Source organism: Pristiophorus japonicus, chromosome 16, assembly GCF_044704955.1.
Source record: "Pristiophorus japonicus isolate sPriJap1 chromosome 16, sPriJap1.hap1, whole genome shotgun sequence".
NCBI classification, from domain to species: Eukaryota; Metazoa; Chordata; class Chondrichthyes; family Pristiophoridae; genus Pristiophorus; species Pristiophorus japonicus.
The window spans coordinates 30660871-30805049 of NC_091992.1; the positions used below are offsets into that span (position 1 = coordinate 30660871).

General features: G+C 43.6%; 2 protein-coding genes and 1 pseudogene across 4 annotated transcripts in view; all 3 read left to right on the forward strand.

The window, feature by feature from the left end:
* Positions 1 to 3299, forward strand: part of usp32 (ubiquitin specific peptidase 32) — a 213953-nt gene extending 210654 nt beyond the window's left edge. For both annotated transcript variants that reach the window (XM_070857168.1, XM_070857169.1), the window contains exon 34: positions 1024 to 3299. In XM_070857168.1, the coding sequence (XP_070713269.1) occupies positions 1024 to 1197 (174 nt within the window). In that variant the 3' untranslated portion in view covers positions 1198 to 3299. The remainder of the gene's footprint in view (positions 1 to 1023) is intronic.
* A 7353-nt stretch (positions 3300 to 10652) lies between these two features.
* crcp (calcitonin gene-related peptide-receptor component protein) lies at positions 10653 to 121046 on the forward strand. 2 transcript variants are annotated; one of them, XM_070858099.1, is made up of 6 exons: positions 10653 to 10708; positions 39481 to 39517; positions 40182 to 40280; positions 57250 to 57344; positions 106916 to 106973; positions 120242 to 121046. In XM_070858099.1, exons 1-6 carry the CDS (start codon positions 10701 to 10703, stop codon positions 120413 to 120415), a joined length of 471 nt encoding a protein of 156 aa, XP_070714200.1. In that variant the 5' UTR covers positions 10653 to 10700; the 3' UTR covers positions 120416 to 121046. The 2 variants fall into 2 exon arrangements, with proteins under 2 accessions (XP_070714200.1, XP_070714201.1); XM_070858100.1 differs by lacking the exon at positions 10653 to 10708 and adding an exon at positions 26655 to 26690.
* LOC139227009 (baculoviral IAP repeat-containing protein 5-like) lies at positions 99185 to 99679 on the forward strand (annotated as a pseudogene).
* Positions 121047 to 144179: the final 23133 nt, after the last annotated feature.

Here is a 144179-nt window from a genome sequence, read left to right on the forward strand (position 1 = left end):
CCCCCCCACTGGACCCGACCCGACTCCTGCTCCCGGACTGGATCCGACCTGACCTCCCCCCCCTCTCTCTCTCTCTCTCTCTCTCTCTCCCTCCCCCCCTCTCTCTCTCCCTCCCCCCCTCTCTCTCCCCTCCCCCCCTCTCCCCCCTCTCTCTCCACACCCCCCTCTCTCTCCACCCCCCCCTCTCTCTCCACCCCCCCTCTCTCTCCACCCCCCCTCTCTCTCCCTCTATCTCTCTCTCTCTCTCTCTCTCTCTCTCTCTCTCTCTCTCTCTCTCTCCCTCCTCCCCCCCCGACCCGAACCGAACCTCCCCGACCCGACCCAACCCAACGCTACCTACCTGTAAATCTGGTGCTGGGGACGGGCCCTGCCTGAAGTCTCGGGCCGGCCCGTTCAGCCTTCGGTCCCGAAAGGCCTGCCTGAAGCACTTTCACACAGGTAGGAAGATGGTTTATTTAATCTTTTCTTTGCTTATAAATGTTTATTCAGGTTAGATTTATTTGTATAATATTTGTAGAAGTATAAATAAGGATTTATTATAGAATTTAATGACTTCCCTTCCCCCACCCCCCCCCCCCCCCCCCACCTCGTTCTGGACGCCTAATTTGTAACCTGCGCCTGATTTTTTAATGTGTAGAACAGGTTTTTTTCAGTTCTACAAAAATCTTCACTTGCTCCATTCTACTTTAGTTTGGAGTACGTTTTCACTTTGGAAACTTCCAAATCAGGCGTCAGTGGCCGGACACGCCCCCTTTTGAAGAAAAAATTCTGTTCCAAAGTAGAACTGTTCTACCTGACTAGAACTGCAGAAAAACAAATGTGGAGAATTGCGATTTCTAAGATAGTCCGTTCTCCACCAGTTGCTCCTAAAAAATCAGGCGCAAATCATGTGGAAACTTGGACCCTTTATTTCTCGACTGAGAGCAGGTCACTCTGCCTTATTTTCCCGTACCTTTCTCAAGCTCTGATATCTGCGACAATAAAGAATGTATGACCCCAATTATTCCTTCTCTCTTCTTACAGGAGGTACATCCTGATGAAATTGATACTGACTCAGCCTACATCCTTTTCTATGAACAGCAAGATGTGGACTATGCACAGTTCCTGCCAAAGACAGAAGGCAAGAAGATGGCAGACACTAGCAGTATGGATGAAGATTTTGAATCCGATTATAGAAAATACTGTATTCTACAGTGAATGTGTTCTTCCAGTAGCAAAATGCCATGAGATTGCAGAATGACTATGTGGCAACAAAACACTCCCAAGTTGAGAATTTCAGGGTTGGACAGGTTTTCTGCTCAAAATGTACTGCTTCTGCAAATTACCTTTTATGTGATTATGAAGCACAAGAAAAATGTGTAGAAGTTGAAAACAGATGGTAATACTGATTTTTCCAGTTGTTAATTGCAACATGTATCAGTAGCCAATGTGATCTGCTACCTCCTTTTCTTAAACTGTTTGGGTTTCATGCATTGTGTTGACGAGACCAGAATGGTAGCATGCCAGAAAGAAATTTAAACCTACTAAAACCTGGGCTACAGCATATTAACTCTAACCGGGTTAGAACTATCCGTGTAGACTATATTTTCCCCTAGTGAATTTGGAGTGAATAGTTCATGAAACACAGTTTACATTTGTTACCTTTTTAACTACTACTTCAGCTTGTATTTTTAATGTTATATGGTTGTAGGAAAATTAATATTTTAAAACCCTCGTAAATTCTCCAGAACTAATTCCTTTTGTTTAATGTAAAATCCTGAAAAAATATAAAATATGTGCTATGACCATTTAAAACTCTGGACACAACTGAGAATAAATTGAACTGAACCAATTTAAGCAAATTAAAAAGGTAATGTAAAGTTGGATTGCGTTTCTTGAATTTTCCTCACTGTTCTGTTGATTTACATGTTCCTTAAACCAAGAAAGAAATTGTATAAGTCAGATTATGCTACACTGGTCTTGGCATTTTCTGTACTTTTAACAATTCATATTTATTATGAATATAGATTAAACAATTTTTAGGTCATATGTTTAACATTTTTCATTAGGCTGAAACTAAAGAAACCTAATTTTAAAGGTTTTGATAGTGTTGCATTTAAATTTCATCTGCATTTTTCAGCACTGCAATATACCATATGATTTGTTTAAGTCTGTATTGCATTATAAGTACCTTGGGCACAGTGGATTGCTGTTTTTTTACTTTATCAGTTTGGAATTTTAACTTGATGTCATTTCTTGAGCTACAAAGCGTCCATACACCTAGATGCATTTTAACGCAGAATATTTTTTGGGGCAAAAGCAACCTAGTTAGCAGAAACAGATGATTTGTTGATCTATTTTACTATATTCAAAACTGGAACAAACATTTGATTTCCAGGGTTAGGTACTATAATTGAACAGTGTTTTACCTTTTACAGGTCATAGTAATTCCCGCCCAATGTGATTTTTATTAATATCCTGCAACATCCTACAGCTACTTCAGATGGTCTTAAATAAATAAATATATATATATATATATATATATATGTGTATATGTGTGTATTCATAAAAAGACTACTAATTAGGCTCTGTTAAAGGGGAACATTGGCAAACACAATGTAATGTAGAAATACCTGTTTCCTTCCGTTTTGTTCCTTTGTGTAGTTGCAGTCGGTGTGTTACACAATTCTCGCAATGTGCCTCATTGCTTGATATTCTAAATCAATCATGCCATGCTTTACACACAGTAACATTAAAGCAGAGATTGTGCGCTTAACTGTTAGGTGTATATTGAATATCCTGACAATTGCACAAGTGCACATTATGATGAGAACAAAAGCAGCAATTTTACTTTAAGTTGTGTTTCCTGAATTGTTCCTCTTTTTCTATTATACAAGAGTTTAAAACAAAAAGCCTGAGTGATTGTGTGAGAAATGAATATTTTAAACCATCGTCTCAGCCACAGTCCTGAAATCTACTGCTGTATTGTGTGTTCTTACAAGTCTGTTATAGATATAATGGTTGAAAAATATTCTTTTTTTATTAAATTAAATCATTAATAACTGCAGAATTTATTAAATTATCTGAGTAACTACATTACATCTTATTTTGTAAATTCTTGTACAAAAAATATTGACATTGCACTGAATTAATTGGAAGATTTTTATGTACATAAGTGCTTTGTAAATAAACAAATGGCAGTGATGTATTGTAATACGAGCTGTAAAAACTGTACTGGTAATTGTATATGGAGTGAACCTGTTCATCTGTAACTATTAAAGACAATAAATACAGTGGCTGGAATGACTGACTTGAATAAATGTGTAAACAGATTTTTTTTTTGATAATGCAAGAAGCTGTGAGCCTGTGACTAATGGAAAATTTGTCAAAAGCAAGTTATACTAAATTATAATTATGCTGAATTGCAAATACACAAATCTTGTATTTATGGTCATCTACTTGTTTGGTATTGGTGTCCTGCAATATATTGTGCAACATCTAATGCACTGGGAGCTGTAACATACATGAGTCCCATTTAAAAAATTGCATTTACTTTTATGCAAAATGGAATCCTAAATGGTAAACTGTGTGATACTGTGGCAATTAAATATTTGTGTGTCCTTCTATCAAACTGCAAGGATATCCTATCCTACATCAGTGTTATCCAATACATTAACCATTAGACACGTGACTCATTGAGAATCCAGATGCGGCGAATTGCATTTCTGATTTTTAAAATTTTAAATGAGTGAGCGACAACTTTGGTGGACATGTGATCTCAATACTCATATTTGTATGGCACATGCATGTAAACTTTAACCGTTTTGAGAGTTGGTAAAATGGTAAGAGGAAAAGCAGAGTGCAAATGTTGTTTGGACATGGAGCAATTTACTTCCTTGGGTACTGAATGGTGGTAGATGTTTAAGAAAATATTACATGATGTGAAGTATACTGTATTGTGTGAATGTGTCTAAGGAGTTTTCTACTAAAATTTGTGCATGTGGCTAAAAGGGTAATGCCATAGCCACACCTGTGGCTAGCCAGCAATTTCTATTGGACAACACTGTCCTATGTAACAGTGTTTCTTCACACTGCCCAAGTTAGGATCCTTCCATCTATTCTATGACCATTGCTAATGTTGCTGCTTAAAGCAGAGCCGTTGTCTCAAATTAATCATTGCTGGCCGTGAATGTCACAGGTTATTAAACAGCACTCTTATCTCCGTTTTAAATGGGTGACCCCTTATTCTAAGATTATGTCCCCTAGTTATAAATCTCCCCTATCAGTGGAAACATCCTCTCTGCACCCACCTTGTCAAGCCCCCTCATAATCTTATACGTTTTGATAAGATCATCTCTCATTCTTCTGAATTTCAATGAGTAAAGGCTCAACCTTTCCTCATAAGTTAACCCCCTCAACCGAGTGAACCTTCACTGAACTGTCTCCAAAGCAAGTATATCCTTTCAGAAATACAGTATTCCAGATGTGGCCTCACCAATACCATGCATAACTGTAACAAGACTTCCCTGCTTTTATACTCCATTCCCTTTGCAATAAAGGCCAAGATTCCAGCCCTCAAACGTCCCCTGCTGTTCAGAAACCTGCCTACGTGTGTGTGTGTGTGTGTGTGTGTGTGTGTGTGTGTGTACGCGCGTGATGGCCCGTGAGGGTTGCTGGACAAACAAACGTCTGCCCCGGAGAAAGGGTGGGTGCTGATGGAACGTTGAACGCCCAGCATGCGCGGATTATGTTTCCAACCGCTGCGTTCTTTTTTTCTTTTTTTAAACACCCTTCTCCATTTTATTTAATACAGTCTTCGCAAACACTATTTTATCTCTTGAAACGTGCAATTTGAAGCCTGGATTTCCCAGGCGAGGAATCACAGACTTGCAATGGTTGGTTAAAACGCTAGTCAGACAGACCCCCAGACCCCATCATCCCCCCCCCCCCCCCAATGTTACTTAAAGGCAGTGATCTGACCAACACCCCCCTCCTCTTCTCTAATTAATCGGCGGGCCCTGGGCCTGTGTGAGAACACCACCGCAGGTCGGGACTATAAATGGAGCTGGAGGGCCAGGCCTAGAACATTGTGGGCGGAGGTGCGGCGAATGAGGGAACGGGGGCCCAGAAGAGGCGAGGGCCCAGGGACAGCACAAGCCAGCCCACACTGTGATCTGTGTGTGCAAGCGGTGCATGCAGCAGAGCTGGTCTCCAGTCGTCCTGATTCAACCCTTACCACTGGATAAAGACCTAGCTCTGTCGAGCCCGTGTGGTGGCTGGTGTGCAACGGCCACCACACGTTTAAATAAAAAATCCACGCACTGGCATCTTCCACCCCTCCTCAATTTGAGTACAGGACTGGAACATCGGGTCCTTCATTGAAACATCTGTGAACTTTTGTGGAAGCAAGTCATCTTTGTTCGAGGGATGCCTGTGATAACTGGGTAGTCATATTGGTCAATCAGTGAATTCATGTTCAGAGTGAAGTTTAGAGTCCCAGTTACTAGTGTAGTTTAAACTTATTACTCTTGAATGGACATATTTTGCTAGCTCTTAGCTGAACCATGGAAGGAGTGACATCTAATCAATTAAATGCATGCCATGTACATTCATAAAGAATAATTGCCCTTTTTGATGCATTTCAGAAGGGAAAGATCCTGCCTGACCAATAATCTCAATCTTTGAGGAAGTGACAATTCAAGCAGACTGTGGTGTGGTGTATCTAGACTTTGAAAATCCATTTTACAAAGTTGCATAAAGTTAACTTAAAGAGTAGGTATTTAGAGTAAATCCTGGGACAGAATAAGAAATTGGCTGAAGAGTAGAAAGCAACAAGTATTGGAGGAGTTAAGTTGGGGAGGGGGGTTAGGGGGAATTACTGAGTGGGGATCCCCAAGTTTGTTATTGGACCATTACAATTTCTAATTTATATCAGTGACTTGGACTCAGAAACTTAATTCAAGATGATCAAGTTTGCACTTAATATCAAACTAGCAGAGGTAGTGAAATCGCAGGAGGTGGCTCAGAAATTACAGAATAGGTTGGGTAAAATATTAATGGAGAGGAAACTTAATTAAGACTGGTGTGGAGTACTGCATGTTGCTTGGGGGGTGGGGGTGATGTGACACATGCTCCATGAAGGGTGTTGAAGTAGCTTAGGATGGATTTGAAAGAGACCTTGGAATCTTAGTACACTCAATGCTCAACATGTCCCATCAATGCAGAGTGGCAGTCAACAAAGCCAATGAAATGTTGACCTACATTGCCAAAACAGTACAACACAAGTCCAAACTGTACAGTGCTCCCTTTAGATTACACCTTGAGTACTGTGTCCAGTCCTGGGAGACATAAGACTAAAGTATAGTTTCAAATGTGTCACTTACGAAGAAAACTTGAGCATTTTAGCCTGGGAAGATGATATTTGAGAGCTGATCCTATCGGGTTATTTAAGATGGTCAAGGGAATGGAAAAGGTAAATCCAGAGTATTTTAAATTAAATAATGAGGCTAAAATGGAGGACAAAGATTCAAGCTCATAAAAGTCAAGTTTAGGAATGATAATCAGAAAATTATTTTTTTTACACAGTGATCAACACATGGAATAGACTTGCAGGAAGTGTATTGTGATTAAAAATGGTTGGATTCTGAAATTAAAAGCATTTTTTGGGATGGATGAACTAAGATGAGCTGTTTCAGTATATTTTGACTTTTTCAACTAAAAGGATTTGAAAACAGGTTATTTTGTTTTTTAGGCAAAGTGTATTTCCACGTGTTCAAAAAAAAACAAGACAAAAAGTGGTTAATTTGCTAAATGGAAGGTGTTTTCCCCAGAATATAAACTATAAGCAATTCATTAGCTTGTCTAGGTAAAGAAAGAACACCTTGCAACCGTTATGCTAGAAACACATTTGGGCTGCAATTTTGCCACCCATGGCGAGTCCAGTGCGGCCGGCATCGATGGCGTGTGGGGAAACTGCTCCTCTCTGTAGCCCACCCTTTTGAAATAATCTTCCCTAGATTGGGCTTGTTAAGCCTATTCTGTGAGGTTCCCAGCCAATTAACACGAAGCGGGTCTGATGATGTAATTTGATGTCGTGTTATTAACCAGTTTCCTTAAAAGGACCATGCCCACATTCATTTTGACAGTTGTTCTGTCAGTATTCTGCAGCATTGAGGTGCTGCAAACACTGATCAGCACTGCACTGAGATGCATAGCTGTACCCAGGTTGTCCCATGACTCCCTCCACATGCTTATGGAGGGAGTCACAGCACACACGGAGGTCTACTTCCCTTCCAATGGGCAGAAGAGACCTCCCCAGGACACCAACACAGCCTGGTTGCACAGAAGGGCACAAGCAGGGATGTCGTTAGGAGGAGCTGTCTGCAGTGGCGCAAACCTTTCAATGATCTCGGGAGATCACAAAACGTTACTGCAAAGCCAAACTCAACCTCATTATGCCATGGCACTCATCACTGCCTTCCCTACTCATCTTCTGGACAGCCTTACACCAACTTAGCTTGCACCACCATCCATCCCCTTCTATCTATGTTATCACTTCCCCATCTCACTAGCCACCCCTCACACTCATCCTTATCCAAACATGCCAACTAACAACACACAAGGGCAGGCACTTGGGTCCTTTAGCCAATGTTCATGTAAAGTTTATGTTGATGTGTTGTCAGACATTGAAATCTTTATTTTCAACACTTTGCATTCTTGGGCCGATTTATGTGCACCTTTGGAAGTGCCTTAGAGAGCTGTAGTGAATCGTGTGACAGAAGGTCACCCCCCCCCCCCCCCCAATGGTGAGGAGTGTGAAAGGAATGGCTTAGGCATCACAGGGATGCTTTATGGAGCTGGTGTGAGATCATGCCAACCTGGTGCATCATGTGGCAGCCTGGGTATACAGTGTCAAGTGAAGTAAATGTCACCATGGTGAGGCCATCCCAGGTAGCAATCTGGTCCGGCGCTGATGCCCTGTGTCCTGAGCAGCATCAGGTGATTGCGGAGAAGGTTGGTTTTGTTGATGGTGCTGGTGTGTTTGGTGGTGATGGTGTTGGGGCTGATCGTGGTGGGATTTTGAGGACCAAGGTGAGATTTCTTCAAGGGCACCGATGCTGCTGGAATTGATGGCAGATGAGGTTGAGATAACAGAAGCGATCTGTCAATGGTTGCTCCAAGGAGGTGACACTGGATAGAGAGTTCACTGCAAACACTTCCAAGCTGCATACAGTTCAAAAGTGTCTTACAAATCCTGAAGGCTTCAACTTATGACATTGGAAAGTGAACAGCTGTGAAATGGTAGCTTTTATACCCCTAGTTAAAGCAATGGAGAGTCACTGAAAACCCATCATACTTACCTGGCGTGTTCCCCGAGGGATGGCAAACTCGTCAAAAACTTGGTAAAATGGGAAGTGCCTGGTTAAAATCCTTTAAAGTACCTGTCAAGCATCTTAATTGACTGGCCTGCCGCTTGCTGTCGGGTCTGCGACCCGCACGCAGACCCGGCATTGAGAAAGTGACATGGACTCGGCTTCAGAGCGGGAGCCCGACCCACTGTCAATCAGGGCCATTTTGACAGTTGGCCCGCCTCCACACACGCACTCGCAGGGCTGGTAAGATTCCAGCCTTGGTCTCTGTAGAAAGATGCAGAGACACAAAAAAACAAGTTTATTTTTTTTTAAAAGGAAGTCTCTGGCAGCAATCGGATTTTATTAAAGGTAGCGAGCAATCCAGTTGTGTCCAAGGGAAATCTATGAGGAGTTTCACTGAGGCAAAACAGTTAGAAATGTTGCAGGACAGAAGTCATACCCCATAAGTTAGTGTCAAATGTAAATGTTAATAATCCTTTAGTACCTAATTTTTTAATCATTTCTATCATACTCAACACAGACCTCTGTGAAACACCATTTACCACATCTTTTCCATCTGGGAACCTTTCTTTTATCCCTATCTTTTGTGCCCTTCAACCATCTCTTTATCATGACACCACACATACTTCTATAAATCCATTTCATTTACTGTATCAGATCTCTTTTGAAAATCCATATGGAACATATCAGCTGCATTTCCTTTATCCTGTACAATTTCTTCAAATAATTGTCTGAGGTTGGTCACACATGACCTGGCCTTTAATAATGCTGATTAAAACAATTCTTCAAATCACAGAGATACAAAGTGTTTTGAATCTCAGTATTTTGAATGGTTCCTACAAAAATACACACACCCTATTGGATTTTTAAAAATTACTAAAGTACAATATTTTATGCTCCAACCATAAAATTACATTTGCTATGTGTATTTTATATACTATTTTTCAAAATATTCATACTATTTCGTAATTATGTTACAAAAATTAATCTCGAAATAATTGATTGAATCTTTTGTGAGCTGCCGAACTGGAAATCAGATAGCAATCTTGCTCCATATTTGAGGTAGGATTGCCAACCCTCCAAGGTTGTCATGGAATCTCCAGGGATTAAAGATTAGAATCTCTTGCGAGCAACCCAGGAGAAAAATCATAGGGGCATTGAAAATATTAGATTTTTTCATTTTCTTTGAATGCTTTCCTTTACTAGTTATGGGAATATTGGTGATTGGTCCTGTCCCTGCAAGCCAGACTCACACGAGGCACATGCTGAAGTCAAGGTCACTCAGGACCTGCACCTTTATTACACAGCTCTCGAATGCCACACTTACCTGAGACCTGTCCTTATATACCTGTCTGGGACAGGTATCCGGTGTCTCCTGCAAGTGCACCCCCTGTGGTAAGGTAAGCTTGTGGTGACAGGTCATCTCTAGTTACAGTCATGTATAGCATGGTAAGATACAGTTATGTACAGTAGTGTGAGATACATGACAGGGAGAAAGACTGACTATCAAGAATCATCCAATGGAATATGGAAGGATCTTTTCAATTTCTAATTGGGTGGGAAGATGTGTGCCATGAGAATGGACATGATGGGCAACCAATGATGGTAGTTTTATTTTGGGGGGGGGAGGGGCGGCACGGCCAGAGTTGGCAACCCCAGTCTTAGAAATCTCTCAAGCAATTTCTATCAATTTCTTCCAGCGACCTGAAAGAAAGACTTGCATTTATAGAGCACCGTTCACGACCATCGGATGTCTCAAAGCATTTTACAGCCAATGAAGTACTTTTAGAGTGCAGTCACTGCTGTAATGTGGGAAACGTGGCCGCCAATTTGCACACAGCAAGCTCCCACAAACGGCAATGTAATAATGACCAGATAATCTGTTTTAATTGAGAGATAATATTGGCCAGGACACCGGGAATAACTCCCCTGCTCTTCTTCAAAATAGTGCCATGGGATCTTTTGTCCATCGAGAGAGCAGGTCCTCGGTTTGGTTTCAATCCACCGACAGTGCAGCACTCCCTCAGCACTGTACTGGAGTGTCACTGAAGTTTTTTTTTCCAATTTAATTTCAATTCGAACAAAAAAGGGCATGAGTAATGAATGGAACTTGGTGAGGAAGGGGAATGATGGTGTGGGTAAGGATGCGGGCCATAATATTTTGGATATTTGGATTTTTTTTTCTCTCCTCAGAAAATGAGAAGTGAAATAGTTGGAAAAATCCAGGTACACGGGACTGTTGGGCCAATGCAATCTTTGTAATTTTTAGCGACCGGCGGATTGCAGGGCGGAACGAATATTCAATGCGGAGTGACCGTCAGGAACATTTCGCTGTGACGCTCGGGCAGGATGGAGGTGTAAGTTTTTTATTAATGTGTTGTAAATAATTTGTAAATAATTGTCTACACGGACCTGGTACCCGGGGCACGGACTCCCGGAGAGGAGCAGAAGCTTTAGCTCCGATTGTCTTTCCCTCAGGGAATTCTCGCATCTTTCATTTCACTTCACTCCAGTCAGGTCTTGTTCACTCGGATTTCAAATCCTTTATGTTTAAATGGCTTTGCAAACAGTCTCACTTTTTGATACAAATCTCCCTCCTAACGCTGTCAAGACCTGCTATTTTAAATTATGGTTAATTCTAAGTATTAACTAAGGTAAAGGAAATAATGTATGCAGAAATTTGTTGTAATTACAGCCCCACCACTCACACTTCCCGACCTTCCAATCATTGCTGACAGTGCTGGCCAAGGTCACAAATGCCATCTTGCCACAGCTCACTGTCCCTCCTCTATACCACTTTCCACATCACAGACCATACCATCTCCTCCACTTCACAGACCATACCATCTCCTGGAACATCTCTCCTCCACAGTCCATCTCTGGTGCACTGCTCTCCCAGGTTCCTGCTCCAACTTGTTTCACCATAGACTTTACAGGTTGAACCTCCCTTATCCAGAACTCCCTTATCCGGAACCACCCCTCATCCGGAACCATTCCCGGCCGCCGGGTGGCGCACGCGCAGAACTCCGGCATGAACAAATTGAAGTCCTTCCTCGCTGCCCACTCCCGCAATCGTTGGCCTGACCCCGCAATCCACCCCCACGATCTCTCTGCTACACCCAGCCCCAAGCCAGCCAACCCCGATATCCCCTTGCTCAGTACCCTGTACCATCCGATTTAACGCGACCACCCGTCGTCCGGAAAAATCCCTTATCCAGAACAGGCCCGGTCCCGAGAGTTCCGGATAAGGGAGGTTTAACCTGTACTTGTCAATAGCCTCTCCTCTCATCCACGCACAGTCACCGTTGGTATATCCCAGGGCTCATTCCTTCAGCACCTCTTCATTTATATGCTACCCCACAGTGATGTGATCTATGAAAACACAGGGTCAGGTACCTGATGTCTCCAAGCAACACTCAGCTCTATCATTCTGCTTCTTCCATCAATGATGTTGCCAGTCTCCCCAACTATCTTTGACCAAAACTTGTCTGCCCGTGTCCTAACTCGCACAAGTCCCGTTCACCCATGATCCCTGTGCTCGCTGACCTACATCGGCATCCTTATTTTAAGATCCCTCCATGGTCTCGCTCCTCCCTATCTCTGTAATCTCCAGCCCCACAACCCCCCGCAATGTCTGCGCTCCTCTAATTCTGCCCTCTTGAGCATCCTTGATGGTAATCGCTCAGCCATTGATGACTGTGTTTTCTGTTGCCTAGATATCAAGCTCTGGAACTCCCTGCCTAAACCTCTCTGCCTCTCTACCTCTCTTTCCTCCTTCAAGACAGTCCTTAAAACCTCTGTGTTCAAGCTTTGGTCACCTGCGCTAATTTCTACTTATGCGCCGTCAAATTTTTTATCTCAATACTCCTGTGAAGCGCCTTAGGGCATTTCACTAAGTTAAAGGCGCTATATAAATGCAAGTTGTTGGCAAAACCAAAGCCATTCTTTTTCTCGACAAGCACATATGCACCTCTGTCCTCAACCAAGCAACCGTCTCATCCTAAATATCGAAATTTGAAATCTTTGTTGCACCATTTGACACTTTACTCACCTTTCTCCCCAACCAAGACTCTTTTCTTTCACCTCCAAAATGGTGCCTATCTCCATTCTACCCCTCTCTCTTTGCTGCTGAAACCCTAATCCCTCCTTTATTAACTCAAAGCTCAGCTTCTTAAACATTCTGTTTGTTGCTCTTTCCACTCCAAAGTACAACTGATCCAAACTATTGCCATCATCTTTGCCCACACTTCCTCACCAAGCTCCATTGGCTACCCATGCCATAGTGAATTGATTGGAATATCCTCCCCTTGACTGTCAAATTTTTCTGTGGCCCCATATCACCCACCCTCAGTAATCTCCTCTAGCCATACCTCTCCATTAACACTAGATCATTAATAGCCACTCACTTCCCGTGCACCTGTAGTAGCCTGCCTTTGTGTTTTTGCATCTCCTCAGCCCCTCTATTCTCCTTCCTCAGTGGCTATTTTTTTCACTGCTTTGAGATGTGTCTCTGCACATGAGCGATGTTGAAATGAAAGTTGTCAAAATAATGGGCTGGAAATTGGGGTCGGAGGCTTCTCACGGGCGAATGCCTCCGGTACGCAAGTTAAATCCACACCTACCTGGTGCCTCCATATCTTCAAAGACTTGTGCTCCTGAGCCTGCAGGCATATGCTTGCGTAAAGACCCACATATCCCAGGGGCGCATACGATTCGCAAGCGTCCCTGGGATCACGTGAGCCAGCTCAACCAAGCACAAAGGGGGATTCCCATTATGCTTATGGGGATTCCATTTACATACAGAATCCCCATGAGCATAATTAAGAATCCCCTAAAAAAAAAATAGATTTCAGAGTACTTAAAAATAAATTATCAAATGTTCAAAATTAATTAATAGATTTCAGAGACTTAATTAAAAATAAATTATCATACGTTCAAAATTAATTAAAATACAATTTAAACATTTAAAACACAAATTAAATTTTTTGAAAAAATAATTTAAACTATTTTCAAGGGGCCAAAAATAACCTAAACTAATTTCAAATGTTTTTGTTTGGCTAAATAATTTTAAAAGTGTTATTTTAATATTTATTTAAACCCTTAGGCTGGTAAAAGCAGGTGTAAGGGTTTCCTTGGTATTCACTGGGCACTGGTTGGACAAATAGCCCAACTCTGCGCTAGTGAATGTCCATTTCCTGCGGATTCGACGATCGGTCAAGCTGAAAATCCGGGCCAATATCCTGGGTTCAAAGGCATCCTGGGTATTTTTCAAATAGTACAACCAACAACAACAACAACTTGTATGTATATAGCGCCTTTAACCTAGTGAAACATCCCACAGCGCTTTTTTTTATGAGACAAAAAATTTGACAACAAGCCACATAAGGAGAAATTAGGGCAGGTGACCAAAAGCTTGGTCAAAGAGGTAGGTTTTAAGGAGCGTCTTGAAAGAGGAAATAAAGGTAAAGAGACGGAGAGGTTTAGGTGGAGAATTCCAGAACTTGGGGCCCAGGCAACAGAAGGCACGGTCACCAGTGGTTGAGTGATTATAATCAGGGATGCTCAAGAGGGCAGAATTAGAGGAGCGCAGACATCGCGGGGGATTGTGGGGCTGGAGGAGATTAGAGAGATCGGGAGGGGTGAGGCCATGGATGGATTTTAAAACAGGGATGAGAATTTTGAAATCAAGGCAGTGCTTAACCAGGAGCCAATGTACATCAGCGAGCACAAGAGTTATAGCAAGGGTTATCCCCTTGAATTATGGCAATCTGGGACAAATGCTAATTAACAGATACCTTTCATATCTATGAAGCAGAGCCATGTATTTATAATATTTACTGGTAATTGGCTACTGAAAAAGCACGTGTAAACTGTTCTTGCTGTTAATGTCAGTTGTCACAGTCTGGTTTTCTACCCTTTCACCTATTATAATAATACGGGAAAAAAAATATTATGCAGAGGTATCCAGCCGAGAGATTTAAGGCTGCAGTTTGATTATTGGATTCTGACCATGAAACACTCGGATCAATCAAACTCTTATCTCAAGAGTGAGTGCAGAAACCATTAATTCCTGTTTTGAGTAATTCAATCGCCACCTACTGGCAGTAAGTGGAACTCCACACATCTATATTCAGCAATAAGTTTAAAAATAACTTCGCCGATACAGTGAGCCCCACATTGAGTGAACACCAATTTCATGCTAAAACATTTACATTTGGGTGTTCATTGAAAATGAAACAGCATTAGGAACAAGAGCTAAACATCTAAGTAAATTAACGTAAACTACCTATACTTGATATTAAAGAATCGATAGAATTAGGACAAGTTACAAAAATTAAAGAACAGAAGTAGTTGTTTACTCTCAATAAAATCTATTATTGCGGTCCCTCTTCCAGTTGTAGTTGATGCAGTTGTCAGTGCATTGAATGTTGACAGGAACTTGGATTTATATAGCACCTTCAACATAGAAAAAATATTCCAAGGAACTTCACAGAGGTGTAATCAGACAAAAATGAATGCTGAGCCAAAGAAGGAGATTTTAGGAGAGGTGACCACAAGCTTGGTCAAAGGGGTTGGTTTTATGTAGGGTCTTAAAGGAGGCGAAGGATAGATGGGGAGGAGTTTAGGGAGGGAATTCCACAACACGGGGCCTAGACAGTTGAGTTGCATGACTTCCAATAGTGCGACAAGAGGGGGAGGAGGAATTGCACAAAAGGCCAAAGGCAAGGGAACGGAGCATTCGGAGAGTGTCATAGGGCTGCAGGAGATTACAGACAGAGCGAGGGGCAAGGCCATGTAGGGATTTAAATACAAGGATGCGAGTTTTAAATTTGCGGCTCTGGGGGACTGTGAGACACTGTAAATCATCAAGTACAGGGGCAATATATGGGCACATAGGCTAGTGATTATGTTGCTGGGCTAGAAACCCAGAGGCATGAATTAATCCAGAGAACGCGAGTTCAAATCCCACCATGATAATCTGAGCATTTTAATTCAATTTAAATCTGGCAGTAAAATACTCTTATCGTGAAAACCTCAACTAGTTCACCAATCTCCTCTAGGGAAGGAATCCTGCTGTCCTTGCCTGGTCTGGTGGTCTTTTGAGCAGTGGTGATGACAGGGGTTTTGAAATGGAGGAATAGTACTTGAGGAGAGGGACCCATTTACAATGTCAGCTGGCTTAAATTGGGTAGTCAGTTTAATAGAAATGGGGTCAGGGAGTAGGAGGTGGGTCTCGTATGTCAATAGCCCGGATTTTGGGGTTAAAATAATGGTGCGGCTATCCGCGCTCACTGTTATAAAGGATTAAATCGGACATCAGTGGCGCACATTGGCCAGGATTTTGCGCAGGGTGTAGTGGTCCGCACAGGTGCAGTTAAACATGGAAATCAGGAAGCTGCTGTTGAGTTTCCCTGCTTCTCCACAACCTTCGCTACACTGATACCTCGCCGAGAGACTCGGCATTCACAGACATGAAGGGTGTGAAATTGGGGTACTTGTTGCTCATCGGCAATTTCGCTAGTCATGTGACTAGTAGTTGCCTGCGACGGTTCTTGAGTTAAATACCAAATGACACATTAGACATAGAAACATAGAAAATAGGTGCAGGAATAGGCCATTCGGCCCTTCGAGCCTGCACCACCATTCGATAAGATCATGGCTGATTATTCCCTCTGTACCCTTTTCCTGCTTTCTCTCCATACCCCTTGATTCCCTTAGCTGTAAGGGCCATATCTAACTCCCTCTTGAATATATCCAATGAACTGGCATCAACAACTCTCTGCGGCAGGGAATTCCACAGGTTAACAATTCTCTGAGTGAAGAAGTTTCTCCTCATCTCAGTCCTAAATGGCCTACCCCTTATCCTAAGGCTGTGTCCTCTGGTTCTGGACTTCCTCAACATCGGGAAAAATATACCCGCATCTAACCTGTCCCGTCCCGTCAGAATCTTGTATGTTTCTATGAGATCCCCTCTCACCCTTCTAAACTCCAATGTACAAAGGCCCAGTTGATCCAGTCTCCTCATACATCACTCCAGCCATCCCGGGAATCAGTCTGGTGAACCTTCGCTGCACTCCCTCAATAGCAGGAATGTCCTTCCTCAGAGTAGGAGACCAAAACTGAACACAATATTCCAGGTGAGGCCTCACCAAGGCCCTGTACAACTGCAGTAAGACCTCCCTGCACCTATATTCAAATCCCCTAGCTATGAAGGCCAACATACCATTTGCCTTCTTTACCGTCTGCTGTACCTGTATGCCAACTTTCAATGACTGATGAACCATGACACCCAGGTCTCGTTGCACCTCCCCTTTTCCTAAGCTGCCACCATTCAGATAATATTCTGTCTTAGCGTTTTTGCCCCCAAAGTGGATAACCTCACATTTATCCACATTATACTGCATCTGCCATGCATTTGCTCACTCACCTAACCTGTCGAAGTCACCCTGCAGCCTCTTAGCATCCCCCTCACAGCTCACACTGCTACCCAGCTTAGTGTCATCTGCAAACTTGGAGATATTACACAATTCCTTCATCCAAATCATTGATGTATATTGTAAAGAGCTGGGGTCCCAGCACTGAGCCCTGCGCCCTGCGGCACTCCACTAGTCACTGCCTGCCATTCTGAAAAGGACCCGTTTCTCCCGACTCTCTGCTTCCTGTCTGCCAACCAGTTCTCTATCCACGTCAGTATATTACCCCCAATACCATGTGCTTTGATTTTGCACACCAATCTCTTGTGTGGGACCTTGTCAAAAGCCTTTTGAAAGTCCAAATACACCACATCCACTGGTTCTCCCTTGTCCACTCTACTTGTTACATCCTTAAAAAATTCCAGAAGATTTGTCAAGCTTGATTTCCCCTTCATAAATCCATGCTGACTTGGACCGATCCTGTCACTGCTTTCCAAATGCGCTGCTATTTCATCCTTAATAATTGATTCCAACATTTTCCCCACTACTGATGTCAGGCTAACCGGTCTATAATTACCCGCTTTCTCTCTCCCTCCCTTTTTAAAAAGTGGTGTTACATTAGCTACCCTCCAGTCCATAGCAACTGATCCAGAGTCGATAGACTGTTGGAAAATGATCACCAATGCATCCATTATTTCTAGGGCCACTTCCTTAAGTACTCTGGGATGCAGACTATCAGGCCTCGGGGATTTATCGGCCTTCAATCCCATCAATTTCCCTAACACAATTTCCCGCTTAATAAGGATATCCTTCAGTTCCTCCTTCTCACTCGACCCTCGGTCCCCCAGTACTTCCGGAAGGTTATTCGTGTCGTCCTTCGTGAAGACAGAACCAAAGTATTTGTTCAATTGGTCTTCCCCATTATAAAGGTCCTTTCTTACTATTGCATTAATTTCCTCTTTAACCAACAATGCCACCCCGCCTCCTTTTCCTTTCTGTCTATCCTTCCTAAATGTTCAATACCCCTGGATGTTGAGTTCCAAGCCTTGGTCACCCTGAAGCCATGTCTCCGTGATGCCAATTACATCATACCCGTTAATTGCTATCTGCGCAGTTAATTCGTCCACCTTATTCCGAATACTGGCGATACTGTTAATGTTCGTTTAAAACAGAAATAGTACAAGACTCACCACTTATACTTTATAGTTACCCAATAGGTCCGCGGATGATCAGTCCGTCGGAACACTGTTCTGTCAAGGGTCTCTTCCCTGGTGCCTACTTCTGACGAGTGTTGCTCCAAGGTCCTCGCTATGGACTGTCCGAACCTGTCTATCTTTATACCCTCCTTTTCATGCAATAGTCCTGTCCTAACTCGTCCAATTGGTGCCAATAAGTCTGAGGTGATCAGGTCAATAAATCTAAGGTAATTAGCTTCTTTCCTGCTGAAATTGACCGTGCATACTCGGTATTTGTGTTGGGGGAAATTGGCTCTGCTTTGTCTGCCCAGACCAGTGATCTTATGGCCTGTACTTCCACCATCCTCCCTTTGATCAATCATCATATATTTATAATGATTTGATTACAGTAGGGTTTCGGCTTTGATACGGGGTCCTCTTTGTACTTGTCCTCTTCTTTCGATATTAATAAAATCTTCGTTTCCAATTCTCATAGGTCTCAATGGGTGAGTGCAGAAGCTTGGTTTGGGTATCGGGCAAATTTGTGTTCCGTAATGCTTGGTCCTTTTAATGACAGCGAAACAATAAATCCCATTTCCTAAATAGGCACTCCTGCTGAATGTTTGGGCCTTCACATTCAGCATGGTCAGAGTACAGTTCTTGGCGGTGCTGGTCTTGAAACCACACTGTGCAATGTTTGCGCAGCTGGCATCCATCTGGAGGATGGGGTTCCTTGTTCGAGGTCAGACTCTGAATTTGGGTATTATTGATCCAGGTGGGGACTCTACCCTCTTTGGCTTCCTGCACGTTTTCCTGTAATTATTCTATCATCCAGTTTCCATAACTTGCATCTGAGTTTGGTTCTCTGCTTTCTTGGTAGTATTGATTAATTGGTTGATAGTCTGAGCGTGTCTTTCCAATATGGTGACCATTCTTCTCTCCAGCTTACCGTCATCTTTTCCTGCCTCCGTTACCTGTCTCTGATTATTATTTAAACTATTTAAAACCTGCTTTATTTGTCCGGTCCATCCCTTTATCTTAGGGTTAGTAATATCTCATGTATCGACTGTGGCCATTCCTGCCCCGTACGCTATACCTATGTCATTTGCAATGCTTCTTTTCCGCCTACTCTTTCCGTCTTATTTGGTCCTATTTCTTGTCACAACAGTAGTGAAGTCAGGTCCTGACACAATATCCTTAAATTATCCGGGCACCAGTTGGGTAACTGAATATTACTTATGTTAAGTACAACAGATATCAACTCATACTGTACATTGTCATACTCAACCTGATTCGTTTCTCGTAACACAACACCTCCGTTTAGTCCTGGTTCAATATATGGACATTCTCACTTATAGGGAGTCTTGGTAGTGGGGTGGGGGGGTGTCAATGGGATCCCAATAGTAGTCGGGGCTATCGTGTAATGGTGGTGGGAGATTGTTCCCGACGCATTATTATTTTACCCTGATTTTCGCATGAACAGTTGGGCTTTGTGTTGGTCCGGGGATTGCTGGTTATGTTGTCGACTACATCCCATAAACAACTGTAATTGACCATTACCTTTGTTAATATAACAACATATTTCCCTTCCGGTCAGAGTACAGTTAAGCCCTGTCGAGGGGTTGTTGGCTGAGGAGACGTGTAGTACCATCTTGGCCTGCCAAATGGGGTGACGTTGTTGGCTGGTCACATGGTTGCACCTAATAAAAACATAGAAACATAGAAAATAGGTGCCGGAGTAGGCCATTCGGCCCTTCTAGCCTGCACCGCCATTCAATGAGTTCATGGCTGAACGTGCAACTTCAGTACCCCATTCCTGCTTTCTCGCCATACCCCTTGATCCCCCGAGTAGTAAGGACTACATCTAACTCCTTTTTGAATATATTTAGTGAATTGGCCTCAACTACTTTCTGTGGTAGAGAATTCCACAGGTTCACCACTCTCTGGGTGAAGAAGTTTCTCCTCATCTCGGTCCTAAATGGCTTACCCCTTATCCGTAGACTGTGACCCCTGGTTCTGGACTTCCCCAACATTGGGAACATTCTTCCTGCATCTAACCTGTCCAAACCCATCAGAATTTTAAACGTTTCTATGAGATCCCCTCTCATTCTTCTGAACTCCAGTGAATACAAGCCCAGTTGATCCAGTTTTTCTTGATAGGTCAGTCCCGCCATCCCGGGAATCAGTCTGGTGAACCTTCGCTGCACTCCCTCAATAACAAGAATGTCCTTCCTTAGGTTAGGACACCAAAACTGTACACAATATTCCAGGTGTGGCCTCACCAATGCCCTGTACAACTGTAGCAACACCTCCCTGCCCCTGTACTGAAATCCCCTCGCTATGAAGGCCAACATGCCATTTGCTTTCTTAACCGCCTGCTGTACTTGCATGCCAACCTTCAATGACTGATGTACCATGACACCCAGGTCTCATTGCACCTCCCCTTTTCCTAATCTGTCACCATTCAGATAATAGTCTGTCTCTCTGTTTTTACCACCAAAGTGGATAACCTCACATTTATCCACATTATACTTCACCTGCCATGCATTTGCCCACTCACCTAACCTATCCAAGTCACTCTGCAGTCTCATAGCATCCTCCTCGCAGCTCACACTGCCACCTAACTTAGTGTCATCCGCAAATTTGGAGATACTACATTTAATCCCCTTGTCTAAATCATTAATGTACAGTGTAAACAGCTGGGGCCCCAGCACAGAACCTTGCGGTACCCCACTAGTCACTGCCTGCTATTCTGAAAAGTACCCATTTACTCCTACTCTTTGCTTCCTGTCTGACAACCAGTTCTCAATCCATGTCAGCACACTACCCCCAATCCCATGTGCTTTAACTTTGCACATTAATCTCTTGTGTGGGACCTTGTCGAAAGCCTTCTGAAAGTCCAAATATACCACATCAACTGGTTCTCCCTTGTCCACTCTACTGGAAACATCCTCAAACAATTCTAGAAGATTTGTCAAGCATGATTTCCCTTTCACAAATCCATGCTGACTTGGACCTATCATGTCACCTCTTTCCAAATGCGCTATGACATCCTTAATAATTGATTCCATCATTTTACCCACTACCGATGTCAGGCTGACCGGCCTTTAATTCCCTGTTTTCTCTCTCCCTTCTTTTTTTAAAAAGTGGGGTTACATTGGCTACCCTCCACTCGATAGGAACTGATCCAGAGTCAATGGAATGTTGGAAAATGACTGTCAATGCATTCGCTATTTCCAAGGCCACCTCCTTAAGTACTCTGGGATGCAGTCCATCAAGCCCTGGGGATTTATCGGCCTTCAATCCCATTAATTTCCCCAACACAATTTCCAGACTAATAAGGATTTCCCTCAATTCCTCCTCCTTACTAGACCCTCTGACCCCTCTTATATCCGGAAGGTTGTTTGTGTCCTCCTTAGTGAATACCGAACCAAAGTACTTGTTCAATTGCTCTGCCATTTCTTTGTTCCCCGTTATCACTTCCCCTGATTCTGACTGCAGGGGACCTATGTTTGCCTTTACTAACCTTTTTCTCTTCACATATCTATGGAAACTTTTGCAATCCATCTTAATGTTCCCTGCAAGCTTCTTCTCATACTCCATTTTCCCTGCCCTAATCAAACCCTTTGTCCTCCTCTGCTGAGTTCTAAATTTTTCCCAATCTCCGGGTTCACTGCTATTTCTGGCCAATTTGTATGCCACTTCCTTGGCTTTAATACTATCCCTGATTTCCCTTGATAGCCACGGTTGAGCCACCTTCCCTTTTTTATTTTTACGACAGACAGGAATGTACAATTGTTGTAGTTCATCCATGCGGTCACTAAATGTCTGCCATTGCCCATCCACAGTCAACCCCTTAAGTATCATTCGCCAATCAATCCTAGCCAATTCACGCCTCATACCTTCAAAGTTACCCTTCTTTAAGTTCTGGACCACGGTCTCTGAATTAACTGTTTCATTCTCCATCCTAATGCAGAATTCCACTATATTATGGTCACTCTTCCCCAAGGGGCCTCGCACAACGGGATTGCTAATTAATCCCCTCTCATTACACAACACCCAGTCTAAGATGGCCTCCCCCCCCCTGGTTGGTTCCTCGACATATTGGTCTAGAAAACCATCCCTTATGCACTCCAGGAAATCCTCCTCCACCGTATTGCTTCCAGTTTGGTTTGCCCAATCTATGTGCATATTAAAGTCACCCATTATAACTGCTGCACCCTTATTGCATGCACCCCTAATTTCCTGTTTGATGCCCTCCCCAACATCCCTATTACTGTTTGGAGGTCTGTACACAACTCCCACTAATGTTTTTTGCCCTTTTGTGTTCTGCAGCTCTACCCATATAGATTCCACATCATCCAAGCTAATGTCCATTCTAACTATTGCATTAATCTCCTCTTTAACCAGCAATGCGACCCCACCTCCTTTTCCTTTTATTCTATCCTTTCTGAATGTTGAATACCCCTGGATGTTGAGTTCCCAGCCCTGATCATCCTGGAGCCACGTCTCCGTAATCCCAATCACATCATATTTGTTAACATCTATTTGCACAGTTAATTCATCCACCTTATTACGGATACTCCTTGCATTAAGACACAAAGCCTTCAGGCTTGTTTTTTTAACACACTTTGTCCTTTTAGAATTTTGCTGTACAATGGCCCTTTTTGTTTTTTGTCTTGGGTTTCTCTGCCCTCCACTTTTCCTCATCTCCTTTTGCTTTTGTCTCCTTTTTGTTTCCCTCTGTCTCCCTGCATTGGTTCCCATCCCCCTGCCATATTAGTTTAACTCCTCCCCAACAGCACTAGCAAACACTCCCCCTAGGACATTGGTTCCGGTCCTGCCCAGGTGCAGACCGTCCGCTTTGTATTGGTCCCACCTCCCCCAGAACCGGTTCCAATGCCCCAGGAATTTGAATCCCCCCCTGCTGCACCACTGCTCAAGCCACATATTCATCTGCGCTATCCTGCGATTCCTACTCTGACTAGCACGTGGCACTGGTAGCAATCCCGAGATTACTACTTTTGAGGTCCTACTTTTTAATTTAGCTCCTAGCTCCTTAAATTCGTTTCGTAGGACCTCATCCCTTTTTTTACCTATGTCGTTGGTACCAATGTGTACCACGACAACTGGCTATTCTCCCTCCCTTTTTAGAATGTCCTGCACCCGCTCATGCATACCTTAGTTAGGTTACCATCCAGGCTGGTCTCGTGGCACATTTTTGCTGTACCATTACAGGCACATACGTTATTCCTGTTAGTCGGGGCCTCCCAACTGCTTGCCGCATTAGTGCAGTTTGTGAAATGTGTTTCTCCAGTCCCATTGGCATAATAAAATACCTGCACCAGAGGACTTGAAGTGTTACCTTGGATCTTTGCTGCCATGGCGAGGATGATTACCAAAATTAGTCTCTCCATGGTTAACCCCTCGTTACTACTTCTACTATCTCGTAAGGGGTTCTCCGTCTCCTCCCTCTGACTCCTGACACCCACTTACACAATGATATATTACAATGCAAATTACAATTATAAACAAACACACAAAATCATTAGTCCATATTTCAGCTGATTACTCCATTCGTTAGATAGGTCCCGAAAATGTTCTGATTCCACCCTGTAGGATAATAAAATGCAGTATCAGTTGCTCTCCTTACGGAGTAGGTCTTCTCAATCTCCTCGAACCAGGGGCAGGGCCAGGCCAAGGTATTGGATGGTTTCTAGTTCACGAGACTCTGTTCCTTTTTCTCTCCCTGGGAACCGTCGTCCTTGCTTCCTTCTCCTGGCCGGGGGGGGGTGTTTAAGTACTCGGAACGCGTGCTGTTCTGGGTCCCCCCATGTCCACTGAATTCCTTTTTTGAGCAGTTGGTACAGAGGTTTTGCTACTCGAGAGTAGGCTTCTATGTGGTCATGGCAGTACCCAGTAATACCAAGGAAGGAACGGAGTGAGGGTACATCTGTCGGGACAGGGAGGCTTGAGGCCGCCTCCTTTCTTTGCAAGTACACGTCTCGCAAGCCGTGGGTGACGGTCATTCCGAGGTATTGCACTGAGTACTTTCCTATCTGAGCTTTCTTTGGGTTTAACTTAATTCCAATATTGAAACAGGCGTGCAGCAACTCGTCTAATAACTTGGCGTGTTGTTCTGTTTGTAAAAGTATATCATCTACATAGAGCACAAGGACCGAGGGCTGCGAAAAACCCTTAAAGCTGTGGTTTAAGATGTTGGAGAAATTGAAGGGCTGTTATGAAAGCCTTGAGGCAATCGGGTCCAGGTATATTGTTGGTCCCTGTGAGTGAAAGCAAACTTGTATTGACATTCCTTCGCCAAGGGGATGGACCAAAATCCATTACTATTGTCCAATACTGAAAAAAACTTTGCAGCCGGGGATAACTGGATAATGACATCAGGCGCGGTATCCACGGTGACTGCGGATGGCGGGGTCATCCTGTTAAGGGCTCTGTAATCTATAGTCATCCGCCACGACTTATCCGTTTTTTGTACCGGCCAGACAGGAGAATTGTGAACAGACGCAAGGTGTCATAGGACTCCTTGTTCTAACAAACTGTGTATAATACTGTCTACATCACCCTGGGCGGCTGCTAGGATCCTATACTGTTGTTGAGGGGGCGGGTTGGGTCCCGTAACTAGGACTTCAGTATTCATTTTACTGCACTCATGTTTATGGGTAGCAAAAGCATGCACATTCTGAATTAGAATTTCCTGTAGTTCGGGGGAGGGGGTCATCTCTGAAGGGTTAAAAGTGAAAGTTTTCATGCAACACACCCGCGCATCATACGTTCCATGACCACGACTTGCTGCATTAAGCCTGACATTCTCCATATACATCTATTGGCCGAGTCATAGGCTAAATTATAAATTCTCATAAAATCAATTCCTATGATATCTGTCTCTCGCACGACATGTGGAGTGGATAAGCAGGAATGTTGAAAGAAATAGTGTCCCAATCCTATCTCTCATTGCTTAGTGAGATCATCTCCCATTAGGCTATGGCCAGTAAAAGCCACTAAGTAAGACTTTCTGGTCACTCATTTCGTCATGTGTGAATTGGTGTTTACTACTGAGGCAGGTTCTGGTTCCTCTCGTGCCCCATAAAAATGTGGTATCGCGACCTCCTACCTAAAACAATCGGGCGTCTATGGTTATCATACTCGACCTCACACACGATTTCCGAGGTCGGACCCCGTCAATAGTCATAATCTTGTTCGTGGTACGGGTTCATTCTACCCGTTCCTCCCTTTTGATTAGAGCAGGGGATGGCCCTGGGCTTGCAACATTGACTCTGCCAGTGTCTGGTTTCTCCACAGTTATAACATGGCCCTCGGGGGGCGGGGAGTGTCCGGAAGAATTCCTTGGGTTATAGAGGCCGGGATCACGTGGTGCTTCTACTTTCCATTGCTTCTGACCGTGCCCGTGTCTGGGGACTGTCTGATATGCATCCACTCGTCTCTTTTGGACTGTGGGTTTGGGGTTTTCCTGGTACTCTCCATGCACTAGTCATGCGCCAATGATCCATGCTTCTATGTGGGTCTCATCGGAGGCTTCAAAATGCTTTACCGATGCTTTACCATGAGCATTGGCGTGGGAACATAAGGTTTTGCGCCACTGTGAACTTAGGGCGTCTGTCAAGGTTGTTCTATCTAAACCTGCCCCAAAGCCGGTTTTAAATACAACCCACAATCTTCCTGCATCGGCGACAGTGTGTTCCTGGTCTCCCTGTTTAAATTGGGCCATTTCATCTACTGGGTTTTTACTGTCTACTCCAGCGGCTGCCTCCACGGCTACCCACATGTCAGTTAGGGTGCCTGTGCCTCGTCGTTGTTCTCGGGGAAAAGCTCCGAAAATAATGGGCCCCACACATAGGGGTATAACTTTAACCGTCTCCACGTCGTCGAAACGACCACTTACTGTGGTCTGGTCTACAGCTGCTCTCCATAAGTGGTAGTTCTTCCCGTCGAACGGGGTCACTTCCTTAGCTAAATCCTTCAACTGGGTTATGGAGAATGGGGTTACATATGTGGAGGGTGCATTGGCATCTGCTCCAGGAGTTCGGGTAGTAGTTACGGGGTGCATGGGGATAGGATCGCTTCCCGGGGGTCCTGGGTATGGGGTGGCTCATGGCCAGGTACCTGTGGGGGTGGACGATACTCCCAGCGATCCGTATCTGAGCTACAATCACCGCCGCAGGGGTCACATTTACATGTCCTTCCCTGGTTCTCCCTATTTTGTCGGAGCACTTGGGGGCCGTCTTCCCCAAAAACATGCATCACCCTTTTGCATGATCAATTGGCTTTCTAATTCTTTGATCGTTTTCTTGCACTGAGTATAGTCTGCTCTGTTTTCCCTATCGGTTATGTGAGCCGCTTGAAGGAATCTAAGGCCAGCTGCTAATTCGCAACATTTGTTTTCTGACTTAGCTACTTGGTCTTGAGCCTCTGTGCACTTTTGCCTCATTTTCTCCTCATTTTGCTTGCTATTATCTGCCATAGTCATACTAGAGGCCAGATGCAAAGTATGGAGTTTTTTTTATCGTTTTGGAGAGTCTCAATTTGATTGGCTTGCTCCGCCAATTTGAGCCTCAATTCCTTAACTTCGTCTGTCCATTTTCCTACGTCTGTCTGACGTCCTGATTTTTTTGTGCTCACATTGGCTGCCAGTAAGACACATTTAGACTCCCTCCTTTTCTTTTCCTTTTTAGTATTGTCGAAGAATGAGTCTGCTCTGGGAAATCCGGGTAAGTTCATTGTTTCAAGCCATCCCCTGAACTGGTTAAACTGCTCTTCCCACGACTGGGAGATTCCACCTTTTCCTGCCATTTCTCCTATGTCTTTCCTATAGTTTTAACTCAGAATTGTCCCATCTGGGTGGCCACTGATGCTCGAATGGTAATTTCACTAGTTGTGTGATCAGTAGTTGCCTGTGGCGGTTCTTGAGTTAAATACCAAATGACACACTAGACAATGGCGGTACCGTTAATGTTCGTTTAATACGGAAGTACAAGAGTCACCACTTATACTTTATAGTTACCCAATAGATCCGCGGATGATCAGTCCGTCCTCACACCGTTCTGTCAAGGGTCTCTTCCCTGGTGCCTACTTCTGCCGAGTGTTGCTGCTAGCTCCTCGCTATGGACTGTCCGAACCTGTCTATCTTTATACCCTCCTTTTCATGAAATATTTCGTCGAGTTGGTGCCAGTAAGTCTGAGGTGATTAGGTCAGTAAGTCTAAGGTAATTAACTTCTTTCCTGCTGAAATTGACAGTGCATACTCGGTCTTTGTGTTGGGGGGAAATTGGCTCCGCTTTGGCTGCCCAGACCAGTGATCTTCTGACCTGTACTTCCACAGTACTCGTCCACCAAACACCCACAAACACGCCAGAAAAAGTTAGGGCTTATCCAGTCAAGTGTAAATGAATTTTTAACAGAGTAGTAAGTTTTAATTCCTGCCAAACAACCTCTCTGGCACCGAAAATTTACTTTTAGAAGTGTGGAGTCTCATTCCTTCAGATTTTAATTGTTGGAGATTTTTAAATATTTAAGATAAAAACTTTATTTCTGTCTGGTTCATCTCTCTTCATCCCACCTTTCTTTCCCCCTCTCTATTTCACTTCCTGTTGGATTTGAAGGTATGGCTGTCACAGTAATAACATAGTTTCTTAATTTTCCTAAATAGTAACCAATTTCATCTTTGACTGCCTACAATATTGGCACACATCATGACAGAAATGTATTTCTTTGATAACTTTCTTACAGTTACATTGTTGTCTTGAAGGGGAAGAATTCTATTCAAGGAGGCTATTTAAAAAAAAATCTCTATGAATGTTATTAGGTCAGTATTCAGCAAGAAAGCGAGAATGTCAAGATAAAGAACATAGCATCAATAATTAAAGCTTCAGCGCGAGTTCTCTGAATGCAGTGACATGCTTCTGTTGCCACTGATATCACCAGCTGTTTAAGAATTCAAATGGAATACCCAAAACTTGAGCAATTGGCTTTACTTTTCGCTTTGGCACTTGTCCACATATTGCTTCTCTTCTCTTGGAATTGCTGGCCACCTCAGTAGGATTTCCTGTCGCTCATATTTTTTTCCCTGTTATTCATCGCTTTACTACTTCATGTCTTTTCCTACTTCTGGCAATGGTGCAAGTTATGGATGCTGCAAGTTCAAGTTGTGTACTGTCCTTGCTTCTCTTTGCTTGGCCAGTCAAGGCTGATGACCAGATGCTTTTCTTGGACAGGCAGCGCATCACTTGACAGGCAGCTTTGACGCAAATGTTTTCCTTGACGAAGCAGTGTGTTTGAAATCATCTGAAGCTTTTGTGGATTGCAACAGATATCTGAAATGGGCCAGAAACAGGTTAATGGCATCACAACGACCACCTACTTCCACCTTCCTAAACCTCTCTGCCTCGCTCTCCTCCTTTAAGGTCCACCTGAAAGCTTGCCTCTTTGACCAAGCTTTTAGTAACCCCTTCTTCTGTCTCCTCCTTTGGCTCGGTGTCAGTTTTTATCTGATTATGCCCCTGTGACGTGCATTCCTACGTTAAAGGCACTATATAAATGCAAGTTGTTGAATTGGATCAATGTATGTGCCATTCTAAATTTACATGTCTTTTCTATGTTCAGATAGCTATAATATAGTGAAAGTCTTGTGCGTGCATTTTGTACTCACAGTAACTAATTCATTACTCCCCTTGTGCTATTTTCATCGTGCTGGGTGTCGCATTTAAATGATACATATGTACGCTTGCCACATATATTGACCTTTGAGTGAATTCTCCCTTCTCTACGGTAGATGGCGCTATGGTCCTTCCTTTTTGGCTTCTTTGCTGTGTTGGTTCTGGCCTGGTCTGGCTGGGAGTATGAACTGGCTTTAAATTTCTACCTTTTTTGAGCACTTCAAAAGCAAAATCAGGTTATTAATACTATTTAAAATTTAATTACCTTTAATATTTTTGAAGCAGCCCAATAGCTGCAGAATGGTAAAGCCGGTTACACCACAGCAGGAATGGGCTTTCGTGCCTGTGGGAAGGATTCCCGACCTGCAACCTTTCTCCCTTCCCATGATCCGATCCTGGATCACCCACCACCCAACACAGCTTCCACCAGGAGCCCTGCAAACACCAGCACTGGTCATTTCAGTTTCTTAAAGGCTTGGATAGTTTTTAAGGATCTTTAAAGCTCGTTTTGGCTCACAGTAGGAGCCCAGTCTTTCTTAGTGCAGGGGTGGGATCCCTATGTTAACACGGGTGGAGATTTCCCCTGCTATGTGGTAAAACCCTCTATTTAAACAAGATTGGGGTTTCCAGCATGGGAAAGCATTGTGTAGATTTTTAAATCTGGGGAATGGAGGGGAAGTATTTGCTTTCATTCCTCTCCACCCACTTCCTGCTCTCTCCTCCTCCCTATTGCCACTTCTGTGCTTTCTCTTTCCACTGCCTCCACCTGTGCCTTTCCCTTCTATTGCTAGCCTTTCTCGCAAGTGCCCTTGCCTTCCTCAGTTTTCTGCGCCACCTGTTGGTGCTGCTGAATAGTAATACATTCCCTCACCAGTCCACACAGCTGTTACACCTCTCTGTTCCCACCCCAGGCAGCAGGATTCCCCTCCCCCCCCGCCCCCCCCCCCCCCCCCAACTTCCTTCTGCCATGTTCTGCTTCCACCATTCTTTTCCCCATAGTGTTGACCTGAAACCCCTATTGGCATGCCACTCTTCCCCTCCCTCCATGCTCTGCCACTCCCACCATAGCTTGGCTCAGTGGTGACACTCTTGTTACTTCCCCCACACCTGATAAACCCTTCTCCCAAACCTCAAGATTCTCCTTCCCTTTAATATATATGTTTTTTTTAACTTTTCCTCCATACCTATTCCCTCACCGTTCTTTTCTTCACCGTTCGCATCTCATCCCACCAGTCTCTCTCATTGACCACCAAATTCTCTGCAACTCTTAACTTCCCTCTTTCCTGTCATTCAACCCAAATCCTCACCTTACCATCCACTGACCAGCAGAGAGGGGATAGGGAAAACCAAATCCAGCGGTATCCTGCTCCTGACAAAATGCCTCGAACACGACCTTGTCATCACCAACACCTTGTTCCGCCAGAGGGACAAATACAAGGCATCGTGGCACCACCCACACTCTAAACACTGGCAACTGCTCGACTACGTCATCATTCGAGCGAGGGACCACAAGGACGTGCGCATCACCCGCGCCATGACAAGAACCGATGACTGCTGGACGGACCACCGCCTAATCCGTTCCGTCATCAACATTAATATAGCCCCAAAGTGACGATGGCAACAGAAGCAATGCCGCAGAAAAATCAACACTGGGACACTCAAAGACCCAGCTAAGAGAGTCCTATACAGCCAGCGTCTCACTGCCAACCTGCCAACCTTCGATGACCCCGAGACGCAGAGTGCCCACAGCGCTTGGTCTGTTCTCCAGGCCACCATAACCAGTGCCTGCGAAGAGACGCTTGGTCACTCAACCAGGAAACACCAAGACTGGTTTGATGAGAACGACTAAAAGATCCAGGAGCTAATAAGCCGCAAGCGCAGGGCATTTCTGAACCTAAAGCAACAACCCAACTCTGGAGCAGCAAAACAGCTCTAAAACGGCTGAATGCCGAGGTCCAACAAAAAACCCGCGACCTGAAGATTAGATGATGGATGGAGAAAGCACAGGAGATCTAGCGGCTGGCCGACAGCCATGATGTGCAACGATTCTTTAGCGCAGGCAAGTCCACCTACGGCCCAAGCACCCAAGGCCCCACCCCACTGCTGGCCAACAACGGGGAGACACTCATCAAGGACACCGAGGCAGTCAGGGCCCGCTGGAAGGAGCACATCCAAGAGCTCCTTAATTGAGACTCTGTCTTTGACGCGAGTGTCCTCGACTCCATCCCACAGCATGCTACCCGCCACCATCTCAGCAAAACCCCAGCCCTGCACGAGGTAGAAAAGGCCATCCGTCAGCTCAAGAACAACAAGACATCAGGAACAGATGGAATCCCTGCTGAGGCACTAAACTATGGTGGAGAAGCGCTATTGGCGCAAATGCATGGCCTCATCTCTCTCATCTGGAAGGAGTGCATGCCTGGAGATCTCAGGGATGCCATAATCATGGCCATCTTTAAAAAAGGTGACAAGTCCGACTGCGGCAACTACAGAGGACTTTCCCTGTTGTTGGCCACTGGGAAAATTATCGCAAAATTCCTCCTCAACCGTCTTCTCTCTGTGGCTGAGGGGCTCCTTACAATGCGGATTCCGTCCGCAAAGGGGTACAACGTACATGATCTTCAAGGCGCGACAACTTCAAGAGAAATGCAGGGAACAGCGCCAATCCTTGTACATGGCCTTCTTTGACCTCACAAAGGCCTTTGACACTGTTAACCGCAAGGGACTATGGAGCGTCCAAAAGTTTGTCGCCATCCTCCGCCTGCTCCACGACGACATGCAAGCCATGATCCTGACCAACGGATCCACCACAGACCCAATCCACATCTGGACCGGGGTCATCGCGCTAACCCTCTTCTCGATCTTCCTCGCTGCAATGCTCCATCTCACGCTTAACAAGCTCCCCGCTGGAGTGGAACTAAACTATGGAACCAGTGGGAACCTGTTCAACCTTTGTCGCCTCCAGGCTAGATCCAAGACCATCCCATCCTCTGTCATCAAACTACAGTATGCAGATGATGCTTGCTTCTGTGCACAGAGGCTGAACTTCAAGCCATCGTCAACACCTTCGCCGAGGCGTACGAACGCATGGGCCTTAACACTAAACATCCTTAACACAAAAGTCCTCCACCAACCTGACCCCGCCACACAGCACTGCCGCCGGTCATCAAAATCCACAGCGCGGCCTTGGACAATATGGACCACTTTCCATACCTCGGAAGGCTACTATCAGCAAGGGCAGAAATCAGTGATGAGATCCAACACTGCCTCCATTGCGCCAGCGCAGCCTTCCGTCGCCTGAAGAAGAGAGTGCTCGAGGATCAGGCCTTCAAATCTGGTACCAAGCTTATGGTCTACAGGGCTGTAGTGATACCCGTCCTCCTATACGGCTCAGAGACGTGGACCATATACAGTAGACACCTCAAATCGCTGGAGAAATACCACCAACGATATCTCCGCAAGATTCTGCAAATCCCCTGGGAGGATAGATGCACCAACGTCGGTGTTCTTGCTCAGGCCAACATTCCCAGCATCGAAGCACTGACCACACTCAACCAGCTCTGTTGGGTGGGCCACATCGTCTGCATGCCCGGCACAAGACTCCCAAAGCAAACGCTCTACACGGAGCTCCTACACGGCAAGCGATCCCCAGATTGGCAGAGGAAACGTTTTAAGGACACTCTCAAAGTCTCCTTGATAAAGTGCAGCATCCCCACCGACACCTGGGAATCCCTGGTCAAAGATCGCCCTAAGTGGAGGAAGAGCATCCAGGAGGGCGCTGAACACCTCGAGTCTCGTCGCTGAGAGCATGCAGAAAACACGCACAGGCAGCGGAAGAAGCGTGCGGCAAACCAGACTCCCCACCCACCCTTTCCCTCAACGACTGCCTGTCCCACCTGTGACAGAGACTGTAATTCCCGTATTGGACTGTTCAGTCACCTGAGAACTCACTTTGAGTGGAAGCAAGTCTTCCTCAATTTCGAGAGACTGCCTATGATGATGATGACAACTCTTATTTTCAATTAAATTCAATTCATTTGAATTTCTGTATAATTCCCCTCAACTTACACTCTCTTACTTTCATTTCTTTATTTTAGCCAACATTCTTTTTATTCCCAACACCCAAAATATACCTGCACAATAATACATTCTCCATTACACTACATAATCCTCCTATACCACTAGGCAGTCCCTCGTAACGAGGATGACGCTCTTCACACCAAAAAAAGATGGGCTCACAGATGTTACAATGAGTTACATCTTAAAGGATGAAAGATGCCTGTGCGTGGATTTTTTTAACGTGTGGTGACCGTTGCACATCAGCCACCACGGGCTTGACAGAGCTAGGTCTTTGTCGCGGTGCAGGCTCGAAGGGCCGAATGGCCTACTCCTGCACCTATTTTCTATGTTTTCTATGTCTAGTGGCGAGGATTGACCAAGACAACTGGAGACCAAGCTCTGTTACGCCTCAAATCCTCCTACATTACAACAGTGACTACACTTGAAAAGTACTTAATTGGCTGTAAATCACTTTGAGACGTCCGGTGATCATGATGAAGAAAGCTGTAAACTGCAGGAACATATTAATGATCTGGTCAGGTGGGCAGAACAGTGGCAAATGGAATTCACTTCGGAGAAGTGTGAGGTAATGCATTTGGGGAGCAATGCAAATGGTAGGACTCTGAGAAGTGTAGAGGAACAGAGGGATCTTGGAGTGCATGTCCATAGAAGGGAGCAGGCCAGGTAGATAAGGTGGATAAGAAGGCATATGGAATACTTGCCTTTATTAGCCGAGGCATAGACTACAAGAGCAGGGAGGTTATGTTTGAACTGTATAAAACATTAGTTCAGCCACAGCTAGAGTACTGCATGCAGTTCTGGTCACCACATTACAGGAAAGATGTGATTGCACTCGAGAGGGTACAGAGGAGATTTACGAGGATGTTGCCTGGGCTGGAGAATTTTAGCAATGAGCAAAGATTGGATAGGCTGGGTTTGTTTTCTTTGGAACAGAGGAGGCTGAGGCGAGACTTTATTGAGGTGTATAAAATTATGAGGGGCCTAGATAGAATGGATAGGAAGGACCTATTTCCTTTACCAAGGGATCAACAACCGGGGGGCATAGATTTAAAGTAATTAGTAGGAGGTTTAAAGGTGATTTGAGGGGACATTTTTTCACCCAGAGGGTGGTGGGGGTCTGGAACTCGCTGCCTGAAAGGGTGGTAAGGGCAGAAACCCTCATTGCATTTTAAAAGTACTTGGATCTGCACTTGAATTGTCGTAACCTACAAGGTTACGGACCAAGGGCTAGAACCTCCACTTTTGTGCTTATCGCCCAAAAATGGGCATTATTTCCGGCATGGGCGTTAAAAAAGGGTTTTCAGATCGCCGGCTTCTCGCCCATTCATAAAACACCTAAGTTTGCATTTTTGAAAATAGGCGTTTTTTGACCTTCTGCCGTAAAGTGTCGCCGTCCTTAGCAACGGCATGGCAATGCTCGATTCCCGCGATTCAGGAGGTTAAGGGTCATCATGACATGCACAGAAGAGGAGCCAGAGAGAGAGAGGGAGCTCAAAGGCACGGAAAGCGTGTGTGGCTGTGGTGGGAGGCACGACGGAGATTCACCAGCAGCAAAAAGCCTACTAAGCACCAAGAACATAGTTGGCACCGAGTTTTTGTCCAACAAATAAGATATAACATGGAAGGGATGGAGGAGGCCCTGGAGCTAGTAGCCGGGAACACTGGTGGCAGAGGGCTCCCAGTGGTCCCCGAGCACGGCACTCCACTCCTAGATTCTGCACCACCACTGCAAACGACAGATGAGAGCAAGGATGAAGATCCTGTTTCTGCATCAGAGAATGTTGCCCCCTCGGCAGCCCCCGCTCCCGTACCGTGCAACGACCGCATCTGCCTTCATCCCACCCAATGAGGCACCGCCTGAGAAGCTCCTTGGCCAGGCACCGTGGAGCGAGGAGGGGAAGGGGTAGAGGCGGGGAGAAGAAAGGGAGTGGGGAAGGAAAGTGAGGTGCATGTGCACAGGTGATGGCTGTGTTATATTTCCATCTAGGTGTATGCAATTTGTTGTAATGTATGGGGGCTGAGGACCACGCTCCTGCTTTGCCTTTGTATTCTCTGTTACTGGACATGTTGAACATGTGATTTATGTCGATGGTGGAAAAAGTGGGGTGTGGGTGGGGGTTGGGTGTTATTGGCTGTGATACTTAGGATTTCAGACCAATGTTGGTATTAAATTTTTGTTATTGAACATAACTTTATTGCGCATTGTCTCAGATAGCTGGACCATTATACACTGGTGATTCCTTACCATGAAAGGGTTAAATACAACTTAACATCAATCAACGTAAACTTTAACTGGCACCAAGGTAATGGGCACCATTGATGTCTGAGCTGCACACACACAGCAGTGTGTCAGTGTTGTCACTCACATCATAGAAACATAGAAAATAGGTGCAGGAGCAGGCCATTCAGCCCTTCTAGCCTGCACCGCCATTCAATGAGTTCATGGCTGAACATGAAACTTCAGTACCCCCTTCCTGCTTTCTCGCCATAACCCTTGATCCCCCGAGTAGTAAGGACTTCATCTAACTCCCTTTGTAATATATTTAGTGAATTGGCCTCAACTACTTTCTGTGGTAGAGAATTCCACAGGTTCACCACTCTCTGGGTGAAGAAGTTTCTCCTCATCTCGGTCCTAAATGGCTTACCCCTTATCCTCAGACTGTGACCCCTGGTTCTGGACTTCCCCAACATTGGGAACATTCTTCCTGCATCTAACCTGTCTAAACCCGTCAGAATTTTAAACGTTTCCATGAGGTCCCCTCTCATTCTTCTGAACTCCAGTGAATACAAGCCCAGTTGATCCAGTCTTTCTTGATAGGTCAGTCCCGCCATCCCGGGAATCAGTCTGGTGAATCTTCGCTGCACTCCCTCAATAGCAAGAATGTCCTTCCTCAAGTTAGGAGACCAAAACTATACACAATACTCCAGGTGTGGCCTCACCAAGGCCCTGTACAACTGTACCAACACCTCCCTGCCCCTGTATTCAAATTCCCTCACTATGAAGGCCAACATGCCATTTGCTTTCTTAACCGCCTGCTGTACCTGCATGCTAACCTTCAATGACTGATGTACCATGACACCCAGGTCTCGTTGCACCTTCCCTTTTCCTAATCTGTCACCATTCAGATAATAGTCTGTCTCTCTGTTTTTACCACCAAAGTGGATAACCTCACATTTATCCACATTATACTTCATCTGCCATGCATTTGCCCACTCACCTAACCTATCCAAGTCACTCTGCAGCCTAATAGCATCCTCCTCGCAGCTCACACTGCCACCCAACTTAGTGCCATCCGCAAATTTGGAGATACTGCATTTAATCCCCTCGTCTAAATCATTAATGTACAATGTAAACAGCTGGGGCCCCAGCACAGAACCTTGCGGTACCCCACTAGTCACTGTCTGCCATTCTGAAAAGTACCCGTTTACTCCTACTCTTTGCTTCCTGTCTGACAACCAGTTCTCAATCCACGTCAGCACACTACCCCCAATCCCATGTGCTTTAACTTTGCACATTAATCTCTTGTGTGGGACCTTGTCGAAAGCCTTCTGAAAGTCCAAATATACCACATCAACTGGTTCTCCTTTGTCCACTTTACTGGAAACATACTCAAAAAATTCCAGAAGATTTGTCAAACATGATGTCCCCTTCACAAATCCATGCTGACTTGGACCTATCATGTCACCATTTTCCAAATGCGCTGCTATGACATCCTTAATAATTGATTCCATCATTTTACCCACTACTGAGGTCAGGCTGACCGGTCTATAATTCCCTGTTTTCTCTCTCCCTCCTTTTTTAAAAAGTGGGGTTACATTGGCTACTCCCCACTCCATAGGAACTGATCCAGAGTCAATGGAATGTTGGAAAATGACTGTCAATGCATCCGCTATTTCCAAGGCCACCTCCTTAAGTACTCTGGGATGCAGTCCATCAGGCCCTGGGGATTTATCGGCCTTCAATCCCATCAATTTCCCCAACACAATTTCCCGACTAATAAAGATTTCCCTCAGTTCCCCCTCCTTACTAGACCCCCCGACCCCTTTTATATCCGGAAGGTTGTTTGTATCCTCCTTAGTGAATACTGAACCAAAGTACTTGTTCAATTGGTCTGCCATTTCTTTGTTCCCCGTTATGACTTCCCCTGATTCTGACTGCAGGGGACCTACGTTTGTCTTTACTAATCTTTTTCTCTTTACATACCTATAGAAACTTTTGCAATCCGCCTTAATGTTCCCTGCAAGCTTCTTCTCGTACTCCATTTTCCCTGCCCTAATCAAATCCTTTGTCCTCCTCTGCTGAGTTCTAAATTTCTCCCAGTCCCCAGGTTCGCTGCTATTTCTGGCCAATTTGTATGCCACTTCCTTGGCTTTAATACTATCCCTGATTTCCCTAGATAGCCACGGTTGAGCCACCTTCCCTTTTTTATTTTTACGCCAGACAGGAATGTACAATTGTTGTAGTTCATCCATGCGGTCTCTAAATGTCTGCCATTGCCCATCCACAGTCAACCCCCTAAGTATCATTCGCCAATCTATCCTAGCCAATTCACGCCTCATACCTTCAAAGTTACCCTTCTTTAAGTTCTGGACCATGGTCTCTGAATTTACTGTTTCATTCTCCATCCTAATGCAGAATTCCACCATATTATGGTCACTCTTCCCCAAGGGGCCTCGCACAATGAGATTGCTAATTAATCCTCTCTCATTACACAACACCCAGTCTAAGATGGCCTCCCCCCTAGTTGGTTCCTCAACATATTGGTCTAGAAAACCATCCCTTATGCACTCCAGGAAATCCTCCTCCACCGTATTGCTTCCAGTTTGGCTAGCCCAATCTATGTGCATATTAAAGTCACCCATTATAACTGCTACACCTTTATTGCATGCACCCCTAATTTCCTGTTTGATGCCCTCCCCAACATCCCTATTACTGTTTGGAGGTCTGTACACAACTCCTACTGACGTTTTTTGCCCTTTGGTGTTCTGCAGCTCTACCCATATAGATTCCACATCATCCAAGCTAATGTCTTTCCTAACTATTGCATTAATCTCCTCTTTAACCAGCAATGCTACCCCACCTCCTTTTCCTTTTATTCTATCCTTCCTGAATGTTGAATAACCCTGGATGTTGAGTTCCCAGCCCTGATCATCCTGGAGCCACGTCTCCGTAATCCCAATCACATCATATTTGTTAACATCTATTTGCACAGTTAATTCATCCACCTTATTGCGGATACTCCTTGCATTAAGACACAAAGCCTTCAGGCTTGTTTTTTTAACACCCTTTGTCCTTTTAGAATTTTGCTGTACAGTGACCCTTTTTGTTCTTTGCCTTGGGTTTCTCTGCCCTCCACTTTTCCTCATCTCCTTTCTGTCTTTTGCTTTTGCCTCCTTTTTGTTTCCCTCTGTCTCCCTGCATTGGTTCCCATCCCCCTGCCATATTAGTTTAACTCCTCCCCAACAGCACTAGCAAACACTCCCCCTAGGACATTGGTTCCGGTCCTGCCCAGGTGCAGACCGTCCGGTTTGTCCTGGTCCCACCTCCCCCAGAACCGGTCCCAATGCCCCAGGAATTTGAATCCCTCCCTGCTGCACCACTGCTCAAGCCACGTATTCATCTGCGCTATCCTGCGATTCCTACTCTGACTAGCACGTGGCACTGGTAGCAATCCCGAGATTACTACTTTTGAGCTCCTTAAATTCGTTTCGTAGGACCTCATCCCTTTTTTTACATCAGCGCTCTTTCAGGCAAATCTTTCAGATATCAGCTCCTCACGTAAGAGTGGGATTTAACAAATGCCAGCCACACCGCTGGCGTTCGTTCCGGTTAGTTCCACTTTTTGTGGTATTTTTTTGAGCGAGCGATATTGTGGGCAATATGTGTGTGAGGTGGTGAAATTGACGATGGGTGATCTCCATAGGCGCTAGTTTGGGTAAATATGCTCTTTACGACAAAAAACAGTGGGTGGGCGTTAATGTTGAATCTCGGCATTAATTACATGCGGAAAGTAACGCTGGGCGATATTATGGGCGTTGATATCGCCCATTCTGCTGATTCCGCCCCAAAAAAGTGAGTGGGCAGTAATATTTTTTCCCAGTGTTAAGCACATGAGGAAAGTAACGCTCAGCGATAAGTTTCCTAAAAATGCCAGTCAGTTTCCATTTTGTGCCAAAATGGGTGATATATGGCCGTTATACATCATTTCAGCGGTAAAGTGGGCGTTAAGCATGCAAAAAAAGTGGAGGTTCTAGCCCCAAGAGCTGAAAAGTGGGATTAGGCTGGATAGCTCTTTGTCGGCGCGGATATAATGGGCCGAAATGGCCTCCTTCCGTGCTGTAAATTTCTATGATTCTATGAAAGGCGCTGTATAAATGAAAGTCTTTCTGTTTCTTTCTTCCCTTATCAAACAACATATGCAAATATGCCCACAATCAAGGAATTCGAACCTGAAAATGCCACAAACACTCCCACAATATTCTGTAATAAAAACACAATTTGACTCATTCAGTTAACATTAAATGATTCTGAACTAAAATCCAGATATTGAAATTTTGCTTTGTGGTCAGAAATTCCATCACAATGGTTAGATACTCTGCACGAACCACTGCCAGTGAATACTGGGGTGTGCGGTGTTCATTCACTTCTGAATTATGGCAATATGAAGCTCGTAAAAGAAAATATGTTCTGTGTTCAATGAATTGTCTTTTTTGTACATACTTTTTCTAAATCAAAACTTTATCCTTTCTAATTTTTGTATTTCAGAAAAGATGCAAATGCTGCAATGCTAAGTAATTATGAGGTAAAATTTTGAATTTTTGTTGGCTTTACAATTCAGCGATTGAAAAATAAATTCTAACTTTTACAGCAGCAATTTTAATCCTGCTTAATAACAAAGTGCGTGCCATTTTGATGTGAATTTTACTGCAATCTCTGCTTTCGTACTGTGGTCAGACTTTTTTCTGCAGTCCATAACCACCCCCCGTCTTGTATTTCCTGCTGGTTTGTGCCTAAGCATGAGTTCACACGCTCCAAGTAAAAGTATGGAAACAATTAAGCTATCCTGATTCATTTGTCCATCGCAAAACAAATCGGTATATAAAATTTAAAGTATTGTCACTTACTGTGCCTCTCCTTGCTGCTGTTCTGATAGCTAAAATGCAAATGTGTTTTATTTGGTCATAATATGAATAAATATACAGGATTGACGTGCCTGTTGGAAAAAGTTCACACGCAAGGAGTGATTCTGCCCATTCAGCAAGGAGCAGTGCTTCCAGGGAGTGCAGGCTGAAGCATTTTAGCTATAGTGTTGTAGGCCTGTCGCCAACTTGCATACCCTGTGGGTGTAGCTCCCCTGCTGGGGATAACGGGATAACTGAATCACCCCTCTAATGTAATACATTGAAATCTCAGCTGAGAATTCGTACCAATCAGCATTCTTTCATCCTTTCGTTCTCCATTTGTAGGTCTTTAAGCTTCTGACTGATCTTAAAGAGCAACGGAAAGAAAGTGGAAATAAGAAACATAGTGCTGGTCAGCAGAATCTCAACACAATAATGTATGAGGTAGGTGGAATACAGCAATTGTGAGTTGCCACGGTTTGCACCTTTTCCATCCCAGCTTCTTGTAGTGTGCAGGAAAGAGAATGAGTCCATCATGAATGAACATCTGCAGCTTTAATGGAGGTTGACCCAATTAGTTTTGTTGACGATATACTTTGTAGGAATTAGCTCAGTATTCCCATATCATTCACGATCAGGTTCTTTGGGAAGTGTACAAATGTTTCTCTTTACTTCACCCAAATGTTAAATACAAAGCAAAATTCCCAAGAAACTTGAAACAAAAAGTATGTTTTGTATCTCTATCCATCTGTATAAATATCTATCTATATGTATTTGTATGTATATATGTATAATATATATGGTGTTGCACATGGGGAGTAAGACTGAGCACAGTCTTTAGATCAAGCAGAGTTAGTGGGAAGATGATAATTGGGCCAAAGCTGAGGGATGATTGCAATGATGTAGAGGTAGGTAGGGGTAGAGGAGAAGAGATGGGAGCAGAGGAGGAAGGAGAGCGGAACAAAAGAGGAAAGGGTCTTTCAACCTGATAGAGGAGGCGAGGGGAACTAATAGTTCCAGTAATAAATAAATAATAAAAATTGCTTTCCCTCTCAGTAACTGGAATTGGCAAAATATCTGAAAACCTCCTCCCTGCAGTTTCACATCATTGACATTGGTCCTGCCAGAGATGCACCTCACACACAAGTACTGATAGCATTGCAGGGGGGATGCATTGTGAGTCAACATCGTGGCTAGTGTAGCATTAGTGGGGAGCAGTAGTGGCCATTACGGCTAAATCACGGGGGAGCGGCGAGGCTGGATGTGTCGCAAGCCAATGCTGTGGCTGGTACATGAGGGGGCCAGGGATAAGGTATGGCTGAATCGCAAGCCAGGGCCATGGTTAGGAATGTCATTAGAAAGTAGCTGGAGCGGGGTGGATGCCATTAAGCACAGGATGGAGGGTCAGATCTGCACAACAAAGCAGAATGGCGAGGCTGCCGAGTGAGGTGGGGGGAGGGAGGAAAATTAAGTAATTTTTTTTTAATATTAAAAGTTTAAACAGATATTGAAAAATGACTTGCTTTTACTTAACTCAATCCAGAAAGACAACATGGTATTCCAGCACAAAGGAACAGGCCACAGGGCAGTGTATCCTTCTTTATGCACATGACTAGGTTAAGGTTGCTCTGGGGCTCTTGCTTCAGGAGGGCAAGAAAAAGAGTGGGAGCGCGATAGTGATAGGGGATTCAATTGTGATGGGAATAGATAGGCGTTTCTGCGGCCGCAACTGAGACTCCAGGATGGTATGTTGCCTCCCTGGTGCAAGGGTCAAGGATGTCTCGGAGCGGGTGCAGGACATTCTGAAATGGGAGGGAGAACAGCCAGTTGTCGTGGTGCACATTGGTACCAACGACATAGGTAAAAAAAGGGATGAGGTCTACGAAATGAATTTAAGGAGCTAGGAGCTAAATTAAAAAGTAGGACCTCAAAAGTAGTAATCTCGGGATTGCTACCAGTGCCACGTGCTAGTCAGAGTAGGAATCGCAGGATAGCGCAGATGAATACGTGGCTTGAGCAGTGGTGTAGCAGGGAGGGATTCAAATTCCTGGGGCATTGGAACCGGTTCTGGGGGAGGTGGGACCAGTACAAACCGGACGGGCTGCACCTGGGCAGGACCGGAACCAATGTCCTAGGGAGAGTGTTTGCTAGTGCTGTTGGGGAGGAGTTAAACTAATATGGCAGGGGGATGGGAACCAATGCAGGGAGACAGAGGGAGACAAAAGGGAGGCAGAGGCAGGAGACGGAGGGGAGATGGGGAGGGGTGGGGGGCGGAGAGGCCCGGGACGGGGAACAGGAAGGGCCACTGTGCGGCAGAATTCTAAAAGGACAAAGAGTGTTAAAAAATCAAGCCTGAAGGCTTTGTGTCTTAATGCAAGGAGTATCCGCAATAAGGTGGATGAATTAACTGTGCAAATAGATGTTAACAAATATGATGTGATTGGGATTACGGAGACGTGGCTCCAGGATGTTCAGGGCTGGGAACTCAACATCCAGGGGTATTCAACATTCAGGAAGGATAGAATAAAAGGAAAAGGAGGTGGGGTAGCATTGCTGGTTAAAGAGGAGATTAATGCAATAGTTAGGAAAGACATTAGCTTGGATGATGTGGAATCTATATGGGTAGAGCTGCAGAACACCAAAGGGCAAAAAACGTTAGTGGGAGTTGTGTACAGACCTCCAAACAGTAGTAGTGATGTTGGGGAGGGCATCAAACAGGAAATTAGGGGTGCATGCAATAAAGGTGCAGCAGTTATAATGGGTGACTTTAATATGCACATAGATTGGGCCAGCCAAACTGGAAGCAATACGGTGGAGGAGGATTTCCTGGAGTGCATAAGGGATGGTTTTCTAGACCAATATGTCGAGGAACCAACTAGGGGGGAGGCCATCTTAGACTGGGTGTTGTGTAATGAGAGAGGACTAATTAGCAATCTCATTGTGCGAGGCCCCTTGGGGAAGAGTGACCATAATATGGTGGAATTCTGCATTAGGATGGAGAATGATACAGTTAATTCAGAGACCATGGTCCAGAACTTAAAGAAGGGTAACTTTGAAGGTATGAGGCGTGAATTGGCTAGGATAGATTGGCGAATGATACTTAAGGGGTTGACTGTGGATGGGCAATGGCAGACATTTAGAGACCGCATGGATGAATTACAACAATTGTACATTCCTGTCTGGCGTAAAAATAAAAAAGGGAAGGTGGCTCAACCGTGGCTATCTAGGGAAATCAGGGATAGTATTAAAGCCAAGGAAGTGGCATACAAATTGGCCAGAAATAGCAGCGAACCTGGGGACTGGGAGAAATTTAGAACTCAGCAGAGGAGGACAAAGAGTTTGATTAGGGCAGGGAAAATGGAGTACGAGAAGAAGCTTGCAGGGAACATTAAGGCGGATTGCAAAAGTTTCCATAGGTATGTAAAGAGAAAAAGGTTAGTAAAGACAAACGTAGGTCCCCTGCAGTCAGAATCAGGGGAAGTCATAACGGGGAACAAAGAAATGGCAGACCAATTGAACAAGTACTTTGGTTCAGTATTCACTAAGGAGGACACAAACAACCTTCCGGATATAAAAGGGGTCAGAGGGTCTAGTACGGAGGAGGAACTGAGGGAAATCTTTATTAGTCGGGAAATTGTGTTGGGGAAATTGATGGGATTGAAGGCCGATAAATCCCCAGGGCCTGATGGACTGCATCCCAGAGTACTTAAGGAGGTGGCCTTGGAAATAGCGGATGCATTGACAGTCATTTTCCAACATTCCATTGACTCTGGATCAGTTCCTATCGAGTGGAGGGTAGCCAATGTAACCCCACTTTTTAAAAAAGGAGGGAGAGAGAAAACAGGGAATTATAGACCGGTCAGCCTGACCTCAGTAGTGGGTAAAATGATGGAATCAATTATTAAGGATGTCATAGCAGTGCATTTGGAAAATGGTGACATGATAGCTCCAAGTCAGCATGGATTTGTGAAGGGGAAATCATGTTTGACAAATCTTCTGGAATTTTTTGAGGATGTTTCCAGTAAAGTGGACAAAGGAGAACCAGTTGATGTGGTATATTTGGACTTTCAGAAGGCTTTCGACAAGGTCCCACACAAGAGATTAATGTGCAAAGTTAAAGCACATGGGATTGGGGGTAGTGTGCTGACGTGGATTGAGAACTGGTTGTCAGACAGGAAGCAAAGAGTAGGAGTAAATGGGTACTTTTCAGAATGGCAGGCAGTGACTCGTGGGGTACCGCAAGGTTCTGTGCTGGGGCCCCAGCTGTTTACATTGTACATTAATGATTTAGACGAGGGGATTAAATGCAGTATTTCCAAATTTGCGGATGACACTAAGTTGGGTGGCAGTGTGAGCTGCGAGGAGGATGCTATGAGGCTGCAGAGTGACTTGGATAGGTTAGGTGAGTGGGCAAATGCATGGCAGATGAAGTATAATGTGGATAAATGTGAGGTTATCCACTTTGGCGGTAAAAACAGAGAGACAGACTATTATCTGAATGGTGACAGATTAGGAAAAGGGAAGGTGCAACGAGACCTGGGTGTCATGGTACATCAGTCATTGAAGGTTGGCATGCAGGTACAGCAGGCGGTTAAGAAAGCAAATGGCATGTTGGCCTTCATAGCGAGGGGATTTGAATACAGGGGCAGGGAGGTGTTGCTACAGTTGTACAGGGCCTTGGTGAGGCCACACCTGGAGTATTGTGTATAGTTTTGGTCTCCTAACTTGAGGAAGGACATTCTTGCTATTGAGGGAGTGCAGCGAAGATTCACCAGACTGATTCCCGGGATGGTGGGACTGACCTATCAAGAAAGACTGGATCAACTGGGCTTGTATTCACTGGAGTTCAGAAGAATGAGAGGGGACCTCATAGAAACGTTGACGGGTTTAAACAGGTTAGATGCAGGAAGAATGTTGGGGAAGTCCAGAACCAGGGGTCACAGTCTAAGGATAAGGGGTAAGCCATTTAGGACCGAGATGAGGAGAAACTTCTTCACCCAGAGAGTGGTGAACCTGCGGAATTCTCTGCCACAGAAAGTGGTTGGGGCCAATTCACTAAATATATTCAAAAGGGAGTTAGATGAAGTCCTTACTACTCGGGGGATCAAGGGGTATGGCGAGAAAGCAGGAAGGGGGTACTGAAGTTTCATGTTCAGCCATGAACTCATTGAATGGCGGTGCAGGCTAGAAGGGCTGAATGGCCTGCTCCTGCACCTATTTTCTATGTTTCTATGTTTCATGCTCCAGTGGGGGAGGAAGGGAGATTTGCAGTCGGTGCTCGGAGGGGAGGGTTTGCAGGAGTTACTGTAATCTAAGCCCAACATTATGCTCCATGAGGGGGAGGGAAGCTAATGCAATACCGTTCAAGGCAGCAGGTTATGGACACAGGGGGTGCACTGAGCAGCTTTAATAGTCTCCCCAGCCATGAGTTCATGCTGGTTGGGGCAGGGGTGGATAGGGCGTTATGCTTTATTTGCCATTCTTCCTGGCCCTGACTTCATCTTTAAATTTTGGTGGGGTGATTGTGGCAGAGTGGGGTGGGGGTGGATGTTGTGGTCATTGATGAAGCAACTTTGCTGCTCTCTCCATTTGGCTATCCATTCACCAGTTTTTGCTTCTTTGAGAAACCCTGCCAAAGACTTTGATTTTGTATGAATGTTATGCTCATTACAGTGAACTGTATCAGTGCTGTCACTCAGTATCAGCAACAAGCATTCTTGCACAGCCAGCTACAGAGCAAAGTTCCCTTTGCTTTATTCCATAATGGTTCCTTGGTTACAACCTGCATTTACACCAATCTGATTTTATCTGCGAGTTATGCCAGTCATCATTAAATGAGGTTGCTGCATGAGTGGTATTAATTTACTAGAAACTTAGTTAAAGCTGACCAAATTCATTCCATACAGGACCCTGACAGAGAAGAGACATTCCTATCAATCTGAGTTGTCTTTGAACCCATGACCCTGGGGTGCAAGGACTGTGCTGTGAACCAGTACACTATACAGTTTCTTCCCTGCCCACCTACCATCATATTAAAAACAAGTCCTGGTAGTAGATTCATTTTAGTTGTTCTTTTGCTTCATAAAGGAGCTTTTCTAGTACTTCCATCTCATTTATATCAAAGTCTTGAATTGTGCCTTTGTACACTTTTTTTGGAGGTGAAAGAATGTTCATGTTTCCCCTTGTGAATGCTTTGAAAAGTAATCTTTCAGAATATTTGCTATCTTGTGCTCATCAGCCTCAAGCCTGCTTGTATCTTTTAATGTTCTCGCCTCTTCTCTGACAGTCCTCCTTCTATCATTATACTGAAATGTTTTACTGCTATATTTTGCCTCTGCAACCATGCTTTTTTTCTTGGTCTTTCTAAGCTCCTCTGATTGCCCTTTTAACTTGTTTCCACATGATCCTATATTCATCCCAGTGGGCCTCTTTTCTTCCTGCAGGATTTGTAGAGGTCATTTTTGCCCCATTATTTTCCTGTAAATTTGTTTTTGATCCATTTAGGATCACACTTGTTTCGTCTGAGCTTGTTGATCTTGGGCATGTATTTATCCTGCATGTCCAGCTTCATTTTACTAAAATGTTAACCTCACGTGGATAATATCATATTGGGCTTTCTGGCAAGAGGTATGGAATATTTAATGAATCTATATAAAACCTTAGTAAGACCACAGTTGGAGTACTTTGTGCAGTTTTAGACTACACGCTATAGGAAGGATGTTGAAGCAATAGAGAGGTTACAGCATCGATTCACACGGATGCTGCTTGGTATGAGGAAATACAAATATGAAGAAAGACGTGGAAAATTGAGACCGTTTTTAATAGAACAGTGGAAATTATAGGGAGATTTACTAGACGTATTTAAAATGATGAAGGGATGAGACATAGTAAAGAAAAACAGACTATGTCCAGTGGTTGAGGGGTCTAGATCGAGAGCATATAGATATAGGATTAAAAGTAAGAGATTTAGGATGGAGCAAGAAAAACTTTATTGACACAGAAGATTGAGAGTCTATAAAAAGCACTACTGGTCCACATTTACAAATAGATTAGATAGATGGTTGAAAGACGGGATTAAAAAGATATGGAAGTTTAGTGGGCACACGGGATTAGGACGACTGCTTGTGTGGAGGATAAAACCAACACAGACTGGTTGGGCCGAATGGCCTGTTACAGCATTGTAATTTCTATGTAAAAAGTGACTGTTATGATTTAGAAGCAGTGCGAAAAAAGAAGTCTAAAATATCTCTCCACTCTAAAGAGACTGATTTGCCGAAATCAAATTATTTCAGGAAAGCTACATTTTTGAATCTTTGCTAAGGTTTTCAAATGAAGTAACAACCATTTTCACAAACTCAGTGTGAGGGTCCCAAGAGTCAGGTTGTCTTGAGCACCTTCTTTTGGGGCTCCAATCATCCTTTAGCTAATCTTCAGTCAAAATTCATACAGGTACTAGCTTTTTTCAGGTGTTGGTAACAAGATGCATGTAGAATTCTGTTGGAAATGGAATAAAGATTTAAGTTTTAGATAGCCCCTGGCACATTTCTCAGTAGCAATACACTAACAGCAGCAGTATTGCACAAGATTGAACATCTTGTTTCCTAGGAAACCTTACAGTTAATGCTCCTTCCTGCATTCTCTTAGCAGTAGTGGAGATGATTTCCATAGTGCACAGCAAGGGAGTAAGATGCTTTATTTCATTCTGTAATGAAGTAACATGGAATATCTGCAAGTCTATTGAACAACAACAACTTTTATTTATATAGCACCTTTAATGTAGTGAAATGTCTCAAGGTGCTTCACAGCAGTATTATGCGCTAAAAGTTTGACACCAAGCCGCTAAGTGGAAATTAGCGCAGGTGACCAAAAGCTTGGTCAAAGAGATATGTTTTAAGGAATGTCTTGGAGGATAGAGAGACAGAGAGGTTTAGGCAGAGAGTTCCAGAGCTTGGGGCCTAGGCAACAGAAGACACAGCCACCAATGGTTGAGCGATTACAATCAGGAGGGCAGAATTAGAAGAGCGCAGACATCTCGGGGATGTGGGGGAGTGGCGGGGTTGTGTGGCTGGAGGAGATTACAGAGATAGGGAGGGGCAAGGCCATGGAGGGATTTGAAAATAAGGATGAGAATTTTGAAATCGAGGCGCTCCTTAACCAGAGGCCAATGTAGGTCAGCGAGCACAGGGGTGATGGGTGAGCGGGACTTGGTGCGAGTTAGGACACAGGCAGCCGAGTTTTGGATCACCTCCAGTTTATGTCGGCGAGCATGTGGGAGGCCAGCCAGGTGTCCGTTCAAATAATCAAGTTGAGAGGTAACAGAGGCATGGATGAAGGCTTCAGCAGCTAATGAGCTGAGACAAGAGCGGAGACGGGCGATGTTACGATATTAAGGGGCATGGTCATATAGAACAGAATTAGATTCCGGAGGCATCTGAAAATCTAAATTAAACTGAACAATAGTTAAACAGAGTGTATATTATACTAATGATTGGTCAGCATCTCGATACAAATGCTGATTACCCTGTATAATTTCGATTTTCGGGTACCTATCAGAATCCACTGGATTACTGATTGCTACATTTGATGATGAATTTTGTTTTTCAATTTTTATTTCTGTTGATGCCGTTTCTTGACTAATTTTCTTTTATTTAATGTAGAACGCAATATATCTCTCTCTGTAAAATCTCACTTCTGCATTTTGGTGCGCACAAGAAATATTTATGCTGCTAAATGTTGGAGCAAGGACGACTCAAAAGTGGTATTTTCTTTTTGAGTGTTCCAGTCATGACCAAAATGTTCCAACTTTCTGACAACGCCTCAGAATGTTAAAAAAACTGTGATTTTGCATTTCAAGCCTTTGATTTAATTAGTCGAGCCGCTATTGTTTCTAAACCCTATTATATTTTTGATATGGGATCATTTTTACCTCCGATTACTCTGTGTATGGATTCCTTAGCAGAAATTCCTGGACTAGGGATCCACACAGAGAGGGCACTGAGTAGCTGTAGAACAGTCCAGGAGGGGGAAGCATTTTTGAGTGAACTGAAAGATTGAAAATTTGTAATTAGTTCCAATGGTTTAGCAAGTTTATCTAGTCCCGAGTTAGCTAACCTCAGCCAGGGCAATAGCAGAGAGTGCGACAGTTGGTCTTGGTGTCTTTGGGTGAAAGAGAGGAAATTATCCACTGATCACTACTGAATAGTGCATGTGTAACGTTAACAGAGGATGGGATTGACTGCGGACCCACAAATTATTTTTTTGCTGCCGCTCCGTGTGGCACATGCATGAATATTGGTCATTTGGGCGATGTACTGAAGAATGCCAATGGAGCTTGTAATTCAGCAAGCTGACAGCACCTTCAGGAGAGGAGGAAAAGGGGAACATTGATAGAAAAAACATTGATGACCATAAGTACAAGTTCATAACTGCAAACGAGTAATGCTAATTTTAGTGGAGGTTTTTGACTAAGGCTAGGGCTTACTCGGAGAGGTCTCTGATTAAAGCAGTAATGAACTACTTCCTTGCAGATAATAAGGTGGAAGCCGTAATGGTCCTCCTGTTGCCTGGCTCAAGAATACTGTCCCACCCTCTGCTGTCAAAACCCTCATTCATACGTGGCAACCCGAGGCTCAATTTCTCGAATGCGCTCTTCACCAGCTTTCCCAGTTGCTCTCTACTTAAGTAACTTTCAGATCATCCAGAACTCTAGCACTTGTATCTTGTACTAAGTCTTGCTCTCTTCTTGCTTCTATCCTTGCTGATCTCCATTAGTTCTTTGTCCCCAAGTTTGTCTACTTCAAAATTCTTGTCCTCATTCTGAAATCTCTCTGCTGCCTCTTTCCAACCTATCTTCAATCATCTCTAGTTCGATATCTCCCTCTGCTCTTTCTTTGATGGCAGAACTTTCAATCACATGACCCTGCACTCTCGATTTCATTTACTAAATTCCTTTATCACATTAACTTTCCTCAAAGGCTTCCTATTCATTCATGTTTTTATCCCACTTTTTGTTTTATTTTCTGATCCCCTTGTAACGTGCATTGGAATGTTTTGTTGCACGAAAGATACTATGGCCCTAAATTTGCAGTTGGAGGCTTTCCGCGAGGAAATGCCTCCGATCCGCAAATAAAATATCCGCGTACTTGGTGGTCCAGGAGATGCGGAGATTCGCGCTCCTCGGCCTCTCTGGGTACCAGCGGGTAGAGGCCCACCTATCCCAGGGGTGCAGGCGGTTCACAAGCACCTCATGGATCACGTGGGCCAGCCCAACCAATAAAAGAAGGGAATCCCCATTCAGGCTGGTGGAGATTCCATACACAGAATCCCATAAGTATGAATGGGAATACCCCAAAAAATACATCTACACGTCAAATATATTTTTAAAAAACATTACATATTTAAAATTAATTAAAATTAATAATTTAATTAAATATTTAAAACAAAAAATACATTTAAAAAAAATTACATGTTTTAAAGGGGCTAAAATTAACTTACCTTATTGCACGGGGTTTTAATGTATAAATGAATTACATTTTTTTATTTTTATGTTTTTTGAAACTCTTACACTGGTAAATGAAGGTCTTCTGCCTGCTTTTACCAGGCTTAGGAATTTCACGGGCATTCGCTGGGCAGGTGTTGGGCAAATAGCTCAACTCTCCGCTCGCGAATGCCCTTTTCCTGGGGTTGCGGAGGATCTGTCAAGAAATTGAGGAGGGTGCAGTTGATTCCGTACAACTGGAACTCACCACAAGCATGAATGGGAATGCCTCTACTTTCATTGGTTAGGCCGGTCCATGTGATCCCAGGGGCGCTTGCGAAATGCCTGCGCTGGCGAAATGCCTGCGCTCCTGGCGTACGTTGGCCTCTACACAGGCCTACACACAGAGGTCCAGAACAACATGTTCGCCGAACCTCCCGGATTACCAGGTAAGTTCATGGATTTGTTTTCAAGTCGGAGCCATCTGCCAGCTATCTACCCTCCTCACAACCCTGGTTTTTATCCATGTTTATTAAATAAATAAGATATAGAGGATAATAGATAGCTGGCAGTGACTGAAGCCTCCGACTGCAATTTCTGCATCCACATCTTTAAAATGTAGTCCAAAGGAAACTAGCTGGAATTTACCTAAAGAGCTCCTCTATTTCTGAACTTCAATATCAAAAAGTTAACTACTTTGAATTAATGGAACATTTCTACATGGTTGATTATGCAGTATCTGATTATATTTATGTATAAATCTAATTTTCTTGGAGGTGTTCAATTTAATGTAAGTCGATGGCAAAAAGTATTGATAATTCAACTGCATGTATCATTGAGCAATCATAATATTCAGAATGTAAGTGTGTTGTTGGTTATAAGAATGCTATTATGAGGTTGGGTTACTATGTGCTGGAGTCCAAAGGAAGAACATAGAAGGACATCTAATCTGTGCCTGACATGCAAGTGTTTGACATTGTCATGAGATGCACCAAAATGTGTCAGCTGTGGCTCAGTGGGTAGCACACTCACCTCTGAGTCAGAAGGTTGTGGATTCAAGTCCCACTCCAGGATCTTGAGCACAAAAATCGAGGCTGACACTCCACTCCAGTGCAATGCTGAGGGAGTGCTGCACTGTCAGACGTGCCGTCGTTCGGATGTGGTGGATGTAAAAAATCCCACGGCACTATTTTGAAGAAGAGCAGGGGAGTTATCCCCAGTATGGCCAATATTTATCCCTCAATCAACATAACAAAAAACAGATTATCTGATCATTATCACATTACTGTTTGTGGGAGTCTGCTGTGCGCAAGTTGGCTGCTGCGTTTCCCACATTACAACAGTGACTAAACTCAAAGTATTTCTATTGTGTTCCTAACAAAAATGAGACTGCTCACAGGGAGGTTAAAGTAACAGTGACCTCAGTCTTTATTAAGAAACTCCAGAGTGAGGAACAGGCCTTGGGGGCCGGCTTATACACAGTGCTCCCAAGGGATGCTGGGATTCCTTGGGACTTCAGGGGATGCACTCCCTGGTGACGGAACATGGGAGTGCATGCTTTATAGATACACAGCATCACTCCCCCACCCCTCCCCCCCAAGTGAAAACGATTTACAAGGTGAGACGGTCGGGAGCCTTTCTTTCCCTGGTGGACAGCCTCGGTACAAATGTCTGTTCTGGTGTGTTGGCTGTGCCCTCGCTGGGCTGGTGTGTTGTTGGCCCTGCAGGGCTGCTGGGTGAGCCTGGCCTTGCTGGGCTGTTGGACGTGAAGGGTTCGATTTCCTGGTCCGGCGTGGTGTCGTTGATCCTTTGGGTGTGTGTTGTGGGCTCGAAAAAGGTGGTGTCTGCTGTGGGTTGTTCAGGGCAGCCTGTGAACCGCAGCCTCATTTGGTCCAGGTGTTTTCTGCAAATTTGTCCATTGTCTAGTTTGACTACAAACACCCTACTCCCTTCTTTAGCTATCACAGTGCCCGCGATCCACTTGGGACCATGTCCATAGTTTAGCACATACACAGGGTCATTCAGATCAATTTCCCGTGACACAGTGGCGTGACCATCGTTTACATTTTGTTGCTGCCGCCTGCTCTCCACCTGATCATGCAGGTTGGGGTAAACCAGCGAGAGTCTGGTTTTAAGTGTCCTTTTCATGAGTAGCTCAGCCGGGGGCACCCCTGTGAGCGAGTGGGGTCTCGTGCAGTAGCTGAGCAGTACTCGGGACAGGTGGGTTTGGAGTGAGCCTTCTGTGAATCGTTTAAGGCTCTGTTTGATTGTTTGTCCTGCGCACTCTGCCTGCCCATCGGAGGCTGGTTTAAACGGGGCCGAGGTGATATGTTTGATCCCATTGCGGGTCATGAATTCTTTAAATTCGGCACTGGTGAAACATGGCCCGTTGTCACTGACCAGTATATCAGGCAGGCCGTGGGTGGCAAACATGGCCCTCAGGCTTTCAATGGTGGCGGTGGCGGTGCTTCCCAACATTATTTCACATTCAATCCATTTTGAAAAAGCATCTACCACCACCAGGAACATTTTACCGAGAAACAGGCCCGCATAGTCGACCTGAATCCTCGACCATGGTCTGGAGGGCCAGGACCACAAACTTAGTGGTGCCTCTCTGGGCGCGTTGCTCAACTGAGCACACACACTGCATTGCCGTACACAGGACTCTAAGTCAGAATCGATACCGGGCCACCACACATGGGATCTGGCTTTCGCTTTCATCATTACTATACCCGGGTGTGTGCTGTGGAGATCCGAGATGAACGTCTCCCTGCCCCTTTTGGGTAGCATTACGCAGTTACCCCACAACAGGCAGTCTGCCTGAATGGACAGCTCGTCCTTTCACCACTGGAATGGCTTGATTGGCTCTTGCATTTCAACGGGGATGCTGGCCCAGCTCCCATGCAGTACACAGTTTTTTACTAGGGACAGCAGAGGATCTTGGCTGGTCCAAGCCCTAATCTGGTGGGCCGTGACAGGTGATTTATCATTTTCAAACGGTTCGATGACCATCAACAAGTCTGCGGGCTGCACCACCATCAACAAATTTGCAGGCTGCGCCATTTCCACCCCCGTGGTGGGCAATGGTAGCCAACTGAGAGCATCCGCACAGTTCTCGGTGCCTGGCCTGTGGCGGATGGTATAGTTATACGCTGATAGTGCGAGTGCCCACCTTTGTATGCGGGCTGAGGCATTAGTATTTATCCCCTTGTTTTCAGCGAACAGGGATATGAGGGGCTTGTGATCGGTTTCCAGCTCAAATTTGAGGCCAAACAAGTACTGATGCATTTTCTTTATCCCGAACACACGCTAATGCCTCTTTCTCAATCATGCTGCAGGCCCTCTCGGCCTCAGACAAGCTCCTGGAGGCATAGGCGACAGGTTGCAACTTCCCCGCAACGTTAGCTTGTTGTAATACACACCCAAGGACGCATCACATGCTAGCACAAGTCTTTTACATGGGTTATACAATACAAGCAGCTTGTTGGAGCATAAAATGTTTCTGGCTTTCTCAAAAGCAATTACTTGTTTTTTTTCCTCATACCCAGTTCTCACCTTTACACAATAACACATGTAGAGGCTCTAAGAGGGTGCTTAACCCCGGTAGGAAGTTACCAAAATAGTTGCGGAGTCTCAGGAACGACCACAGCTCCGTGACGTTCTGTGGCTTGGGCGTGTTCCTGATAGCCTCTGTCTTGGCATCTGTGGGCCAAATGCCGTCTACCGCGATCTTTTCCCCAAAAACTCCACTTCTGTTGCCATGAAAACGCATTTCGACCTCTTTACCCGCAGCCCTATGCGATCCAGTCGCTGGAGGACCTTCTCCAGGTTTTGTAGGTGCTCGACGGTGTCCGACCCGTGACCAATATGTCATCCTGAAAAACCGCCGTACGTGGTACCGACTTGAGTAGGCTCTCCATGTTTCTCTGGAAGATCGCTGCAGCCGACCGAATTCCAAACGGGCACCTGTTGTAGATGAACAGTCCCTTGTGCGTGTTGATGCAGGTGAGGCCCTTCGAAGACTCCTCCAGCTCCTGCGTCATGTAGGCCGAAGTCAGGTCGAGCTTGGTGAACGTCTTGCCTCCTGTCAGCGTCGCAAATAGGTCGTCCGCCTTAGGTAGTGGGTATTGGTCCTGTAGTGAGAAACGATTAATAGTTACTTTATAATCGTCGCCAATCCTGACCGTGCCATCACTTTTGAGTACTGGAACAATTGGGTTGGCCCACTCGCTGAATTCCACTGGAGAGATGATGCCCTCGCGTTGCAGCCTGTCCAGCTCGATTTCCACTCTCTCCCTCATCATGTGAGGTACCGCTCGCGCCTTGTGGTGAATGGGTCGTGCCTCTGGGACCAAGTGGATCTGTACCTTCGCCCCGGAAAAGTTTCCAGTGCCTGGCTCAAAAAGGGAAGGACATTTTTTCAGAACCTAGGCACATGAGGCCTCATCAACATGTGATAGCGCTCAGATGTCATTCCAGTTCCAGTGGATCTTGCCCAGCCAGCTCCTTCCAAGCAGTGTGGGGCCATCGCCCGGGACAATCCAGAGTGGTAGTTCGTGCACCGTGCCCTCATAGGTGACCTTGACCAGGACAGTGATGAGCTCTTTGATGTACGTTCTCAGTTTCGTGTGGCTGGGGCTCAGGACTGGTCTGAATGCCTTGTTGCACCACAGTCTCTCAAACATCTTTTTACTCATGATGACTTGGCTAGTGCCAGTGTCCAGTTCCATGGCTACGGGTAAGCCATTCAATTTTACATTTAGCATTATTGATGGACATTTCGTCGAAAATGTGCGTACCCCGTGTACTTCAGCATCTGCCTCCTCTCTCTGAGGCTCGAAATTGCTTTGATCCACCATGGACCGATCTTCCTCTGTTACTTGGTGGTTAGCAGGTTTTGCAGAGCTTGCAGCTCGTCTGAGGTACCCCATTGTTCCACAGCTCTTGCAAACATACCCTTTGAAGCGGCATGAATAGGCTGAATGGAAGCCTCCACAACGCCAACAAGATGTGAATTGCCTTGCATTCATTCTTTGTTGCGGACTCTGAGTCATCTGGGTCACCTGAGGCCTGCTGGCAGTTGCAGACTTGTGGTTTCTGCCCTGTACATTTCTGCTCGCAAACACAGTTCCAGTTAGTTTATGAACATTGCAAGCACTTGTGTGCTGAGAGATTTGTTTGGTGTTATCACTGGTGGACATAAACGCCTGTGCTATCACAATGGCCTTACTGAGGGTCGGTGTCTCTACAGTCAAAAATTTTCGTAGGATGGTCTCATGGCCAATGCCCAGTACAAAAAAGTCTCTGAGCATCTGCTCCAGGTAGCCATCAAACTCACATTGTCCTGCAAGTCACCTTAGCTCGGCGACGTAGCTCACCACTTCCTGACCTTCAGATCGCTGGCACGTATAGAACCGATACCTCGCCATCAGCGCGCTCTCCCTCGGGTTAAGATGCTCCCAAACCAGTCTACACAGCTCCACATACGACTTATCTGTGGGTTTCACCAGAGCCAGAAGATTCTTCATGAGGCTGTCGGTCGGTGCCACGCAGACTGTGAGGAGGACCGCTCTCCTTTTTGCAGCGCTTCCTTCTCCGTCCAGCTCATTGGCTACAAAGTACTGGTCTAGCCGTTCGACATAGGCTTCCCAGTCCTCACCCGCCGAGAACTTCTCCAGGATGCCCACAGTTTGCTGCATCTTTGCGTTGGATTCGTATACTCGTCGCCAGTTATTGTGTTCCTAACACAGATGAGACTGCACACAGGGAGGTTAAAGTAACAGTGACCTCAGTCTTTATTAAGACACTCCAGAGTGAGGAACCGATCTTAGGGGCCGGCTTATATACAGTGCTCCCAAGGGATGCTGGGATCTCTTGGGACTTCAGGGGATGCGCTCCCTGGTGCCGGAACATGGGAGTGCATGCTTTACAGATACAGAACAATTTCATTGGCTGGTGTTCATGAAAGGTGCTATATAAATGCAAGTCTTTCTTTTTTCTTTCAAAAAACCATGTTCATTTTCTTAGTGCTGCCCTTCTGACCTTCATCACAACCCTGGTTTTTAATCCATGTTTATTAAATAAATATGATATATGGATGATAGTAGATAGCTGGGAGTGAATTACAATGCAGTAAATAAGGATGACATTGTAAACCACAATCGCTAAGTTTGATGGTCAGCTGAATGCTGAGATTGAATTACTTCCAGTAATTGGCCAGGCATCCTGCAGAGAATCCATTTTAATTTTGGCATTTGTAGCTAATGTCTTTATTTTCAAATCAAGGAAGTGGAATTCCAATTAGTATTGCAACTTTTGATAAGATCCTGCTTTTTAGGTACTTTAACCCCCTCCCCTATTGTATCATTCTGCACTATTCCAATCATCAGTGATAAAGTAGATGACATTATAGATACCATCAATATTATTCCTCGGTGAAATAGCGGTGTGCTTGACAGAGTTCTTCCAGACCAGCTGCAACTGGCAAAATTTACCCTTCATGGAAAACTCAAATTCTAACATCATTTCAGATTGAGGTTAAAACCCAGGTTGTGAACTTAATGCTCCAGCATTGTAGATGGAGCAGGTTACTTCAAGTTAAAGCATCAGTACTATTTTATGTTTCCTCCAGTGCAGATCATAGTCGTGAGGCAGATACTTTCAGAACGTATGTGCTGTAGCAAATTACCCGATTGCCACGGCACAGTAAATTTACAATGCATCAGTAAATCGTAAATGATGAGTTTAAAAAAAAAATAACTTGTAGCTCCTGTTCAATATTTCTATTGAACATGCCAGTATTTTCATGAAATAACTAAGATTGCAGATTGTGTAACAAAGCAGAAGAGATGGAAATAAATTATAATTTGCATCAGAGACTTCTGCATTACAGGGGACATCAGAGTGCTTAACCTGTGTACTGCATTTCACCCACAGACTCTCAAATATTTATCCAAAACACCATGCAAACATCAGACTCCAGAAATCGTAACTGAGTTTCTAACAGCCATGGTTCCGCAAAAACTCACCAAGTAAGTGCATCTATCCACTTCACACTATGTTCTTGTCCATTGGATTGCCTACGTATATTAAAACAAAGTAAACAAATAATGGAGAGGAATCTTGTATAAACTTTTTGGGGGATTCACTGATTACTTTTACAGTAACTTATTTGGAGTACTTTTAAATGAAAAGTTTATTATTGTAGTGTGGGAGCGATTTTCAGTATGAATTGTAGAGAAGTACATAGTCAGTGCTGCCGTTTCTTGAAATGGTGCCAATCTGATGCACAATAATGTCTTGCTCCCCCAAGTCTTTCTGAAGGGAGCAGTTTACATTGAAGATATTATCTTCCTTTCCCATTTAATGTCCTACTTAGTCCTAATATTAGCTGATGGCAAAAGCCAATTTGTTTGGTCTTTTAACTCTGGTTTATGTACGTGTCAGTCAGACACAGATCAAAATCTTTATTGATTACACAAAAAAAATATTAGCGGCAAACTAAATATGAATTTATTTGCTTTTAACGATAGTTTTTGAAAAAATTATACACATTGTCCATATGTTTTATACATCCTTGATGACATCTTGTTTACACCTATATATTCTTTGAAATGTTGTTATTGTACTGTGTTAGCCAGTCATCTTATAGAATTTCAAAAGGCCAAATAATTTTCTATTCAATTCTGCAAATATTTACACATTTTATAGTGCAGCAGAACCTGTTTAATTTCATACTTTAAGATTAAAGCATCTAATCAAGCCTAAGTTGAGCCAAGTAGATGCAATACCTTCTTGTACGACACGGCACATGGTCTTTTCCTGTTTGTCATTTTCCTATTTTGTATAATAGTGTTGACCAATTATTAAGAAGGAATCATGAATACAGCAAGGAGAAGAAGGAATAAACTAAGATGTATTTGTGTGAAAGCCTGAACATAAGAAATAAAATGAATTCGAAGTAATGGTAAATAAGGAGCTAATATCATAGGCCCCAAGTTTCCACGTGATTTGCTCCTGATTTTTAGGAGCAACTGGTGTAGAACGGAGTATCTTAGAAATCGGAATTCTCGTCATTTAGTTTGCTCCAGTTCTAGTCAGTTAGAACAGTTTCACTTTGGAACAGAATTTTTTTTTCAAAAGGGGGCGTGTCCGGCCACTTACGCCTGATTTCAAAGTTTCGTGAGTGAAAACTTACTCCAAACTAACTTAGAATGGAGTAAGTGAAGATTTTTGTACGCTCGAAAAAACCTTGTCTACAGTTTAGAAAATCAGGCGTAGGGAATGGTGGGGGGGGGGGGTGTTTAAAGGGAAGTTTACAAACATTAAACACTTCAGTTTTACAAATAAAGAGCCATCATCAATAATAAATGATAAATACATCAATAAATCAACCAATAAATCAATCAAAAAAAATTAATAAGAAATAATTTTTTTTTAAAAATCAATAAATAAAACATTTTCTACTTACCGACTGCAGCACCGGGAGCCCTCCAACAGCGTGCTGGGATGCCCCCCTCAGTGTGTCTCTGTCAGTGTCTCTATCTCTCTGTCTGTCTGTGTATAATCTCTCATTCTCTGTCTGTCAGTATCTGTGTTTCTGACAGCGAGGGGAGGGGGAGGAGGGGGGTAGGGGGAGAGGGAGGGAAGGGGGAGGGATGGGGGAGAAGGGGGAGGGAGGGGGGCAGAAGGGGGGAGGGGGAGAAGGGGATAAAGGGGAGAAGGGAGGGAAAGGAGACTGGTGGGGGGGGGAAAAGGAGATTGGTGGGGGGGAGAAGGAGATTGGGGGTTGGGGGGGGAGGGGAAGGAGATTGGGGGGGAAGGAGAAGGGGGAGGGAGGCTGAACGGGCCGGGCCCGAGACTTCGGGCAGGGCCCATCCCCAGCACCAGATTTACAGGTAGGTGGCGTTGGGTCGGGTCGGGAGGGTGGTGGGAGGGAGGGAGAGGGAGGTCAGGTCGGGGGGAGGGAGGTCAGGTCGGATCCAGTCCGGAGGCGGTGGGGGGGGGGGGAGCAGGTGTCGGGTCCGGTCCGGGTGCGGGGGGGTGGAGCGAGTAGCGGGTCCGGTCCGGGGGCGGGGGCGGGTGTCGGGTCCGATCCGGGGGCAGGGGCGGGAAGCGGGAGTCGGGTCCGGTCCGGGAGCGGGTGTCGGGTCCGCTCCGGGGACGGGGGGCGGGAAGTGGGAGTCAAGTCGGGTCGGGAGGAAGCAGGAGCTGGCCGTGGGAGGAGCCTTATTCACGCAGCCCCAGTGAGGCCATTCGGCCAGGGCTAGGGGCTGCGTGCTTCGGGCCCCTCCCACACAGTTTCGGGTGCCTGGAGCTACCGCACTTGCGTGCCCACTGTAGCGTGCATGTGCAGAAGTCCCGGCACTGTTTTCAGCGCAGGGACCTGGCTCCGCCCCCTACAGCTCCTGCTGTGCTGCGCCGAGGGCCAGAGGACCTGCAGGGAGGTAGAGAATACGGAGGGTTTTTTTAGGCGCACTTTGTGGCGCGAAAAACGGGCGTCCAGGTCGGGACTGCGCCGTTCTAGGCGCAGCTCGAAACTTGGGCCCATAAGAACTATTGAAACCTGGCTGAAGGTTTAAGCAGCAGGTGAGGGGACCAACAAGGGGTAAGACAGCACTGGTTTTTGTTTCTAACTAATGAAGAGGGAGTAATTATCTAAATTCAACTTTTCTCTCCAGATCTTTTTTTTCCCACTCAGAGATGCTGGGATCTGGAACACTCTACCTGAAAAGGTAGTAGAAGCTGATTCCATAAATAATGTTTAAAATGAGTTGGACAGGTACTTGAGGATGAGGAACTTACAGGTTTACGGGTAAAAAGCAGTGGTGTGGAACTATGCACGACTGCTCTTTCAAAGACCCAGCACAGATATGGCGGACTGAATGGCCTCCTTCTGTGCTTTAAGTTTCTCTAGGCTCAAAATTGCCCTGGAGTTGCTCCGTTTTTTTTGGAGTAACTTGATTTTTCGGGAGTATCTTAAAAATCCGCATTTTGCACATTCGATTTGCACCAGTGTAAGTGAGTTAGTTAGGATTTTTTTCAGTTTAGTTTAGTTTTTTTCAAAAGGGGGCGTTACCAGCTCCTATGCCCGTTTTGGCCATTTAGGCTACTTTGGACAGCTAATAGTTGCTCCAAACTAACTTAGGCTAATGTATGTGGCCACTTGTGACCGCACAGAAAACCCTTGCGGAGAGTTAAGAAATCAGCGCAGGTAGGTACATCGAAGGCCAGAAAAACTTAATGACTTGACTAAAGAATGTGAATCGGATCAAACAGCTATACAGGACATCATATGACAATCTTCGCAAAGTTAATTTACTATACAACAGAAGCATTCATGGAAGCTTAAACTACAAAAATAAAAGAAGTAAAGAGACAAAACATATTTACATATTTTTTCAAAATATCCAAATAAAAAATAGAAGTACCACCTGCGCGTAATTTTTGTATTCTTTTGTTTTCCCAGCCACCTAAGCTCACCCACCATCAGCCTGCCCCTTACAAAGAACTCTACCCCCATGGGATCGGTGATCGAAGCCACCCTGCGGTTTGGAATTCTCCACCCCCCCGGGATCAAAACTCCCCCTCCCCCCCCCCCCCAACATCGACATCAAACCCCCCTGCCAGATCAAATCTCTCCGCCCCCTCATCCCCGGCTTGGGGCCCCCGCACCAAGCTGTTTGTTGTGGCCTTCTAGCCCAGGAAGGCAGTGGGCCGGCCTGTGCGGCAGGCCCGGGATAGAGGCGGGACACATAGGACAGCACACAGACAGAGGCTGGGGGCAGGAGCTACTGTGCATGCGCGCACACTCCAACGCGCATGTGTAGAGCTGCCGACACTGTTTCTGGCGTAGGGCCCCAGCTCCGCCCCTCAATCGACTGGCCACGCCGCGCCAAGCCCTGGGCGAGGCACCACAGTGGCCAGAATCGAGAGAGATTTTTTTGACACCGTTTTCAGCCCACAAAGTCTGCACCAAAAAAAGGGGTGGCCCAATTTTGAACCCTATGATTCTCTGCTGACTGTTCTGTGTACTTGCAACATTTTCTGGGTTTTTTTTAAGCGAGTAACTAAGGATCCTTTCCCTGACAGTGTTCACCCTATTTTAAAGTTTATTGGGAGTCCAATTAAGGAGATTTTCTCGGGCACTGAATTTGGGTAAGAACCCAGTGACCTGAAAAATAGGAACTGTGATATTCATCTTCAAAAAAAGGGCTTAGCAATGAATAATCTAATTTTAGAACTGTGAGTTTTGCATTGATTGTTCTAAAATTGCTTGAAACACTGTTGAGGAATAGTATAAGGGACACTCTTTTGAAGCATAAATTAATTGGAGATAGATAGCTTGGCTATTGAATGTTGTGTTGGACAGATCTAATGCATCTGTGAGTTTATTCACTTTTGTAGGAAAAAAAAAAGAAAAACAGAATTTTTTTTTTAATTGGTAAGAAACTATTAAATGTTGGTGTTCAGAGGGATTTGGGTGCCCTTGTACACGAAAGTTAACATGTAAGTATAGCAAGCAATTAGGAAGGCTAATGATATATTGGTCTTTATTCCAAGGGTGTTGAAGTACAAGAGTAAGGAAGTTTGGCTGCAATTGTATGGGTTTTCATGAGATCACATCTGGAATACTGTGGAGAATTTTGGTCTCCGTACCAAAGGAAGGATATACTTGGCTTAAAAACGGTGCAACAAAGGTTCACTATGTTGATTCCTGGGATGAGAGGGTTGTCCTATGAGGAGAGATTGAATAGAATGGGCCTACACTCTTTGGAGTTTGAGAGGTGATCTCATTGAAATATATAAGATTCTGAGAGGGCTTGACAGGTAGATGCTGAGAGGCTGTTTCCCCTAGTTGGGGAATCTAGAACTAAGGGACATGGTCTCAGGAAATGGAGTTGATCATTTAGGACTGAGACAAGGAGAAATTTCTTCACTCAGAGGGTTGTGAATCTTTGGCATTCTCTACCCCAGAGGTCTGTGGATGCACAGTCGTTGAGTATATTCAAGGTTGAGATCGATAGATTTTTTTGGAGATTAAGGGATATGGGGATTGGGCGGGAAAGTGGAGTTGAGATCGAAGATCAGCCATGAACTTATTGAATGGCGGAGCAAGCTCGAGGGGCTATATGGCCTACTGCTTCTCCTATTTCATATGTTCTTTCATTTTATTGATGAAGTTACTGACCTTGTTGATGTTATCTACATGGACTTTTAAAGATGCTTGCACTGTCCCAGATAAAAAGGCTCAGGGCCAATGGAAAATATCAAAATTTAAAAAAAGGAACAGGTAGTGAATATGAAGACTATCTGGCTAGGAGTTGGTTGACAGTAATGTGACACAGAGACCAGTATTGGATAACTGCTATGTTTCATTTTTTATAAATGGCTTGAAAAGTAGAGTCCATTCAAAGGTGCCTAATGTGCAGATGACAATAAAATGGGAACCCGTGACAAATTTTAAGAACTAGTTTGCTCAAATTTGGAATGATTTGGGTTTGTTGGTAGAAAAGTAGATCCGGTTTAACGCAGGTAAATGTAAAGTAATGGGGAATGAAGCTGGGCAGGTTGAAGGGGTATTAGTGGGAGAGCACTTGGGTGCCAGTAACCATAATTCAGTCAGATTCAAGTTGGTTATGGATAAGGACAAGAATAGGCCTGGAATAAAAGTTCCGAATTGGGGAAAAGCTAATTTTGCTAAGTTAAGGACTGATTTGGTCATAGTGGACTGGAAACAGCTACTTGTGGGTAAATCAGTGTCAGAACAGTGGGATTTAAGAAGGAGATCCGGAAGGCTCAGGCCAAATATCTGCCCTAAAAGAAAAAGGCTGGGAAAAATAATTCTAGAGCCCCCTGAAGGTCTAGGGACTTACAGGGGAGGATTAAGAAAAAAAGGGACGCTTATGTCATATATTAATAGCTAAATACTATAGAATCTTTAGAGGAATATAGAAAGTTAAGAGGCAAAATTTAAAAAGATATATTGGAAATACTAAGAGAGAGCACGAGAAATTCTTGGCCAGTACAATTAAGGAAAACCCCAAAATGTTCTATAAATATTATGGGCCCAAGTTTCCACATGATTTGCGCCTGATTTTTAGGAGCAACTGGTGGAGAACGGACTATCTTAGAAATCGCAATTCTCCACATTTTTTTTTCTGCAGTTCTAGTCAGGTAGAACAGTTCTACTTTGGAACAGAATTTTTTTCTTCAAAAGGGGGCGTGTCCAGCCACTGATGCCTGATTTCAAAGTTTCCACAGTGAAAACGTACTCCAAACTAACTTAGAATGGAGCAAAAAAACCTGTTCTACACATTAAAAAATCAGGCGCAGGTTACAAATTAGGCGTCCAGAACGAGGTGGGGGTGGGGGATGGGAACTCATTAAATTCTACAATAAATCCTTAGTTATACTTCTACAAATATTATACAAATAAATCCAACCTGAATAAACATTTATAAGCAAAGAAAAGATTAAATAAACCATCTTCCTACCTGTGTGAAAGTTCTTCAGGCAGGCCTTTAGGAAGCGGTTTGCCGTCGGGACCGAAGGCTGAACGGGCCGGGCCCGAGATTTTGGGCAGGGCCCGTCCCCAGCACCAAAGGTAGGTGGCGTTGGGTCGGGTCGGAGAGAGAGGTTCGGTTCAGGTCGGCGGGGGAGGGAGAGAGAGAGAGAGGGAGGGAGGTCAGGTCGGGGACGGAGGTCAGGTCGGGGAGAGGGAGGTCAGGTCGGGGAGGGGGAGGTCAGGTTGGATCCAGTCCGGGGGCGAGGGTCGAGTCGGGTGGGAGCGGGAGCGGCAGACGCAGACGGGTCGAGTCGGGTCGGGTCCGGTCGGGGGGGGGAGGGAGGGGGGCGGAAGCAGAAGCGGCGGGGAAGCAGGAGCGGCAGCGACAGGCGGGTCGAGTCGGGTCCGGTCCGGTCGGGGTCGGGGGGGGGGAAGCAGGAGCGGGAGTCGGCAGGAAGCTGGAGCTGGCCGTGGGAGGAACCTTATTCACGCAGCCCCAGTGAGGCCATTCGGCCAGGGCTAGGGGCTGCGTGCTTCGGGCCCCTCCCACACAGTTTCGGGCGCCTGGAGCTACTGCACTTGTGTGCCCACTGTAACGCGCATGTGCAGAGCTCCCGGCACTGTTTTCGGCGCAGGGTCCTAGCTCCGCCCCCTACAGCTCCTGCTGCGCCGCGCCAAGGGCCAGAGGACCTGCAGGGAGGTGGAGAATACGGAGGTTTTTTTTAGGCGCACTCTGTGGCGCGAAAAATGGGCGCCCAGCTCGGAGGGGCGCCCGTTTTTTATCGTGTGGAAACTTGGGCCCATTAAGAGTAAGAGGGTAACTAAAGAAAGGGTCGGGCCTATTAAGAGAGCATGAGGGTAATCTTTGTGCGGAGGTGGAAAATGTTGGGAGGGTTCTTAACGAATACTTTGCATCTGTTTTCACAAAGGAAAGGGGCAATGCAGATACTGCTATCGAGGAGGAGTGTGATATTCTGGATTAAATAAATATAGTGAGAGAGGAAGTATTAAGGGGTTTAGCAGCTTTGAAAGTGGATAAGCCCCCAGGCCCAGATGAAATGCATCCCAGGCTGTTGAGCGAAGTAAAAGAGGAAATAGCAGAGGCCTTGACCATCATTTTCCAGTCGTCTTTAGATCTGAGCATGGTGCTGGAGGATTGGAGGACTGCTAGTGTAGTACCCTTGTTTAAGAAGGGAGAAAGGGATAGGCTGAATAATTACAGGCCTGTCAGCCTAACCTCAGTGGTGGGAAAATTATTGGAAAAAATCCTGAAACACAGGATAAATCTGCATTTGGAAAGGCAAGGATTAATTAGAGACAGTCAGCGCGAATTTGTTAAGGAAAGATCGTGTCTGACTAACCTGATTGAATTTTTTGAGGAGGTAACCAAGAGGGTCGATGAAGGTAGCACACACGATGTAGTATATATGGACTTTAGCAAAGCTTTTGATAAGGTCCCACATATTAGATTGGTCATGAAGGTTAAAGCCCATGGGTTACAGGGCAAAGTGGCAAATTGGATCCAAAATTGGCTTGGAGGTAGGAAGCAAAGTGTAATGATTGATGGATGTTTTTGTGACTGGAAGGATGTTTCCAGTGGGGTTCCACAGGGTTTAGTACTGGGTTCCTTGCTTTTTGTGATATATATCAATGATTTAGATTTGAATTTAGGGAGTATGATTAAAAAGTTTGCAGACGACACTAAAATTGGCTGTGTGATTGATAATGAAGAGGAAAGTCATGGGCTGCAGGAGGATATCAATCCACTGGTCAGGTGGGAAGAGCAGTGGCAAATAGAATTTAATTCAGAGCAGTGTGAGGTGATGCACTTTGGGAGGGCTAATAAGGAAAGGAATACACATTAAGAGGTAGGCCACTTAATAGTGTAGATGAACAAAGGGACCTTGGAAAACTTGTCCACGGATCCCTGAAAGTAGCAGGCCAGGTGGATAAGGTGGTTAAGAAGATGTTGTATCCTTACACACTACAACAAATCAACACGAGGCACATACTGGAGACAAGGTCACTCTGTGACCTGTATCTTTATTCACAGGACCAAGAAGTGATGATCCTGCGTGGGACCTCCCTTTATATACCTGGATGACCAGGTAAGGAGTGTCTCCCACAAGTTCACCCCCTGTGGTCAAGGTGTGCATTTCTCAGGTGTATACAGTGTTGTTACATAAAGGTTACAGTTATGTGAGGTTACAAACATGACAGAAGACATACGGAATGCTTGCCTTTATTGGCCGAGGCCTAGAATGTAAGAGCAGGAAGGTTATGCTTAAATTGTATAATACTCTGGTTAGGCCACAGCTGGAGTATTGCATGCAGTTCTGGTCGCCGTATTATAGGAAGGACGTGATTGCACTAGAGAGAGTGCAAAGGAGATTTACTAGGATGCTGCCTGGAATGGAGAATCTTAATTATGAGGACAGATTGGATAGGCTGGGTTTGTTCTCATTGGAACAGAGGAGGTTGAGAGGAGACCTCATTGAGGTGTACAAAATATTGAGGGGCCTGGACATAGTGGATAGTAAGGGTCTATTTCCATTGTTGGAGAGGTCTATTACGAGGGGGCGTAGTTTTAAGGTGGTTGGTGGAAGGTTTAGAGGGGATTTGAGGGGGGGCTTCTTTACGCAGAGGGTTAAGGGGATCTGGAACTCGCTGCCTGGAAGACTGGTGGATGCAGAAACCCTCACCACTTTTAAGAGATGGTTGGATGGGCACTTAAAGTGGGATTAGACTGGATGACCTTTTGTTGAACAGAGCAGATATAATGCGAAGTACTGCAGGGAATAGAATACGGCCAGGGTGATCTCCTTGTCTAGTTTCGATCGCCTGGATGGGTCGGAGAGGAATTTTCCCAGATTTTTTCTCCCGAAATTGGCCTGGGTTTTTATCTGGTTTTTGCCTCTCCCAGGAGATCGCATGGCTCCAGTTGGGGTGGAGTGTAGAATGTTTTAGCATATGTTTTAGTATCGTCAATTATAATTCACATTTTCATGAATGCACATCCTATTGGAAATGAACAAATGCAAAGGAACCAAATGTTCGCAGTTGTGGTGAGGCGGACTGGTTGGGCTGGGTGCTCTTTGACTTTCCGTCATTGTTCATAGGTTTATATGTAACCTTTAGGGCTGCTGACCAAGGGGCGTGCGGCTCTTTGTCGGCAGGCGCGGACACAATGGGCCGAAATGGCCTCCTTCTGAGTGGTAAATTTCTATGTTTCTATTTGACAAAAGGTACTCGGGGGATTTACTGCACCTACCGAAGCTGGTTCTCAACAGATTTCTAGCATTTAAATGGAGTTGTTCTTATTAAATATTACAAATAAATTAACGGTATCAGCCCAGCACCGTCCACATTTAGTAAAGAAAGCAAATAAATGGACAGTAAAACATATAAATTGAAAAGATGACTTGAAATTGTACTGATCCTAGGTTGCGACCATACATAGAATGCTATGCCCGGTTTTGGTCACCCGACTTCAAAATTAATATTGCGTTATGGAGAGGATTAGCAGAGGGCACAGATTAATACCAGAACCTAGAATATTTGGTAATGTCCTACCCGGGTTAAGCACTTTGCCAGAACCCCTACATGCGCTACTGCGCAAGGGAGACGACTGGGTATGGGGGAAATCACAAGAGGCTGCCTTTGATTAGTGAAGACAAATGTAAGTCCCTTGCAGTTGGATTCAGGTGAATTTATAATGGAGAACAAAAAATGGCAGACCAATTGAACAAATACTTCGGTTCTGCCTTCATGAAGGAAGGCACAAATAACCTTCCGAATGTACTAGGGGACAGTAGGTCGAGGGAGAAGGAGGAACTGAAGGATGTCCTTATTAGGCAGGAAATTGTGTTAGGGAAATTGATGGGATTGAAGGACGATAAATCCCCGGGGCCTGATAGTCTGCATCCCAGAGTACTTAAGGAAGTGGTCCTAGAAATAGTGGATGCATTGGTGATCATTTTCCAACAGTCTATCGACTCTGGATCAGTTGCTATGGACTGGAGGGTAGCTAATGTAACACCACTTTTTAAAAAAGGTGGGAGAGAGAAAACGGGTAATTATAGACCGGTTAGCCTGACATCAGCAGTGGGGAAAATGTTGGAATCATTCATTAAGGATGAAATAGCAGCGCATTTGGAAAGCAATGACAGGAATGGACCAAGTCAGCATGGATTTATGAAAGGAAAATCAGACTTGACGAATCTTCTGGAATTTTTTGAGGATGTAACTAGTAGAGTGGATAAGGGAGAACCAGTGGATGTGGTGCATTTGGACTTTCAAAAGGCTTCTGACCAGGTCCCGCACAAGAGATTGCTGTGCAAAATCAAAGCACATGGTATTGGGGGTAATGTACTGACGTGGATAGAGAACTGGTTGGCAGACAGGAAGCAGAGAGTCGGGATAAACGGTTCCTTTTCAGAATGGCAGGCAGTGACTAGTGGAGTGCCGCAGGGCTCAGTGCTGGGACCTCAGCTCTTTACAATATACATTAATGATTTAGATGAAGGAATTGAGTGTAATATCTCCAAGATTGTGGATGACACTAATCAGGGGATCAAGGGGTATGGCGTGAAAACAGGAATGCAGTACTGAAGTTGCATGTTCAGCCATGAACTCATTGAATGGCGGTGCAGGCTCGAAGGGCCGAATGGCCTACTCCTGCACCTATTTTCTATGTTTCTATGTTTCTATGGGTGGTGGTGTGAGCTCTGAGGAAGACGCTAAGAGGCTGCAGGGTGACGTGGACAGGTTAGGTGAGTGGTTAAATGCATGGCAGATGCAGTGTAATGTGGATAAATGTGAGGTTATCCATTTTGGGGGCAAAAACACGAAGGCAGAATATTATCTGGATGGCGGCAGATTAGGAAAAGATGAGGTGCAACGAGACCTGGGTGTCATGGTTCATCAGACTGATTCCAGGGATGGCTGGGCTGTCATATGAGGAGAGACTGGATCAACTGGGCCTTTATTCACTGGAGTTTAGAAGGATGAGAGGGGATGTCATAGAAACGTTTAAGATTCTGACGGGACTGGACAGGTTAGATATGGGAAGAATGTTCCCGATGTTGGGGAAGTCCAGAACCAGGGGACAAAGTCTTAGGATAAGAGGTAGGCCATTTAGGACTGAGATGAGGAGAAACTTCTTCACTCAGAGAATTGTTGAGCTATGGAACTCCCTGCCACAGAGAGTTGTTGATGCCAGTTCATTGGACATAATCAAGAGGGAGTTAGATATGGCCTTTACGGCTAAGGGGATCAAGGGGTATGGAGAGAAAGCAGGAAAGGGGTACTGAGGGAATGATCAGCCATGATCTTATTGAATGGCGGTGCAGGCTCGAAGGGCCGACTGGCCTACTCCTGCACCTATTTTCTATGTTTTTATGTTTAATACTGAGTTATGAAGAGCCATTGTGTAACCTAGGACTTTTCCTGCCTGCAAAGATAAGACTAAGTAGTGGCTCAGTAGCAGTTTTTAAAATTTGGTAAGTTGGAAATGGGTAAGTTTTCTGCCTTATACTGACTTTAAGAACCAAATTAACTTTTGAAGATTTTTTTTTTGTCTGAGTGACTTTGTTTCAATTCTACATTCCTGTCTGGCGTAAAAATAAAAAAGGGAAGGTGGCTCAACCGTGGCTATCTAGGGAAATCAGCGATAGTATTAAAGCCAAGGAAATGGCATACAAATTGGCCAGAAATAGCAGCGAACCTGGGGACTGGGAGAAATTTAGAACTCAGCAGAGGAGTACAAAGGGTTTGATTAGGGGAGGGAAAATGGAGTACCAGAAGAAGCTTGCAGGGAACATTAAGGCGGATTGCAAAAGTTTCTATAGGTATGTAAAGAGAAAAAGGTTAGTAAAGACAAACGTAGGTCCCCTGCAGTCAGAATCAGGGGAAGTCATAACGGGGAACAAAGAAATGGCAGATCAATTGAACAAGTACTTTGGTTCAGTATTCACTAAGGAGGACTCAAACAACCTTCCGGATATAAAAGTGGTCAGAGGGTCTATTAAGGAGGAGGAACTGAGGGAAATCTTTATTAGTCGGGAAATTGTGTTGGGGAAATTGATGGGATTAAAGGCCGATAAATCCCCAGGGCCTGATGGACTGCATCCCAGAGTACTTAAGGAGGTGGCCTTGGAAATAGCGGATGCATTGACAGTCATTTTCCAACATTCCATTGACTCTGGATCAGTTCCTATCGAGTGGAGGGCAGCCAATGTAACCCCACTTTTTAAAAAAGGAGGGAGAGAGAAAGCAGGGAATTATAGACCGGTCAGCCTGACCTCAGTAGTGGGTAAAATGATGGAATCAATTATTAAGGATGTCATAGCAGCGCATTTGGAAAATGGTGACATGATAGGTCCAAGTCAGCATGGATTTGTGAAAGGGAGATCATGCTTGACAAATCTTCTGGAATTTTTTGAGGATGTTTCCAATAAAGTGGACAAAGGAGTACCAGTTGATGTGGTATATTTGGACTTTCAGAAGGCTTTCGACAAGGTCCCACACAGGAGATTAATGTGCAAAGTTAAAGCACATGGGATTGTGGGTAGAGTGCTGACGTGGATTGAGAACTGGTTGTCAGACAGGAAGCAAAGAGTAGGAGTAAATGGGTACTTTTCGGAATGGCAGGCAGTGACTAGTGGGGTACCGCAGGGTTCTGTGCTGGGGCCCCAGCTGTTTACATTGTACATTAATGATTTAGACGAGGGGATTAAATGTAGTATCTCCAAATTTGCGGATGACACTAAGTTGGGTGGCAGTGTGAGCTGCGAGGAGGATGCTATGAGGCTGCAGAGTGACTTGGATAGGTTAGGTGAGTGGGCAAATGCGTGGCAGATGAAGTATAATGTGGATAAATGTGAGGTTATCCACTTTGGTGGTAAAAACAGAGAGACAGACTATTATCTGAATGGTGACAGATTAGGAAAAGGGAAGGTGCAACGAGACCTGGGTGTCATGGTACATCAGTCATTGAAGGTTGGCATGCAGGTACAGCAGGCGGTTAAGAAAGCAAATGGCATGTTGGCCTTCATAGCGAGGGGATTTGAGTACAGGGGCAGGGAGGTGTTGCTACAGTTGTACAGGGCCTTGGTGAGGCCACACCTGGAGTATTGTGTGCAGTTTTGGTCTCCTAACTTGAGGAAGGACATTCTTGCTATTGAGGGAGTGCAGCGAAGATTCACCAGACTGATTCCCGGGATGGTGGGACTGACCTATCAAGAAAGACTGGATCAACTGGGCTTGTATTCACTGGAGTTCAGAAGAGTGAGAGGGGACCTCATAGAAACGTTTAAAATTCTGACGGGTTTGGACAGGTTGGATGCAGGAAGAATGTTCCCAATGTTGGGGAAGTCCAGAATCAGGGGTCACAGTCTAAGGATAAGGGGTAAGCCATTTAGGACCGAGATAAGGAGAAACTTCTTCACCCAGAGAGTGGTGAACCTGTGGAATTCTCTACCACAGAAAGTAGTTGAGGCCAATTCACTAAATATATTCAAAATGGAGTTAGATGAAGTCCTTACTACTCGGGGGATCAAGGGGTATGGCGTGAAAGCAGGAAGTGGGTACTGAAGTTTCATGTTCAGCCATGAACTCATTGAATGGCGGTGCAGGCTAGAAGGGCTGAATGGCCTGCTCCTGCACCTATTTTCTATGTTTCTATGTTTCATCTGCACCCAACTCTTGATTTCTTGTGGAAATTGGGTATACTGGAAATGCACACAAGTACATTACTTTTATGCAGATTAATTTGTCAACTCAATAATTTAAATAATGCTTCTATGTTTTAAATTTTATTCGTGATTTTTCCATTATGAATTTGCCTGTCGGAGTACCCATTACCTCATTACATTTTAACTTCAGTTTAACAATTTCTGCAGACTTGGGGAGGAAAAAAAGCTTTGTTCGGCATTCGGTTCAAGGATGTCAGCCTTCCATCAGCGGTAGCACTCTCGATCTTGTGTCAGAAGATCATACTTCAAGCCCCACTCCCGAGAATTGAGAACATAATCTTGGCTGTAGTACTAAAGGAGAGCTGCACTATCGGAGGCATCGTCTTTCAGATGAGACGTTAAACCGAGGACCCGTCTGCCCCCTCAGATCCTATGACACTATTTGAAGTGTAGCATTGTGTCCTGGCCAACATTTATTTCTCAAACAATATCACTTCAAAAAAAAAACAGATAATCTGTTCAGTTATCTCATTTCTGTTTGTGGTGCCTTGCTATGTGCAAGTTGGCTGCTGTGTTTGCCTATGTTACTTCAGTGAGTACAAAAGTACAGTACTTAATTGGCTGTAAAGTGCTTTGGGACATCTTGAGGTCATGAGAAGTGCTATATAACTGCATGTTTTTTTTTCCTTTCTAAAAATTCAAATTAGTGTGCTTCTCTCCATTTTCTTTTATAAGTTTGCTTAAAATTATAAATTTGGGTAGCCACTTGAAGGGTTGATGCCAGAAATTCTGCAGCAGCAATGTTACAATTGTTCAAGAATATTGATTTAATTATGTTTCGCTGGTAATTTTAAGTCGCCCAGTTGCTCAAGCAGTCAAACAATTGAATTAACAACCAGAATGTCATGAATTTAGTTTCCAAAGTTGCCTGTTCTGGAACTTATGTATTTTAGTTATGGGCAAGTTTCATCCTTTGGGGCCATCCATAAAACGTGTGTACAAATATGTAGGTGAGTTATAGAAAAGGTATACAGGAAATGATTTGGGGTGGGTGATGGTGTCGCCTAAGTGTGTGTATGCTACTTTAAGCTCTGTTTGGGAAATTTGAATTAGATGGGGCAGGAATTGGTTCTAAGTACAGAATTGTGTTCTGCAAATAATCTTTGTGTTACTCTGACTATCCCAAGGAGAGGATGCAATCAGATTACTGTATTTGAGGTCCAATTCAATTACTTTATTCAGAGGGGAAAGTTGAGAATTAATGTTGTTGGTGGGGTGGGGGGGGGGGGGGGGGGGGGGGAGAGAAAAGTTTGGTAAAACATTTGATTAACAAAAGAGGGAGTCACAAATCATTAATGTTGTACATACTTTATGAATTGCTACTTCTCTGCAGAACCAGCAGATTTGGCACCAAGTGGAAGTGGTTGATTCCAAATTAGAGGCAGTAAGTGATGGAGAGTTGAAAAAATGTTCAATTTGCTCTATTTGAATTGCATTTCCACCCCGCTGTTTAATGAGCGGTGTAGTTGTAGAAAAATCTGCAACTTTGCCAGTCTTGTTCTCATTAAAGGATTATGCATATTGGCAAGTACCCTTCAAATTGGGAATATTGGGATAATAATAGATAAGAACATAAGAAATAGGAACAGGAGTAGGCCATACGGCCCCTCGAACCTGCTCCACCATTCAATAAGATTATGGCTGATCTGATCATGGACTCAGCTCCACTTTCCCGCCCGCTCCCCATAATCCCTTATCCCTTTATCGTTTAAGAAACTGTCTATTTCTGTCTTAAATTTATTCAATGTCCCAGCATCCACAGCCAGCGAATTCCACAGACTCACAACCCTCTGAGAGAAGAAATTTCTCCTCGTCTCTGTTTCAAATGGGCGGCCCCTTATTCTAAAATCATGCCCTCTTGTTCTAGTCTCCCCCATCAGTGGAAACATCCTCTCTGCATCCACCTTGTCAAGCCCCCTCATAATCTTATACGTTTCGATAAGATCACCTCTCATTCTTCTCAATTCCAATGAGTAGAGGCCCAACCTACTCAACCTTTCCTCATAAGTCAACCCCCTCATCCCCGGAATCAACCTAGTGAACCTTCTCTGAACTGCCTCCAAAGCAAGTATATCCTTTCGTAAATATGGAAACCAAAACTCTTTGTATCATCAGCAAACTTCTTTTTACATGTATATAGCATAAGTGTTGCTAAAAGAAATTAGTGGTAACACAAGGTAACCAAAGGATTGTGAGGTCCTGCTTGTAGTCTTCATTAAACCTGAAAATGCAGCTGATGCCAAGCAGCTCTTTCCGCTGTTGGCCGCACTAAACAATATAAACAGCCCAACTCATTTTGTTCCAGCAGCAGCAGAGACCCACTTTTTCATTGGCTTTTTCAGGTTCTCCTCAAGTTTTAATGGAGAATGGCTTTGCGTGCAAAGCTAAATTGGACAGTGCTAGTGGGCGAGGGATGCAGCCTTGCTTTGATGAAACCAAATGCAGCAAAGTAACAATGTTCTTGAGAAATTCTAATGGCTTGATGCCAGTCTTTCAGATGAATATGATAACCAATTTTATTAATTTTGTTAATGATGCTGTTCAGCCAGCCATTGTTGTATTTTATAGAAGTGATTGCTACTGGAAAATTTAGTAAGATTCAATATGATGCAAATGTCAGCACTGGTTAGCATTCTTCACACACTCTTTTAAGGGATTTATTGTATACTTGTCTAGCTTAGTGATGAATAATTAAAATAAACAAAGAAGGTTCTCCCTGATACTATTGTTCACCACTTTTATTAACAAAGCTGGCCATTTACAACTTGCTAGAATTTATTATCCTCAGACCAAATATACAATTTATAGCTTAAAGGTTTAAATAAATGTATTATCACATGGAAACCGTTTGAATGTTTTATGAAGTCATTTTGGCTTATTTGAGCAAAGCTTGTGTTCATCTCCTATTCAGTAGAGAGAGAGAGACAAAGTACCTGCTTTTTTTTTTGTCGTTTCGCAATTGAAAAATAACAGTTTTTGCAGCTGTGGTGTCTATTTATATAGCAAGACCTCAGTACATCCCCTTCCAGTTTTGTTAAACCTCAAGTTTCCCTTCTGTTGAGGTCCCAAACCCCAGGACCCTTCCTCAGTGCTACCAACCCACAGGCTATTCATCTCCCCTGTCAAAACCCTTGGGTGCTATTGTAATGTTTAAAGCTACAGGGCCCACCACCAATGCTGTAAAACCCCAAGACCACCCCTCTGAGCTTCAATGGGAGCCAGTGTAATGCTTTCAAACTCCAGGACCGTCAACTGTGCTTTCAAACTCCAAGACGACCACTCTTTTTGTTGCAAAACCTGTTACCCCACCCACCGCAAGTGCAGGTAAACCCACGAGTCCTCCCCTTCCATTGCAGCTAATAAAACAGACCTTTACTTCAAATCTTGTACACCTTAAATATGATCTTGCCGTGAAAAAAGGTGAGATAAAAATGAAATACTTACGTCAAGGAACACATTATAACACTCAAGGTGACTGATTTTACAGTTTTCATGGAAAACTGCACAGAATCGTGGAACCCAATCTCCCAAAATCCCAGAATACTATATAATAAAAGCACAATTTGACCTATTCAATGACTAAATCAGCAACTTTGATACATTGTACATACCTGGCATGACAGCATATCCCCAGGCTCAATATGAACAAAGCCACAAGAGTTTCACGAGTCGATATAAAATCCTGAATATCGGGTGTTTGGTTACATCTGTTTTTATATACTTTATATCAAACCCTTGGTGATTAATTTTGGAATTGTTTGCAGAATGATATCATCCTGGGCACTGTAGATTCTTAGACATCAGCCACATTTTCCAGCCTTTCCCACCCTTTCCTTTGGTTCCTGCGAGGACCCACTGCTTCACAGTTCTGTTTCTACTTAATAACATGAATCCTCAGTTTGTGAATGCATAATGAAAAGCTGTTGAATAAGTTATGCATTAAAATTGAATTACTGGAGTGAGAAAAAAAGACCAAAATTGCTAGAGCTGTAAAGAAACCGAATGGAAAGAACAAAAAGTTGATATAAAAAGTTCTAGCTGGATTGTTCACAGTGGGTAATCAAAAAGGCTTATTTTGTCTGTAGTGGTTTGGACAAGCTTTAAAAGATTGTTAGTTCATTTTCCAGGGACCGATGCCCATTTCCATAATAATCCTAATTAGGTTGTTATGATCGATCGTGAAATATTGTTATAATTATGAGTTTCTTCAACAAAAACACGACAAATGTCTTGAAGCTAAACTAGAAATTCAATTCAGAGTCTGGAGATTAATGTGTGTTGGTAGAGCTCTTCTATACTATTCGTTCCAAATTAAATTAAGCATAATTGTAAACGCAGATCAGGGTTACAACCATTGCTTTGAATCACATTTAATTAAAGATCTTGCATATAACATGTCTTGCATCAACCCCAATTTTGTGAAGTCTTCTTCTGGCAGGGCCTTGCACTCTGCAGGTGAGCATCGCAGAATCTGACTCAAGACCTCAAGCATGTTGATGCACATTGCCTCCAATTTGGTGTTTGGTATTTTGGGACAGTTTTTGAGGCCCAGGCTTCAGACATGCCTGGGTCTCATAATCATATGCAGATGAGATCTTAAATGACTGCCAAATTTTGCAATGTTGTGCACACCAGTAACTCAACTGAAAAGGCCAGCTTAGTGCGGTAAGTTAAAGTTGGGTGTAATGGCCTGTATTGTCAATTTTTTTTTCAATCGACAATTCTAGGAGTTTGTATTGCTCAAGTGCATCTCTTTTCTCTCAGCTTATGTCCTGTGTGCATGCTTAAGACTTTGATATGCAGCATCCATTTGTACATAGGAAGGATGGGAAGATGGCTCATGCTTGGTCAGCTCCTATACTGCTGCATTGCCTGCGTAAGGAGGATTGTGGGGGAGGTAGCTCACCAACATATGAGGATCAGGAGACCGGCCCAAAATACTGGCATTGGGAACTGCTTCCAGTAAGGCACACCTATCATCGATCGTCCATCTATCATTTTAACAGTGACCACACTTCAAAAATACTTCAGTGGCTATGAAGGGTACTATATAAGTGCTAGTTCGATCTTTTTATCAGTAGATGCTAAACAAACCGCACATTCTCTGCTTTCATGGTAATCTGGCAGAGCACTCAGTAGTTATAGCTACATCCCCTCCCCCCTCCCCCCCCCACGCCAGTAATAATACACCAAACAAAAGGTGAAATGCTATTACTTTATAGCTAAATCCACCAATCCTGGTGCTTCCCTTTACAGACTGAGTAAAATGCAATGTTTCTTATTTTGACAAATGTGTGAAAGTGCTCCCCCAGTCGACCAACTGTGGTGGCAGGAAAAGGTGGACTGCTGAGGGCCTCCTGGGAAAGTTGTGATCTTGATCCTCTAATTGTAAGGTCCCATATGTCCCTGCAACAGCTGGAACCCACATCCAGCCACACAGTGGCTGCCAATACTTGGCAGGGCCTGGCTGATGTGGGAGGATGTGTCCACCCTAAGCGGATGTCACCTTTATCGCTTTCTGCAGTTACGCCATTGATGATGGGCACCACAGCTTGTGGACCAGTGATCTGCATGAGAACAATCCATGAGTATCGCCAGTATGGATGAGGCAAGCCATTGCTGCCCTTTCCATATGATCACTAAATTAGTCCAAACCAGCAGTGACACATTTATGTAACAGAGTGCCCAAGGTCTCAATTGCAACATTCAGGGGGCATGTTTCGTCCGCCTGCTAGAACGGCGCACATCGAAGAGGCCGCCTAATTTATAGAACATAAATTGCGCCGAATGCTTATTTCGCGATTCTTCGATAGCTGTAGGCCTATTTCCACCTCGGCACTGTGCAGCAGGAGCTGCTGGGGGCGGAGCTACAGCCCTGCGCCGAAAACAGTGCCGGCAGCTCCCGGCGTCCTGTCTCCAGGGTGACGACCCTATCCCCGGCCGAGTAGCCTGCGCATCTTACCTTGGCGGCGGGGCCCGCCCACCCAGCCTCTCGCTGGGGCAGGCCCCGCCCGAAGAGACGTCGGCAGCTCAGCTGTTTGTGGGCCCCACCCGAAGTCCTCAGCGGGGCCCGGCTTTGTCGTCGGCGGGGCCCGTGGCCACTCGCTGGGGACGGGCACCGCCCGAAGAGTCGGCGGCGGTGGCGGCCCGGCATAGTCGTCGTCTTCTCTCTTCCCCCCCCCCGCCCCCCCATCTTCTTCTCTCTCCCCCCGCCCCCCATCATCTTCTCTCCCCCCCCCCCGGCCCCCCATCATCTTCTCTCCCCCCCCCCCCCCCATCATCTTCTCTCCCCCCCCCCCGTCCCCCCATCTTCTTCTCTCTCCCCCCGCCCCCCATCATCTTCTCTCCCCCCCCCGCCCCCCCATCATCTTCTCTTCCCCCCCCCCCATCATCTTCTTCTCTCTCCCCCCGCCCCCCATCATCTTCTCTCCCCCCCCCCCCCAATCATCTTCTCTCCCCCCGCCCCCTTCTTCTCCCCGAAGCTGCAGTAGGTGAGTAGAAATAATTTTTTATTTATTGAGTGATTTAAAAAAAAAAATTTGGATTGATTTATTGGTTTATTTATTGAGTTATTTATCATTTATTATTGATGATGGCTCTTTATTTGTAAAAGTGGTTTAATGTTTGTAAACCCCCCCTCCCCCCGCCCTCCCCCCCCATCTTTCGTTCCCTATGCCTGATTTCTAAGTGCAGGCAAGGTTTTTCTGGGTGTACAAAAATCTACACTTACTCCAGTAAGTTTTTGGTATCTAAACTTGCAAAACAGGCGTAAGTGGCTGGACACGCCCCCTTTTGGAAAAAAAAATCTGTTCTAATATGAAACTGTTCAACTGACTAGAAGTGGAGCAAACTAAATGCCGAGAATTGCAATTTCTAAGATACTCCATTCTAAACTAGTTGCTCCAAAAAAATAGGAGCAACTCGGGCTGAAATTTGACCCCCTCAGAGTGCTAGTGAGAGGATACTGTTCTCTGTTTGGTCCTTCTTTGCTTTGGGACTATGTTGCAGATGGCTGTGAAGATGCCATCTGCTCCATGGCATTCTGCATTTGTGAAAATCTCCTGCAGCACTGCAGTGATGTCTGAGATACTCTGCTGCTCAGTCTTGGGACAACTGCTGCATGGTGGATACCAAGATTATCCCTAATACCTTGTTCTCTCTGAAGAACCGTATTTGCTATTTAAGGATGAACATTCTCCTCCTTAAATGCAGCTGGTTGGCCTAGATTTGCAACTGGCAACCAACCAGTTTGCAGACCTGACGCCTTGCACATGTTTTTTCATGTGTTGAGAGCCTAGTTCAAATAAAGACACAGAACCTATAATCATAAAATTCAGCACAACCCATGCCATGGGGAAGTGCAATCCCAGTTTTGCCAGAATTGCAAAATTGACACCCAAGTATTATGGTTTGTTAATTAGTTGAAACAAGCAATACTGACTCGTTGAGTAATAGATCCCACAGACACTCAAAGAAATGCAACCTGTATTTAAAGTCTGCAATTTCACCGAATTACGTTGAATTAATGTTTTCAAAGTGGCTCATGCTGATATTTTTATTTCTGATCCAGCTAAATATATAATCGTAATTGGCACGTAAAGTATTAAACAATTCACTCAAATTATTGCTTCCAGTTATCTGAACATTAGTGCCAATGCCTGGAACAATGTTCTTCCCGAGCCAATGCTCGTGCGAGCATGTGAAACATGAGTTAACTGCTTTCCTGGCCTTCAGTTCCAGTATTTTTTTGTCTGCATTTAATTATTTGCTGTTTTTTTAGTACTTTACTTACTGTGTTATTTTGTTCTGTATATTTTGGATTTGTTCTTTTTAAAAAAATCCGCCGATGCTTATTTGTGTCACCCTGACCTTGGTTTTGGTCTCTCTTTCCTCAAAGAGATGTACTTAGTTCAAACAAAGCTCTGGTCCTGTATATTTTTGTTAAATGTGGTACAGTTATTGTAAACTTTTGAGCAATAAACATTTTAACATTTCACAATTAAGTTTAACCATTGGTGTATCTTTATACAGGGTATTTTATATATTATATATTCTTACAATGGATCTCCCATTGTATTGCTCACTGAATTAAAGGAAATGGTTTATGCTATGTAACCACCAATATATTATTTGTGCCACTGACTTGGTGATTAAGTCAAATTTTATTACTTTATTGTCAGAGTGCTAGTGATATTTTTGGGTTGAAATTCTGTGACTTGCATATTTTTGTGGAAACTAAATCAGTGACTGTTAAAAGTTAGTTTAGTTATATTGTTCATTTTGTTTCTTAACCCTTTTTTAATGAACAATATAAAACAAAATTGTAGGGAAGATGTTTCAGATTGCAGCTAAGTAGGAGGAGATGTGTAGCAGTTGGTGGGAAGTGGGGAGGTTTTGAACTTTGGAAGTAAGGATAAAACGAGTGTAAGAGAATTGGTGAGTGTAAGGCTCCGGTGGGGGAGGGGGAGGGGGGGGGGAGGATTGGGATGCGAGATTACTTGGATGGGCAGTTATGGTACCTAGGGAGTGATAGTGTTAGAGTCTGGTAGGACTGGAGAGGGCTGTCAGGGTATGTATGGCAGTACTGGGAAATCTGTATTATTTAAATGCAGCTGAATATTAATTTTAAATAATACAGATCTCCCCACAGTTGTGAACTCTCCTTTCACCCCCTCTCCCGCCACCTCTACCATGGATCTCTCTTCCCTGGATCCTAAGACAGTCTTGCGGTAGGATGTTGGGACTTGGAGTCTTGTTGCAGGGGGAGGTGGGAGAATATCTTTAAACTGTTTTCCAATCTTTTTTTAAAATACTTCCCTCCTGCTCTCCCTTTCGCTTGACCCAACTTGAAGGACCTTGACTCTCTTTTTTTTCCCCCAATCCTGGAATGCTAACAACAATATTCCTATTTTGGGGAACTGACTGCAAGATCACAGCTTTTTAACAATCAGCATATGGAGGGGAGGGAAGTGTTGGATTGGATTGAGGCTAGAGGTCATTTATATGACATTTTTTAAAAGTGGTATAGGAAAAGCCATTTGGGAGTGCCCAGGCCTTTTGATTTGCTCTCTTGAATGTCCACTAGATAGTTGCATAAGTGCATTTGTCCAGTTAAGCTTTAACAAAATGAAAATCATCAGTTTGATTCCCAATCTGCGTTGAGTTAGCTGATCGCAGTCAGGGAAGCAGTAGAGACGAATACCGTTGGCTTCCATGACCCTGCATTCGGTAAGAGAAAATTGGTTAGGATTCCCACTACTAATTGCTATTATGTTGGGTGAGGGCAGGACCAGCCTCTGGCAAAATAGCCTGTGGGTTTTTCGTATCCAAGCTCACACATGAAATATGGAGGGTGGTTGGCACCTGCGTAACTGTACCTCAGCAAGGAGTTAAAGCTTCCAGAAGAGAAGAAAGGGAAAATTTTATGGAAAAAGAAAGGAAACAATTCGAGTACATGCACCTAAATTCAAATGTTGACGTTTCAAAAAAATTGACATTTTGGAAAACTTATTTAGCCAGCTGTCTTACATAAACAAAACCAGTTGTGCATTCATACCATAAGTATCTATCTCATAGCACATGTTATACAGCACCATTGCTGAAAAGATAAAAAAAGAAATGCCACAGCTGGTTATAATTGATAGTCTTTAGTCTCCAGCTGCCATTTCAGTATTTTTCCCTCCCTTTGGAACAGATTTAAAATAGATTGAAGGCACACTGGTTGAAAAATATTGTTCATTTTTTGAATTATTTGGGCATTTGTGAGGGACAGTACTTTATGTGACAAGTGGGTTTTTTTCAGTCACAGAGTAATAGCTGTATAGTCACTTACACATCTTTAAGTTTCTGTTGGATTCCTTGTGGAAGAAACTTGCATTTATACAGTGCCTTTCTTGACCTCAGGACGCCCCATTGGCTTTATAGCCAGTGAAGTACTTTTGAAGTGTAGTCACGATTATACTGTAGGGAAACACAGCACCCAGTTTATGCATAATAAGATCCCACAAACAGCGTTGAGATACATGACCAGATAATCTGTTGTGATGTTGGTTTTGGGGTAAATATTGGCAAGGATGCCAGGGAGCTGCTTCAAATAGTGCCATGGGATCATTTGCATCTTTGTAAGTTTAATATCTTCTCCGAAAGATGATACCTTCTGACAATACAGCCTTCTCTCAGTACTGTGTGGAAGTGTCAGCTTCAATTATGTGTTCAAGTCCCTGGAGCGAGACTTGAACCACTAACTTTTTGACTCAAAGTCCTACTATGGAGCCAAGGCTGACAATCTAGACTAGGAATTTAAGAGTAACAATAGTACTGTAAAGATTGAATTTCTTTGTCCCAATGCCTGATCTGGTTGGGTCTTGTGTTGTGTAAAATTGAGTTTTGGCTGTTGGCCGATTCTCTTGGACTGTGGAAAATGCCTCAGAAAAAAATTCCTCCTTGTCGTTTGAGAATTTTAATTCAGTTTTTAAAATTTTGAAATAAAAAGCTGGTTTCAGTAAAATAACCATAAAGCTGCCAGATTGCCAGAAAAAAACCCAACTGGTTCATTAATATTCTTTTTAGAGAAGGAAACCTTAGCCAGTTGGCTTATATATAACTCCAGTCCCACAGGAACGCGGTTGACTCTGAACTGCCCTCTGAAGTGGCCTAGCAAGACACTCACTTGTAATCAAAGCATGACAAATGAAGGCCCACCTCCACCTTCTCAGGGGTGGGCAGTAAATGCTGGCCTTGCCAGCAATGTCCAAACCCTGAGAATAAATCTTTAAAAAAAATTCTACTTTGAAAACTGAATACTCCATGTCCAGGGGAGGTTGATTATAAAAGGGAAAATAGGCTATCGTCAAAAAAAGTATATCCATGGGAAATTAGCTTGTCTAGCATACGTTTCATTCCTTAAAGCTCAGGTGACATGGTTTTTGCATTCCTGACAATATGTTCATTCTATACGCTAGAATCTATGAAGCTTTTATTTAAAGTAATAGGGGATATTAAGGATTTATTTCTGTCATCGATACCTATTTGGATATAGTGGGATTCTATTGTAAAGGGAATAGATAGGCGTTTCTGCAGCCGCAAACGAGACTCCAGGATGGTATGATGCCACCCTGGTGCAAGGATCAAGAATGTCTCGGAGTGGCTGCAGCGCATTCTGGAGGGGGAGGGTGAACAGCCAGCTGTTGCGATACATATAGGTACCAACGATATAGGTAAAAAACAGGATGAGTAATTGGGGGAAGGTATAGAGAAGATATTGGGGGAAAGTTATTTACCCAGAGGGTGGTGGGGATCTGGAACTCACTGCCTGAAAGGGTGGTAGAGACAAAAGCCTCACCACAATTAAAAACATACTTGGATGTGCACTTAAAGTGCTGTAACCTACAGGGCTATGGACCAAGAACTGGAGAGTGGAATTAGGCCGGCACGGACACGATGGGCCTAAATGGCCGCCTCCCGTGCTGTAAATTTCTATGATTCTAACAATGGACCGAGCTACCACTAGTTGAGCTAATGCTTGAATGAATTGTTCAGCTGTTTTATTTCACTATAAGCTAAATGTAACAAGGATCAGATAGGATTGAATTCACTTATTTCTGGGAATACAACTTATCTGCATGTAATATTGTAAAAATAATGAGCACATTACACTAAAAAGGAAGAGAGTAGCAATGTAAGCCCTGTGAGGTCCAAATCCCAGGCTCTGCACCTCAGGAAGGACGCGAGCTGGACTCAGCCAGCAGGTTGCTGCTGCTCCACTGGCACCAGCACTTGGTCCTGTTCACTGGTACTCAGTGATTCAGCCAGTGTCCACTCCTGAAACCGACTATCTAAATCTGGGGGTACTGCAGCTGAACCTCTCCACGTGCGGTTTTGATGTTTATAGTTACACTGCCGTTGAGTGTAGACTTTACAGATCGTCACAACAGTGTGTCTGTGGTACCAAGGACGTTCTCACGCACTTCGCCAACCTATCCGAATGGCATCACTTGCTGTACCTCAAAAACTTTTAAACTACAAAATACGCTGAGTACATGTGGCTAGTGCTGGCTTGTGTCATAAGACTACGATCAAGGAAACCATAAAGCATTGATAGAGCCTGTAGGCTGAGCTGTGGATGCTCAGTCGTTGATATATGCAACTCAGAGATTGATAGATTATTGGATACTAAGGGAATCGAGGGATATTGGGATAATGCGGGAAGGTGGAGCTGAGGTAGAAGATCAGCCATGATCTTATTAAATGATGGAGCAGGCTCTAAAATCCCGTATGGACTACTCCAGCTCTGTTTCTTATGTGCTTATCCCACTTCAGTAGGGCACCTTGCTTGACTTAAAGCTACTTTTCTAACTCCTCTTTCCTGTATTCCATCCTTTTTGCCCTTTGCAGGGGCACTTTGTTTTAAAATCCTGAACCCATATCCCCCCCCCCATATGACAGTGCTTTATTAGAGATGTTAGGTACAGTATGCATTTACTGATCAGCAACAAGAACATATCTCTATATTCTCTTTAGGAGTTTGACAGTGGCCTAATGCTTGTGGTATTTCAAAATTGAATTGCTCCTTTTCAAAAACACAAGTCATGGTTTGCATATTCACAAAAATGTGGAGCATGTGGGTTCATGTCTGCAATCCTGCAAACAGCTAGATAAGTGATCTTAGTCAGATTGTTGTAGAGAAGGCCAGGTACTTCCCATAGGGAATTAACCTTGTTCCCAGCCATCTTGTACCGGTCTCATGGTGACTAGTTCATAGAGACATCAGTAGAGATCCAGAGGTCAGTAACCCTTTGGGCTTTATTAGCGAAACACTGAGGAAGTGGGTGTGAAACAGGTGCAGCAAAAGGTAGTAACTGTTAAAATTTGGGCTTCCTCCCAACAGTCCTTAGGGCTACCTGCATCTCTAGTGAATCAAAACTGACAGCTTTATATGTGCTGCAGAAGCAACAATTACATTCTTCCATGGGATTTTGCACCAGAGACCGCACAGACTGTGTTATCTTGTCCTCTCTGACAGATGGTAAATAGCACAATGTCAACAAAAACATTCAGGCCAAACCAATAGTTAGATTTATTTACAAGTAAATTGATTACACAGAAGCAGATGTTCCTATCATCATCATCATCATAGGCGGTCCCTCGAACGAGGGTGACTTGCTTCCACGTGTTCACAGGTGTTTCGATGAAGGACACGATGTTCCAGTCCTGAACTCCAATCGAGGGGTGGAAGATGCCTGTGCGTGACCATGTGATGACCGTTGCACACCAACTACCACACGGGCTTGACATACCCAAGCCTTTATCCATTGGCAAGGATTAACCAGGACGACTGGAGACCTGCTCTGCTGCACAGACCTAGCGCACACACATGTCTCAGTGTGGGCTGGCCCATGCTGCCCCTGGGCCCTCGGCTCTTCTGGGCCCTATTCCCTCATCTGTCGCACCTCCGCCACGATCTCTCGCCGCTCCTCTGCCACAAAAACATTCGCCGCACCTTCGCCACGATTTCTCACCACTCCTCCGCCATAAACATTCACCGCATCTCGCCACAAGCACTCGCCGCTCATCTGCCCTGACCTTCCCACTCCTCTGTACCTGGGCCCCACCGATGTTCCTGCCCATGCTCCAAAACGGCGACCAGGGTTTATATTGCAACAGTGACTACACTACAAAAGTATTTCATTGCCTGTAAAACATTTGTGAGATTTGCACGGTGGTCGTGAAAGGTGCTATATAAATCCAAATATTTCAGAAATATAGAGCAAGAAAGTCACAGTACAATACTTCACGCATGATAATTAAACTGTTTCAAAAGCACATCTTGAATTTTTCAAAGTCTTTACTGAACCATTATGTGATTAAAAATCTGCAGAAACCCTCAAGGACACCTCCACTGGGAAAAGAGCGTGGGCTCAATTTTCCCCAGTGATTTGCAACGTTTCTTTGGCCTAAATGAAAAAATCCAAGTTTCCCCAAACTTTAAGCGCCAGCATGACTCGGGTACAATTTTTTTAGGTTCGTTTTTTTTTTTGCGTAACCTGATGTCTGCGCCAGTTTTTCATAATTATGCAAGTTTGGTCAATTTACATTTCTTCTTGGACGGCATATGTGACCACTCCCGAACAACCTACTGGGCACTTCAGGAAAACCAGCGCATATTAAAAAATCGACGCAGAAAGATATAATTGTTTTTAGGCAAAATTTTGGAGGGAGTCAAGAACACATAAATATGCATAATTAAGCTTAAATTTTTAAAACTTAAAGCGCAGTTAAATGAATTCTTTGTTTTGATTTTTTTCAAAGTGCCACGCCTCCACCGAACGTCTCCAAACCAGGCTTGAGGGTAGGAGTGTCGGCTGGCAAAATCGGTTCCTCGCCCGAACACATCGGCTCGGGGCTTGGCTTGAAAAGATGCCCGGGGGGAGGGGGAGAGTAGGGGTTGTGGAAGGCGAATAGAAAGCATGAGAAGCCTTACACTATGCATCAAATGAAGCCCAGGGGTGGGGGGGTTTCCCGATCATTGCACCTGCTCAGACCTGGGTGTGGTCCATACTAAGGTGTCGACCTTGGGGAAAGCGAGAACAAAGAACCTTGTCCAGCCTGCCTGCCGTTTTGAGCTTCTTGCAAAGGTACAATTTAATCATGGGGGCAATACTGACAATGCCATACCTTGTGCAAGTCTTCTGCATGATGGTGCTGCGGAGGAGACGATTGATTCGACATCATCGCATGAGGAACCTCAGAGCACGTAGGGTGATGGGCAGGAGGTCTTACCCACGTCGGGTATATCGAGACAGGTGTTCGTATCTACACCTGAGTGATGCAGACTATGTCAGAAGGCTGCGTTTCCGGAAAAAAGTTGTAACTGAGATCTGTGAGTTAGTAAAAGCAGACCTGCAACCTAGAAGCTTTAGGAGGACTGCTTTGTCAGTTGAAGTGAAGATTACAGCTGCACTTTCATTCTATTCATCTGTATCATTCCAAGCCACAACTGGGGATATGTGCTCCATTTCTCAACATGCAACACATATCTGCATTCGGCAGGTGACTATATGCCTGGAGGAATGACTACATGAAGTTCCCCATGATCGCCCAGGCAATGCATGAAAGGGCTGTGGACTTCTCCAGGATTGCTGGCTTCCCAAAGGTACAGGGCTGCAGTGATTATACGCACATCACCTTGCGAGCACCTTTGGAGAATTCTGAGATGTACAGGAAAAGGCTAACACTCCGTGAATGTGCAGCTCGTGTGTGACGACATGCATAGCATCATGTCAGTTGATGCGAGATACCCTGGGAGCACCCATGATGCATTCATCCTACGCGAGAGTGCTATATGTGCCATGTTTCAGCAGCAGCCGGAAGGGCAGAGCTTGCTGCTGGGAGACAAAGGGTACAGCCTTGCCACCTGGCTCATGACATCCTTACGCGTAACCCTGACCGAAACTGACTGGGAATACAACATGTCGCACATTGTGATACGCAGCATAATAGAGAGGACCATTGGCATTTTGAAACAGCGTTGACTGGACCATTCCGGAGGCTACTTGCAATACTCCCTTGAGGTTGTCGGTCAGTTCGCCGTTGTGTGCTGCATGCTGCATAACTTAGCCATCATGAGGCAGAAGACCTACCTGAGGTGAGAGAGGCTGATGATGAGGAGGAAGATGCAGATGACGAGGAGGAGGACGAGGAAGCCGTGCAACTCCCTGAACCCAGGGCACGACAGCGGAGGAGGGCAGAGCCGTTGTGCCCCGTTAACGATTGCTCGAGCCTTGTGTCAGTAGCTCATCCGTGAACGTTTTGCTGCCTGAAGGCTCAGTGGCAACTATTCCACATGGACCATGCTTACTGTTTGGACCTGTTCTGTAATGTGTTATGTTAATGGAACGAATGATGGAAATGATTCTTGTTTACTTCAAAACGTTGTGTTAATAATGGACCAAATAATGTAAATGATTCAGTTATAATTTAAAATATATTTTATTCAAAAGTTTAACAAACATTTGTTTTTACTGTACTTAACTTTAATAAAAATATTCTTGTATCAAACTTTAAAGTTTTCAGTTAAGATCACTTACAAACTTTAAGATCACTTACAAACTTTTAAACTTGTCAATTTACATAACTTACAAAAAAACTTTAATTCGAGAACAGTTACAAAAGTAACAACAATACTAATAACAACAACAGCAACAGCAGCAAAGAAAGGCTGCATCCATCTCTCCTCCACCTTATTCTAAGACCGCCCGCTGCTCTTGGTCGTGTTGACTCCACCTCTACCCGCAGGCAGTGGCGCAGCGTTTCTCGGGTTGGTACCAAGCTTATTCTTTCGAACATCTCCGGTAATACGCACTTCTTGATGGGGGGATGGGGGGGACAGGTGGTAATATGGAAGGCTTGGCTTGGGCCTCTTCAGAGGCTGGTCTGGGGATTGCAGTGGGAGTGGCAGTTGATTCCGTCAATGGGCGCGCGGTCTGGGCGTGTTCCCTTATTGCAGCAGCTAACTCCAACATTCACGCCCTCGTTCGCCGACAGTGTCTCAGCTACCTGTGACGTGCCCTCCCTCATGTTGAGCAACAGTGTGTCAACTGCCTGAAACATTCTCTCCCTCGTGTTCACCGACAGCGCATCAGCTGCCTGCGACATTCCCTCCCTCGTGCACCGATGTTGTTTCCGCTGCCTGAGATATTCCCTCCCTCATGTTCCCGGACAGTGTTCCCATTTCTCGTGAGAGTGTTGTCTCCCGACTGTCCCAATACCTCATCACCCACTCCACTGATGGTGTCCAGGAGTGATCGGGTAAGGTCAATGTTCTCCGCACTCATTGCCATCATCTGAACCACATCTGTTACATCCTGCACCTCAGGAGGCGCTGTTGAGCTCTCCTTCCCCTTCTCACACTTTTTAGAAAGAGCATCTTTCTGCTGGGTGGGACATATACAGATGGTCACATTTACAATGCAATTCCAGTGAATAAATGAAAATATTACTTACTCTAACTACTTGACCAAGGTCCTGCCACTTCTTATTGCACTGGCCTCTCATGGACAGTAATCTTCTGCAAGTTGGTTTCAGCGTTTCTTCATTTCTTCTGGTAAAACTTTTATGTGACCTCTGCTGGTGTCCAGCTCGTGCCATCTGCCCTCAGTCACAGTAACTAGTGCCTCCACTTCATCCTGTAAGAAATTCTTGGTCCTTGCGCCGCGCCACGTTACATCTTGTATTGCAGCTCTGATTTTTCCACTGAGAATTAAAGTTCTCACACACAACTGGCTCTTTAAAAATGGCCGAATGCAGACCGGGAGCTGTACTGGGCATGCGTGCCCATGGGAATCATGTCAAAAACCTTCCTTTTTTTTCGAGCATGTGCAGAAAAGGGTGGGGGACATTGTTTCTTCGACGCAGACATTAGGTTACCACCCCCCCCCCCCGAAGCTACAGGACAGGCTGCGCGGCGCCAATTTAAAGAAATAGAACGGGGAAATTTGCTACTTTTTTGGGGGTATTCCTCTAGCTATACGCCAAAAAACGACATTGGGGAAAATTGAACCCTATGTAGTAGGAACCAAACGAATGCAGTGCCTTAGTCCAGTTATATTTTTGTTTGAACTTTGAAGTTCATACAGGAACATTTAATAATCAAAGAAGTTCTCCCCAATAGGCAATTAGGTTACTAGTCATTTCTAACATTCAAGTAAATAACAACAACTTGCATTTCTGTAGAGTCTTTAATACAGTAAAACATCCTAAGGTGCTTGACAGGAGTGTAATTGGACAAAAATATTGGTACGGAGCCATTAGGGTGGGTGACCAAAATCTTGGTCACAGAGGTAAGTTTTAAAGAGTCTCTTTAGGCCGAGAGATTTAGGGATGGATTCCATAACTTGGGGCCAAGACAGCTGAAGGCATGGCTGCCAATGGTGGAGCGAAGGAAGTCGGGGATGCCCAATGGGCCAGAATTGGAAGAATGCCGAGTTCTTGGAGAGTGTTATGGCTGGAGGAGGTTACACAGATAGGGAGCAGCAAGGCCGTGGAGGGATTTGAAGGATGAGATTTTAAATAAAGTATGAATAGCAGTGTCAGCTGTCTATGGAGTTGCTTGTTTTCACAGCTGGCCACAACAAAACAAATTATTAATGTCTGGTATGAGCTTACAAGTTTGGACAGTTAACATTTCAACATGAAAAACCAGCCAAGCAAACTTAACCATAATTAGTTTCTGATCAAGTAACAACATAACAAAGACTAGCCACCTTCCACAAAATGAATGGCTGTCTCTAAATAGTATTGCGTATTATTCCCCCGACACCAAGACAAAATAACTCTGTCTCACTCACAGCAAATCAGAATTAATTTTAAATTAATACTATTGTGTCCATTTAAAGTCACATAAATGTCATAAGACAAATATGTTACAGTTGGAGGCATGACAAACTTTTGCTAAAATCAATTGTCCTCAATATCCAAAAATAGCCCATTTGAATTATGTTTGATGATCAAACCAAAATGAGCACACTCCAGAAAGGTGAAACATAAGCAGTCCCAAACAAGTCAGAATTTTGGCCAGACCTGGTGCTTTATACTGCACTCATCAGAATGACCAAGAAGTGCACTTACCTGATTTGGAAGTGCCAAAACTGCAAAGAGCGTCTAGCAAGTACTAACAGCTCTTTCTTTATTTAAAAAAAATAGAGCAGCAATTTTGCTATTTAATGAACAAAAATAAATCAGCACCGTAAAATAAAGATAATAAACGCTGACTTTCGAGGCAAATTCCTTGCAGCCAAAATTATATTGACAATTAAAAAAAGTAATGTCGACAAATATGAATGCTTCAGTGAAGGTGGACTTATTTTATGCGTGTGTGACTTCAGAGCACATTGGATTCTTTCCCTTAATTGTGAGATGCAATTTGGAATATAGTGTTTGATTTTAAAAATCACCCAAGGTAAAGATTAACTAGTCATACTTCTCATGACTGTTTGTAGAACATCAGAATGGCTGCCATGGTTGTACACACAACCACCAGTCAGTGCACTTCAAAAGTAATTCCTTGTGTGAAACACTTTGCGATATGCAAGCGTTGTTGGTATGATGATGATGTCAAATCACAAGATAGATAATGTAGGTTATTTGGTCTATTTTAGCTCATTTATTCAGGAAAAAAATAATTACTGGTTCTTTTAATGATCTCATTGTTTTTCCTCTATTATCCTACCTAGAAATTCATTCCGACATCGCTCTGGAAGAAGAAATTGCTGACACTAGTCCTAAAGTTGCCAGTTTGAACCTATATCTTACTTTCACAGTTTAACTTGAAATAGTAGTCTGGATTTATTTTCTTCCTGCACCCTAGGTATAATATCCTTATGGAGCTTCCTTAATTGGTTCCTTACAAGGCTAAAGAGCTCACGGTTCTCCCGTCTTTCCTCACAACACAATCCTCTAATGATGATTTGGCAATATAGTTTATATCCTATTCATTTTGATGTTTGCTGCTTCAGTTTTTTGACATGTTAAGTAGCAATTCTACCAACATCCCATGAATTTGTTTACCTTCACCCATAGCTGTTTCAGTAATATTCACAGAGTATATATGTTGCTACTTTTTTTCTTCCAATATGCATGGTTTGCCTGCATTGCTTATCGTATGGTAGTGTTCCGCCCACATAAATTTTATCTTGCTCACTTTGTAGGCAAATTATCCAACTTATTTTAACTTTGTGTTTGATTAAATCTAAGATACTCCAACAGTTCACACACAGTTATTGTCAGGTTGCAGTGTTAAGAGGGCATAGGTTTACAAATAATACAAATATAGTCTCAGGATGGGGAGGAGAAACATCAGCTCCAGTTACTGCTCCTGATTCACTGTCGCCTGGTAGAAAATAGACGTGTGGATACAGGGCAAGAACATGACCTGAATTTGTTCATGGCTCCCTTTATGGTCGAATAGCCTGGAATCCCAGTAGCCTTGGGAAGCAGAGAAGAAAATAATTCTTGAGGCAAGGAGATCACTGTGGTAACAGTGATAAGAACATAAGAAAGTGATCATTTAGATTTCACCACTTTCTCTGTGGACACCATCTTTACATAGCAATGTTGTGAAGAATGAAAACTTAGCATGATGCGCCAAAATCAAGCCCTTTCACACAACGTGATAATGTGCCACTGTGCAAAATGTAATAACAGCTGTTATTGAGATCAGTTGCTTGCTGTTCAGGATTTTAAACATTTCCCTCCACAGCATTAACATTTTAACAGTTGTCAGTTGAAGGGTAAAACCAGTTTTTTTTTAAATCACTGAAAGGATTGATGGAATGATGCAATCCAAGTTTGCAGTTGTGACTTCACACTCTGAGCTCCCCATCCCAGTTCCACAACTACATGACATGCAAAGAAAAGCCAAGCTATTTCTCCACAGGGAAAGTCACTCTTTGGAGATGTCCTATTGGTCATATTTAGACTATCAGTGGCACTTGTCTCTGACCAGGCTACTTAGATAGGAGAAGATCTTGGAAAAGATCTGCATTCCAGGAGAAATATAGAATGAGGGGAATGTCTTGCTCTGCATACATAAAACATAAAACAGAAGCCTTGAAACGTTTTCTGGGGGTACAACATATCCATCCGCTTCATGCTTTACTCAGTTTCAAAACTAAGCTAAGATCTGTAAGCACTGCTTCAGTTGACTATCTGGGAAATTTGGCTCTGTGAATTAGTTGCAGTTTTATTTTTCAAATTGAGTAAAGCACAAAGCTACAATAAGCGGAATTACCAATTCATTACTCATTTGTAGAATGTAAAAAATTATACCTCAGATTGTATAACTACAAAACAAGAAGTATGTGAAAAATCTGTAAACTTGGGAATTTGGATTATTCTGTTAAAGAAGATATGAAGAAAGGACTTGCATTTAAATAGCACGACCTTGGGACATCCCAACGCACTTTACAGCCAATGAAGTACTTTTGAAGTGTAGTCTCTTTTGTAATTTCTAAGCGAGTGGGAAAAGATCTGGCAGATGGAATATAATGTGGGAAAATGTGAGATTATCCACTTTGGCAGAAAAAATAGAAAAGCAAATTAAAATGTAATTGGAGAAAAATTGCCAAGTATTGCAGTACAGAGGGACCTGGGAGTCCTTGTGCATTAAACACAAAAAGTTAGTATGCAGATACAGCAAGTAATCAGGAAGGCAAATGGAATGTTGGCCTTTATTACAAGGGGGGATGGAGTATAAAAGTCCTGCTCCAACTGTACAGGGTATTGGTGAGGCCACACCTCGAGTACTGCGTACAGTTTTGGTCTCCGTATTTAAGGAAGGATATCTTTGCATTGGAGGCAGTTCAGAGAAGGTTCACTAGGTTGATTCCGGAGATGAGGGGGTTGACGTATGAAGGTAGGTTGGGCCTATAAACATTGGTGTTCAGAAGAATGAGAGGTGATCTTATCAAAACAGATAAGATAATGAGGGGGCTTGACAAGGTGGATGCAGAAATGTTCCACTCATAGGGGAAACTAAAACTAGGGGGCATTTAAAACTGAGATGAGCAGGAATGTCTTCTCTCAGGTTTGTAAATCTATGGAATTCTCTGCCCCAAGGAGGCTGGGACATTGAATATATTTAAGGCGGAGATGGACAGATTTTTGAGCGATAAGGGAGTAAAGGGTTATGGGGAGCGGGCAGGGAAGTGGATCTGAGTCCATGATCAGATCAGCCATGATTTTATTGAATGGCAGAGCAGGCTCAATGGGCCAAAGGGCCTACTCCTATTTCTTATGTTCTTATGTAATGTAAAGAAAAAGGCGAGCATTACACTATACTAACAGAAATAGAATGTGGACAATGCCAGATTGCTCTTTGAAAACAACTTCCTTATCGGAGATATTGGTAGTTGCATTAGTGACTTCTCTCCCCCCACACAAGTACATGGGTCCATTGGCTCAGCAAGGAATCCATGCTGCTCTTGTCTGCTACTAGCTCGATTGGAAGTCATGCTGTCCAGCATCCAAAGTACCTCTCTTTGATATCTCTAGACCAGTATCAAGGTTGGGAAATTATTTGGATTTCTGGGGTATCCATTTTTTCTCTTCCCACCCTCTCTCCCCCTGCCCACTAACCCTCCTGGAGGCATTGACTCTTGCAGGAGTATTGTTAAACAGATGGTGTCTACCATTAGTCATATGTAGCCCTTGAAGATGAATCTTTCAGCAAACTTGCTCAGCTGCAAACCTAATTCTGTCCCTCCATAACATCCACACGTACACAGCCATCAGGATTTGCTAGATTTGATAATGAGCAGGAACCCTGGCTGATTTTTCTTCTCCCCAAACCAGGGGTGTGGAGACTGATTGTACCATTCCTGTGCTGCCCCACCTGCGATCAGCTAACCCAGCACAGACCAGGCATCAAACCTTGGATTTCTTTGTTTGTGTGGCCCAGCTACTCACTGGATATAAACACTCAGGACTTTTTTTTGTAATCGGCTGCTAGTGATCCCATTGCTAATTTCACTGGATTGGCTCCCTGATGACTGAGGGAACTCAAGACAATGGGTGTCAGTTTTCCTTCCTCCGAACAATCAAATATCTTGTACGGGCAAAATGTTTTTCTTTTTTCTTTGGATATTACTTAGATGAGGCTTGAGAGTACTTTCAGTGAATCACTTTTGCCTATTTAGCTTTTCCGATAATGTTTCATTAACCAAACATCATGTAGAATGTTGTTCTTACGGGCACATTATTCTTCAGCATTGTAATATTTTGACTAAAATGAAGTCTGAATATGTGGAACTGAAACTTTTGGATAATGTTCCCCAGAAACAAATCTTCAAAACATTAGATTCAATGGGTCGTTTAAAAGTTTTTTTATTTGTGGCTGCAGGCATTCTAGTTTTTTTGGTGGATTGCACATAACCCAATGCCAAAAAAGCTCATGAGAAGTTATTGATAGAATGGAAATACTGATTTTTTTTAAAGTGGCGCATTATCCTGGGAGTTTTAAGGATCCTTTACACAATACATTGTGATTGTAGTTAATTGCTCCATTTTCAATTACATCTCTAACTTGGTTGGACATCTGTCCAGGGTGTTGCTGTTACTACTTTTCCTTGACTTTTGCTGTCTTTTGTGGCTTGAGTTAGACAATACTGAACTCATCAGAAACATCTGAGGACCATGGCTGAGCACTGGGGAACATTTGCAAAGGTATCTATTTCTAGAAAAGTGCAGCTCAGAATTACTATGTCTGCAACATGTTGTCTGCGTTCAGAAGTTTGAAACAAAATCAATTGAAGCATTGTTTCCATTCAGCATTTACAGGCCGATTATGTGGTGTGCTCGGTGCCATCGTGGCAGGTAGGGCTCGAGTGCCTGTTCATCTTCCTGGCATGCTTCTTTCATCTTGTTTCACTTCAACGATTAAATGCTGCATTTGGGATCCATCCAAACCAACCACCATTATTTTCACTCGCTACTCACCAAGGGCTCTGCAACTTGTAACAGATGCCTTGTGGCTCCCTGAGCTTCTGTGAAAGTAGAGATTCATGTGCCCTCTTTTTTTTAAATCATTGGTTTGTGTTCTGCTAAAATCCTTTAAAGGTTCCAATTACAGTCCACTTCGCAGGGGCGTAGTAGGCAATATAATGAGCTATTGTTTTTAGCATGCTGTAAACATACTCAGTGCAATTAATGTTTGTGTGCCCCTCAAATAAATTCCAAAATGTACATATTAATTTCAAAAATTATCAAAATTGAAAATGTCTGTAAGAGAGTCACAGTACTGAAAAAGTTGCTGCAAACATTGCAACCAAAAAAAAAATCTGAAGTATGCTTCCTTCAAGAGCTCCATTGCGCAAGGAGTTTCCTTTGCACTGATTAAAAATAGGCTTTGGAACGAAAAGCAGCAAAGTCCCAGTACCGAAGCAAGGAAAATGTTCCAGGTATTTATTTAAATATACAGGTATTTGTATGCATTCTGGGACATTAATTAGGTTATGGTACAAAATGTGTGCAAGCACTCTGACATGCAGCCAGAAAATGGTGTGCAGAAAGAATTAGGCTCAAAATGTGCCTAAATCCTCCCTGGTGCGTTTTCTGTGGCTATACGGCTAAACAAAGAATCTGCAGCATCGTCTCTACTTTTTCAAGTGTAAGAAATAATTAGGAATCCACGTCTCTTATGATTTGTCACAAGAAATATTAACTTGATCTCTAACTTAAAATTCTTTCAAACAAATCTGAATAGATGGAAATTCCTACATTCTCCCAGAAACAGAAAATAAATGTCTTAACCTCATATATTTAGATTCCAGTGTTCAGTAACATAACTAGTCTGCATAAGTTAGTTTTAACAGACAACACAGTGAAGTTAATTTTTATCTGGTCTGATCATCGTTCCCTCAGATCATCTCCCTTTCAACACTACCATCATTACCCTTCCCCTTCACAGACCCATACTTGATCATTCTGACTTTGTAAACCCCATCTCCATACTTGCCTTTTCTCTCAAGTCCTTGAACATGCTGTCGCCTCCCAAATCTGTACCCATGTTTGAATCTCTCCAATCAGGTTTCTCTCCACAGCAGTTCTCGACCATTGTCCAGCTAAGTGAGACTACTCTCGCTTACTGCCACTCTTACCTATCCAATTCTAGCCATGGCATCTCCAGCAATGGCTTCTCTTTCTGCAGCTGCACTGTGACCTCTGGAGTCCCCTCCTTTTCTTCATTTAGATGCTGGGGTCAGCTTCCATGTGTGTATACAGGTAACACCCAGCTCCACCTCTCCACCATCAGTCTCGACTTCTCCACAGCCTCTGTATTGTATTGTCAGACTGCTTGTCCAACAATCATTTTTGATGAGCTGTAGTTTCCTCCAGTTAAACATTGGAAAGATTGAAGCCATCGTCTTTGGCCCCAGCCACAAACTCTGTAAAGTTGCCTCCGTTCCTGTCCTTAGCCACTGTCTCAGGTCGAACCAGACTGTTCATTTTTGTACATTCTCCCCTCTCTTCGCCCCACTATTAGTGGCTGTGCCTTCGATCCTCCAGGACCTGCGTTCTGAAATGCTCTCCCTAAACCTCTCCACCTCCCTCTCCTCTTTAAGATCCATTTTACAATCTAGCTTTTTAATCAAACTGTTGTTCATCCTTCCTAAGCTCAGCCTTAATTTTTGATTGCACTGTCAAGCACCTTGGGATGATTTTCTACTATTAAGGCGCAATATAAATGCAAGTTGTTCCTAAAGGCACCATATAAATGTAAATTATTGTTAGGGATGTTATGGTGAGATTTTTCTTTAGTTGATGAATGTCTGACAGTTGTTGGTCTGTGTATATAATAGTTTAAATATTGTGAAACTCCACTGGCAACATGGAGCTCCACTGGCTGGGAGCTTTCATTGTAAAATTGTCAGTGAAGGCCCATGAGTCATAGTGCACTGTATTTTGCAGCAAAAGATGTGGCTGTTTTTTGAGGCAGTGCTATCCAGCCTTGTTATACTATTTGAAAATTGTGTAAATGGTTCTCGTGCTCCGCCATAGCCCACCTCACCCATATAAAACAGGTGCATGTGCCTGGTTGTCCTATAAAGGTAAGCTCTGTTTGGAGTTTTCAGTTTGTAAAGTTTCTTTCTTTTAAGCTGCTAGTTAGTTCCATCTGCATTTTCCTTTGCGCGTTGTAACCTTTTTCTATATTCACCACATTCTTTGCATTGCAAGACTTTCCTTGTCATATCTTTTCCCGCAACAGTCTTGCCTGCAGCTGCAGTTTAATTTAACATAGAAACATAGAAAATAGGTGCAGGAGTAGGCCATTCGGCCCTTCTAGCCTGCACCGCCATTCAATGAGTTCATGGCTGAACATGCAACTTCAGTACCCCATTCCTGCTTTCTCACCATACCCCTTGATCCCCCTAGTAGTAAGGACTTCATCTAACTCCTTTTTGAATATATTTAGTGAATTGGCCTCAACAACTTTCTGTGGTAGAGAATTCCACAGGTTCACCACTCTCTGGGTGAAGAAATTCCTCCTCATCTCGGTCCTAAATGGCTTACCCCTTATCCTTAGACTGTGTCCCCTGGTTCTGGACTTCCCCAACATTGGGAACATTCTTCCTGCATCTAACCTGTCTAACCCCGTCAGAATTTTAAACGTTTCTATGAAGTCCCCTCTCATTCTTCTGAACTCCAGTGAATACAAGCCCAGTTGATCCAGTCTTTCTTGATAGGTCAGTCCCGCCATCCCGGGAATCAGTCTGGTGAACCTTCGCTGCACTCCCTCAATAGCAAGAATGTCCTTCCTCAGGTTAGGAGACCAAAACTGTACACAATACTCCAGGTGTGGCCTCACCAAGGCCTTGTACAACTGCAGCAACACCTCCCTGCCCCTGTACTCAAATCCCCTCGCTATGAAGGCCAACATGCCATTTGCTTTCTTAACCGCCTGCTGTACCTGCATGCCAACCTTCAATGACTGATGTACCATGACACCCAGGTCTCTTTGTACCTCCCCTTTTCCTAATCTGTCACCATTCAGATAATAGTCTGTCTCTCTGTTTTTACCACCAAAGTGGATAACCTCACATTTATCCACATTATACTTCATCTGCCATGCATTTGCCCACTCACCTAACCTATCCAAGTCACTCTGCAGCCTCATAGCATCCTCCTCGCAGCTCACACTGCCACCCAACTTAGTGTCATCCGCAAATTTGGAGATACTACATTTAATCCCCTCGTCTAAATCATTAATGTACAGTGTAAACAGCTGGGGCCCCAGCACAGAACCTTGCGGTACCCCATTTGTCGCCTTTTGTGAGCCTTCTTAAGTTGGGAACTATTCCCTTGACTTTTGTGCTATCTTGTGGTAAAAGAAAGACAAATTTATATAGCGCCTTTCATGACTACCGCACTCAAAGCCAATGAAGTACTTTTGGAGTGTAGTCACTATTGTAATGTATGAAACGCAGCAGCCAATTTGCGCACAAGCAAGCTCCCACAAATTATAAATATTGGCCAGGACACCGGGGATAATGCCCCTGCTCTTCTTCAAAATAGTGCCGCGGGATCTTTTATGTCCACCTGAGTCAGCAGACGAGGCCTCGGTTTAACATCTCATCTGAAAGACGGCATCTCCGACAGTGCAGCACTCCCTCAGCACTGCACTGGAGTGTCAGCCGAGTTTTATGTGTTCAAGTCCCTGGAGTGGGACTTGAACCCATAACCTTCTGACTCAGAGGTGAGAGTGCTACCTACTGAGCCACAGCTGGTATAAGAGGATAAGTCGTCTAAAGATACTGTAGATGTGTCCAACCCGCAGGTGAGCCCGTGTGTCATTTAGTGATTGTGCAACTGGGTTATGATACAGTGATTTGATCTGTGAAGCCCTTGGAAGATGTGAGTATGGCATCCTGAAGGTCTGTCATACTGAAGTATGGAAATGCATGTGATGCAATGATGGAACTGTAAGGGCTTGGCATGGATGAGCAGAATATGTGCAACAGTTTGTGGCTGAGAATCTTAGGCCATCTACCAGGTATAACCTTGTCTTGTCACAATCTAATTTAAGACAATTTTCCCCCACACCTGTTTTAAGCTCTGCAGACACGCACACGTGCCGAGTGCTGGGGAGCCAGCGCCATCCCCGCAACAGCCGGCGCAATGGAGGTTTTCCTGAAGCAGCAGGACCGCAAATACTATTACTTCCAGGAGCGCCTGAACACGTTCATCAACTGGCCTTTCGTCAATGACTGTATGTGCACCCCGGAGAATATGGCTGCAGCAGGCTTTATTCACACCCCAAGTGAGAGTGGTCCTAATGTTGCTCAGTGCTTCTTTTGCTGCAAAGAGCTGGAAGGATGGGAACCTCAAGGGGGGCCTTTCTTTAGTTGAACATCAAAACCATTCCTCGAAGTGTGCTTTCATAGCACTGAAGAAAAAGTTTGAACATGTAACAGCAGAAGAGTTTCTCAAGCTAGACAAGGAAAGAGTAAAGAATATCATGAACAAACACATCTCCGAAAGAATTCAGTCGTTTGAGCAAGAGGCAAAAATTGTAAGAAGCGCAATTGAAGACTTTGTTACTAAAGCCTGCTAGTGATGCAGGATGTTCTCTTATTGTAAAGTTCTTTTTAAAACAAAAAACAATCTGTTTATCCAAAGCTCAATTGAGTTGATCAGAATCCTCAAAGTGAAGATCATGGCTATGTAACGTACAACATACTTCTAAAATTGTCTGTAAACTTTTAAAAAAAACACTAGCATTGTCATCACCTCCTGTCAGGCATGTTGCACTCCTATACCCAGGGGTTCCATGACAAAGCAACGGGTTTGGGTGCAGTTGCTCTCGACCACACCTGCACTTTGTTTCATGCCCTTACATTGGATTTTCTAACACCCTTCGCAGTTTTCACTGCTCTATACCCATCCCCACCTCCCCCAAACCAGTGCAAAAAAAGTGCAACCAAAGTAACACTTAACTTGAGGCAACTGCCTGATGAGGAGAGCTTTAAGGAGCTGGGATTGTTTACTGTGAAGAGAAGGCTGTGAAATATTAGTCAAGAATCTTAAGAGAATGTTTAAGTTGAACATGTTTGAAATGACCACAAAGCCTCGTACTAGGGGACACATACTCAAGCTTAGAAGAGTGAAAGTGCCCAGAGAGGTTAGATTTAACTATTTAACACAGAGGGTGATGAGTATACGGATCAGACTGCCCAGGGAGCCAGATAACGTGGAAACATTTAAGGGCAAATTGGAAATATTTTTGAGGGGGTGGACAATTGAAAGGTATTCATTTTTGGGACCAGCAGATGGACTGCCAAGACTTTTCCAGTTCTGTACTTTACAGTATTCCTTTAAGTCCTTTTGTGTGGGATGAAAAGTCATTTTGAGCCTTTAAAAAGGTTCCATCAATGTTTTTGTCCCTGTATATGGCCACTTCCCTTTAAGTGGATGCATTTCTTTAACACTGAGTAGCAGATTTTTAACGGCTGTATGGTTGTGCAATTTTCATCACACTCCCTGCTTAAGACATAATTGGCCCGAATGTGTAATGTATGTTGCTATAACATATGTGTAGGTAGCTATAAAGTGTGCGTGTAGATGAGCAAAAAAAATAGAAGGAATTTTGTAAGTGGAATAAAGGTAAGCGAAGTATTGATTCAGATACTAGAAATAATAAACTCAGGAAGGGAGAACACACTGGAGCATTGCAGACAGTTGAGTGGAAAATCAAAGTGGACTGGACTCTAGAGGAAATGTACAGCTGATAGAGACAGAGTGTGAGAAGATAATATTACGAAACACCAAAAGAATTTGCTATACTCACAGCTGAGCACGAACTGACACTTGGGGTTACATTTCCTTCCAGCATCATAAATTATGCCCTTCTCTGCAAAGTGATGTAATAGAAATAAAGTTATTATTTATAATGTACAAATCTAGACCTACTTTTAATTTCAGAGGGGTTTAATCATTTGTGGCGTTGATTACGGTAAGTTGGATGGTGCGCTTCTTATAATGACAGAAGGGCTATACCATGTAATGTACAATATACTTTTCTACTGCCAAGTTGAAGTTGTGTTAAAGCTAGCAGACAGTCGTTTTAAGACTGCAAAGTTTAAGAAAGCAAAAGAAGAAAGACTTGCATTTATATAGCGCCTTTCATGACCACCCAAAGTACTTTACAGCCAATTAAGTACTTTTTTTAAAGTTTAGGGCTGGATTTTACGAACCTCGGTTGGTCCGTGGCGGGTGACGTCAGTGACAAGTCCCAGCCCCACTACGTAGAATGATTTTCCCCTGATTGGCTTGTTAAGTCCGCCCAGTGCAATTCCTGGCCAATTGAATAAAGTTGATCTGATTATGTCATTTGATGATGCCGGATTCCTTAAAGGGACCATGCGCAAATTTATTTTGACATTTGTGCTGTCAGTGTTCTACAGCATTGAGGTGCTGCAAACACTGACGAGCATTGCGCAGAGGTGCACAGCTGCACCCAGGCTCTCCCATGTCTCGCTCCATATGCTTATGGAGGGAGTCACAGCACGCAGGGAGGTTCTCTTCCCTTCCAATGGGCGGAAGAGACCTCCCCAGGAGATCAACGCAGCTTGATTGCACATTGCACAGGAGGACGCATCAGCAATGTTGTCAGGAGGACCAGGCTACAGTGGCACAAACCTTTTAATGATCTCAGTGAATCACGAAACATTAGTACAAAGCCACACTCAACCTCATCCTGCTTTGTCACTCATCATATCTTCATCACTCTGCCTTCCCTACCCTACTCCTGCACATCATTAGAGAGGGTGCAAAAAAGATTTACGAGAATGATTCCAGGGATAAGGGACTTCAGTTACGTAGACAGATTGAAGAAGCTGGGGTTGTTCTCCTTAGAGTAGAGAAGATTGAGAGAAGATTTGATAGAAGTGTTTAAAATCATGAGGGGTCTAGACAGTAGATAGAGAGAAACTGTACCCATTGGCAGAAGGGTCAAGAACCAGAGGACACAGATTTAAGGTGATTGGCAAAACAACCAAAGACGACATAAGAAAAAACTTGTTTGCACAGCGAGTGGTTAAGATCTGGAAAATCACTGCCTGAAAGGGTGGTGGAGGCAGACTCAATCGTGGCTTTCAAAAGGGATTTGGATAAGTACCTGAAATAAAAAAATTTGCAGGGCTATGGGGAAAGGGTGGGAGAGTGTGACTAGCTGAGGTGCTCTTGCAGAGAGCCGGCACGGGCTCGACGGGCCGAATGGCCTCCTTCCGTGCTGTAACCATTCTATGATTCTATCCTTACACCAACTTACCTCGCACCTCCACCCATCCCTTTCTATTTACATTATCACTTCCCCATCTCACACTCATCCTCATCCTAGTTCAATCATACCAACTAACAACACACAAGGTTGGTACTTGTGTGTTTTAGCCAGTGTTCGTGTGAAGTTTCTGTTAATGTGCTGTCAAACATTAAAATCATTATTTTCAACACTTTGCATTCTTGGACAGATTTGAGTGCACCTTTGGAAGAGGCTTGTTGAGTTACAGTGAATGATGAGACATAACGGTACCACCTGCAATGCTGATGCTTGTGAAAGGAATGGCTTGGGCATTGTAGGGATGCTTTATGGTGTTAGTGTGGGGTGGTGCCACATTTGGATAAGTACCCGCTCTTCTTCAAAATAGTGCTGTATGATCTTTTATGTCCACCTGAGAAAACGACGGGGCTTGAATCCACAACCTTCTGACTCAGAGGCGAGAGTGCTACCTCACCTCTGAGTCAGAAGGTTGTGAGTTCAGTTGGACTGAGCCACGGTTGACACTCCAACTGCTATAAATAAGCACAGGCCTGGGGTTAATTAGAATTCAGTTCCTGTTTGTTGAGATAAATTTGCAGATTGCCAGATGTTTATGAATTTCTGGTCCAGATCAATCTGCATACTTTCCTCATTATTTTACAGGATGAAGGATTAGTAAAAAGATGAAGGAGGAATAAAATAAGCAGCTTTTGGAGTGCGGGGCATGAGGCAGGAGGGTCGGATTGGGTATGGGGTGGAGGGGAGAAATGGCATTGTAGAAAGTAATGAAGGAAAAGTCACCTTTGGGAAGAGAGTCAAATGGCGGCTCAGAGTTGGGGCACCGGCAGAGCCAACAGGGAGAAACTGTTGGGAACAAGCCCAATTTTAGTAAACCTGAGGAGGATGGTGCTGTAGAGGACAGTGCCATTTGTCCTGGAGATGGAGCTAGAAGGACTTATTAGGAAGTAGATATGATGCACAGGTAAGTTTTTTAAGTTTGACATAAATAGCATAAAGCAAACATCATGACGGAAAAGTATAGGAAGGGTAACACACAGTAAGTGAATACTTTATTCAACACTTGTCGTATACCAGCTGATTTTGGGGGTCATTACTTGTGATGCCTCCAGTACTTGATTTTATGCAGTTTGTATTGGACAAGAACACATTGCATTTTGATAATAGCACAGATTTGTAGATTAGTTCTGTAAACTTTTTTTGATTCAATTTAGTAACAGTTCATTTATAACAATCAGTTGAAGCATGGAGCAAAATTACAAGTTATGTTGAAGTTTGTTTAACAATACTATCAGCACAGCCCCCTAAGGATTTGGAGTATCATTTACTGGATGCTGATGACTTTCAGATGAAAGTTGCAGCAGCTGAACAATATAATGAATTTAAACTTTGAATTGTCTGTAACTGCTGTGGACACTAATTAATATGATTCAGCTGTGGATTCTGTAGTGCCAAAATAGACAGAGTCAGCACCAATCTCATCCACTACACCCAATGATTTATCAAAAGTACACAAAGGAACAGACTTGTGTAGATACACCTATTTACTTTGGGCTCAATTTTCTCCATGCCATTTTTTTGCGTATTGCAAGAGTTACGCCCGTTTTGTTTTGGCCCCGACTACTCCCAAAAAATACCTAGCGAGTTTCCCCGTTCTAATTTTTGAAATTGGTACCGCGCAGCCTGTCCTTTAGCTTCAGAGGGTGGAACCTAATCTAATGTCTGCGCTGAAAAAACAATGCCACACCCGCACCCCCCCCCCCCCCCGTTCTTCTGCGCATGCGCAAAAAAAAAAGACTTTTTGACGTGACTGCTATGGGCGCGCATGCCCAGTACAGCTCCCCGTCTGTATTCGTCCATTTTTGAAGAGCCATTTGTGTGTGAGAACTTTAATTCTCAGTGGAAAAATCGGAGCTGCAATACAACATGCTGCTTTGATGGGTCCTGCCTGGAGAAAAGCAACCACCACTGTACAAGCTTTGTCCACACTCAAAGGAGAGGGTAAGTCCTGCAAATTCCACAGTCTGGCTTTGCTAAATGTTAAGTACTGCGCAGGCTAGCCATGCTTCGGTTCATGGGGATGTCTCTGTCAGCTATGCTTCAGTTGATGCAATGTGCAATGATTCATCATGGTCCTTCAAATGAGCCTGCTGCCTGCGCTGTGTGAGCCTACTCATTGCCACCCTGCCCCCTCCTGTGCTGCTAAACCTTTGTCTGTTCTGTTATATTTTGCACAACTTGAGGCTAACCCTGATGAGGCTGAAGCCGATGCAGAAAATGATTCAGACACGGACGAGCCTGAAGAGGAGAACATCTTCCAATCTCACCTTCCAGACCAAGAGTATGAGGGGGAGGGGATGGATGAAGCCCCCACTCTTGTACTCACTCTGGAGGAGGTGCAGATGCCGCCCATTGAGGTGCCAGGCCCTTTCCTGAGTGGTACGAGTGTTGGGACATTCCATGGTTTCTCACAGTCCAAGGCTGTGGATTCCAGTGGGGTGCAGCGAGGCACACCCAGGGCCCCACCTTCCAAGGGTGCGGGTCCCAGTGGGATGCAGCGAGCCACACCCAGTGTGAGGGGGGGAAGGAGAGCTCAACAGCGCTCTGCTGAGGTGCAGAATCTAACAGATGTGGTTCAGATGATGGCAATGAATGAGGAGAGCATTAACGTTACACAATCACTCCTGGACACCATCAGTGGAGTGGGTGATGAGTTATCGGGACTGTCGGGAGAAGTAACAACACTCTCACGAGAAATGGGAACACTGTCTGGGCACATGAGGGAGGGAATGTCGCAGGCAGCTGATACACTGTTGGCGAACATAAGGGAGGGAATGTTGGAGGTAGTTGACACGCTGTCAGTGAACACGAGGGAGGGAATGTTGCAGGTAGTTGAGACACAGTTGATGAACATGAGGGAGGGAATGTCGCAGGTAGCTGATACACTGTCGGCGAACATGAGGGAGGGAAGTGCCCAGAAGATCTTTTGGGAGTGGTCACATACGCCGTCCTAGGAAAAATGTAAGTTGGCCAAACTTGCTTAAATGTGAAAAACTGCTGCAGGCATCAGGTTACGCCCCTTGACACCCCTATGACGCAAAAAAATCCTATCCGAAAAAAATCATAACTAACTTCTGGCACAGAAACTTTGGGGAAACTCGGATATTTTAATTTACACCAAAGAAACGGCACAGATAACTGGGGAAACTTGAGCCCATACTCTTACTTACATACTTAAAGAACTGAAACAGGCAAGCTATTGATCGGTTATTAAAATCAAAGTTACATGACATTGGTCATGCTTCCAAGTTTACTCTAGAGGTCACACTTCACATAGATTTTTCATCCCTTAAAAGTGATACTCACTACCCTCCCCTCCCCTCCCCTCCCCCCATTGCACACAAAGTTAGAATAAAATTTTGAGCACATGGAGTTACATTTCTTTTTATTCTGGTATTGAAAAATGCAAACTTTTATTTTTTGGGTTACACAATTGCAGTAAATAAGGAAACCCGTGCAGCAGAGCAGTTGTCTTGGTTAACCCTTGCCACTGGACCAAGACCAAGCTCTGTCAAGCCTGTGTAGTGGCTGATGTGCAACGGCCACCACACGTTAAAAAAATCCACGCACATGTATCTTCCACCCTACACTATGTAGTTCAGAACCTGGACTATTAGGTCCTTCATTGAAACACCTATGAACTCATCCTTTTTTGGCATGGAAGCGAGTCATCCTCGTTTTGAGGGACTGCCTATGATAACATAAGGAAAAAATAAAAGGAAAAGAGGTCATCATCACACCAGAGAATGAATGTACAATATTGCAACAATGACAAACATAAGTATAAGTTGGGAAAACTTGTAATTGCATTCTTAAAAGACTTTAGGAATCGATTAAATTTTTGTGCCACATGGAAAATTCAGAGGTAGATTTTTGTCTTCACTGCCTGGTGATAATCTGATGCAACAGATTAACCGTCCTTTAAAGAACTCGGCCAAAATTAATTCCATAGAAATCAATGGAATGGAGCCTTCATGTGACTGTTTTGGACTATCCCAAACTTGGTATACTTATACAGGGTGCAATAAATGTTTGATGCTTCTTCACTATTTTTTACCTACTATATTGTTTTAATTTCAACTTTTACAACATAAAAAGAAAATATCCATTAAATTATTTTATGTAAAAACTTGTGTGAAGATGTAGGTTGGTAATGTAAAATAAACCACCTTTAGGGAGGACTTGCAATTATACTTTATTAAAAAGAGTAGAATCACAAGTTCACATCTGAATGTTCTGCTATCATTTTTTATTACCCACTCATGCTCCAAATATTTGATAGTAAGACTCTGTGGAGGGATGTAATTTACAATAAAAATCTTACCTCTCTCTCAAAGATCGATGTTCATTTTTTGAATTTGTACTTAAATATTGAAAGTTGTTGAACGGCTTGAAATATTGAATATCTGAGCATAATTCCATCATAGCACTGACTTTTTGATATCTATCCTTCAGGGCAGAAAAACTTCAGCTGCTGAATCACAGGCCATTGACTGCTGTGGAGATACAGTTGGTAGGTTTAATTTGTTCAAAAGATAGGAACAATGGAAGTGGTATACAATCTGAGAGAAAAACTCCTTTGGCTACCAAATAATAAGGTGCAGTTTTCCCAGTGGATCAGTGCATAAATGCATCACTCAATGTGATATCGAGCCATGCAAACACAGATAGCCCCTAGTTTTCTACTTGGTCTATGGAGAAAATAGATCAGTTGTGAGCTTGGGAGGGCAGTACGCAGCCAAGGTTCTTGCTCCCAAATATTAGCCAAGGACTGCTGCTGGAAGGATGTTGTGTAAGGACAGGATCCGAGTTTGGTTGTGTCAATTCCTGTGGAACATTACTCCAGCATAAGACATTGCTTTCAGGAAATGGGGAGAGAAAATTCCACAGTCAATTTAATTGCTACATCTGTCCCAGTTTCAGTTTTAGAAAAAAATATAACCCTGTGCTATGAATGCTGATTTCTGTAATGTATGCCTTGTGATTTAGATATGTCTATTTATACTACGCAATGATCTGGGTTCAGGCCAGTTCGAGTATCTTATCACTGTTTGCAGAAAATTAATTTAGAAGCTTTCCTACAATTTTCTGACTGTTATATATTTGTTTTTCCATGTGAAAGTCAGCTAACATGAGCCAGTTAAATGACCTCTTGGGGCTTCTTTTTCAACTTAGAACTTGAGAAAACATACACAGATTCAAAGGTTGTGTTATTCTGTTGGGCGTATTGAAAATGAAAACAAATGCAGTATCTGACTGCTGCTTGACAAATGTGTTCAGGCTTGTCAGCAACGTTTCCCACTTTAATCATAGCTTCTGTCCGCCCCATACTTAAGCAGTTCTAGTTTACTTAACTATAAGATGCAGACTGGTCAGTCCGTGAGTGAATACAAAGACATGGCAGTTGGTGAGAAGGTGAGAAGGGAACTCTCCTTCAATCAGTTTGTGAGATCCAAGCTTTTACTTTTGAACATAATTTGGTAATGATTCAGTAGGATTGATCTCATTATGTTTGTAGGCAAAAGATGAAAGGTTTGCAACAACTTTTCAATACGTGAGAGAATAAAAATTAATTTCCTCCAAACACTCTTACAAGTAGCACAAAAGCCTTTTCCTTACTTTTCCCTGGTTCATTGACCACAGCTTGGCTTGTAGTGTCACTCAGCCCATTAACTTTCTCTCTCAGCTGGAGTATATTGTGTTTTTTCCCTTCACCCCAGCCTTTTTCAACCCTTTTTTGAGAGCCTTGCTTGTTCAGTTTTTAGCTCTAATGAAAGATTATACCTGATCTCTTTCCTTTGATTATATATTTCCTTTGCACAGGTACTGATGGACCTGCTGTATATTTCAAGCATTTGTAGTTTTTCTTTCATTTTACTGTTTTATATTCCAGGAATGTCAGCCTTCAAGAAGTTCTATTTCTCTGTTCACCATGATTTTCATTTGTCTGTTTTATCCTAATCATCATCAGTGTTATTCATTTCCCTTATTTGTGTCTATTTGCCAAGACCTACTTTTACAGCCACATCTCTTTTCTCAGCACCTGCTTTGAGTTTGAATGCATTCCACATTGATCTCAGCTTTCTCTTTGCAATTCACTCATGATCTCTTTGTGATATTCAATCCTCTCAGTTTTTCGTGCAGCCCACAGGTGCTTTGACATCTCTTTTCAGCAACATCAGCTCAATTTGGACCATAGCTGTCCCAGTCCCTTATCCCACGTCATTCTTCAGTCCATCCATCGCTTTCACCGAGAAAAGTCTTTGTTTCGGTTGGCTCTTACAACTCTTAGATTATAGGCAATTGCCTAAAACCTCTCTTCTTCACTTTCTTCTGGCCATCCCTTTCCTCTAACCTCAATTATTGCCAGGTTTTCACCACCCTTTTGATCTTCCCCTTTCTGACCCTGAACAATCTGTCCTCAGCAAATGTCCTAAACTCATCCACCCTCACCACCCCCCACCCACCCCAAACCACCCCCATCAACTCAACAAATTCTACGTTTGACATGATGCTCAGCTCTTCTGCTAATGTCTTTGCCTCTGTGCCTTTTTCAACATGTGTTCCATCTGTGAATCTGATCCTTCTCCTGTTTCTACTATTCTCCATCCTTCTCCTACTTCTTGTCTTCCTTCAATCTTTTTACTGAGAACTACTACCATTTTTCTACTTTAATCCATTTACCTCTAATTTTCTCAGTTCCACTGTCCTCATGGAACCTGCTGAGAAAAGAGTACTTTGTCATGTGGTAGAAGAATATCCATCTGCCTGAGTCTGGATGGCAACTATCTGACTCCTCCTTGTTCTCCCTCTGGAGCATGTCTACGAACTACAAAACATAATTTCCTGGAATTATTACCAATCTAACTTTTTTTCCACTGCCTCCAATCTCATTGTTCCCAACCCCATTTAGCCGATTGCTGCTTCTTCACCCAAATGCACAAACAGGATTGCCCCAGAATACCGGTTGTTTCAGTCTGCTCCTATCCCACTGAACTTATTTTCTTTAGACTCTATTCTTTTTCCCCAAACCAATCTCTACTCACTAACGCTCCCCGCCATAAACTCCGTTCCCTAGCCACTGACTCCATCCCTCTCCCCAACTTCTGTCTGAGATTGAACCCGACTGTTCGCAACCTTGGTGTCATGTTTGACCCTGAAATGAGCTTTCGACCACATATCCGCAACATAACTAAGACCGCCTAGTTCCACCTCCGTAACATCGCCCGTCTCCACCCTTGCCTCAGCTCATCCGCTGCTGAAGACCTCATCCATGCCTTTGTTTACCTCTAGACTTGACTATTCCAACACACTCCAGGCTGGCCTCCCACATTCTAGCCTATGTAAACTAGAGATGATCCAAATCTCTGCTGCCTGTGTCCTAACTCGCACCAAATCCCACTCACCCATCACCCCTGTGCTCACTGATCTACATTGGTTTCCGGTTAAGCAGCGCCTCGATTTCAAAAATTCTTAATTTAAAATCCCTCCATGGACTCGGCCCTCCCTATCTCTGTAATCTCGTCTAACCCTACAACCCCCCCCAAGACGTCTGCGTTCCTCTAATTCCGCCCTCCTGAGCATCCCTGATTATAATCGCTCAACCATTGGTGGCTGTGCCTTCTGTTGCCTAGGCCCCAAGCTCTGGAACTCCCTGCCCAGACCTCTCCTCCTCTCTACCTCTCTTTCTTCCTTCACAACTCTCCTTAAAACATACCTCTTTGACCCACCTGCACTAATTTCTACTTATGCGGCTCGATGTAAAATTTTTATTGCATAATACTCCTGTGAAGCGCCTTGGGACATTTCACTATGTTAAAGGCGCTATATAAATACAAGTTGTTGTTGTAACATCGAAGACTGTTCCGATCCCCTCTGCTGCTTTGACTATTTCAGGTTCTTTGGCCAATCAGCCCTCTATACCCTCATGCCTCACCAAATGGTTTCTGGGCACTTGACTTCTTCACTGAACAATAATGCAATTATTCCCCATCCACACCACTCTTCTGCACTGAGCTGAACTGGTTTTCTTTTGAACAACTTCTCTTAATTCCAGTTACTTCCTCCAGATTAAGGGCTCAATTTTCCCCAGTTATCTGTGCTTTTTTTTTGGCACGCAATGCTTTTTTTGGCCTAAATTTAAAAATCCAAGTTTCCCCAAAGATTGTGCGCAGCGTAACTGAGTTAGTTAGGATTTTTTTAGGTTCGTTTTTTTTGCGTCATGGGGGGCATAACCTGATGTCTGCACCAGTTTTTCACATTTATGCAAGTTTGGATGACTTACCTTTTTCCTAGGATGGCGTATGTGCCCACTCCCAAAAAGCCTTCTGGGCACTTAAGAAAAACCAGCGCACATCAAAAAATCGGCGCAGAAAGACGCCATTGTTTTTAGGCAAAGTTTTGGAGGGAATCAAGAACACATTAAATATGCATCATTAAGCTTAATTTTTTCAAACTTAAAACGCAGAAAATGGAAGTTTAATGCAATTCTTTCATTTGGGATTTTTTTCCAAAGTGCCACGCAACCACCGAACATCTCCAAACCGGGCTCGAGGGTCAGAGCATTGGCTGGCAGAATCACTCCCTCGCCCGGACACAGGGGCTCGGGGTTCGGCTTCAAAAGAAGCCCGAGGTGGTGGGCGGCGGGGGGGGGATGGGTGTGTGGAAGCCAAACTGAAGGGATAAGAACCCTTACACTATGCAGCCGCAACATCAAATGAAGCCTGGAGGGGTGGGTTCCCGATCTAAGCAAGCCTATTGCTCATGCCAGACCTGGGTATGGTCCATACTAGGGCATCGATCTTGGGGAGAGACACAATAAAGAAGCTTGTCCTGCTGTTTTGAGCTTCTTGCAAAAGGTACAATTTAATCATGGGGGCAATACTGACAATGCCATACCTTGTGCAAGCCTTCTGCATGATGGTGCTGCGGAAGAGACGATTGATTCGACGTTATCACACGAGGAACCTCAGAGCACATAGGATGATGGACAGGAGGCCTTACCCACGTCGGGTATATCGAGACAGGTGTTCATACCTGCACCTGAGTGATGTAGACTGTGTGAGAAGGCTGCGTTTCCGCAAAGAAGTTGTAACTGAGATCTGTGAGTTAGTAAAAGCAAACCTGCAACCTAGAAGCATCAGGAGGACTGCTTTGTCAGTTGAAGTGAAGGTTACAGCTGCACTTTCATTTTATGCATCTGGATAATGCCCGGAGGAATGACTACATAAAGTTCTCCATGACTGCCCAGGCAATGCATGAAAGGGCTGTGGGCTTCTCCAGGATTGCTGGCTTCCCAAAGGTACAGGGCTGCATTGATTGTACCCACATTGCCTTGCGAACACCTTTGGAGAATCCCAAAATGTACAGGAACAGAAAAGGCTTCCACTCCATTAATGTGCAGCTCGTGTGTGACGACATGCATCGCATCATGTCAGTTGATGCAAGATACCCCGGGAGCACCCGTGATGCGTTAATCCTACGCAATAGCGTTATATTTGCCATGTTTCAGCAGCAGCTATAAGGGCAGAGCTGGCTGCTGGGAGGCAAAGGGTACAGCCTCGCCACCTGGCTCATGACGCCCCTACACGTAACCCGGATGGAAGCTGACCGGGAATACAACATGTCGTACATTGCGACGCGCAGAATAGAGAGCACCATTGGCATCTTGAAACAGCGTTTCCGATGCCTGGACCATTCCGGAGGCTACTTGCAATACTCCCCTGAGATTGTCGGTCAGTTCACTGTTGTGTGCTGCATGCTGCAGAACTTGGCCATCATGAGGCAGCAGCAGCTGATAGTAGAAGACCCACCTGAGGTGAGAGAGGCTGATGATGAGGAGGAAGATGCAGATGACGAGGAGGAGGACGAGGAAGCCATGCAACTACCTGAACCCAGAGCACGACAGCGGAGGAGGGTGGGCCGTAGTGCCCCTTTAACGATTGCTCGAGCCTTGTGTCAGTAGCTCATCCGTGAACGCTTTGCTGCCTGAAGGCTTAGCAGCAACTATTCCTAATGGACCATGTTTACTGTTTGGACCTGTTCTGTAATGTTGCGTTGTGTTAATGGAACAAATAATGGAAATGATTCTTCTTTACAAAAAGTTGTGTTAATAATGGAACAAATAATGGAAATGATTCAGTTATACAGGTTGAACCTCCCTTATCCAGAACCCTCTGGACCTGGCCTGTTCTGGATATGGGATTTTTCTGGAGGAGGGGTGGTCACGTTAAATTGGACGGTACAGGTACTGAGCAAGGGGATATCAGAGCTTGCTGGCTTGGGGCTGGGAATGCGACAGAGAGATCATTGGGGGTGGGGGTGGTGGATTGCGGGGTCAGGCCAGCGATTACGGGAGTCGGCAGCGAGGAAGGACTTCAATTTGTTCATGTCAGTTCTGCGCATGCATCACCCGGTGGCCGGGAATGGTTCTGGACGAGGGGTGGTTCCGGATAAGGGAGGTTTAACCTGTAATTTTAAATATATTTTATTCAAAAGTTTAACACTTGTTTGTACTTAATTTTAATAAAAAATATTCTTGTATCAAGTTTTAAAGTTTTCAGTTAAAATCACTTACAAACTCTGAAGATCACTTTAAAAACTTTAAGATCACTTACAAACTTTTAAACTTGTAAATTTACATAACTTACAAAAACCTTTAATTTGAGAACAGTAACAACAATAATAACAACAACAGTAAAGAAAGGCTGCACCCATCTCTCCTCCACCTTATTCTAAGACGCCCGCTGCGTTTGGTCTTGTTGACTCCACCCCTGCCCGCAGGCAGTGGCGCAGCGTTTCTCCGGTTGGTACCAAGCTTATTCTTTCAAACATCTCGGGTAATACGCACTTGTTGATGGCGGGGAGGTGGGGGAAAGGGGCAGTAATGTGGAAGGCCCGGCTTGGGCCTCTTCAGAGGCTGGCCTGGGGATTGGAGTGGGAGTGGCAGTTGATTCTGTATTAGCTACCTGTGACATTCCCTCCCTCATGTTCACCGACAGTGTTTCAACTCCCTGCAACATTCCCTCCCTTATGTTCACTGACAGCGCATCAGCTACCTGCAACATTCCCTCCCTCATGTGCACCAACAGTGTAACAGCTGCCTGCGACATTCCCTCCCTCATGTTCCCGGACAGTATTCTCATTTCTTGTGAGAGTGTTGTTACTTCTCCCGACAGTCCCGATACCTCATCACCCACCCCACTGATGGTGTCCAGGAGTGATCGCGTAAGGTCAATGCTCTCTGCACTCATTGCCATCATCTGAACCACATCTGTTAGATCCTGCACACAAAGTTCTCACACACAAAGTTCTCACACACAACTGGCTCTTTAAAAATGGCCGAATGCAGACCAGGAGCTGTACTGGGCATGCACGCACATGGTAATCATGTCGAAAACGTCCTTTTTTTCTGCACATGTGCAGAAGTGGGAGGGCATCGTTTTTTCAGCGCAGACATTAGGCTTCACCCACCCCCCCCCCCCCCACCCCCGAAGCTAAAGGACAGGCTGCGCGGCACCAAATTCAAAAAATAAACGGGGTAACTTGCTGGTTACTTTTTGGAGTAATCGGAGCCCAAAGAAATGGGCGAAACTCTTGCAATATGCCAAAAAACGGCATTGGGGAAAATTGAGCCCTAAAGATGTGTGATGCAATGTAAACCCAGACGGATCACAGCTCTGCCTACTCTTTTACTGGATACATGGAACACTCTTTGCTTCAGTCCTACCGAGGTCCCCTACTTGAGCTCTTCCTGCATTACATTGGCAACTGTGTTGGTGCTTCATCTTACTCTCGAATTGATCTTGAGAATTTTATTATCTATTCTCCCCATCCCTTGCCTTTCATTCCTTTAAAGACACCATCCCATTGTCCTATTTCTTTCTGACTTTTTTTGCTCCTTAATTGCTTTTCCCTCAACTGAGGTTTCCCCTCAACAGTGATTGACAAGAGTCTTCGATACATCCGATGCCTCTGCTCTCGCCCCATCTCCCTCCTCTCTCAATACTAGAGCCCCCTTGTCCTCACCTATTCTACCAGCCTCCATTTGCCAGATCATCTTCCACCACCAAGCATGGCTTCCTGTTCTCTCCACATCCCTCTCAGATTTCCACGTGATATCCTTGTTCAACCCTCCACCTCACCCACTTCCAGCTACCCCTACAACCACAGAAGATACACGTTTTAACTTACTTCTTGCTACACTATTGCCCAAGGCCCCAAACACAAAGTTGCAAAAATGATCAGCCATGATCATGATGAAAGGTGGTGCAGGCTCGAAGGGCCGAATGGCATACTCCTGCACCTATTTTCTATTTTCTATGTTTCCCTTTAATCCTGCTTCACCTGAAGATTGCCCTTGGTCTTTACTCGCCATGTGCATGCTATAGGAGATTGACTTTTAATATGCTAAAGTGTTTGTGCCTAACATACAGTTCCTGTGTTGCATTTACTTTCTTTTGTTACACTTTAGACATGATACTTTTGCCATAGCATCTCATTGATTGCCTCAAAGTAAAACAGCAGCAACTTAGAACTGAAAAGGGAGGATATGTACAAATTAAAAGTGAGGAAGGTGGCTGGAAAGTCGCAAGTAAGAAAGTATTGAAATATAGAAACATAGAACATAGGTGCAGGAGTAGGCCATTCGGCCCTTCTAGCCTGCACCGCCATTCAATGAGTTCATGGCTGAACATGCAACTTCAGTACCCCATTCCTGCTTTCTTGCCATACCCCTTGATTCCCTTAGTAGTAAGGACTACATCTAACTCCTTTTTGAATATATTTAGTGAATTGGCCTCAACAACTTTCTGTGGTAGAGAATTCCACAGGTTCACCACTCTCTGGATGAAGAAGTTTCTCCTCATCTCGGTCCTAAATGGCTTACCCCTTATCCTTAGACTGTGACCCCTGGTTCTGGACTTCCCCAACATTGGGAACATTCTTCCTGCATCTAACCCGTCCAAACCCATCAGAATTTTAAACATTTCTATAAGGTCCCCTCTCATTCCTCTGAACTCCAGTGAATACAAGCCCAGTTGATTCAGTCTTTCTCGATAGGTCAGTCCCGCCATCCTGGGAATCAGTCTGGTGAACCTTCGCTGCACTCCCCCAATAACAAGAATGTCCTTCCTCAGGTTAGGAGACCAAAACTGTACACAATACTCCAGGTGTGGCCTCACTAAGGCCTTGTACAACTGTAGTAACACCTCCCTGCCCCTGTACTCAAATCCCCTCACTATGAAGGCCAACATGCCATTTGCTTTCTTAACCGCATGCTGTACTTGCATGCCAACTTTCAATGACTGATGTACCATGACACCCAGGTCTCGTTGCATCTCCCCTTTTCCTAATCTGTCACCATTCAGATAATAGTCTGTCTCTCTGTTTTTACTACCAAAGTGGACAACCTCACATTTATCCACATTATACTTCATCTGCCATGCATTTGCCCACTCACCTAACCTATCCAAGTCGCTCTGCAGCCTCATAGCATCCTCCTCGCAGCTCACACTGCCACCTAACTTAGTGTCATCCGCAAATTTGGAGATACTGCATTTAATCCCCTCGTCTAAATCATTAATGTACAGTGTAAACAGCTGAGGCCCCAGCACAGAACCTTGCGGTACCCCACCAGTCACCGCCTGCCATTCTGAAAAGTACCCATTTACTCCTACTCTTTGCTTCCTGTCTGACAACCAGTTCTCAATCCACGTCAGCACACCATCCCCAATCCCATGTGCTTTAACTTTGCACATCAATCTCCCATGTGGAACCCTGTCGAAAGCCCTCCGAAAGTCCAAATACACCACATCAAATGGTTCTCCCCTGTCCACTCTACTGGAAACACCCTCAAAAAACTCCAGAAGACCCGTCAAGCATGACTTCCCTTTCACAAATCCATGCTGACTTGGACCTATCATGTCACCTCTTTCCAAATGCGCTGCTATGACATCCTTAATAATTGATTCCATCATCTTACCCACTACCGATGTCAGGTTGACCGGTCTATAATTCCCTGTTTTCTCTCTCCCTCCTTTTTTAAAAAGTGGGGTGACATTGGCTACCCTCCACTCGATAGGAACTGATCCAGAGTCAATGGAATGTTGGAAAATGACTGTCAATGCATCCGCTATTTCCAAGGCCACCTCCTTAAGTACTCTGGGATGCAGTCCATCAGGCATTGGAGATTTATCGGCCTTCAATCCCATCAATTTCCCCAACACAATTTCCCGACTAAAAAGGATTTCCCTCAGTTCCTCCTCCTTACTAGACCCTCTGACCCTTCTTATATCCGGAATGTTGTTTGTGTCCTCCTTACTGAATACCGAACCAAAGTACTTGTTCAATTGGTCCACCATTTCTTTGTTCCCCGTTATGACTTCCCCTGATTCTGACTGCAGGGGACCCACATTTGTCTTTACTAACCTTTTTCTCTTTACATATCTATAGAAACTTTTGCAATCCGTCTTAATGTTCCCTGCAAGCTTCCTCTCGTACTCTATTTTCCCTGCCCTAATCAAACCCTTCGTCCTCCTCTGCTGAGTTCTAAATTTCTCCCAGTCTCCGGGTTCGCTGCTATTTCTGGCCAATTTGTATGCCACTTCCTTGGCTTTAATACTACCCCTGATTTCCCTTGATAGCCACGGTTGAGCCACCTTCGCTTTTTTATTTTTATGCCAGACAGGAATGTACAATTGTTGTAGTTCATCCATGCGGTCTCTAAATGTCTGCCATTGCCCATCCACAGTCAACCCCTTAAGTATCATTCGCCAATCAATCCTAGCCAATTCACGCCTCATACCTTCAAAGTTACCCTTCTTTAAGTTCTGGACCATGGTCTCTGAATTAACTGTTTCATTCTCCATCCTAATGCAGAATTCCACCATATTATGGTCACTCTTCCCCAAGGGGCCTCGCACAACGAGATTACTAATTAATCCTCTCTCATTACACAACACCCAGTCTAAGATAGCCTCTCCCCTAGTTGGTTCCTCAACATATTGATCTAAAAAACCATCCCTTATGCACTCCAGGAAATCCTCTTCCACCGTATTGCTTCCAGTTTGGTTAGCCCAATCTATGTGCATATTAAAGTCACCCATTATAACTGCTGCACCCTTATTGCATGCACCCCTAATTTCCTGTTTGATGCCCTCCCCAACATCACTACTACTATTTGGAGGTCTGTACACAACTCCCACTAATGTTTTTTGCCCTTTTGTGTTCTGCAGCTCTACCCATATAGATTCCACATCATCCAAGCTAATGTCCATTCTAACTATTGCATTAATCTCCTCTTTAACCAGCAATGCTACCCCACCTCCTTTTCCTTTTATTCTATCCTTCCTGAATGTTAATACCCCTGGATGTTGAGTTCCCAGCCCTGATCATCCTGGAGCCACGTCTCCATAATCGCAATCACATCATATTTGTTAACATCTATTTGCACAGTTAATTCATCCACCTTATTACGGATACTCCTTGCATTAAGACACAAAGCCTTCAAGCTTGTTTTTTTAACACCCTTTGTCCTTTTAGAATTTTGCTGTACAGTGGCCCTTTTTGTTTTTTGTCTTGGGTTTCTCTGCCCTCCACTTTTCCTCATCTCCTTTCTGTCTTTTGCTTTTGTCTCCTTTTTGTTTCCCTCTGTCTCCCTGCATTGGTTCCCATCCCCCTGTCATATTAGTTTAACTCCTCCCCAACAGTACAACAGAAGTCGTACAAAACAACTGATTCTGAACAACCGATCCAGAGAAGCTGTAAATATTTAAAAAATAAAAAACTTGTGAACCAATCTAATCACTCAACGCCTTTTTAAAGAAAAAAGTAACCAGCCATTTTTTTTAGTAATTAAAATTTCTATTGTCCAAAGTGAGGTTTTCAACACAATAAAAATGTTTAAAAGTTATATATTTGATCATAACATAATGAAATTTAGCAATTAAATTGTCTTTTGTGCCTTTTAGTAGTCTCATTAAAGTTTTTACTTGAAGGCCGCAGAATCTCCCCAAAACCTGGGCTTGGATTTGATATTTTTGCTCGCTTTGTGTCAGCTGAAGGACAGATCCCGAGCATGGGCAGTGTGCACAGTTTTTCAGGAAGCATCAGTGGCATTTAGTTGGCTCCAGTGTTTCTCGTAAGCATCCAGCAGTATTTATTTGGTTGTTTTTCAAAATTACTTGAAGAAAACCGGAGGGCAAATTTCAGTATCCTGTTTTAAGTGGTGCTCTTTTCAGAGAGGCTGTCTCTATTTGTGTCTGAAACAGAGATAGATTTCAAATATGGCACATTGTAATGATCACACAGCTGTTGCAGCTTTTGTTTATGTTCAGATTATAAACTTTATATCATTTTTCTCAGCTGAACAGTCAAATTATATCTGTAGAAAAGAATTTAGATGTTTTTTTAAATGACTTCAACACAAACAGGACTATTAATTTGAGTAGGTTTTCAACTAAAAGCTACATATTTTTCTGGCTGCTGGCTTCAGGGCTTCTGGCTGCTGTTCTTGAAGTGTGGAAATACTGTACAAACATCCAGTATGTTTGAACCTCAGGCTATCCCTAGAATCCCTGTAGACCGTCTGGTCCGAGGAATGTTCCAGCCACCAGGTTTCTTCAGGTGCACTTCTCCTTGTGCACACAGTGGTCAGATGAAAGGGAAAATGAAGCTGCGAATGTCCCCTTCCTGCCACATTTACATTTTTACACTGGGTCCTCACCTACTCCATGTACAAACGCAGTGACGCTATTTTGGGGGGGGGGGGGGGCGGGGGGGCAGGAAATGCTAGAAAATAATATAAGAAATAGGAACAGGATTAGGCCATACGGCCCCTCGAGCCTGCTCCGCCATTTAATACGATCATGGCTGATCCGATCATGGACTCAGGTCCATTTCCCTGCCCGTTCCCCATAACCCCTTATTCTCTTATCGGTTAAGAAACTATCTCTGTCTTAAATTTATTCAATGACCCAGCCTCCACAGCTCTCTGAGGCAGCGAATTCCACAAATTTACAACCCTCTGCGAGAAGAAATTCCTCCTCATCTCAGTTTTAAATGGGTGGCCCCTTATCCTAAAATTATGCCCTCTAGTTCTAGTCTCCCCTATCAGTGGAAACATCCTCTCTGCATCCACCTTGTCAAACCCCCTCATAATCTGATAAGTTTCGATAAGATCACCTCTCATTCTTCTGAATTCCAATGAGTAGAGGCCCAACCTACTCAACCTTTCCTCATAAGTCATTGGACAAATATTGGACAGTACACAGACCTACAATTACGGCATGGGATACTGGCGTGTTAATGCTTAACGGGCCTGTCTGAAGTTCCCCTCTGCACTGTTTTAATGGAAGCATTACTTCATATTCTGAGTGGGTTAATGCCTCTGTGAAAATGGCAGAGAGAAGAATTTCAGACAAACACATTAATCATTGGTACCCTTGTATCATACAACATAATCTCGGAATCAAGCATTTTTGAATTTTTAAAAACCTGACAATGATCTGGGAACCAGCGATAACTCAAATTAATTTTGAAATATTAGAACTGGTTGTGTTAAAATTTCTCATACTTACGTTACTGAAAATAAGACATTTGAAAATGTTGTTTTCGTTTGCAGATATTAAACCTTTAAATTAATATGTCTCTTGGGGCTTCAATAGAGCATGCAAAAAAATCTTTGCAATAAGTTGATATTCTATTCACTCGTTTTATTTGCAATGAAATAAAATTGAATAACTTTCATTAACGAGTGCCAAATTATCTGTTCTCATGCTCCAGATGGTAGAAGAGAGTGAAGAAAGACTAACAGAAGAACAGATTGAGGAGCTTCTACAGACCATCAATAGCATCTTGCCAGGAGACCCTGATGGACAAGCTGCAACTCAGCAGCAGAAAGAGATGGAGATGGTTGCTGAGGGCAATGGAAACCAAAAGGCAGAATCAAGTAGATAGACATTATTTCCATTCAGTAAAATATTCTGATGATTGATTTTGTATTTAAACCCAACTGACTGTACTTGGAGACAAGCCTGCAGCAATAGTATTTCAAATATTGTCCAGATGTTTTCAATTATGTTCCATTCTGTACATTGTGAGACATCAGCTATGATTGGCCAGCGTTTGTCTTAATTAAATTGATCAGTTTTAAGTTTTTCTAATTCACATGGCCATAATACTGCAACCTCTACAGCCGTGAATTTGGTAGAAGCTGAGCAATTGTGTACCTTGCATGTTTAGTTTATAATTGTTAGTTTACGGAGGAACATCTTCCAGACCGTTGTACAAAAGGATGTTTGTGCAGAATTGGAGAGGAAATGTTTATGCATTTTGTAAACAGAAATAGAAGACTGTGTCTGTTAATAAACTGAAACAATGCATCTGTAGTACCATGTAATTATTGTAGTATTATGTCCCTGAAAGTATTTTGCCTAAAAGTGGAGTTTTAAATCATTTTGGGAAAGTAATAAAATAAATGTTCAAATGTTTCGGAAAACAAATGTTAAAAAATAAATGAAAATTGGTTTGGAGGTAACAGTAGCAACTATGGAATGATAATTATGAAATAAACGTTATTTTTGCATGAGCAACTTGATGTTTGTATACAACTTTCCCAGTGGCTGATAGCAGGGAGATTCCCCTGTAGTTGCTGCAGTCGGACTTGTCCCCTTTTTAAAAAATGGTCACAATCACTGCATCTCTGAGAACAGGGAGGCCCTGCTGCAACTGTATAGGGTATTGGTGAGGCCACACCTGGAGTACTGCGTGCAGTTTTGGTCACCTTATTTAAGGAAGGATATACTAACTTTGGAGGGAGTACAGAGACGATTCACGAGGCTGATTCCGTAGATTGAGTAGGCTAGGTCTTTACTCGTTGGAGTTCAGAAGGATGAGGGGTGATCTTATAGAAACATTTTAAATAATGAAAGGGATAGACAAGATAGAGGCAGAGAGGTTGTTTCCACTGGTCGGGGAGACTAGAATTAGGGGGCACAGCCTCAAAATACGGGGGAGCCAATATAAAACCGAGTTGAGAAGGAATTTCTTCTCCCAGAGGGTTGTGAATCTGTGGAATTCTCTGCCTAAGGAAGCAGTTGAGGCTAGCTCATTGAATGTATTCAAGTCACGGATAGATAGATTTTTAACTATTAAGGGTTACGGGGAGCGGGCGGGTAAGTGGAGCTGAGTCCACGGCCAGATCAGCCATGATCTTGTTGAATGGCGGAGCAGGCTCGAGGGGCTAGATGGCCTACTCCTGTTCCTAATTCTTTTGTTCTTATGTTCTCCCGGCATGCTCTCCTCCCTCCAGATGAGAGAGATGAGGTCATGTATCCGCGCCAACAGTGCCTCTCCGCCATACTTTAGTGCCTCAGCAGGGATTCCATCCGCACCCGTAGCCTTGTTATTCTTGAGCTGTTTTATGGCTTTGCCTGCCTCATGCAATGTTAGAGTTTCACTGAGTTGGTGGCAGGTCGCATGCTGTGGGCTGGAGTCGAGAACACTCGAGTCAAAGGCAGAGTCTCGATTGAGGAGATCTTCAAATGCTCCTTCCATCAGGTCCTGATAGTCTCAGTCTCCTTAATGAGTGTTTCCCCGTTCTTGGCCAGGAGTGGGGTGGGGCCTTGGGAGCTTGGACCATAGGTGGCCTTGACTGCAATGAAGAATCCTCGCATATCGTGGCTGTCGGCCAGTTGTTGTATCTCCTGTGCTTTCTCCATCCACCACCTGTTCTTTAGGTCCAGGGTTTTTTGTTGGACCTGAGCCTTGAGCCATCTGTAATGTTGCTTTGCTGCTCCCGTGTTGGGTTATTGCTTGAGACTCAGATACCCGCCCTCCTATATGGATCAGAGGCATGGACGATGTATAGAAGGCACCTCAAGTCGTTGGAGATATATCACCAACAATGTCTCCGCAAGATCCTGCAAATCCCCTGGGAGGACAGGCGCACCAACATCAGTATCCTCATCCAGGCTAACATTCCCAATATTGAAGCACTGACCACACTCGATCAGCTTCGCTGGGCAGGCCACATAGTTCGCATGCCAGATTCGAGACACCCTAAGCAAATACTTTATGCGGAGCTCCTTCATGGCAAATGAGCCAAAGGTGGGCAGCGGAAACGTTACAAGGACACCCTCAAAGCCTCCCTGGTAAAGTGCGACATCACCACTGACACCTGGGAGACCCTGGCCGAAGACCGCCCGAGGTGGAGAAAGTGCATCCGGGAGGGCGTTGAGCTCTTCAAGTCTCAACGCCGAGAGCGTGAAGAGGTCAAACGCAGGCAGCAGAAGGAGCGCACGGCAAACCAGCCCCACCCATCCCTTCCCTCGACAAATGTCTGTCCCATCCGTAACAGGGTCTGTGGCTCTCGTATTGGACTGTTCAGCCACCAAAGAACTCACTTTGGGAGTGGAAGCCAATCATCCTCGATTCCGAGAGATTCTCTATGATGATGATGATGTATGCAAATAGTGTAAGATTTGTTGACAACCTGTTGTATTCCACCAAAATCTCTGTGTTCAAAGAAGGGAAATGGTCAGAAGTGGTGGTGTGTACCAGGTCATTTGGATTGCCATCTTCAACATTCAACCATGTTGAGTTGAAAAACTGGCTAGAAACTTGAGAGGTTTCATACCGAACCACATGGGATCTAAAGAATGCTTTGAATTCTCTCAGTGGTGCTTGTGACAAATACCTTTCACATTTCTTTAAGTGTGGAAGGAGTATAAGGGTTAACTGAACTAAGCATTCCTATTTGCATTAAGCTGTTGGATGTTGCCATTCAGGGGGAAGCAATTCAAAATCTTCCATGATGGGGAGTGAGAGATGCAGAAGATAGCCTCTATACAGTTGTGTGCTTCTTACTAGTGCATTTTGTGCATCTATTCATTATGTCTGCAGAAATGTGTTGATGTATAAACTGCAAGATAAATTGGAGCAAATCTGAACCAATATATGGAAACTAAACGAACTGCGGGTCCATTTTTTCTAATTCCTCATTGATATGGATGGCAGGTGCTTTAGTCTTCTACCATGTAATCAAAATCGGTCACACTCTACTCCATGGTCAATGTCACGCTTAATTCACATGTAATTAGGATTAGGGGGATGATCTGGTATTATGGCAGCAGATTTCACTTTCTCTTAATTTTCAAACTATTTTACCCACAGAATAATTCCATTAGGAATATGGTTCAGAATGTTTCGACATTCAAGTAAGTTTCTTAAATTGATTGGGAGAATATTGTTAGAGGGTTTATGTGCCAAGCATCATCCATCCAAAGATAACTAACTCATAATTGGGGATTCCCAACGTACTCTGCTTTTGAAGACTTACATTCTTCTAAATGTAACTTTGTAAATGTATTCAACCTGACCATATGGTGGGGAAAGTAGTGCAAGAACATGGGTTGGGAAGTTGCCTTGTATGATACCGAAAAGCATTAATTTTAGCATTATCACTATATGGAGCCCAACTCCCTCGCCCCTCCCAAAACAAGGCAGCTGGAATTTAAATAAAGGGTAAAGGATGATGGAAGTGTGCGTTGCTTAACTAGGGTACAGTTGGAGAAGGCGGGGTGCCTCAAATTCTCCAAAGCAGTCTAAATATTTCCAGTGAGCTCTGCACATTTTTAAGCTGCAGGAGATTCACTGTTTTTGTTTAAGCTGCCAAATGAAGAGTGGCCATCAGGATGTGTTTTTTTCAAGTCAAGAAACTCCGTTGATTAAAAACAGCCAGAACCAACAATATCCAAGGTCAACAAGAACAGATGGATCATAATACCCAGAGAACATATGGGGATGCATATGGCAGCATTGTGTTCAAGCACTCGCTCAGCAGAACCCAGTGATCTTGAGAGATTTCCACAGCATCTGAACCAGGATTAGATCACCTCTAACACAATGCAAACAATTCCTGAAGGCATAATACCCCAAGCAAATACATATAGATTCAATGAAGGATTTTGGACAGATAAAATGTCCTACTCAACATGCCAACCTATAATTTTTGTTTCAAATACTGAGCAACCTGTTGTGCTTTACCACTATTTTCTGCCTTCCTGAGTTAAAATGCATAAATATCACCAATGTATTTTAAGCAGATTAATGACTTCTTTAAAATAGAAGATGAGGAAAGTCATGAGTGATTTCCATAAATATTACCTACAGTAATATCTAGTCTCATCAAAACAATGTTGGGCCGGAATTTCCTGGCACAGTAATGTGCTGGCGTGTTTTATGTGCCGCCTTTATTAATGCAAAAATGGTCCAGTAATTTGTGGTGAGGATGAGATACCCCGTCCGTTGCGAATCGCTAAAATGTGCGTCGCTCCGCTGTTAGTCTCGCAAAATTGGCAGCTCGATATCAACCTCCCCGTGAGTTTCAAGAAATTGCTGCATTTGCACAGTAAATAAAAGTAAACTCGCCACAGCGAGTTAGGGCTGGTACTTATTAGTGTAAGTACCCTTTTGATGTTGAGATTCATGTTCCTGCAATGCCACTCTGGCCAAGAAAGGGAACAATTGAGACTGGAGTCTCATTCCTGCAGGTAGTAAATTTCTGTCTCATTTTTTTCTCCGAATCCAATCTTTCTTTCCTTCTTGTTATTTCTCTTTCTGTACCTGATTTGACTCTATTCACCCTCCTTCTCAGTCGTTCCTCTGTTCTTCTCAATCCTTCAATCTCATTGGTTAAAGAGATAGACTGTTGGTCCCATTATTCACCAAGGTCTCAAATGTCACGTTGCCCTTTCTGCACCGTTATCAACTCGCACTTCCAGCAATTTGTGGGGCAACATTTTTTCAAGCTGAAGGATGAGGGAAAATGTCTAACTGATGGGGTACGCTATAAATTCAGGGTTCAAAGTTCTGTGAAAATATAACCTGTGCTCCTTCTCCTGGATTATCTTGAATTTCAAAATGAGCAATGCCTACCACTATTGGTATTTGTACAGATTAAGGTTAACCCTATGTTTTAAGTCTTGCAGATATTGGATGAGTTAGTGTAACATAATTTTTTTATGGAGTATAGCTATATTAAGTGCCAGATACAGACCTTAAGTCCACCCTGAGACCAAGATGGGGCAATTAAGAAAATTAGCTGGAAATTTATATTTCACATTGGAAAGTCTATAATGACACCCAGTTAAGGCCATTAACGTAGAAAACAAAGGCTGCTACCCATGTTGGAACGTGGATGAAAATCAAACTAAGAAGAACTGAAGAGGAATCTGGTTCTTACGCCTTCTCCCTCTCGAATAATTTCAGTAAACCTCAGGGCTTTTGGTGACAATGTAAAGAAAATAGATTGCAGTCTAGGCTTTCCAATGAATATGGTGTAGTGCATGCCCAGCTTCTGTAGTACTGTACTTTTCAAGTTGTTTAGAATCTGTCTGCTACTGCTGACAAGTTCTGAAAATAATTTGTGTGCTTTTAATAAACCTCAATATTTTTTCGTTATGTGTATTCTCTGCTTTAAGAATAATCAGTACATAAAGGCAGTCGGAGCCCGAAAGTGAAATAAGAGCACAATAAGCATAGTCTTTTCCAAGCCAGACAACTCCTCCAGGGCCATAAGCTTACGTAACCAGGAATACATTTTAAAAAATGACCCTGAGCATTTTCAGGCAAACCTGCCAGACCGAGATTTTCGCTTTCTGTTTTCTGTAATGTCTGCTTTCCTAAAGAGTCTCAATCATTCTCCAGTGCTCAGAAAATGTGTTTACATTAGCCATATGCATAGAAGAAAGAAAGTTCAGCACTCTGCCTTCTAGACTTGGGTATCCGTCAGGGTAAGTTTGATTAATTTTGTTCACAGAGCTATCTGATCAAGCTTGCTAATGTGTTTCGCAAATAAATTACTCATGTTTTTTTTAAGCACAATGATAATATTTGACTTTCGAGCAAAGGCAGTGGTGGGAACTGAAGCAGCAGCATAATCCTGTGCTGAGCAATATGGCACTGACTTCTGGGTTATATTAAGTACACAAAATAGCATTTTAATGCTTTAGGAGTTAGGTGCAGTGAATAAAATCACTGCTGCGGTCAAACATGGTTAAAATAAGGAATGATAATTAGTTATCACAGAGAACCTTCACGTGATTCTAAATATACGTATTAGAATTTTTTCTTAAATTAGCTGTATCTCTTTAAAGAGGAAAATAACAGTTCTCAGTTTTCTTTGCTCCTTGATCACATAATATATGTTCTGGCAGCTGTCAAAATAACCCAAAGCATATATAAATGCTAACGGAATTCTACTTGTATCCAAATCCTTTAAACCTTTTGATCAGAGTACTTTTTATTTGTTTTAAATGTTGTACTTTTACAATTAAACTTGATGCCTCAAGCAGTAAATGCATCACATGGTATAGTAGTGAGCTATACATAGCAGCAAATTCTTTGGTTTGATCTTGTCGCCATTACTGAGACGTGGTTGCAGGGTGACCAAGGTTGGGAACTAAATATTCCAGCGTAAGTGATTTTTAGAAAAGATCGGCAAAATGGAAAAGGAGGTGAGTAGCCCTGATAATAGATGATGAGATAAAGGCAGGAGGGTAAAATGATCTTAGCCCAGAAAATCAGGAAGTAGAATCAGTATTGTCATGTATTTAACTGTCATTGTAACACATGTATAAACTGATCTAAGTTGTACACTGTGAGAACATTGACCACTAGGTGGTAAACTTGTGGGAGACACTCCTAACCTGATCTTTCAGGTATAAAAGGGGAAGCTCCACCCACCTTCATCACTTCAGTGCTAGCTAATAAAGGTTACTGGTCACAGAGTGACCTTCTCTCAAGTATGGGCCTTGTGTGCATTTATACTGTACAGTAAGGACGTATCAAGTATGGGTGGAGATAAGCAATAACAAAGTGCAGAAAACATATAGGAATAGTTTAAGGTCCCCTAATAGTAATCATAGTGTTGAACAGAGTATAAATCAAGGTATTAGAGATGTATGTATCAAGGATAATGCAATAATCCTGGGGACTTTAATCTTCATAAAGTCTGGGCAAACCAAATTGGCAAAAATAGCTTGGAGGACAAGTTCATGGAATGCATATGGGACAGTTTCTAGAACAATATGTTGAGGAACCAACGCAGGAATAGGCTATTTTAGATCCAGTATTATGAAATGAGACAGGATTAATTAGTAATCTTATAGCAAGGGATCTTTTGTGAAGTGTTATCATAATATGATAGAATTTCATATTCAGCTTGCAAATGATGTGGTTAAGCCCAATTATGGCAGCATGAGGGGAAAGTTGGCTGGGATTGGGAAATTAGATTAAAATATATGATGATAGATAAGCAATGGCAAACATTTAAAGAAATAATTCATAATTCTCAATGAATTATACATTCCTTGAGGAATAAAAACTCCAATGGAAAAGTGGTACATCCATGGCTAATTCGTGACATTAAGGATAGTATTAGATTAAAAGAAAAGGTTAGGATAATGTTAGATTAAAAGAAGAGGCTTATTGTGTTGCCAAGAAGAATAGTAAGCCTCAGGATTGGGAGAGTTTTAAAAATCAGCAAATGATGACCAAGAAATTGAAAAAGAGGAAGAAAATAGAATAGGAGAGTAAACTAACAAGAAATATTAAAACAGATTGTAGGAGCTTTTACAAGTATGTAAAAAGAAAGAGATTAGCAATAATAAATAGTAAAGGGGGAAAAGTCACTGGTGGGTGTAGTCTACAGGCCCCCTAACAGTAGCTACACTGTTGGACAGAGTATAAATCAAGAAATAATGGAGGCTTGAAAAAAATGAACGGCAATAATCATGGCCGATTTTAACCTTCATATTGACCTGGACAAAGCAAATTGGCCAAGGTAGCCTTGAAGAAGAGTTCATAGAGTGTATCTGGGATAGTTTCCTTGAACAGTATGTTGCGGAACCAACCAGGGAGCTGGCTATCTTAGATCCGGTACTGTGTGATGAGACAGCATTAATAAACGATCTCCTAATAAAGGATCCTCTAGGAATGAGTGACCATAGCATGGTTGAATTTAAAATTCAGTTGGAGGGTGGAGAAAGTCGGATCTCAAACCAGTGTTCTAAGCTTAAACAAAAGAGACTACAAAGGTATGAAGGCAGAGTTGGCTAAGGTGGACTGGGAAAATATATTAAAGTGTGGGATGGCTGATGAGCAGTGGTAGACATTTAAGGAGATATTTCATAACTCTCAACAAAAATATATTCCAATGAGAAGGAAAGACTATAAGAGAAGGGATAACCATCCGTGGCTAACTAAGGAAATAAGTGATGGTATCAAATTGAAAATAATGGCATACAAAGTGGCCAAGACTAGTGGGAGGCCAGAGGATTGGGAAACTTTTAAAAGCCAGTAAAGAACGACTAAAAAAATAATAAAGAGAGAGAAGATAGATTATAAAAGCAAACTAGCACAAAATATAAAAACAGATAGTAAAAGTTTCTATAGGTAGATAAAAAGGAAAAGAGTGGCTAAAGTAAATGTTGGTCCCTTAGAGGATGAGACTGGAGAATTAATATTGGGGAACAGGGAAATGGCAGAGACTTTCAACAAATACTTTGTATCGGTCTTCACAGTAGAAGACACTAAAAACATCCCAATAGTGGATAATTAAGGGGCTATAGGGAGGGAGAAAATTAAAACAATCACTATCACTGAAGAAGAAGTACTCGGTAAAATAATGGGACTAAAGGCGGACAAGTCCCCGGACCTGATGGCTTGCATCCTAGAATCTTAAAATTAGTGGCTACAGAGATAGTGGATGGATTGGTTGTAATCTACCAAAATTCCCTGGATTCTGGGGAGATCCCAGCAGATTGGAAAACCGCAAATGCACACCCCTATTTAAAAAAGGAGGCAGACAGAAAGCAGGAAACTATAGACCAGTTAGCCTAACATCTGTCGTTGGGAAAATGCTAGAGTCCATTATTCAGGAAGCAGTAGCAGGACATTCGGAAAAGCATGATTCAATCAAGCAGAGTCAACATGGTTTTATGAAAGGGAAATCATGTTTGACAAATTTGCTGGAGTTCTTTGAGGGTGGATAAGGAGGAACCAGTGGATATGGTGTATTTGGATTTCCAGAAGGCATTCGTTTAAGATGCCACATAAAAGGTTGCTGCACAAGATAAAAGTTCACGGGGTTAGGGGTAATATATTAGCTTGGCTAGAGGATTGGCTAACTAACAGAAAATAGAGAGTCGGGATAAATGGGTCATTTTCCGATTGGCAAACAGTAACTAGTGGAGTGCTGCAGGGATTGGTGCTGGGGCCTCAACTATCTACAATCTATATTAATGATTTGGATGAAGGGACCGAATGTAATGTAGCCAAGTTTACTGATGATACAAAGATGGGTGGGAAAGCAAATTGTGAGGAGAACACAAGAAATCTTCAAAGGGATATATAGACAGGCTAAGTGAGTGGGCAAATGTTTGGCAGATGGAGTATAATGTGGGAAAATGTGAGGTTATCCACTTTGGCAGAAAAAAGAGAAAAGCAAATTATAATTTAGATGGAGAAAAATTGTGAAGTGCTGCAGTATAGAGGGACCTGGGGTCCTTGTACATGAAACATAAAAAGTTAGTATGCAGGTACAGCAAGTACTCAGGAAGGCAAATGGAATGTTGGCCTTTATTGCAAGGGGGATGGAGTATAAAAGCAGAGAAGTCCTGCTACAACTGTACAGAGTATTGGTGAGGCCACACCTAGAGTACTGTGTACAGTTTTGGTCTCCATTTTTAAGGAAGGATATACTTGCATTGAAGGCTGTTCAGAGAAGGTTCACTAGGTTGATTCCAGAGATGAGGGGGTTGACTTATGAAGATAGGTTGAGTAGGTTGGGCCTATACTCATTGGAGTTCAGAAGAATGAGTGGTGATCTTATCGAAACATAAGATATAAAGGTTTGAGGGGGCTCGACAAGGTGGATGTAGGGAGGATATTTCCACTCACAGGGGAAACTAAAACTCGGGGACATAATCTCGGAATAAGGCGCCGCCCATTTAAAACTGAGATGAGGAGGAATTTCTTCTCTGAGGGTTGTAAATCTGTGGAATTCTCTGCCCCAGAGAGCTGTGGAGGCTGGGTCATTGAATATAGTTAAGATGGAGGTAGAATGATTTTTGAGCGATAAGGGAGTAAAGGGTTATGGGGAGCGGGCAGGAAAGTGGAGCTGAGTCCATGATCAGATCAGCCATGATTTATTAAATGGCAGAGCAGGCTCGAGGGGCCCAATGGGCTACTCCTTCTCCTATTTCTTATGTTCTCTTGTGTTCTTATGTAAATGTGGGTCCCTTCGAGGCAGAGACAGGTTAAATTATAATGGGAAATAAGGAAATGGCAGCGATGTTAACCAAATATCTTGTGTCTGTCTTCACAGTAGAAGACACAAAGGACATACTGGAAATTGTGGGGAACCAGGGTTCTAATGAGAGTGAGTAACTTAAAGTAATTAATATTAGTAAAGAAAAAGTACAGGAGAAATTAATGGGATTGAAAGCAAACAAATCCCCTGGCTCTGATGGCCTACACCCTAGGGTTTTCGAAGAGGTTGCCACAGAGTTAGTGGATGCATTGGTTTGATCTTCCGGGATTCCCTAGATTCTAGAACGGTCCCCATGGATTAGAAGCTAGCAAATATAACCACGCTGTTCAAGAAATGAGGGAGAGAGAAAACAGGTAGCTGAGTGTAACGTATCCAAGTTTGCTGACAATACAAAGGTGGGAAAGTAAGCTGTGTGGAGGCCAGTTAGCCTGACATCAGTAGCAGGGAAAATGCTAGAATCTATTATTAAGGACGTTGTAACAAGGCACTTGGAAAATCATAATATGATTAGGCAGAGTCAACACGTTTTTATGAAAGGGAAATTGTGTTTGACAAATCTATTCGAGTTTTTTGAGGGTGTAACTAGCAGGATAGATAAGGGGGAACCAGTGGATGTAATATATTTGGATTTTCAGAAGGCATTCAAAAAGATGCCACTTAAGAGGTTGTTACACAAGGTTAGGGCTCATGGGATTGGGGGTAATATATTAAGGATTGAGGATTGGTTAACGGATAGAAAAAAAGAGAGCAGGAATAAATAAGTCATTTTGAGAATAACTAGTGGAGTAATAGAGGGCTGTGGATAATCAGTCAATGTGTATATTCAAGACTGCGATCGATAGACTTTTGGGCACTAAGGGAATCAAGGAATATGGGGATAGGGTGGAAAAGAGGAGTTGATGTAGAAGTTCAGCCATGATCTTATTGAATGAAGAAGGAGCAGGCGCGAGAGGCCGTAGCCTACCCCTGCTCGTATTTCTTGTGTTCGTATGTTTGATCATTAATCTGAGCTGTAATAGCTGATTGGCTTTGGCTTTCCTTGACAACGTAGGAAACAAGAAAATAAAATCAGATAAAGTCCCTGCTTGTGGTTATAATCTAGTAATCACTGTTGGTTTTACACGTATAAACATCAGGTGAAGATAGGAATGAGCTTTACTATAATACCCTCAGGGCCAAATGCCTCACCAGCAAGAACCCTATTCAGGCTCACAAGAACAGCAACTTGGGCCAGATACCAGAGCACAGCCTGTATTTATTAAGCCAGACCTTGGAATCAGGGATTGCCATCACTGGTCAAGGATAAAGAAAGAATTTGCAATTACACAGCACCTTTCACAACCCCAGGACATCCCAAAGTCCTCCACAGCCAATAAGTACTTTTGTAGTGTAGACACTATTGTAATGGAGGAAATAAAGGGCAAAATTATATTTTTACAATTATTATGTAGCAGAACTGCAATTTGTGCCATTCCCTTTTGGAAGCACTGCTGTGTTTGTTTCGGTAACACGTAGCTGGTTTGTCAGAGATGCTTCCCCACCTGTCCCCCCCCGCCCTCCCCCAATACCTTTGCAATCCTGCTTATTTAGATAAATAATTGATGAATTATTTTAGGTCTGTTTGTTTTGATAATATTTTGTTTGGCCTTGAAAATTTATAGTCTGAGAGAAATGCTGCTGTACAAAAGTAAATGTATTACTTAGGCTGTAGGAAACTACCAAAAGCAGCTAATGACTTGTTCATTAACTCTTTAAAAAGTGCTGTATAATAACGAAAGACTTGCATTTATATCACATCTTTCATGACCTCAGGATGTCTGAAAGCGCTTTACAGCCAATGAAGTATTTTGAAGTGTAGTCTCGTCACTGTTTTAGTGATGTTGATTGAGGGATAAATATTGGCCAGGACACCGGGGATAACTTCTCTGCTTGTCTTCAAAATAGTGTCATTGGATCTTTTACGTCCACCTGAGAGAGCAGACGGCACTTTGGTTTAATGTCTCACCCGAAAGACAGCACCGCCAACAATGCAACACTCCCTCAATACTGCAATGGAGTGGCAGCCTAGATTTTTGTGCTCAGATTTAATACAGGTAGTCCCTACAGACTGTTCAACTGTTCGCCGCTGACTCCATATTGGTAATGGTTATGACTTTTATTCAGGCATAAGCAAGAATCCATACATTATAGTATTTAAGCAGTAGTTTATAAGGTATAACTGAAAATTGTATTACCCCTTATGTCTTGGGTAGAAGCTGTGACTTCACTTCACATACCTTCTGCACCCGGCCGTCGCACCCTCAGCTCAATCCTCTACACTGAAAGAGGCACAAGTCCTCTAGATTATACCCCAAAAAACTGAACTGCTCAAAATTCATTGGCTAACGGATAGCAGAGAGTAGGGATAAATGGGCAATTTTTCGGTTGGCAGGCTGTAACTAGTGGGGTACCGCAAGGATCAGTGTTTAGGCCTCAGCTATTTATAATCTTTATTAATGACTTAGATGAAAGGACTGAGTGTAATGTATCCAAATTTGCTGATGATACAAAGCTACAAGGGAAAGTAAGCTGTGAGGATGACGCAAAGAGCTTGCAAAGGTATATATACAGGTTAAGTGAGTGGGCAAGAAGGTGGAAGATGGAGTATAATGTGGGGAAATGAGAGGTTATTCACTTTGGTAGGAAGCATAGAAAACCAGAATATTTTTTAAATGGTGAGAAACTGTTAAATGTTAATGCTCAATGAGATTTAGATGTCCTCATACAGGAAACGCAGAGAGTTAACATGCAGGTACAGCAACCAATTAGGAAGGCAAATGGTATGTTGGCCTTTATTGCAAGGGGGTTAGAGTACAAGTGTAAGGTTACAATTGTACAGGGCTTTGGTGAGACCACATGTTTTGGTCCCCTTATTCGAGGAAGGATACACTGCCTAAGAGGCAGTTCAACAAAGGTTCACTAGATTGATTACTGAGGAGAGATTGGGCCTATACTCTCTGGAGTTTAGAAGAATGAGAGGTAATGTCATTGAAACCTAGAAGATTCTGAGGGAGTTTGCAGGTGACTGCTGAAAGGTTGTTTACCCTGACTGGAGAATCTAGAACTGGGAGGGCATAGTCTCGGGATAATGGGACGGCCATGTAAGACTGAGATGAGGAATTTCTTCACTCAGAGGTGAATCTTTGTAATTCTCTACCCAAAAGGGCTATGGATGCTGAATCGTTCATATATTCAAGGCAGAGATAGATAGATTTTTGGACTCTAGGGAAATCAAGGGATATCGAGATCAGGCAGAAAAGTGTTGAGGTCATAGATCAGCCATGATCTTACTGAATGGCAAAGAAGGCTCATGGAGCCTTAGGGCCTACTCCTGCTCCTAATTCTTATGTTCTTCTTTCCTAATGCATGTTCTCATTGACCAATGCAATTATTATTCATTACCTAATGCAATCTCATTGGCCAATGCAATGGATATTGATTATCTAGTTCATGTTTTCATTGCAACACGATATAATAAAAAATTCCAATCCAAATATAACAATTCTTGGGAAACTAATCACATGTTTACCACACCCTTTCATGGGTGCAGGAGTTCCGATCGATGTTTCTTTTATATGCAGGCACCGCGAGGTCCAAATCCCAGGCCTCTGCACCTCAAGAAGGACGCGAGCTGGACTAAGCCAGCAGGTTCCTGCTGCTCCACTGGCACCAGCACTTGGTCCTGTTCACTGGCGCTCAGTGATTCAGCCAGTGTCTCCCTCCTCAGACTGACTATCTAAATCTGGGGGTACTGCATCTGAACCTCTCCACGTGCGGTTTTGATGTTTATATTTACACTGCCGTTGAGTGTGACATTTACAGATCGTCATGGCAACAGTGGCCTGGATTGTGTCGGCATTCAGAGGATGGGTTCGGAGGTGGATTCGCTGTCAGTCTAAAAGATTGACAGCAGGGCGAGATTCCACTCTGAACCCACCTCCATGTCAGTTTCCCAAGTGTCGGGTCTGCCTGCGCATTACATATGTGAGACTAAGTGGCAGGTGAACAAATTGAAATAGTTAACAGGGTGTTAAGGGTACTTAAATAGCATTTTACCATGTACCATTTTTCCAGCTTTTTGATGAGTTTCACGGCGCTCAGGAATCACATCAGATAAGTAGGTTGGGTTTTCAATGACTCTCCATTCCTCTGAATAGGTAACAGCTGCAAAGGTGGTGTAAAAGCTACCATTTCACAGCTGTTCACTTTCCAATGATAGAAGCTGGAGCTTTCAGGATTTGGAACACACTTTTGAGCTTTATGAAGGTTCAAAGTGGTTGGAGTAAACTTTCTATCCACTGTCACCTCCTTGGAGCAACCTCTCTCACCACTGACGGATCATTTCTGTCATTTCAACTTCAGCTGCCATCTATTCCAGCAGCATCGGTGCCCTTGAAAAAACTCACCTTGGTCCTCAGAAACACACCACGTACAGCCCCAACACCAATATCATCAGGCACACCAGCAGCACCAACAACAACACCAACCTTCTCCACAATCACATGGTGCTGCACAGGACACAGCATCAGCACCTGACCACATTGCTGCCTGGGATGCCAAGGATGGCCTCGCCATCGCCAGATTTACTTCAGTTGACGCTGTACACCCTGGCTGCCACATGATGCGCCACCCCAGGTTGGCACCACCCCTCACCAGCACCATAAAGCATTCCTGCAATGCCCAAACCATTCCGTTCACACTCATCACCATTGCGGGGGTGCCCTTATGTCTCACCATCCACTCTAACTCAACAAGTCACTTCCAAAGGTGCACACAAATCTGTCCAAGAAGACAAAGAGTTGAAAATAAAACTGTCAATGTTTGACAACACATTAGCAGAAACTCTACATGCACATTGGCTAAAAGACCCAAGCGCCTATCCTTGTATGTTGTTAATTGGTATGATTGGACAAAGATGAGGATGAATGTGAGGGGTGGCTAGTGAGATGGGGATGTGATAATTTAAATAGAGAGAGAGGGATGGGTGGGGATGCAAGGTAAGTTGGTGTGAGTAAGGATGCGCAGGAGTAGAATAGGGAAGGCACAGTGATGGGGATGTGATGAGTGGCACGCAAGATAAGGTTGAGTGTGGCTTTGCAGTAATGTTTCGTGATCCACTGAGATCATTGAAAAGTTTGTGCCACTACAGCTAGGTCCTCCTGACAACATCCCCGCTTGGGACCCCTATACAACGTGCAATCAGGCTGTGTTAGTGTCCTGGGGAGGTCTCTTCTGCCTATTGGAAGGGAAGAGAACCTCCCTGCATGCTGTGACTCCCTCCATAATCATATGGAGGGAGTCATAGGAGAGCCTGGGTGCAGCTGTGCACCTTTGTGAAGTGTTTGTCAATGTTTGCAGCACCTCAATGCTGCAAAACACTGACAGCACAACTGTCAAAATGAATGTGGGCATAGTCCCTTTAAGGAAACTAGCTGATGACATGTCATAAAATGATGTCATCTGACCGGCTTCCTTTTAATTGGCTCGGAACCTTGTGGGACGGGCTTAACCGGCCCAATCAGGGTAAAATCACAGAGCACGGGAGCGGGGTTGCATTCTGCCACCTACCACTCCCGCACTTAGTCTGCCTCAGTAGGCATATTCCCGGCCAATGTGTCTGTGGTACCAAGTACATTCTCACGCAATTCACCAACCTTATCCAAATGGCATCACTTGCTGTACCTCAAAAACCTTTAGACTACGAAATGCACTCTGTTCTCAAAAATACACAGATAGTACATCTGGCTAGCACTGGCTTGTGTCATAAGACTAAGGTCAAGGAGACAGTAAAACGTTGAAAGAGAATGTAGGATAAGAGTAAGTTTCTTATTAAAGAGGTTTGTGCATGCCGAGTTATTGAGTATATTCAAGACAGAGATAGATAGATTTGTGAATACTAAGGGAATCAAGAGATAAAGGGATAGTGCAGGAAGGTAGAGTTGAGGTAAAAGATCAGCCATGATCTTATTGAATGGCGGAACAGGCTCGAAAGACTGAGTGGCCTCCTGCACCTATTTCTTATGTTCTTATGTTCAATCATGTTTTTGCCCAATACTCCCCCATTCTCCCAATTATAGGGTCGGCTCATACTTGACAGGCCCAGTCATTGTCTAGTAATCCCTTATCTCTGTTCTTTGCCTCAGCAAAAGCTTCTTTTGTTTCTGCAGTTGCTGCCTCATTCTGTAGACCTTGAAACTAATGACCATTTTAGCTGTAAAGAAATCCTAACCTAAATATCATTCTCTTTACTAATCCTAATGAAGAAGAAATACATCTATAATCGAGCAAACTTAATACTAAACTGCAATCTAGTATAGCTTTGACACTGAAAAAGAATAAAAAGGGATTATATTTGATTATATTTCAACAAATAACTAGTGTTCTCTAGTATGCATGACTGCTTCAAGGGAGGAATAAGAGATAATGCTGTAGACGGCTTCATGTCTCAAACTGGTCCTCCCTCCCTTAGCTTGCAATAACAAAATACTTGCGCACATCAGAGATAACCAGTTGCTGTGGAACACTACTGACCCTGTCAACAGTATCCTGGATTTTGCAACAGAGAATAATAAGAAAAATGATAAAGCATACTTGTAGTGCTGTGAGAGTGAGCACAGGATGTAAGAACCAATTGAGATAACCCATTGTGCTGGGACACTAACCAAAGTTATACAAACAAATTAGGGAAATGAGTAAAAAACATAGAATAATAATCGTGGGGAATTTCAACTACCCAGATATTAATTGGACAGAAGAGGTAGGTAAAGGAGCTTAGGGAATAGAGTTCCTACAATGTGTACAGGATTCCTTTCTAACCCAATATGTAAAAAGCACAACAAGGGAAGATTCACTATTGGGGAATGAACCAGAGCAGATAAGAGAAATAAAAGTAATGGAACATCTAAGCAATAGTGACCATAATATAATACACTTTAAGATAATAATTGAGAAAGATATAAGCATGACAAAGACTAGCATAAAAGATTGGAGAAAAGCTGATTTTTAAAGAGCTGAGAATAGGACTTGGGAAAGTAAAATGGACAACAATATTGGCAACAGTGCCGTAGAACAGCAATGGGAAACATTTAAAATGGTCTTCATCAAAGTCCAGGAAAAATATATTCCGCTAAAAAACAAGAACAAACTAATGAGACACCATGGATGAATAAAGCCATAAGGGAAAAATTGAAGGTAAGGAAAGAACATACATTAAGTACATGGACAGCAGGGGAGAGCCTGATAAGGGAGAATACGAAGAGATTAGGAAAGAAGTTTAAAAAAAACAATTAGGAAGGCAAAGAGGAACTATGAAATCAAATTATCAGGAAACATAAAACAAAATAGTAAAATATTTTACAAGCAAATAAATGAAAAAGGAAGGTCAAGATAGGGATGGCAGTGATCGAGAGATAGCAGAGATATTAAATAATGACTTTGCTTCAGTATTTACCAGGGAGATAGAAAAGGTGAAGATGATATCAGATGATGAGATTAGTAATGAGATAACTGCATTTAAAATAAAACAAGGAGATCTATGAAATAAACTAATGAAACTCAAAGAGGATAAAAAGCCCTGGTCTGGATGGTTTACATCCGTGCATTTTAAAATAATCTAGGGGAGAGATAGCAGAGGCATTACTACACATAATTAGTCATTCATTACAAAAAGGTGTAGTGGCAGAGGACTGGTGGATAGCTAACGTAATACCTATATTTAAGAAGTGAGAAGATAGAACATGTCCAGGGAACTATAGACTAGTCAGCTTAACATCGGTGATAGGAAAAATAATGTAATCCTTACTAAAGGAGAAAATGGAAGAACATCTAGAAACCAAAAATATAATAAATAGGCAGCATGGATTTCAAAATGGAAAGTCTTGCTTGACCAACCTAATTGAATTTTTTGAAGAGGTAACAGAGAGAAGGGTAATGCCGTAGATGGAATTTTTCTAGATTTTCAAAAGGCCTTCAATAAGTACCACATATTAGACTAATGAATGTCGGAATGCAGAGTCAGGGAACAGGTAGCAAAATGAATAGCTAGCTGGCTTCAAGACAGAAAGCAGACAGTAGGTGTAAAGGGAGCTATTCAGAGTAGCAGAAGGTGGGAAGTGATGTTCCACAAGGATCAGGGCTGGACCACTGTTGTTTACAATTTATATTAACAATTTGACTTTGGAATCAAAAACACAATTTCTGAATTTGTGGATGACATCAAATTGGGGGTACAGTCAATACTTAAGAGGACTGCAACAAATTACAAGAAGACATTAATAAAATTGCAGAATGTGCATAAAATTGGCAAATTAAATTCAACACAGATAAATGTGAGGTATTATATTTGGTAAGAAAAATAGGGATGTCACATATTACTTGGAAAATAAGAATCTAAATGGGGTAGAGGAGCAAAGGGATCTCGGAGTACAAATACACAAATCACTAAAAGCATCGATACAGGTTAACGAGGCACTAGGGTTTATTTCCAGAGGGACTGAATTGAAAAGTAGTGAAGTTATGGTAAACTTGTATCAAACCTTGGTTACACCACACTTGGAGTACTGCATATAATTCTGGTTGCCATATTCGAAAAAGGATATAAAGGCACTGGAGAGGATGCAGAGAAGATTTACAAGGATGATACCAGAAATGCGAGGTTATACATATCAGGAAAGGATGAACAGCCTAGGTCTCTTTTCTCTTTCAAAAAAGCCTTTAAAATCACACATTGTTTTGATACAGAGAGAGTGTTTCCACTTGTGCGGAGGAACAAAACTAGAGACCACCAATATAAGATAGTCACCAAGAAATCAAACAGGGAATTCAGAAGAAGCTTCTTCACCCAAAGAATGGTGAGAATGTGGAACTCGCTACCCCATGGAGTGGTTGAAGCGAATAGTATAGATGCATTTAAGGGGCGGCTAGATAAGCATATGAGGGAGAAGGGAATAGAGGGTTATGCTGATAGAATTAGATGAGGACAGAAGGAGACTTGAGTGAAGCATAAATGCTGGCATGGACTGGTTGGGCCAAATGGCCTGTTTCTGGGCTGTATATTTTATATAAGAGTGACTCCTATCAGCTATGGCATGTTACCTCTTGAATTTGGTTGCAGACATGGTTGCTTGCCGTCTCATGTAGGCCTAGATCAAGAACAGCCTCCGTTTGGTTGGCCATTACTTGTTCCAGTTCCTCACACCACTCTTTCAACTCTGTCTTCCAACATTGCTGAAAACCATGAGCATAGTTTTCAGCACTTGAAAGGGAAAAATTTAATTGGCTGAAGTAATCCGGATCTGATGATTTTTGGAATGTGAACCCATTACATGGATAATAAGCAAAGAGCATTAAGATTCTTAAGGCAATAGTACATTTATATATAGGTTCAGGAGTGTTGCATGCATACATATCTTTCCAAATTCAACATCAGTCGCCTAAGGTCAATCAATACATTGGGAAAGGACAAAAGAATTGTGGATAAGGCCAAACATTGGGTTATATTCCCAGTGACAGTATAAGTTTGATCAAATCGGTAGCCCCATGATAACTGGTAGCATCAATTCAGGGCAATAGACTGGGGAGGGGCTCCTTCTTCTAATAGAACATATGGGACACTAACTTGAGAGTTGTAAACCACTGAATCCTGCAGATATCCAAAATTCACTTGAGAGTAGGCTGTGTGTGGGTTACCCTGGCTAGCGGCTAAAACAGCAACTTTACACAGGGACCAAGAACATGGCACTAATTGTATTCTGAGCTCCAAATGTTCTCGGTGCCTGTCCCACCATTGGCCCCTATCAAAGTCACGTACTATGCTGCACATTATTTCATTAAGCTCAACCTGCGCCCCATGAAACAATACAGCCCAAGTCTCATTAATATGTAGGTTTACAGTTTGACCACCCAATTGGTACTTGTGTCTCATAGTACTCCTTGCTAAATCCAAATGACGATTTTTCACTTCTACTAATCTGCCCTTGGTACATAAGACCTGTGACCAGAAGTTAATTGAAGCCGTACAGTTGTGTCCTGCGCTGCTGTAATTTAATTTAGACTAATTTAAACTGAATTTAAAGTAATTGCGGCAGCAGCAGCAGAATAGGCCTGAGTCAGGTCTCAATTGACTGCTGGTCACTGCAGGTACAGGTGATTAACACTGGATTTATGTGACCACGGGTGCCCGAGAATTTGAGCTCAATGTGATGAACACCCTTGAATCGTGGACACTTCAGCGTAAAGTGGTTATGGGCGCAACTCACGTTTAAAATTCTTTAATGCTACTTCATTCGATTCTGCCCAGATCACGCTGATATCCAGGCGGAAATCATGTCGAAATTCCATGCCTAGATGGGTAGCTACTGATAAAAAAAATAATTTAAAACTCCGTCGAACAAGATGATTCTTTTACTGCTGGAACTCTAGAAATGGCATGCTATAGAAATAAACTGGCTAAAAAAATACAGTATAGCAAATTAGATTAGATAAATATTCTGGAATTCATTCATTACCTTTGGGGCAGGAGCTGAGAGAAACTTTCCACAATCTTCTTTAGGATATTAAACAAGTTCAAATCTTTAATATTGTGTGAGACCATTTAATTTTAGCTGGTTGTATTGTTTTCATGCCAAAATCAGATATCCCTTTCATTTGTTCATATTTTTTCAGCATTGTGTACCCGTTTAAAACAAATCCTCCTGGGATTTCCTCCCAAGACCTGTGGAAGTTTGATTTTGTGATTAATAGCTTAGTAGAGTGTTGCAAATTCTCTTTTTTGTGTTTTTCGCATTGCTGTACCTGTGTTGTCTGCTGCATTAGGTACTGTTGCATTTTGGCATAGTAAAACAGCTTCTCCACAGCACTGTTGCTGACAGCAGTTGCTTCATTACAAACAGTTAAAGACGTGAGTTTCACAGCCTCAGGGCATCCGAAAGCACTTCACAGCCAATTAAGTAGTTTTGAAATGTAATCACTTTAATCATACAGGCAAACGCAGCAACCAATTTGTGCACAGCAAGATCCCATCAATAGCAAATGAGATCAATGACTAGTTGAGCTGTTATTGGTGCTGGTGGTGGTTGAGGGATAAATATTGGCCAGCTTCCATGACCAGTGGGCACCGGAGGGACTGGAGTGCATCATCACCCCCAGCAACCAAATTCGAATTTGATACGTTTAATGTTAAAAGTTTAATTTGTCGTTTTTAGTGCTCCTTTAATAAGGGGCACTTGATTTATAATTTCAACTTAAAATAGTTGTGGAGCTGTTGCACTGTGAGCGGCTTAGCCAGTCATGTGATGCTCACAAGACTTAAATGTTGGCAAGGCACCATGAAAATGCAGCTGCTCATTGAATACTACAATCGGATTATTTATGTCCACCTGGACAGGCAGACAGGGCTGTAGTTTTACAGCTTATCTGATTCTCCTGTCTGCTGCCTGCCACTTCTTCGGTCCTGTGAGGGACGAACTGGATTGGCCACCAATGGCATCACTCTGAAAGGTTATGTATGTCTCCTCTTGCAATACACCCTCTCCCAAGTGTTCCTTGCTGGTGATCAGTGATCTGTGTGGGACCTAACTTTTGGCTACCACTTAGGAGTGTGAAGCACATTATCAAGGTTGTCTTGAGCCAATCCCTCAGCCTAATGAAGTCAGATATCTGTAAATTGCCAATTCCCAATAGTTATAGTCACGAGGGATACTGCATCTGTTCTTTGGACCTCAATCCTTGGGAGATCCCTGATGCTGTGAAATTAGCAGTGGCTCTGTGATGGCCTGCAGGTTCTTCAATCCCATTTGTATTACTGCAGAGATTTTGAAATAGTACTTCTGGAAAGTCTTTGACATTCTATGTGTTTATGCTTCACTCGAGCCTCCTCCTGTCTTTCCTCATCGAACTCTATCAGCATTACCCTCGATTCCCTTCTCCCTCATGCTTATCTAGCCTCCCCTTAAATACATCTATACTAGTTGCCTCAACCACTCCCTGTGGTAGCGAGTTCCACATTCTCACCTCCCTCTGGGTAAAGAAGTTTCTTCTGAATTCCCTATTTGATTTCTTAGAGACTGTCTTATATTGATGGCCTTTAGTCATGCTCTTCCCCGCAAGTGGAAACACTCTCTCTGTCATCATCATAGGCAGTCTCTCGAATCGAGGATGACTTGCTTCCACGTCAAAAAGTTCACAGGTGTTTCAATGAAGGACCCAATATTCCAGATCCCAAACTACATATTGAAGGGTGAAAGATGCCTGTGCATGGATTTTTTTAACGTGTAGTGGCCGTTGCACACCAGCCACTACACGGGCTTGACAGAGCTAGGTCTTGGTCCAGTGGCAAGGATTAATCAAGACGACTGGAGACCTGCTCTGCTGCACGGACCTAGTGCACACACATATCGCAGTGTGGGCTGGCCCGTGCTGTCCCTGGGCCTTCGCCTCTTCTGGGCCCCGAACTCACGCCTCTCCTGGGCCCCAATCACGTATCTCGACAATCTCTCGCCGCTCCTTCGCCCTGATCTCGCCACTCCTTCGCCCTGATCTCGCCGCTCCTTCGCCCTGATCTCGCCACTCCTTCGCCCTGATCTCACCACTCCTGCAGTACCTGCCCATGCTCCAATCACCGACAATAGAGTATCTATAACAAAACCTTTCATCATTTTAAAAACCTCTATTAGGTCACCCCTAAGCCATCTCTTTTCATGAGAAAAGAAACCCAGCCTGTTCATCCTTTCCTGATATGTATATCCTTGCATTTCAGGTATCATCCTTGTAAATCTACATCCTTGTAAATAAAGCTGTGTCCTTTCTTCCTCCTGACCCTGTCTGATTTTTCCAAGGTGGATGTATCCGAGAGCTAGTGCCTGCATGCTCAGGAGTATATGATGCATTCTTGTGAGATAGTCCAGTTTCCTGCTTCATCTTGAGCGATCCCTACATGAAGAGAAAAGTGAATGTTGATATTGTGTATGTATAACATAAGTATACTCGCTGTACACTCAATGGATGTACCTTCACACTGTATACAATATGCTTGTACCACCAGAGGGTGCAACTGGTGGAGACCTAGGGGTCACCTGTACACGACAGGTAACCAGGTATAAAAGGGAGCTCACCATGCTGTACCCTCACTCAGGAGTTGTAATAAATGGACTAAGGTCACCACAGTTCATGTACAATACCTTGCCTCGTGGAGTCATTACTAGACATAACAACCGGTGACGTGATTACAAATTTCCACGCGAAAATGGCTAACCTTGGCCTGTTTCAACAATTCGCCGATGGGGATGATTGGGAGGCCTTTGTGGAAAGGCTCGACCACTTCTTTATTGCGAATGACCTGGCAGGAGACGA

Coding starts and splice junctions, on each gene's coding strand:
- crcp (XM_070858099.1), top strand. Junction 40,281..57,249: donor TCAACACAATAATGTATGAG/GTAGGTGGAATA, acceptor TTTCACCCACAG/ACTCTCAAATATTTATCCAA. Junction 106,974..120,241: donor CTGCTGTGGAGATACAGTTG/GTAGGTTTAATT, acceptor CTCATGCTCCAG/ATGGTAGAAGAGAGTGAAGA.